This window comes from Triplophysa rosa, linkage group LG11 (assembly GCF_024868665.1).
Source record: "Triplophysa rosa linkage group LG11, Trosa_1v2, whole genome shotgun sequence".
NCBI classification, from domain to species: domain Eukaryota; kingdom Metazoa; phylum Chordata; class Actinopteri; order Cypriniformes; family Nemacheilidae; genus Triplophysa; species Triplophysa rosa.
In genome coordinates, this window is record NC_079900.1 from 22281763 (window position 1) to 22424999 (window position 143237).

Here is a 143237-nt window from a genome sequence, read left to right on the forward strand (position 1 = left end):
TTATCTGAAGACCAGTATACCACGCCGCTACCATGTTCTTCATTGGACTAATTCACAACATTATTTGAGGACGTGGCTATGATGTTTCTGGAAAGTTAGCACAAATCAGATAAGATCTATGAATATAAGTTCTATGAATATAAGACATGTCCGTTAACATGTATAAACATGCCGTTATTGCACCAACTGTATGGCAAATGCGTTTGGGAGACATTGAAATGAATGGGCTTCAGTGCAGTGTTTGGAACTATTGGTCGCACCATGACACGAGTTACTTCCGCATTCCATTCTTCCAACGGACGTCTATGTGAGTGTCGTAACTCTGTTTTTCAACGGCTCTGCTACTGCACTAGAAAAAATACCTTTAAAATATAGACATATGTTAAACATTTCAAACATGACAACTGGCATTTAGTTAATATTACTGAAAAAAAGTGAACCCCTTTTTAAAATCCTTTAGTTAAAATGTTATCTAGTCAAATAGGTTGGCCGTGTTCAAATTGGAATTGTCTACAGCTTAACCTACCATTTATTTATTTGTTTGTTTATTTTTGTTCATTTTATTTGTAAATCTAAATGTTTGACAAAATATTATGTCAAACAATGCATTATGCAATACACAATTTTTCTTAAATTTAATTATGAGCATAACACCCAGATAGCACAGGCACGTCTGTAAGATGTCTGCTAAAGATCTGGAAAACATCTGCGGTGTAAAAACATCTGCTAAACATCTTAGTAAGAGCAGTCTACATCCATTCTAAATAATAAACATCTTAAAGACATCTGCTAGATGTCTATATGACATCTAACACCACACCTGATGAGATGAGCAGATGAGAAAACAATGTTTTGCAGATTTAAATGCAGACGTCAATGGATGTCTGCCAGATGTATGTGTGCTATGACGGATGGAGCATAATACTGTAACATTTGAAGGTCAGATCACACAAGAGCTCAAAAGATATTAATTTTGGTGAATTACGCAGTTAATTAAGTTTGAGTGCATTGAACAAAACACAAGATTGCACATCATATACTGTATAACTTGATGAGTCGAGTGTATATGGTCATCTATATTAACTATTAGTTCAAGTATTCGGGCATGTATACATTTCTAACACAGTGCAAGCAGTATAGAAAAACATCATTCCAAACATAGCCAAGCTCTGCTGCCCAAGGCACATTGTTCCTAAAGAGCTAATGTGACTCGACTGTAAAACTTCGAGGAACAAAATAAGAGAGAGGAAACATTTAAGACAGAACAACGTTTATGTAATTTTAACAATTAAAACTTTATTGGAATGATACATGTTGCAAAATATTATTCTGTGAATTTTTTTAAACATACTCGATGTGTCCTACAGGTATCCGTCAACTTCTCCAGAAGGTAAAATAATTAAGACTGTTAAAGGCAGAGAATATACAGTATTGTTTCCCGAAAAGGTACAACAGACTACACCATCACCATAACCAAGTCGGGAGGAAAGAGACTCCTGTTATTGAAAATACACTTAGAAAATATGCAAAAGTAAATCAATTGTTTTCTTCGTGATTTCTTTAAAAAGCAAATAGAAGAGTGTAGGAAACTGGATGTGTACAAAGGCAAACTGTATCATGGATGGATGCACACAAAAAATATGATTGACAATGCACATGAGACAGATAAATGAGAGACTAATGTGTCCATGTCTGAACTCAGTTTTTTTAAGCAAGGGCGGGGCCTAGAGAACCAGGTGGACACAGAGGGTGTGACCTTATCTGAATACCACCAGAAATATCACATGCTCCGACAAAAAGATGTATAATGAAAGGTGCATCTGAGCATTTATCTTCTGTCATTGACTTAAAATGCTTTTAGAATCACGGCTGCATACCAGATGCCGCTTCCATATCACAAAGCAGCAGTTCTTAAAGATGAGGGAAAAAGCTTAACCTGTACATCATCTAACTCAGTGCATCAGTTGGTAGTCTTGTGTTTTTTCCAGCAGCAAAAGACCATTGCAGACGAACAACCAAAATGTACACAAGCGTTCCTCAAACACTGTTTCGTTTAATTTTTCAGATATTCAGAAGCGAGAGGTGGAGCCATTTCTCTCATTTCTACACCCATCGTTTGACACCTTGTGAAGTCTCCAAAAACCAAGTGAGCAAAGGTCCCTACAACAGCTAGAAGTTGCCAAGAGACGCAGACAAAAAAAAGACTTAAAGCTTTGTGAATTAAAAACATCTGCGTTTTGGTTTTATCCTTTCCTAAACGCACACCCGAATAACCAAAGCCTTCGTTGCATCAATGTTTCGGTTGTATATCTGGCAGGTTTCAGTGACATTTTCGGAGAACATTGTTTTTCTCGTACTGCGAATTAAAATGGCATCTTTAATGAATAGCCAACCAGTGTTCAATAGATAATAAAAGACATACAAAGATTCGCTTGAAATACATACATTGAGCTGGCACCAATCTGTCATTTGAGAACGTCAAATAAAATGAATCTACACTAAGCTATATAACAAAACATCAAAATCATTTAGAGCACAAATGCAAATCACACAATTGCTAATGAACAGATGACTCGTGTAGGATCAAGCTGCAAGCGATAGCCAATGTCTGAAAAGGCAATGTGTGTAATATCTGTGCCACTAGGGGCACCACACAGAAATGCAACAACAGCAAAAAATAAGTTTGAAACTATTTCCTGTCAGGCATTGACCAGGTAGTCCCACCAAAACGTACACCACTGGTTTTGCTAATTGTTACGTAGGCCAACTGGCCAAATCAAAGAGGAACATAAAAACTGCACTTCCGTTCGGCACCACTAGAAACAAGCATAGAAATTACACACTGTACCTTTAACAACTTCTATAATTAAATATTTATTACGCATAAAGAACTAAAATCGCCGCAACAGACTGTTACCGCCCGCTTCTGGGAACTTAAAAAAAAAAGTCAAATTTTGCTTTTAGATTGTCTTGCATCCTACGAAGTTATAGAGCAAGATAGAAGGTATTTTCGTTGTGAAAGTCTGATTCATTCGTTGGATGATATCAACAGGTTGACTGGTCAATATCACTATCACACACATTCAAGTCTACAACAGCACTGATGGATGAGCTTTAAGACAAAAACGGACAGATTCATCAGAAAAGCCTTTTAGCGTGAAGTCTATCGAAAGCTTGCCTAAATTCACCTTCAAAGAGCTTGTAGATAAGCATTATTCACTTGACCCGCAGGGTTAAAAAACAAGACTTTTGGTTTAAATAATGAAAAAATGACAGAAAAAAAGACCAGGAATCCAGTGGCCACCGAAACCGCGTCCTGTATCACTGTTTTCCATTAAAAGCATCATTCTAATAACTCAGCTTTTTCAAACAAGCTCTATTGCAACAAGCCTTTGTGCTTGTCTAATTTACTTCATGGTTCCTTTACATTTTAGTCTTGTGTAGATTTGTTTAAGGATGTCTATCTTCGGAATCGGAAAGATGGACAAGATGTATAAAATGATGTAGAATGAATTTCAAGTATACCTGTACATGCTACAGATTAATAATATGAAGTGATGCTGAAGCATTTTTTATCTTTATGAGAAGGTGACCGCTGAAAATTGGGGACATTTAGTATGCAAAATAAAAAAAGTGTGTGGCAATGATGTGTGGCAAAGGCCCGTGCACCAGAACTATCAGGTCCCGTGAACAATACTACACTGATCATATCTAGAACAAGGAATCATCCGAATCAAATCTTTGTACTAAGCAGTCAACTCTGAACCTAAAGTATAGCGCCAAATTAACATTTGAACATTAAGATGAAAATGGTTGGCGATGTGATGCTTGAAATTCAGTTGGGAAACGGGTGATATCTCTAACAAGTCAGAGCTCTCGAACACTGCACTTGTAGATGGGCAGATGCACAGCAAATAAACAAGATGTGACAGGACGAAGAACTACAGAGCAAGGACACCTCTGCTAATGAAAAAAATAAAAATAAAGGGTAATTTTCTCTGGAGAAGCCAAAATTCAGTACCGGAAAGTAACCTCTATAACTCTGAAAATCAAAACAAGTCACAAATATCCCCATGCCAGCCAATTGCAGAAGTGACTGAATCTCTGCCCAGTGGACCCTGGCTACCAAACAAGAGTGAAAAGATGAAAATGGATAAGTAACAAGTGATGAAGGATCTGAAAAGGCAACACTGCTGGCGCTCTCTCGGGACTATCTGTTCGTCTCCCTCCGTCGCTGTACGAGGGCTCTACACTGCTGTTGTTGTTGTTGTTGTTACCGGATACAGGCTCAGTCCAGTCTCTCATCAGCTCTCCCTGGAAAATATTTTCTTCATTCTTTCTTTGTTGCCCCACATCTAATTCTCTCCATCTCTCTCTGCTCCCCCGCTGCCGCTTCTAGAATTCAGCAAACTCCTTTCCACATTTCTCTGTGAAAGAGACCCGGATTTCTTCTTCTTCATAGTCGTCGAAGTTGCTGGTGTCTCCGGGGCCTTTGCACTTAGGGATGAAGGGGGCCTCCACCTGAATCGCACACAAACACATGCAGATGACATTCTGATCTATGAGGCAAATTTTCGAATCATCTTTTCATAAGCAAAGGATTGGTGTGAAAAAACACGTTCCTGGCGACAAAATGATCTGGCTTTGCCTCTGAAATGACTCTTTGGTAGACGCCACCGCTATAACTGTAAATCTTCACGAAATAGCAATGTTTTAGTCAAAATCCCACCTAACATCCCCAAACCATTGTTTCGGACATCATTTAAGTCAAGTCCTACCTTCTTCTGGTAGATTGCGATCCAGTCGGTGGTGGCAAACCATTTGTGGCCCTTGATGTCATTGACGCCGTTCTTCAGGTTACCGAAGCGCTTCGTCAGGTCTACCTGCAGCAGATTCCTCAGCAGGTCCTTCAGGTCCGAGCTAAAATGAGAGGGGAAGCGAACCTGGAAGAGAGCCGAGACAACGTCAGTACACTGGACCAAAACAATCGCATCGAGCTGACGTTATGTTTCAATGCTCACCTTCCCCGAGACGATCTTTTCGTAGATCTGGATGGGCTGGTCGGCAAAGAAGGGAGGGTAACCGGCAGCCATTTCATAAATGAGCACACCCAGTGCCCACCAGTCTACTGCTTTATTATAACCCTGAGAGAGACACATAGCCGAAGACACAAAGTTACAGCTTGAAGTTAAAAACATGCTTGCTAGGTCAACACATCAGACACTTGATTTTGATTGGATGAACACTGAAGCTGAATGTCCGAAATGAAGATAAAAGCACACCTGGGATTGCCCATCTTACAATAATTGCTCAAGCTGCAACTTGTTAATAAGGTTATTTTTACGTAAAAGGACCATTCATAAACACAGGTGAGACAAACTCAAACTCTTTACGATCTAAAACAGATTAACAGAGGCTCAAGAATTGCATTTAAATTGGTCAATTATTGCATGAGCCTAGCATGAGAGGTCAAACGTCACGGTTATGTCTCTCGTGTGTGGCAGTTAACCGGAAGTCCTATTGATTCGTTTCCATTAGTTTCAAGCTTAAAAAAACTAGAGACTATCCATCTGCATTACAGAGACGGCACATTATTCAAAATAACTTCTTTTGTGTTCAGCTAATTCTCACTTTACTGAGGATGATTTCGGGCGCCAGGTACTCGGGAGTGCCGCACAGTGTCCAGGTCCTGCCCTTTACACGTTTAGCAAATCCAAAATCTGTTACCTGAGGGAACAGCAATGAAAATGCAGATGAAATATAATCGGAGTTATCAAATGTAATGAGAGAATCGGTTTGCAAAGTTGTAAAACGCCCGTGACTCACATAAAGCATGTGCAGGATGAAATATTCAGGTCAATATAATTACTGTAGCTTTTATCACAATATTTTACTGCATTATAAAATAAACTGAAAGATAAACTTTACTGCTCTTGATGTTTGTGATTACCAATTATAACTGTATTCCAAAAGTTAATACTAGGGGTTAGAGAGTTGTATGACTGAAGAAACTGTAATGTTTGCCCTACCAAATAGCACCACTAATACAATCGGTTGAAAATAAAGAATTAATTTGCTCGAGGTATCAGCTACGAATCAGCCTTTAAAAACATATATAGCCGTGGGATCACATTATGATGTAATTCTCTCACACTTTAAACCCCGTATAGCGTAGATGGGTGTTTACCTGTATGTAGCCCTGCTGGTCTATAAGCAGGTTTTCAGGCTTCAGGTCTCGGTAGATAAGATCAAGCGAGTGAAGGTATTCAAAGGTCAGAACTATCTGGGCGGCGTAGAATCGGGCATGAGGCTCACTGCACCAGAAGGTAAGTACAAGATCAGAAAAATACAGGAATAATAATAATAATGCCCATTATGGCTCACTGCTATACAGAAGAAATGTAAATGTGAGTCAAACGACAAAAAACTAAACTAAGTATAATATGCACTGCAATTTGAATTACAAAGGAAATGACTTCAGTTTCCTAACAATTTTGTAAGACATACTTTTCTTGTCAAGTACAGCCCACATAGACAGGAAGGGGGCCTTCTTAATAATGCAAAATGTTCAGTAATATGCACAAAAAGAAAAGATAAAGTCACTATGAGCCTCATGGAGTGATGTGATATACATAAAAGATCCAAAAAAGACTCACCTGAACCGTCCAATTCTACGCAAGTGAGAAAACATCTCGCCCCCAGGAACATACTCCATTACCATATACAGGTTAGTATTATCCTAAAGAGTGAAACCACAAGAATAAAACTGTACAAAATAATCTAACAAAATAATTGTACTTTTCAGCGTTTCATCTTGTATACACTTATAAACACTTTTTATTTGACCGAGACATACCTTAAATGAGTGCTCCAATCGCACCAGGAACGGGAAACTGACCGCCTGAAGGATGCGTTTCTCATTCAGCGTGTGTTCTATCTGTTTAAGCTTCACCACCTGAAAGACACAGAAGAATAAGACCCAACACACGCACGCACGCACACATACAGTACGTATACATATCCAAGTAGCTCTACCTTCTGTTTGTCAAGGATCTTCATGGCAAAATGCTGGCCTGATTCTTTGTGCTTGACTAGCATGACTCGACCGAACGAGCCTGTGCCCAGGGTCTTCAACCTCTCAAACTGGTCCAGAGATGCAGTGTTCTGTAAATGAAAAGAAACAAAAAGGTGCGCAATCTGAACAGAACATAAAAACTGATATTCTCCCTAGTTGAATAAATGTAGTGGAGTTAAATAGAATATAGTTTGCAATCTTTTTTTGATTGAATACAAAATTAGATTTTGTATGCATGTAACACAGTTGATGTCACAAATGTCCATACATTTAAGGACCTGAAATAGTGCAGAAACTTAAATGTCATTTTATTAGGTTTTAAAATCCTGTAACTTTGCATTTCGTTTTTCCAAGCAGTAAACATGTATGTCCTCAATTGATAAGAAAAAAGTCAGTTCACCCTGAGTCCAGAAGGGGGCATACATCAACTAATATCAGCTCAATGGCTGTCAGGAAGTGAGACTGTGTGCTAAGAGTATAAACAGACTCAACTGACCTGTGCTGGGTTCTCCCATTTCTTTAGGAAATCTTCTTTGGCTTTAGCGAGAAACTCCTTGACTGTAAAAGAGAAAATGCAGGAGAAACCATATGAGTCATTCATGTCCACAACAGACCAGTTATACAGCATTGCACTAGCTAATGAAGGACATGAAAAGAATAGACACTGCTTATTATATCTGTTAAACATGTCGACTCAAGTAAGTCACCCAAACAGACAGTTGACCCAAAAATGAAACTTCTTTCATCATTTGCTCACCCTCATGTCAAGATATGTTGACGAATGTTGGAAACCAAACAACATTGGACTGAGACATTTCTCAACGTATTTCCCTTGCTGTTCCACAGAAGAAAGAAACAAGTTTGTAACTTGAAAGACTTGACAGTGAGAATTATTTTTTCATCAAGAAAAAACGGCAAGTTGGAAGTTGCAGGTCTACCTTTATTTATGATAGCACCTCACGCCATTTAGCTGTGCTGTGCAGAACAAACCTGCCTGAGAAAACAAGTATTCACACTTCCTCTCAAGCAAAATGTATTATTCATAGTATTTTTGTCTTGTACGGACTTCTCCATAAAGCAAAAATTGAACAGATGATAAACTCCCAATGCATCTTTTCTTTTTACTTTAACGACATATGCACAACACGGATAAACAACAGAAACAAGCTCTTCTGCTTAGAACATGGAGAACGCACCCAACGTAGTGTTTTGTGCAGACACTTTTAACTTTTTAAACAAACTGACCATGGTTTTACTACAAGTAAAACCAAATAACAAATACCAATAACCAGGGTATCTGTACCCATAGCTATACAAAACGTAAATACTATGCCCAAAAAAAACCGTTTAATATATTTCCATCCATGTGAATGAGACTTTCTTTCAGAGTGAGAAGAGATTCTCTACCGTAAAACCAAATTTGAAACTACATTACCCACAGTATTGGGCCACTTCCCTTTTAATGATGTTTGTTGTGTGTTCAGAGCCTGTGGCGATCCCTCACGCTGTCTGCTCATGGTTAGGGCCGCTCTAATTTCCACTGTTGTTAAAACCACATTGAGCTCATGTTATCCAATACTTCCTGAGCCCACCATGACAGAAGAGCAACACAGACCCAAATCAATATCTACTGACTCTCTCGCTCACTTTATTGCACTCTCATGTACGTACACGCATAGTTCTTATGAAAACACAGTCCTAAATGGAGGTAAGGTAAGGCTCACCTCTCAAAGTGGTCACTTTTGGGCAAACCCCTACAACAAAGAACATATCCTCCTTTTTCATTCAAATGCTGTGTGGGAAAATTAAGATCTTAAGCTCTGGATCATTCCACATCAGCCTTTACTCTGGGGAAATGCACTGAGAAGATACAACTGTTGCCGTTTCCGCACCAAGAGGAGACGTCCAAATAAACTAAGTCGTACCATACTGGTGTATAGGACTCTAGGACACACCCACGTGAAGCATTCCCAAAGTGTAATGCTCATGAAAATCAAAGTATGTGCATTAAACAATCTCCCTCAGCGGTGAAAGAGGCAGACAGCATAAAGTAAAGTTAGTCAAGCTCAAATTTATTGCCATTATCTCCAATGCTAAAGCTCTTGGCAGAACCAGAGACAAAGAGCCTCACCCCACAACTTCCCGTCAATTCCCCTGCTATATATCTCTGAGAGAGTTTCATGAGTGCCTCTCTCACAGCCACCGTGGCTGATGGGATTGCACGAGACCACGGAGTCATACTCACACTAAATCAGAAGAGGAACTATAATGAGAGATAATAGCAAGGGAATGGAAAGTGATCAAAGTTCACCTGAACTTGACAACGATCCAATGGTCCATAAAATGCCACAACAAGAAAGTGCTCAAATCAGAGGTCAGTCCTCGACATCTATGCCACGCGAACAACTCAAAATCAAAAATAGCTCTGCTGCAATTTCATAAGTGGCTCAGGATATGAATGATCCTTGCCTTTGTGCCTAGATTCCCTGCCAAACGGGTGCCATGGCTACCAGAGGGAAATAACTAATTCCCACACAACGTCCACCAAGCACTTACCATCTACCAGGAGCGTGGGACCATCCACTCCTCCTCCTCCACCACCACCACCTCCTCCACCATCACCACCACTTCCCTCCACTGCTCCTCCAGACGAACGAGACTCCCGCTTCCCAGCATGCCTCCTGGAGCTTTTTCGGTCACACATCGGCCTTGCCGAGACTTTTCCGTCTTCCTCAAAGCATCAGGATTACATCCCCCTGTGAGGTCCGTGTTCACTGGAACCTTTCATCCACTTCAACCCAAAGTTCCAGGTGTGCGTTTGCGCTGCTTCTGTCTCCGAATCCAGCCGATGATGGTCTGTTCCAGTTCTTCCCAACGTGCCGTGTGCTAAACTAAAGCCCTCACTTTCTGCAGCTCCACTGTGCAGACATCACCCTAGCAAATCAATTGGCCTCATGCTCCGTTTGTATCAATATTTATTCTGTAGACAGTGCCATTCCACTTGCCCTCAAGTGGAACACACACGCCTAACACACAAGCACATACACTCGATTGATCCAAACAAGGGCCTGGTCACTAAGGGGAGGGGCATATTTATAACACAAGTGTCATGTACAATGAGATGCACAGACAAAAAAACAGATAGTATAGCACCAGTATAGCACTTGCCACGAATTGAACAAAAGAACGGAATCATAGCCTAGAAAGCGTCAGTGTGATGGTGCGAGTTGTGGTGTTTGAGTGTCCCTTTGGTCCCTCAAACTCAGTGATGACATCCTCTGTCCTGTGTCACAATTGAATAGCCAGATCAATCAGTGTGGCCCTCGGCCGTTGTCGCTCACTCTGACGCAAGCCAAAGAGGGTCGGCCAGGGGCGCATCGACTGCATGCTCGCTTAAGAGCCCGTCGGTCTGCAAAAACACACACACACACATCCGCGAGCAGCAGTCATTTGCAGAACATGGCGCCTCAGGCCTGGCATTTCAGTCTCATTGAGAGAATAAACATCGTGGCACAGCAAGAGTGAGGCAGAGCCACAGGAAGGGTTAGAGACTGGTGGATTAAAAGACTGAGCTTGATCCAGCCTCCCCGGCCAGGTGGGGACTCAAGAGACAGTGACACCTTTGGTAAGTCTCTCCCTCCTCCCTGACCTCATTTCTCAAGCATATTGCCGCTACTCTAGTCCAGGTATAATCTCTTCTCAGCTCTCGGATACTTGGCCACGCTACCTTGGGCTGACTTTGTGGACACCGAGTTTCTTCAAATTGGAGCTATTAAGAATAAACATCCAAGTGCCCTGGTAGGATTTTACAAGCAGAGCCATTTACAACATCAAGAAAAAGAGAGTTGAACAAAAAATTACTTTAGGGGGCGCTTCGGAAACCCCATCTTTCTTTACAGCACATCACATCAGAAATCAAATGATTATAGAGCAGTTGTCAGACTTTTAAAATGGTAAACAATGTATGAACTAGTGATACAGCTAACATAGCTAACCATAATTCAGACAGGGACAGAACAACACCAGGACCCCTAAAAAAGCGGGAAGCACTGAGAGGTCTCCCAGGAGACGGACAACCAGCTTCCCTAGAACTCTTAAATGACGCAGCCAACACCAGGCAACAGCACAAACATCAGATGAATAAAAACGGCTTTGTACCCAGGATGTGTGTGTGTGTGCTGGCAGTATCATATTAATTCACCAAGAGGTGAAAATTTTAAGCCAATCTTCATACCATCTATGACAGTTTTCAACAACATTTATGTAAACAGAGAACCCATGACTATTTGCATTTACAGAGATTAATAGCGCAAAGTGACGGATATATTATGTTAAATGTTGCAAACTGTGACTTTTTTTAATGAGTTATTTAGCAAGTACTTAAAAAAGTTTCGCTCAAAAGGCTTATCATTTATAATGAAAATGATTTCATGGGAAATGTTGGTTTTCAACCATGTAAGGCAAGTATATAAAGTAGAGATCAGGGGTCTCATTTATAAAACTGTGCGTAGGATCCTTACTAAAAGTGTACGTGCCCCCGAAAGCCCAAAATTCAGCCCAAAAAAAATTCAGACTTATAAACTTGTGCGTACGCACACCTGTAAGCAATATTCGCTTTATAAATCACAGGTGACCTGCAAGTGTGTGTACGTGAATCAGCCTCATATCCCGCCATGTACACGCCCATTGTTACCCATAAATAGTCAATGCAAAGCACCTCATGAATGCTGATTCGTATATTAATAAGCCGCTTGTCAAGCCTAACGTCACGCACCGTAATGAACATATACCGTTTCCGGGTCCAACCGCTATCAGATGCCATAGGAAAATAACACAAAAATTATGTTAAACTGCCGAAAACCCCCGATCCCATCCTTTATCTCCGTAACGAAATCACAAATGGCCACACATAAGATTCACTGCGATTTACAAATTAATAATTGTTATAATTATTAATAATAATTATATTAAAGCAGAAGGTCTCTGTAGCATTTATAGGTTTACAGCATTTAGACTGATCATTAACACCCCATTAAAAGCACATCATTAATTAGTGACGTCCTTCACCTGAGATAAAATTTGAAGACATAATTGTCAAAGACGAATGTTTCTTCATTCCTGTTTTGTTATGAACACTATTATAGTAAGGACTGATAACAAGGACATAAAGAGAAACGATTGTGCGAGAGCTTAATGGCTGTATTTCCAGACTTTGACATTTGATGATTATGCTCAGTATTTAAGGAAAATATACGAGTTATATTGTTATTTATTTGTAATGTGTTCTGCAGTTATTGTATTTGATGCTCTCCTATTCCATGCAGTCGAGCCATCTCCACCTCATGCGCTCATAGTGTGATGGTGAGACAGCGCTGATGAAATATTTAGATTGAATTTTTATTTAAGATTTGAGTTGGATTTTACAAGAAGGTGCAAACAAGCAAACAATTATCACTCAATACAAGCGCAAATAACTGATCATGTAGATATTTAACGGATATGAGGTGAAATTAAATGTGTATGAGGCATTAATGCTTATAATCGTTTTTATCACACTTACTTTCTACAATCTAACTTGAGTTCAAACTCACCATTTTGTCGCCCCTTGTCTCCAGAATGTGCGTACGCACGGGTCAGAGTGCTTACAGGTGCACACATTCTCCCGTCAAGTTTGCTTTTAATAGATCACAACCCCTGCGTGGAAAGTGGTGCGCGCACTTTTCCAGCCCCGTTTTGTGCGTACGCAATGTTTCTAAATGAGACCCCAGGGCTGTACGTAGGGCTGCAACTAATGATTATTTTGATAATCGATTAGTTGATCGATTATATTTTCGATTAAGCGGATACAAAGTTTAATTCGATCTTTTGCTTATAATAACCAAATCAGAGATGGGAAAAGTATACACAACTGAACTCATTAGCCTCCTCCCAAAATGTTGTGGATGGCTCCCTAACTAACCCACCAAGGCTGATGAGTTGATTCAGGTGTGTCATATTAGAAGCAGCCGACAATAGTCTCTCAAATGTGGGAGGGAGGGGACAGTTGGCCAAGGAAATCTTTTTTTTGTGGCATGAAAAGTGAGACATTTGTCATTCAAATGTGAAGTACAGTAAAAAGTAATACTTAAAGGTCAAGTTCACCCAATTTTTTTAATTCTGTCATCATCTCATTCACTCCCATAGTAGGAAAAAAACAATGAGTCAAAGCGCCCCAGAACTGTTTGCTGTCCTACACTCTTCAAAATGTATTTTTTTCTTCAATAGAACAAACAAATTATAAAGTAAAATTTTCCTACTATGGGAGTGAATGGGGGCCAGCTCTGTTTGGTTATAAGCATTCTTCCAAATATCTTTCTCTGTGTTTATCAGAACAAAGAAATGAATACAGATTTGGAACAACTCAAAGGTAAGTAAATGATGACAGAATTTTAATTTTGGGGTGAACTTGCCCTTTAAGTATAGTACAGACACTCAAAAAGTGTACTTAAGTACAGTACTCAAGTAAATGTACTTCGTTACTTCCCACCTCTGATATAAATAAACCCCCAAACCAGGGTATTTAGCCTATTATGTACTTTGCAAAGTGCAAACGTCGCAAATTGGGTTTTACTAATATAATCTATAATTTTGTCATTTAAAACACCTCTCCCACTTAAACGTTAAAACTGCGCGGTTTGAAGAGATGCATGCAAAACAGGTCTGACTTAAAAACTGCCTACCTTGTGCCGCACGGAGAGACGCATACACGGAGAGACATGTCTGACTTTAAAACTGCGCACCTCGCGCTGCACGGAGAGACACGTCTAAAACAGTAATTTTGAAAGGGAAGAAGACGCGCTTTATTTATAACTGCGTAGCTTGCAAGTGACGTCACAGACCAACTAATCGATAATGAAATTCATTGACAACTATTTTCATTATCGACGCATCTAAATAGTAGAATTATGCTTTCGTGATTCCTTCCATGTTTTCCCACATCGTGCAGAGCGTAGGGCTCTAGATCAATGGGCTCAATGCAGCCAGAAATCAAGTTTTAATTGAAAAAAACGAAAATAAATAGTGGAGCGCCATCAGTTAACCTCACACACGAACAAGCACAACGACAAACGCACTTCACACAAACAGCGGCTCTGTCGAATGCACCTGTATCGCACGCATGCGACACTATTACATTTATTCTTAGCACAGACCGATTTTGTTTGTAGCATGTGACATATATGTCACACTGTACAGCCCTGAGAGATGCACTGATATATCAGGCAATAATCGGTTTCAGCTAACGGCCAGTTGGTTTTCAAACAGGCGATGATCAGGGCTGCTGTATCCTGTCAAAGAGGACAGGAAAATCCTAAGAATTTGTGCTCTCTATTTAGAAAATGTTAAGTAACATCACCAGTTTGACGTTCAATATTAATAGTTATTATATGAAATAACATTCAGAAAGTGAAGAAATATAAATGTATCTTCAGATTTGGCATCGGTATAGGCAGATATCACTCTGAATAATCGGCTATCGATATCGGTGGGAAAATTTAGTATTGGTGCATCACTAGCAAAGTAACCTGCAATTTAATGTTTCAGATGTTGATGGAGGCAAAAGTTAGAGCGTTATTTTAAAAAATATACATGGTACAAAATGTACACAATATTTACAAAAACAAGTTTTTGATTACTACTCATTGACTAGCCAGTCAGGCGATTCTAAAACTGACATGGGGGTAACACTTCTGTTAAAGGGATAGTTCACCTGAAAATCAGCATTTTGTCATCATTTACTCCCCCTCAAACCTGTATGAACCAAACAGTTCTGTGGCATATTTGATTACCAAAAATGATTATGGTTGTCAAGGGTGCACCAGCATTGTTAAGTTTCCCCACATTTTTCGAAATATCTTCTTTTGTGTTAACAAAACATCAACATGTATACAGGTTTGGATTGATCATTACCGAGCATATACAACATATAGCAAATGCCAATAATCTTAAAGCCAATATCCAATGCTCAATATACCATTTCATGATTATCCATAATCGAAGGTGAAATATTAAAAAGGTTTTAAAACAAGGTTGTGTGCACACATCAACGTTAGGTCAACTTCAAAGCACTGCCAACACTTTGCTATAGATCAAAGGGGGAGGTACGACCTTCAGACATGCATGTTTCCTCTACTGCTTTGCCAAGCTCCGCCTTCCACAGTTATATCCAAACACTCAATGTGCCAGCAGACACACATCATGCCTCAGGTCAGTCACTCACTCCAGCAAGAGTCCTCCGACTCATCCTGGGACTGGTAGTAGCTGCCCTCCCCACCGCTCGAGTCTCCGAGACAGGGACCAGCCCGCTGGAACAGCCTTTCTGCCAACCTCTGCAGCACTGACATGGTCTACGCAGACAGACTGTAACTGCACAGCGGCATCCAACTTGGTATCACTGTGCTTACAAAACAGAAGTTAAGCTTGACTTCTGTTTTGACCCCTCTCCCGGGATTCGGGACTAGGGGCAGGGCTGGACCTTCTCAGTTTCCTTGCCTTCCTGAGCTGGGTTCACACACCCCATTTCCTCCCGTGGGTTTCCTTGAGTTGTCAGGGATCTCCGTTTCCACCACAGACCACCTTAACTTTAACCCTTACTGTCGTCTCTTGAGTTAAACCACAGCGGTGGCTGCCATGTCGTCCTCTTGTCTGTACAGACGGCTTATAAAAAACTAAAATCACCCACACCAACCCATGGCCCTTGACGGCAGCATGCACCTGTCTCTGGGGATCAGGGCGGTCCACCAGCGATGGAGCAGATAGGGAGGTGAAGCGTGTCATCATGAACAAAGTCCCCCAAACCCACCAGAGGAGGGAGCAATGAAACCCACAGCCAAGAAAAAAAAACAGCTCTCCATCTTTGCGACTGAATGTATCAGGCATATTCAAATGGCATGCAGTCGTATGCAAATAGAAATCCACTCTTCACACATAGATTCTAGCAGCAGCATGCCACTGAGATTCATTTCACACGTATCTGTTTTACTGACACCAGCTACGCCTGACACAGGCCGGGCTTGAAAGAGGCCTGGTTCGTGACTTTGGATGAAGCTGTGCACAAAAAGTCTGGCAGATGTACTGGATAGATGACCAGTAAGTTTATCTACATGGTTATAGCCATAAAAACACATATTCCATTTCCTCTCTTCCATTTAATCCTTCAGTGCATTACACTGAATAGCCAGGTGGTACAATCACTGTAATGCACAAACATGGGTGGCTATGAGAGGCAAAGAAAACTTTCAAAGGTGGAAAGAAGTTGAAGATATCTTTGCCTGAAGATGCACACGGGAGGCCACATACAAAGTGGTTTTGTTCATAACAGTTGCCATCACATGATGTTCAAGAGACCGTTTAGCGTCAACACTCCAGGCTGGATCACACAGGCTGCATCATATGATCCCGCCTCCATGACTTTACCAACTCTGCTCCCAAGTGTTCTCTAAAGACTTATGGCAGGAGTGTGTTTATGTTTCTGGTCCTCTTGACTCACATCCCCATCATAAATACGACTAGTCCCCAGCTTGCGGGTTTGACCCTCGGGGTCAGAGATTCCTTTCTCATGAAACCCACTGCGACTGCTGAATTAGGGCCCCTTTTTCTCATCCGTTCCTGAAACATGCTTCCATTATGAGAAGCACTCACCACCACACTATAAAGTTATAATGGATAAGGACATCAGGCTATGCACTGTGAGATAAAGGCGATTTATTGAGGGATGGAATAAGCTGGTATCTATGAAGAGAAAAGAACCTATAAGATGTCAGTGACCCTATCATAGATTAAACGAAAAGTTCATCTCAAAATTAAAATTGTGTTATTTTTGACTCACCCACATGACGTTCAACATGTTTTAATAAAGATATTTAGGTGACATCCGAGAGATTTCCTCCTCATAGACATCATGGTTATAGTTGTTGTCAAGGTCCAGAAAAGTACTAAAGACATCGTTAAATTGGTCCATCCACTCATAGTGGCTCGACTGAATTTTTTTGAAGCGACGAGAATGCTTTATGTGCGAAAAACAAACCAAAATAGTGTTGTCACGATACCAAACTTTGGTACCAGTCGGTACTAAATGTTACGATACTAGCATTTCCCGCTATCATTTTGAGTACCGTAACATTTAGTACCGACTGGTACCGAAGTTTGGCATAGGGACAACACTAAACCAAAATAATGAGTTTAATTGATATATTCTCCTCTGTCTTGACAGTATATAGTGCGCGTGAGCACTTTGACACATACGCATTCGGTTTGTGCGGTTGGGCAAAAAAGTGTAAGTCTTCCTCAATATCGAAATCATCCAACATTTTGCGAAGATCAGCTTATATACAGCGTGTGTCTGCTTGTAAACATAGAGTTGCGCTTCCGGGATAGTCAGAACGCCGGTGTCTGCCCCCACCGAACATACATGCGTCTAAGTGCTCTCGTGAACGCGCACCATAGACTGATTAAAGTCGCTATTTTGGTTAGTTTTCGCACAAAGTACTCTCGTCGCTTCAAAAAAATTAAATTGAGCCACTAGGAGCGGATGGACTAATTTAACGATGTCTTTAGTACTTTTATGGACCTTGGCAACTATACACATAATGTCTATGAGGAGGCCTGGAAATCTCTCGGATGGTACCTAAAATATCTTTATTTGTGTTCCGAAGACACCGGGAGGTCTTAAAACATGTTGAATGTCATGTGGGTGAGTAAAAAATAACACGATTTTGATTTTGAGATGAACTTTTCCTTTAATGATGGTTCACCGTTTCAATTGCTCAATGAACCACTGAGACAAACAAATGCCATGTTGTAAGATATAGCTCTCACAGTTCCTGTTGTTTTCTGCGAGACCAATAAACGTTAGACACAACAATTTTGAAGGTTAAGGTAAACATTAAGCAAAACTTCTTAGCATGCTACGTGTTGTCATAACAAGCATCGAAAAATTTGTCCATCCGCAATGAATGCAAAACTGCTGTGTGACACGACACCACAGTCACAGCTAATAATATGAAGTTGGATTTTGGACCAATGACATTTTACTGTGGGAATGGCTGCAAAAGCACAACACTGCTGAAATAGAAACCAAACAATTGACTAATGTTCTGTCGTGCTGCATGCTTGTCTTGATGTTAGCATAAAACCAAACAGCTTTCAGCAGAGATATAACCCAGACATGGCTTTTTTTGTACAGTGTATGGGGACATCAGACTTTAAAGTCCCAGTGAAATTAAAAATTACAATGCCTATTTTTTCATAAAATACTGCAGCGTTTATTGTAAATAGTTTATCAATGTGTCATTCTCTTTTAAAAATTGGTGTGCACTCATAATCTTTAGTTCATGCAAAATGTGGAGTGAAAATGCACTTCCTCCATGTAACTTTAAAGCTGCAATCCATTACTTTTTGGGGGAAAAAAATAAACAAAAATTTTCTAAACTATCTCCCAACTGCATCTTGATTCACAACAGCACGTTTATAATAATTATTTACAATCTGAGCCGTGGGGTGCGTTTTCATATGAAAATGACATTTTGACGTAAAGATGAGAATGTAAAGTAACATGCTATTTTATGTTTCAAACAGAGATGGCGATATGGAGGCAAAAGTTATGGATTGCAGGTTTAACATGAAAATCTCTTTTTATATGCATTTTGAACACAAAAAGAAATTGCAGAATGAAGCTGTTCTCCATGCAAGGAAAGCAGGCAATCTCCATAAAGCACCAACAAAAGTATCAACTGTATTGCACATTTCTGAAAACATAGCCTGGTATGAAAAACTTGAAAAGTCTTTTGTGGCAAAGTAATCTTGCAACAGAAGTCTCATGTGCATCTCCACATATTGAATACTTGATTTACCCTGATCAGTCAGATGACACACAAGAACCAATCATACTTGGCCACGATTAAAATTTGAGTTGTTTTCGGAAAGCAAATCACTTTTTTCTTTCAAAAATAATAATTTTTCATATTTCTGGCATGTTGAAAAGAAGTGGAATACAGTACAAGAATTGTATGAATTACTTTTACGGAATTAAAATAATCCAGTTCAGTGTATGAAAAACATAAACTAAACAAATACAACCTTCTACAAGAAAATCATTTGCCATGGGAATTGCCATATTGGCGAGGCGTGTGGGTGAACTATTCCTTTAAGAGAAGTTTAAGGCCTATACTTTATCTGGTTTTAACATGGAAACTGTTACAAAAAAAACAAACAGATTTGCCAAGCACCACCACCAAGAAATAACTCCTAAAATGGCCTTGACTTGTCCAACATCAAATCTTTTAGACTATTTGAAGTGTTTATTTGGCAGAATCCTTGAAAACACTTCCAGAATCATCCACAAGGAATGCCTTTATATATATATATATACATACATTTTAACATTTGGTCAACTGTATCCAATGTAGTAAACTAGGTGACTTCTGGAGGACTGTAATAACTATGTACATAAAAATGCTATAGACCCAAAAGGAGGCAGTCCAAGTTAGATTAATGAAATGATCATGACTTATTTTTTACAAGACATGTAACGTTACCTCCTGCACAGAGAAAAAGACTGTGTTTTAACATTTGTGTCATTTTCCAGATTCACCCCCAGTGTCACAATCAAGGACAACCACGGTTTGACGTTTACATTCAACTGCAATATCTAACAACAATCAGTAAAACTGATAGCGTAAGGCCTTAACGAGAAAACCATTTGAGAGCCCTCATACATACCAAAACTAATATCATGTCAGTCATACATTCAATGAGATCGTGTCTCAAAACCTTGCTTACCTAGACAGCGTATTGACACCGAATGTTTGCATACCAACCCCAAAAACGCTGTCTAGATAGGCAGCTCACTAAGTTTTGAAACACAGCCTCGGTGCGTCTGACTCAGTTAAACACGAAAAACACTTACCACTCTCCATCTCATTGCCCTTGTTCTTGGCGGTGGGCGCGTTGCCCATGATTGCAGGCCAGGTATAACAGATCCTTTAAATCGACTTAACTGTATGTCAACTGTCTTCAGACCTCGTCCCCTTACCGATCATACGATTTCTGAGGCTGCTGTACTAACTATCTCTACTCATAACTCGCTAGATAGCCGTATGCTGTCAGATCGCCGATCTAAATTCTGGATGTTGATTGTAGCTGGTTAGTTGGTTAGCTAGCTAGCGAGCGAGCAAGCGCTAGCTAGCTAACAGTGGTAGTCTGATTTCTATGCTTGTGGTACTTTAATGTCTCTCAGCACTGCTGGGTCGGGTCCAAACCGTTGAAACAGCACCAAGAACCCGTATCCTTCTTCTCTTCCTCGCTTTGCTAACCCTCTGCGAGGCCCTCGGCTTTCCTCTTGAGCGACACAAGCCCTTATTTTTACCGTCCGTGCGCGATTCTTGTCGCAGGACGGATGCGTTTCCGTACCTTATCGGCACCGTGATCGTGTACTTGTTTACGTTGACGAAGCGAATCGATCTTGTGCACTATGTAGTTCGCATAATTCGACAGTCAGACCCCTCCATTAATCCTCTAACCACAGCTAGAGGGAACTCCTGCTTCAACAGTCTCCGCCCCCGTGCGATTTTTATTGGTCGCTAAGTTCGCGACGCTCTATCAGTGATGGACGCCGATTGGACGAGCGGTCAGTCATCCAGCGCACGGCTAGCGGCGATTGGATAAGCGATATCTGTCACTGAAACTTTATCCCACCCTCGGAATCTGACAAATAACGTCATGTATTTTCAATTCATTAACACAAGTTTCTGTGTTCTCTTCGTGTCCGTGTGAGCGGCTACGATTTTTTGGTTTCGCAGTACAGAATCGGTTTAATTTATAATCCTTTGATGATCCGCGGTGGCGTTTGTTAGCGAAATGGCCGCGCCGTTCGCCCCTCCCGCTAGACTAATCCGTGATAGGCTGTATGACGTCAAGACGGTCTATTTTTAGAAAGTTGGTCAGAATTTGAGGCACGCGGACACCCTACGTCTATGGAATATTAAAACGAGATCTGTCTTTTGCAAAACAACCACACTGGCGTCATATGCGTATGTACATTTTGCACAAGAGGTATATGGAAGTGAGACATCGCCTGTTGTTAGCCCACTACCAAAAACCCTGTTTATGCTTGAGGTTTTACCACTATCTGTAGATCTGCAATAAATTATTGTAAGCCAAGACAGTTAAATTGCAGGTTCTTTAATGTGTGGCATAAATGGGTATTACATATGCATTGCGTTTGACAACTGAGTTGGGTTTAGTGGTTCATTCGCATCGCAACAGATGTATCTTGCAGGAAACAAAACTAGTTTCAGTTTTTTGTCTCGCAAACGTTTGAGCATGTTGCATGCTTTGTTTAGTTTTGAAAGGCAACTCCATTTTGCAATCAAATAAAGACGCGAGAAAGGCACACGAGGATGCTAAAATTAAACACCGATACGATCAAATGAAGCAAGAAAGCGGCAGTTGCTTTGAGGTCTTGTCACAGATGCAGCAACAGTCCACGTTGCTTAGCAACAGCAAGCAAGCGGCTTCTGTCACTCCAAACATGGTGCAGGAGGTGAACTCCTGCATAATGCATCACAACAGTTTTATGAATGAAAAGACTGCACAGCTGCATCCACTCTGCAGATCACAGATTTACCCCACAAATAATAGCACAACTTCAATGACCATTATCATGTGACAAAACATTTATTTCAACGAGAACTGGCATACAAAGAGACATACATATATATATATATATACAATATAATACAGTCCCAAATACAAAAATAATGTCCAGACAAGCTGCCAACCATTTGTAGTTTAAACCTGTATTGCTGTTTAGTCAATTACACATTTTACATCTTAAATACTGAGCTGATCTTCCATTCCCTTTAGGTTTGAGAATAGATTGGTTTTGGATCAAAAGGTTGACGTGTCACGAGAGCTGCGGCATTAGAAGCGCATCCTAATACTTAAATCATGTGTTTGTGACTTGACTCGCCAGCTCTCACTCCATTCATGTTCTTAACTGAAAAGCAAATATTTACATTGCATGCCAGATATTAGATCTGCCATACTCTCCACACCACTGATTTGTTTTCAATAGGTGTGACAAAATTAGGAATAACCTTTTTTTTCCAATAACTGATGTATTTGATTAACCCCGCCTCTTCTCCACACTGTCCAGATTGACCCGAGCTCACGGATGAGCCTTGAGATGTGAGGATTAATCACAAGAGCTTGCATCACTACAAACAGTCCATGGAGTTGTCTGGCACCAGGCCTAGTGGAGGTGCTTTACCCGGGGTGCAGGATGGGGGAAGCATGGCGTTAGGTGCGGGGTCCACGTTCTCTGAATCCTCCATTTTCTCAGCACATCCTTCCCAGTTGATGTGAAATCTGGTTACACGTGGGTTTGAAGCCAGGATGTTTCTCTGGAGCTATAAAACAAAAGAAAAATAAATGCTTTTAAATGTTTTGTGCAAAATTTCAGGATGTAGATGTGCATTTTTTTTAAATGTGAAATTTTCAATAAAAATCTCGAACAATTCTGAGTGTAGTTTTACTTCCCATGTTGACATTTCCTATTGAAGTAAAAAGGGCTTTATGGTCATTTTACATGTTCATATCTGTTAAAAATGATTATTATTATTGGCATATACTAGCATAAAGAGTGCTTAAAGTAGTTCACTTTCAAAATGAAAATTCTGTAATCATTTACTCATCCTCTTGTCATTTCAGACCTGTATGACATTCTTTCTTCTGCAGAACACAAAAGAAGATATTTTGAAGAATGTTGTTAACAGCCCCCCATTCACTTGGTTACAATAAAAGTGAATGGTGCTGTTTTGTTACCAACATTTTTCAAAAAATCTTCTTTTGTGTTCTGCGGAAGAAAGAGTCATACAGGTTTGAAATGACATGAGGGCGTGTAAATTATGACAGAATTTTCATTTTGAAGGTGAACTACTCATTTAATTAATTTACATGGACTACAAGCCACAAACACAACATGTTTATTCCCTACTAGGGTATTTAGGAATTGATCAATTACCTGTCCATAGTTAGGCTTAAGGGGAGGGTTCTCCCGAAGCTCAGCATCTGTATATTCATTGTTAACATAGTAGCCAATGCGTATGAACTCCTGTCCTCTGTACGTGCATGTGATTAGAACAACAGTAACGCCCACAGCATCGCTTTCAGGTATTAGAGCAGGGTTTGGAGCATCCGCCTGTTGGATAAATAACAAAAATACAAATGACAAATTTTAAACAAAGGAAGGTGCTCCTTATATGACTCTTTCTGGGTGTAACCACAGGACTAATTATCTGCAACAATCTGGAAATTCAATACAAAATTAAATTACTGGAATTGACAACATTAATGTCCTCAAAAGTTAGTGATGGAACAAACGTGATGTGATTTGTGAAATGAAGCAAAGGGGAAGACTATCATGGTTAAAATATTATAAGGACTAAAATAAATAAAAATGTCTGTTTCTTCCCTCCATTTTGTCCTTATTGTAGCTTTACAGCCCATGGCCACTGTATGCTTTAATGGAAAAATGTCATACAAGTTTGGAACCCTATGCTTCCAAGTTAACGGCAGAAATGTCATTTTTAGATAAAATATAAACACCATATAATCAAAGGACACTTTGAAAACATGTGACTCTACAGGAGCCTTAGTATTTTAATTGAATAAGAATTTGTATTGTTACACGAACAGCTGCTCAATAGTCTGCTGTGGTTTGGGACAATAAAAAGGTTATTAAACTCTTAAATCATACATGAATGTCTAATAGCAGTTTTATCTGAGTCACTGTCATCAACTCACCTGAAACACAAACATGTGTCGCCCTGCAGGTACTGGGCCAACCAGAACAGAATCAAGAGTCTGATCATATTCCTCACTTTCTGCCGATCCCACGTAAATAATCTTCCATTCGAGATCTATGATAAACGATCACAAGGACAGATTTAGGCTTTTTCTACCGCCTTATTGAATAACCCTCATATCAAACACACATTCAATACGTCGAAGCAATAAGGAAACCCAGAATGAATCACAACAAAGATATACTAAATTAAATTATAGACTCTTTATTTGAGGTTTTACACGCAGCATCAATGTTTTTGATTTTACAATATTTTTGCTTGTGATGCACACAGCTTCTATTTATTAGACAAGAAAAAGAGTGCAATATTGGACCAACAATGTAAATGACGCTGGATGTTATTTACAAGTGCAAATGGTTGTCATTTAATTTACAGTAACGCATCTTCTATAAACAATGCAGCGCATCTTTCCCGCACGCTTCAATTACCCGCCATTCTGACGTCACCTGGCGGAGTTAGCTAGCTTGCAAGCTAGCAAATAAAGAACACCGAAAACAGCATAATAGACACACACTTATTTAAATAGTCAACTTTAACACTCACCCTCAGGAAGATCCTCCATGCACTCAAACGTTATTTCAAACTGAAACGGGTTACCAAATGGACTTGGGTTGTCCAGGACAGCTACATTTAGCACTTGCACTTTTGCCATAGCTCAACTATACTATCAAGCAACGTAAATGGTGAAAATAAACCACCAAAAATGGAAGACCGATTAATCTAGAAGGGAACCCAAATACCCAACTGACGTTTTAAATAAAAATAACACTTAACGACTCGATTTCACTGCCTTCTGTTAGCTTACTAGCAATTCTGTTGTGTTGTAAAAGTCCAATAGCGTGCACTATACTGTTAAAGCAGGGGATTACTCCCAAATTAAAAGAAAGGATCTACAATAACATAAAGATGTTAAAGAAAGGTCATTTGGCACAACCGACTGACAATACAACCTGTGATGTCTCCCGCCAGAGCATTCAGACAGCTCCAGTAAAGCGTCAGACGCAGAGGATTGGTCTGCGCGCTGATTGGTCAAGAAACTAAAAGTCCCGGATTTCGTGAACGTTGATTGGCGAATCCGGTCCCGTCTTCATGGCTAAAGTTCAGAGGTCAGCAGAAGGATTAAAATATTAAATATTTATTAGACAAATACAAGCTTTTAAGCTTATAGTTCTCACTACGGGGCCTTTGTTGTCAAAGTTTATCTTGCGAAATTTGTTTTAAATTTAGTCAAATCATTTTGAATGTTTGCGTTTAGCAGAAGCTATTTTCCAAAGCTGCTTGCGTACAAGTAACGATATCATCACAATCACATCTATTTAAATGTTTTTAATGAACAAATAATGCTATCATATTCATATTTAATTTGGTTTATTTTGTTTTCTTTTTTATGGCCAACAAATCACACTTAAAATCTGAGTGTATGGGTTTGAGTGAGAGTTTGTTATCATTGTGGCTCTGAATTTTTTACGATATTATCATAAGTGTAGAACTAACACAATATCGATCATCGTGTTTTTTTATATAACGGTTTTTCATTTACAATGCCAGTATATGACCCTAATAGCAGGTTTAGAATTAAATATATATTTCATTTTAATAGTATCGTTTGAAACTTGTGGTCAGCTACTAAAGGTTTTTAGAACAGGCAACAAAGCTTATTAGAAAGAAGACAAAAAGATTTTGAATGGATACATTTTAAATCACATACATTTTGAAAAAACAAATTCCCAGATTTTCATAAGTCTATTTAAACTGAAATGATGTGCACAAAAAAGGGGATTATTTTAATAATATCAGAAATGCAGAATGTTTGGGTCTCATTATCTCATCAAATTGCATCTCTTTTATAGAGGTATACTTTATTAGAGAAGCAATGTTTGGGACAAGATGATTTAGCTCATTATCAACAAGAAATGCTGAAATCTGCCATTTCATCCCAAGATGTTGTTCATATCCACATACGGCTCAGTGTATATAAACAGTCCATTATTTCACAATTCTGTAGGGTGGGATAACAGTCTATCTGGAAACTTTAACCAATTAAACAATTTAATTCTAAGGACAGACTAAAGCTTTTTGACTAATACGTTTGTACATTATTAGGCCTTCGTGATCTTGTTTTGATTATTTTAAGTATTGGGCATCATATTTATTGGGCCTATTAAGTATTGGGCATCATATTATAGGATATGGCCACACAGTCAAGTCAGTATTTTTTCGTGTAGTTGCACACAAAAGTGCCTGAAAGCAGTAACACAATATTATTGTTATGCACAATATCTGATATAGTTAATGAGAGGACAATGTCTACATCTCAGTCAATTATTCTATTGATTTACTTCGTTTTCTTTGTGTGTGCGTCGTCAGTAGACCATCATTCACTCAGTGGTTAATGGTTTTCGAGATGGAAGGGATTACCGGATTTGAGGTATTTCAAGAATTTCTTCACTTCTTCTAGATCAAAGGTCCATCTACCGCCCCACGAGGTCGCACCACTTGTAACAGAATATTAAAAACATTTAAAAGTTACTGATAACAAAAGATGTAAGATTGACAAAAAGAGAGAGAGAGAGAGAGAGAGAGAGAGAGAGAGAGAGAGAGAGAGAGAGAGAGAGAGAGAGAGAGAGAGAGAGAGAGGGGGGGGGTGTTACATATTGATAAAACTCTATAAAGCTTTATAAATAAATGTCACTAATTTAAACCATGAAAATAGTCAGATACAGACGCTAAGTATAATATTCAAAAACTATTCCAATAGTAAAAAGAGTGTGATTTTAATAACGAGGCACGTAATTGAATTGATCGTGAGAGCTGATCGAGAGGAAATGAGTCAGCAGCGCATCGCTTCAGTGCGCAGGTGGATGTTTGCGCACAATAGCGAGTCTGTGTCTGCCACAGGTAGCGCTGGTCTCAGGTATTGTAACACGACACTGAACCATGTGATCGACGACGAGAATTTAGGAAGAAAACAGCTCGAGCGATCTCTCAACACACCCGTAAATACCATACGCACAGGACTACCTTTGGAAGAAGAGTTGGATCTTGAAGAATAATGTTTTGAACTATGTGGAGCATTAATGAGAAACTGGAGGTCGACGGTTTCGGTTCAGATTCGGACTGCACCGGTGAGGTGAGGCGGAAGCGACCTGTGACCAAATACATTGGATCTATATCTTACATGCATTCAGAAAAACTTTTTGGATAATATCTGAATAGAGGTATGACTTTGTATGTAGACGTTTTTGTGTATCGCATGTTTCCTTAACAACAGGTGGAAGGAGTGTGTGTTTAGTCAACGGGATAGTTTAAAGGTGAAAACGCGACAATTAGTCTTTCTGAAGCTCTGCTAATATTTAAGAATAACAATAATACAGACAGCGCAATTTTCTAACATGTTCTGTTTATAAATCTTATATTGTAGTAGCCTACATTTGTGCAATAACCTTTCAATAAGCTTTCTTTTTCTTTGTAGGGCCTATTTAATAAACTATATAGTCATGTTTTTTTGTGTGTAGTTTCAGTGATTTTAAGTAAGTTTACTCTACCATCTTATTTACTAGCCTAGCAAAAGTGAAATCTCTTTTTCTTTATCATCACTATTTTATATTGTAAGCATTAGAAATGATCTCATTTTGAAATCAACTTCAGATTTTAACAGAAGTTTCCACGCTTCTTTTGCAGCTTGCCAGAGACGGATAAGACTATTTTTATGCTTTTGATCTCGGACATGATTTATTGACCTGTGATGCACCCTACCCAGAACATCAGCCCCTTCTGGTTGAGGGTAGGGGTACAGATCGACTTCTCAGAGATGGTATGGCAGGTGGGGTTGTTGGCAGCCAGTTTTCTGCTGCTGTTTCCCAGGAATGCATTGGCCCAGGGTGAGTCATTCGCTCCACCTCTACAGCCATGTCTGAAACTAAACTTTCTGTTCGAACGGAGAACATCCTGATTATTCACAGCATTCAGATAGCTCATAATAGTTACATCAGATTAATCTTGAACGCACAGCACAGCACAGGCTGGGTAACACGCCTCTAATCTTAAAAACACTTCAGACAAGCTCAAGCATGTTGGTTTGCGGCAGAAACATGTCAAGTATTGTGGGAAGCTGGTAAACGTATTATAACACCCAGTTAATGTAAAAAGCCAAATCATTTATGATCTGAATGATTTAAATGATTTTACAAAAGCATATTTTATGGCAAGCTCTAAAGCTCTGTATTCATGAACGTTTTATCACGTGAGGATTCTTGTGGAAATTAGCTTACATGTCTGTTATTAGTATTATATGTGATTTCTGTGGTATCGATACATTCATATTTTTATATTTCATTGTGAGTCCTCCAACAAGTTCGGTTTTCCTTTAAAGTTAGGCTATCTCTCTCCTCTTGTGCCCTTGAGGGATTATTTACTCATGTAAATGTTTAACATTTTTGCTTTTTCATCTGTAAATGCAATAGCTTGTGATAACTTGTGATAGCTTTAAAGGTTTAAACATTACTTTTACTCCGGAATTTGAAAGTGTGATATTTAGGCTATAGTGGCAAGCTCAAGTCAATAGTATACAGACTGTACGCTTGCTTGTGGTTTTACTCTTTCAACACTATTTGTACTCTGGGTTGCCAAAGTGTAGGGATCACGAGTACGAATAAGATTTTACCATAGTTGCCGAAACTGATTGTTAGTGGTAAAAGATTTTATTGGGATTGATGTTTTGTATGGGACACTAATTGATGCTGCTCATGAAACCTTTAAATCATACATGATGTTTTACAAATCTAAAATAGTAAAAAAGCTTTCCTCCTTTCATTGTCCTCCTTTCATCTATTTTTCAGACCAACTTATCTGCAGGATCACATTTAATATATTTTATAATAATACATATTTATATTATTATACATATACATTTGATCATTTTTCTTAACACATTTTAATGCATAAAAAGCCCCTCAGAGCCTTCCCTGAACATTTTTCTGTTCATGTGAAATAATGAACTTATTCACATTTTTTAATAAATGTTCTTTAAATAGCCAATATGCCCAACAAAGCACAAGCTTTTGTTATATAGTCAGAGGCGTTCTACAGAGCATTTATTTGGACAAACATTTGCATACCCATGTAGATACAAGATGAGTCATCATTATTTTGGTCTGTTTTCCTAGAAAAGACAGATTGTACAGTTTAAATGTGTATATCTGCTAAAAGGTTAATTGTCAAACAGCATATAGCGCTCAAAGCTTGCAAACATCTCTGTTCAGTAATGAACAGTCAGTGCTGTATTTCTCAACTCATTTTCCGATACATTGATACATTTCTTTGCACAATCCACATTTTACAGTTTTCTCTGTTTACTTCATACATTCTAGACTAAGGTAAACTATCTCATGAACCTTTAATATGAGCTTTTAAAATGTGAATTACACAAGCACGAAACAGACACATGCTAATTGTCACACAACAATGGACAATGGAGGAAACTGAAGTTCCGATATAAATAGCTTATTTTCATATCTATGCTTTTTGTTTTCACAAATGTGTGATAATTACATTTTGTCGTATGTTTCTTGTCATTTCAAACCTGTATGACTTTCTTTCTTCTGCAGAACATAAAAGAAGATATTTTGAAGATATTTTTGTTGTTAACTGGCCCCCATGCACTTCTATTGTATGAACACAAAACCAATGCAAGTGAATTGGGAATTGATTTTCATCTCAACATGTTTTTAATTTGCAGAGGAGACTACCACAATGCCTAGTAACACTACAACTATCAACACTACAACCCCCAGCTCAGTAAGTAAAGTTTTCCTTAATGTGTCAACATTTCTTTATTTATTTGTCTGAAGAGATCAACTGTCTATCATCACAGTTTTATTTCTGTTATGTGACCAGCTGTTGGTAAACATTTTATATGAATTGTTAAACTTTTTTGGTCAAAAGAAGTTTTGCAACAAAACATATTATAATAATTTCTCATTAATTATGTGTAACTATTTCATGATATATGTGCGATTTCTCAGGGTATGATTCAACAGGCGGTGTTAAAGTAATTAACAAATTAAAAGTAAATATATTAAAAGTGTAAATTAAAATGTTCTTGGATATAAAAGGGTGATTTCCCAGACAGGGATTATTTTAAAACAGGACCATGGTTTAGTTAAATTAGAATATTTAAGTTGTTTTCAAAAACATACAAAAAAACATCACTGTGTGCACCTTAAGACATATTTTAAGGTGAGTGCAAGTTTTTTTCAATCAAGACACCTCTAACATTCCAGTTAGTCTGGGACTACACTCTTAAAAAAAGGTGCTTCAAAAGGTTCTCCGATGCCATAGATGAACTTTATGGTTCCATAAAGAACCTTTAACGTCCCAAGAACCTTTTTGTTTCACAAAAGGTTATTTGTGGCAAAAAACTGTGCTTCAGATTATAAAAAAGTAAGAAAGAGATGGTTCTTTAAAGCAGTAGTTCTCAATCTTTTTGGAGTACTGGACCCCATCATATCTCAAACTATCTTCATGGACCCCCAACCCCCGTGCTCGCACCCCATCCCATTTTCTTTCCCCAGCACAACAACATATTTCCGCTAAATTAGGAAAATAAAAAAAATTAGTAAAGTCAATATATGTAAGCCTAACTTAAAATTACACGTGACCATTTAATGGTTTTCAGTGGCATTAAAATTACACAATAATCACAATTACGTCGCCAAAACATTCTATTTCAGTATCTCCAACAGTATAAACACACTTTACTGCAGTTTATTCTTTCAACATTAATTTGTCAACAAGGACTTACACCAACCATTACTGATCAGTTACCGTTATAAGTAACCATTATATAATGTTTAATATGTTTAGAAAATGATTAAAAATAAGAAAAAACAGCTTTACAAACGTGATATAGAGGCTATCCATTGTTCAATAAAAAATAAAAACGTTTTAAACCTCTATCAGGAGTGAACTTTGAACTCTGGTGTGCGATACCTGTGAGTTGCCCAACTTGCCCTGACGTTCTGATCGATCCGCGTGTTGAACTGATGAGGTGAAACTGATGCCATTACTGTTTATTGCTAAGACCTTAAGCTCATGAATATGGTAATGTGTGGTGCTTCAATGAAAATAGGCTTGTCCGACTTTATGCGGCGGTGCGCAGAACCACCTGGCATATGACATGAAATGCATTCAAAAGCAAACCGAGCAGTCGACTCTCTCGCGCGGTGCTGCGAACCTTCCCTGCAAAGTGAATGAACATAATTTATGAACACAAGTAACCAGTCAATTTGGCAATTAATTTGACTGCAATAGCCGATTCGGTTGATTTTTTATCTGCGCCTGGTGGGTGTTAATTTCAAACCCTGAATGCAAGATATTAACTCAAAACATTTTAAATGTTTCTATGGACCCCCGCAATGACGCCATGGACCACTAGGGGTCGGCGTACCCCCGGTTGAGAATCACTGCTTTGACTGCATGGTTCTTTGTGGAACCAAAAATGCTTCTTTATGGCATCGCTGTGAAGAACCTTTTAAGCACCTTTATTTTTAAGAGTGTAGGTTTAATCCCTGTCCAGGAAACCACCCCATAGTCTTCCTTCATTATGGGCCATAACATTAAATTTCATGTGTTACATAATAATAAAAACATTAATTAAAATAAGTTCGACATTTCTTTGGGTGACATTTCAAATGGTTACAGTTAATATCAAATGTTTCTAGAAAATCCTGTTTACTGATACAGTATTTGCATATTTCAATATATGAAACGAAAAACATGTTTACAGTGTGCTATCTGCAAACATCTAACTCAACTTTTCTCTTTGTCCAGGGCACGAATGTTGTGGCTATTGTAGTACCAATTGTGGTCGTGGGGGTGCTGTTTATTTTGGTGGGGGTGCTGTTGTTTCTGTTCTGCGTGGTAAAGAAGAAGCGTCAGACGGAGGGGACGTATCGACCCAGCACAGAGGAGCAGACAGGAGCCCCCAGTGTAGCGACAGCAGACGCCCTCAAACTACCCAAAGAGGAGAGACTGATTTAACACACATGAACTCATATTGTGCTGGTTCACCCTGAAGCACATGATAATATGACTGTTCTGAACTATGCACCTTTTTTTGAAAGCACAGGGCACAGATTTAGCCCTGTGTTATGACTAAACAAAGCGAGTATGACCACTTGGATGAACTCCAATATTCACCCTGCAACAGACAACACATTTCCCAGTGAATATATTTACGTTGGACCAAAAAAATAAAACGAAGACCCCGTTTCAGAGAAGACCACACCTGCTGGTGCTATGCATTATAGAATTGCATTGACCTTTAGGCATTAAATCTTGGAAATGGCATTTGGATAATAGGAAAAATGCTTTTGTTGACTGATCTGCTTGTGCTGCAATGAAATTTCATTCTTGTTCTAGATTGTTAGCCAATACATACACCAATGTTGATAATTTTATTGAACGTTTTGCATCCTTCAAATATGCAGTAGGATATATTTACGATCGTATCTGTATTTACATTTATGCAATAGCCAGATGCTTTTGCTCAATGCATTTCTATCAGTCCATGCATGTCTTATACATTGAACCCCTGACAATGGTGTCTACCCGTGGACTTCAGCAACATTATTTCAAGGTGCATTGATTGATTGGCATGATTTACCTGTTATATTTATTCATATATACTATTTATAATTAATCTAATGCTAATTTTCCATAAATGTGATGGAAGCAGCAGGCTAGTCAATCTAGAAGGCACTTGACAGTATTGCTTAAGGCTGTCTTAATATTGCTTGGCAAGAACAATGCAAGGCTTCTTATCTAAGAAACACGCCTGATCAATGACGTTTTCTGGAACAGCGCTCTCTAGTGGAGTATTTCTGCCATTTCCTTTATGAAGCACAACATTTCCAGAAAGGATGTTTTAAATTATGATTGTGAATGATTGAAATTAAACATGTATGCAAACCTACAACACAGAAAAGAACAAATTGTGTGTTCCATGTAGAACCAGCCTTTATTCAGATTGGCATTGACAAAGTCACAATGTTCACAAATCTGAAGTCTTCACAGTTAAACTCGCTCGCATTGGATGAGGGGAAGATTTGAGGGCGTGCATTCACAACATTCTATGTTTCTACACAAAAGTCAAAATGTTCACTGTTCATTAAAATGTCACATGTTTTCAATGGATACTGAGAATGATAACTCATTTGTTTGTTCTGGAGAGCATTGTTTTTTGCCATGAGAAGAATGAAATGTGAGGGGTGAAGTGGAACGCACAATGGTTGTGATTTAGGCGACCTCTTCCTCGCCCTCCTCTTCAAACTCGCCCTCTTCGGCGGTGGCGTCCTGGTACTGCTGGTACTCGGACACCAGGTCGTTCATGTTGCTCTCGGCCTCGGTGAACTCCATCTCATCCATGCCCTCGCCGGTGTACCAGTGCAGGAAAGCTTTGCGGCGGAACATGGCGGTGAACTGCTCAGAGATGCGTTTGAACAGCTCCTGGATGGCCGTGCTGTTGCCGATGAAGGTGGCGGACATTTTGAGCCCGCGGGGCGGGATGTCGCACACGGCCGTCTTGACGTTGTTGGGGATCCACTCGACGAAGTAGCTGCTGTTCTTATTCTGCACGTTGAGCATCTGCTCGTCCACCTCCTTCATGGACATGCGTCCGCGAAACACGGCGGCCACTGTCAGGTAGCGGCCGTGGCGTGGGTCGCAGGCGGCCATCATGTTCTTGGCGTCGAACATCTGCTGCGTGAGCTCGGGCACGGAGAGGGCACGGTACTGCTGGCTGCCTCGGCTGGTGAGTGGAGCGAAGCCGGGCATGAAGAAGTGGAGACGGGGGAAGGGCACCATGTTGACGGCCAGTTTGCGGAGGTCGGCGTTGAGCTGGCCAGGGAAGCGGAGGCAGGTGGTCACGCCGCTCATGGTGGCGGAGACGAGATGGTTAAGGTCGCCGTAGGTTGGTGTGGTGAGTTTGAGGGTGCGGAAGCAGATGTCGTAGAGAGCCTCGTTGTCGATGCAGTAGGTCTCGTCCGTGTTCTCCACCAACTGGTGGACGGACAGGGTGGCGTTGTAGGGCTCCACCACTGTGTCAGACACCTTGGGAGAGGGCACCACGCTGAAGGTGTTCATGATACGGTCGGGGTACTCTTCGCGGATCTTGCTGATAAGCAGGGTACCCATGCCGGATCCAGTGCCTCCACCCAGGGAGTGAGTGAGCTGGAAACCCTGCAGGCAGTCGCAGCTCTCGGCTTCCTTACGAACAACATCCAGAACCGAGTCTACCAGCTCTGCTCCTTCTGTGTAGTGGCCTTTGGCCCAATTGTTTCCAGCACCGCTCTGACCTGCAAACACGCAATGTTAGAGCTACTGACCGCACTCGCATTTCAATGTGAAATAATGATGAATGATTTGCTTACCGAACACAAAGTTGTCAGGTCTGAAGATCTGTCCAAAGGGTCCAGAGCGAACTGAATCCATGGTGCCAGGCTCCAGATCGACCAAGATGGCACGTGGAACATACTTCCCACCTACACAAAGGGACAGGTTTTTTTTTTTTAATTCTTAATTCGCTGATTTCAGTGCACATACAGTGGGGATTAAATGTCTGAGACCACTTGGAAAATCTTGATTTAAAAATGTATGTAAACCTGGAAATATTCCCTTTACATTACTTCACTGTTTCTGCAGGTTTCACAAAGTCAAATTTAAGACTTTTTAAGACCATTATGAATAAAATTTAAGACCTGTATCACAACATAAAAAACCTCACACCCAACATTCCCAGATCAATTTCTTTCTGGCATACGAAGCAGTAGCTTCAAAAATGATTGTATTTCAATGAGCAGGTAGCGTTACATGGCCGTAGGAAAATTAAGACCTGATTAAAATTATTTAAGACCTAGAACACAATACTTCAGTGAATTTAAGACTTTTTAAGGCCTAATATTTTGATTTTGGAATTTAAGACTTTTTAAGACCCCGCGGAAACCCTGCTAATGTACTTCAACTGTTAAGGACTAAGTGAATTTGGTGTTTAAGGGCACCATCTTCTGCCGAGATGTGGGAAGTCATTCAGTGGATGAGCTGTTCCAGTGTGTGTGAGTGTTTTGTTTCGATTTATCTTATTTTTGTCCTGCACCTGAGCCTTCGGGTTTGTGGGATGTGCATGCCTTATTTTTCACTTTGAGTGTCATTGGGATTGAATGAGGTCACCATGAAACGGAAGTTGCGATTGGAGGGGAGGGCTAAAAATGCCTGGCCATTGGAGCTACCTCTTTTTTGTTGCAGACGTCATGTGGTTTTGATTCAGACACCACTACAAAATGCCTGTTCCCATTTAAACAGTGCACTATATAAGGGTATATAGGGGGCTGTTTCGGAGAAGAATAAAAACAATTCTGAAGAAATGCTGAATTGTATAGTAAATAGTACAGAATGTCAAATTTCATAGCTTCCATTGACACACATGGTTCTCCTCTGAATATTCTCAAATCGTGTTGGGTTCAGACTTTGGTTTATCATGGTTTGTGTTTATGTCGAGCCTGGATGTCATCAAATGATAAAAATGTATCTCCATTTTAACGTTTTACTTAAATTGAAATGTCATACTTCCAATTTTAAAATGTATTCAATTTGAGAAATGAATCATGTTTAAAATCCCCTCTGTATCTATGCTGTTGCCTGTCTTCAAAATCGAAGTTATAAGAATGCAGAAAATGTTGAATGTGTAAGTATTAATAGTATGAAAAAATGACCTGAAGCCTCATTGTAGTAAACGCTGATCCTGTCTAGCTGCAGGTCGCTGTCTCCATGATATGTTCCGGTTGGATCAACGCCGTGCTCATCACTGATAACCTCCCAGAACTGAAACGGGAGGAGAGACAGCAGGGCGGAGGCCACAGAGAGAGAGAGAGAGAGAGAGAGAGAGAGAGAGAGAGAGAGAGAGAGAGAGAGAGAGAGAGAGAGATCAACAATCACATCTTATTTCTCAATATCTACATCTACATATAAAACCAGAAATATCTTCTTCCTGTAAAAAACATGTAATTGTGGAAACTAACTATTCATGATAAAAAAAATCAGAAACCATTTACTTGCAAATGATTAAATTATGCGATGAAAATTCATAATGCAACCTACACATATTTGTACACATTTGGCCACTTTAATTGATGGTTTAAATTTTAAGGATAACTAATATTTGATGTTTTTTCCCTTAAACCCAGCAGTGCAACAATGTGATGCTATTTTTAAATAAAGGTTCGATTAAAGGACTGTAAGCCATACTGGTAAGCATGCATATATGCATAAATACACCTAATGTATATATAACTAGTAACCATTAAATTCAAAAGTAAAATATTTGACCCCAAAACCTTAATTCAAGTTAAGTAGGTCATTCTCAAAAGATTATATTTCTAACCAATCAAATATCATTACCATCATTAAAGATCTCCTAGCCTACAGAAATATTAGGCTACTGCACAATTGTATTAAATGCATGACTGTAACAATTCGAGAACGAGGGAGTAAAAATAAGAGACCGTTTTGTTCATTCATTCCCCATGGATGGTACAATGGATGAAGAGCTCTTTCCACGGCCAATGAAAGGACATCTTTGCGCACAAGGCACCGGCTAAAAATCGAAACAGTGATTTAAAAGCTCAAAATGAATGAATCAGATTAATCTGCGACTCATTTCTGGAAGATTCTTTAAAACTGGATTAGTCACCACCCTCGGAGAGCAGCTACGTGCATGCAACTGAGATATGCATCCGTCGCTTTAGAGAATTCTCAAAACGACGGATGCATATACTTTTTTACCTTAGCTCCGATCTGGTTGCCGCACTGGCCGGCTTGCAGATGCACAATCTCGCGCATGGTGTCTGGTAATGGCGGGGATGGAGAAGTCGCGGGTCGTCGTCTACTGCACACTGACGTACTGAGCTGCTTTTTTTTCTTTCGGACTCTCGTCTCTCTCCGTCGCAGATTAACGCCCGCCTCTAAACCCCGTTATGGGCCATTGACACGGTACGCGGTGGAATTGCCGCGTTCACAATAAAATCAAATGTTTTATCTACAGCTGCGCCTGCCGCAAAGAGCCGTGCCCGTGGAAGTTGCAGGATTATGGATGCACGAGCACTGCTAACGAAGCGGCCCGCGTTTTGCCGCTTACCACATGCTTCCCTTTGAAAATGAACTGGACAAACGTGACTGCCGCGTACCGTGTGAATCCACCATTACTGGGCTGAACGTGTGGCGCAAGGTGACGTCATCCCCATGGTAACCAAGAGCGGAGGAGAGAAGGAGGACATTGAGCTCGTGGAGACAGCGGATAGGATGATGCCTGAGATTTGGATGGAGATGATAGACGACTCTCTGAGGACCAATGACTGTTAAAGACATGTCTGAAAAATATAGCAGTGGTAAATGGAGATGATTGATCGTATACTACTACAACTTTCGATATCAAACCAAAAAAAGATGATGGTGGTGCCAAGCATGCTATTCTACATGAAGTTGGTCAAAAATAGACATTGACCCTTCTTGACTCTACATACATGTCTTTTGGAAAACATTGTATGACAAACATCTGGTTGGCCTATATACTCAATATCTAAAAATATTACAACACATATTCACTTAATGCCACTAAATGATTTTAATCCATCAGAAAACATTTAGAAGGGGAGGAGAATGCATCCACCAGTGTTATGGTCTACTGATAGCCTATGTGTGTGTACTACTAATGCCATGAAGAGAATATTTTCATTCTGAATAAGAGAATTTTGATCAAAATAAAAGTCAGTTTATAATAGTTACACATTCAACACACACAGCATGCAGAGACTGTTGTGAATGCATAAATCTGACAGCTAAAGGTCAATGCAGAATCTGCAAGCAGCACTAAAGCTACAATAACAAATATTAACTGATAATAAACAATCAAACAAAGGAAAATATGGGTGATTTTATGAGATTATTAAATGAAAGAATTTAGTAGTATAAATTACCAATAACAGAAACACTTGTTGTTTACATACATTACAGTGAAGAGAAAGGCATTTGTTTGGTTTATCGTAAAAGTTGTGGAAGAATTGTCCATAACTGTGATAAAAAAGAAAAATAAATGTGCTAAAATAGGATTAATTTTAATTTTAAACTAATTTTTATTTTTTTATTTTTGATCATTTGATTCCAAACAGATGTTATCTACTGTATGGACATGACTCACTTATTCTTTATTTATATTTTTTCACATTTACAACAATAGTAAACTCTTTATGAATTATGAAATAACACAATTGTAACATTAGGAATAGTAATGTGACAAAAAGCATCCAAAAAATCAGAACTGTTATATTCTGGCATCTTCACAGTCACCCTTTGTCTAGAATAATCTCGGCATTTTATCCGGTCTGATGCAGGGCTGTATGAGAACAATATGAGGAATTTCCATCTACTTTGCCATCTTATACTGGCATGTAGTTTCTTAATTATTTGGTCCATGTAAAAACATAAAACATTTAAAAATTCAATTTCTACTGAAAGAAATAGTTTGCACAATTATATTTTATCTACAAAAGTAATTTCGAAGATTCAAACATACCTTCAGATTAAAAGATTTAAAACATTATGAACATTTTTTATTCAAGGGTTTTAACCCTTTTCCACTCTGCCACCCCCCACCTGAGGGTCCAGTATTTCATCATCAAATCTATAAGTTGTGGAGCGCAAAACTATACGCTATCTTTTGACATCTTAAAACTCTGGATGGAGCTGAAAGAGGGAGGCAGCGACCTGACATGTCCTCACTACACAACAAAATTGCAACTGCAATTAGCTATTAGAATATTAAGATAATATTAAATCTAGCATCTACCTCTTTTATTTCTTTTTTTTCTTGTTTATTTAGCCTAGTTGTGCAAGCACTGTCGAGCTTGTAGAGATGCAGCAGTAATGCCAGAGGAGAACTGGTTCGTTCTCCCGAAGTTTTTTTTTTCTCCACTGGAGTTTCGGGTTCCTCGCTATGGTTTGCACACTGGCTGCACTTTACCCCACATAGGAATTGATAGTCTGCATAATATATTACCTGTGTTTATCTTCTTTTCTCTTCTGTCTCTCTCTCTCTCTCTCTCGCTCTCTCTCTCTCTCTCTCTCTGTGTGGGTGTGTCCGTGTGTGTTTGGTGTGCGTTAGTGTGTGTGTCAGGGCATGTATGATATTTAAAGTATTGCTTAAGGTTAACATGTTTTCATGTACAGCTGCTTTGTAACAATGAACATTTTAAAAAGCGCAATATAAACAAAAGTTGAGTTAAGTAAAACCACACCTTTCTCAATTGTGCATTTATGTTACATTACAAACCCACAATAAGTTCTGAATTTGTCATCCTGCAACCAGTGTTGGGTGTAACTAGTTACTAAGTAATTAGTTACTGTAATTTAATTACTTTTCCCTTGAAAAAGTAAAGTAAGGGATAACTCTTATTTTTTTGTAATTTAATTACAGTTACTTTTGATGTAATTCAACTAAATACTTTGTGTAATATATGTGTGTGCAATAGTGGAATTTACATCAAAATTCAGAGTCTAACTTTAAAATCCGTGCTTTAATGTATAATTCTCACATTTGTAATACTTTGGTCAGTTAATAAGAGTACTTTATGTCGTTTTATATTATTTATTTGAATGAATTAAAAGAGCCCTTTCATGCCTATCCTTGAATCACTTAACTAATCAAGGTTGATATAGGATATAGAAAGTAATTAGTAATAAGTAACTAAATACTTTTTGGAGGGAGTAATTTGTACAGTAATCTAATTACCCTATTGAATATGTAATTAGTAACTAGTAATTAATTACTTTTTCAGAGTAACTTACCCAACACTGCCCGCAACCAACCCTCCCCTTTTTGAGAGTCATATGAATAAAATTAATTTCATATTTATATCACACAAACTCACGAAACATACATCAAATAAAAACTCACTCTCAAAAATATCTATTTCACCATTCTAACAGAGTAACCTAACAGAATAATTGTCAAATATAGAGGGTTTTCTGTAAAATGAGACCATATTTATCAGTTTGCTCCAATGTATGTTGGTAAGGCACTCTTTTAAACCCAGGTGTGCATAATTCTGTAAAAATGCATTATATGTGCCAGGGCTATAGAGAATAAAAGTGTTGAACTGTATTATCTAAAAATGCGGCTGTATATTAACTAACGAAGGTATAAGTCTAGCACAGCGGAAACACACCTACTTCTCAACACAGTCTTCAGTATCGAGCTGAAGGACGTGGACCAAGTGACATTCATCTCTTCATTCAAAGCACTTCACTTCTAGTTTAACTCGTTCAGTACACTTATAGACTCCTCCTCCTCCTCCACTGTTGCATGTCAGGACATACATAGTATCAGGTCTGTGCTTCATGAAACCAGCAGAGTGTGAACACCCGTAAACTATACAGCAGGTACCACCCTTAGAGATGTCAAACGCACAATACAGGCAAGAAGGGCAGTACCTGCACGAGGACATGTCTGCAGATCTCCCCGTGGAGGACCTCTCCTGTCCCGTGTGCTGTGAAATCTTCAAGGATCCCGTCCTTTTGCCATGCAGCCACAGTTTCTGCAAGAGCTGCTTGGAGCGCTTTTGGGAAAGCGGCGTTTCTTGCAGCTGCCCCATCTGCAGGAGGAGAGCATCCAAAAAGAGCCCCCTCTCCAACCTGGCCCTTAAAAACCTGTGTGAAGCTTTTCTACACGGGAAAGGCCAGAGCAATGCATCTGGATCCAACAGCTTGTGCTGGAGGCATGGGGAAAAACTGAAGCTTTTCTGTTGGACTGATCAGGAGCCCATCTGCGTGGTGTGCCAAACCTCGAGAATGCACAAAGGTCACGACTGCTCTCCCACAGAAGAGGCGGCCGCGGACTGCAAGGTAGAATTTGACAGAGTCACATTATGTTGTCGAGTCTGTTACATTGTGTCGCAATCAATGCTCAGTGCTGTTCTCAGGCCATGAAAAGATTTGTAGCGCCGAGGCATAAGAATGCTGTTTATCAAGTCTGCTTTGGCATTATCTCAGGCTGTTCAGCCAAAAGATCATGGCTGCTTTTAAACAACACCTTCTGCTTTTATCCGTCTTCAGACTACTGTGGCACATGTTTCATTGTATTCTGGACGGATATATCAAGTTGATCCAAGATTTCAAATCAGTTTTTTAAAAGGCACCGATATGGTTGTATTCGACTGGAGTGCTGGAAAAAGTTGAAGCACAAATTCATCTGAATTTAAAGGGACAGTTCACACAAAAAGGAAGATTCTGTCATCATTTGCTCACCCTCAAGTTGTTACAAAACTGCATGAAAAGGATATTTGTAAGAATGCTTGTAACCAATTAGACTTTTATAGTAGGGACAAGACTACTATGGTATGGTGCCCCAGAACTGTTAAAGGGACATTTTACCCCAAAATGAAAATTCTGTCAATATTTACTCATCCTCAAATTGTCCCGAACCTGTATTGATTTCTTTGTTCTGTTGAACACACAGAAAATATTTGGAAGAATGCTATAGCAATTTTCAGGTCTGGAACATTATTCACTCGTTGTATATTTTTTGTTCTGTTGAACATAAAATGAGATATATAAGAATGTAGAAAAGCAAATAGTTCTGGGGCACCTTTGACTACCATTTTAAAATGTCCTACTATGATTGTCAGTGATGTCCCAGAACTGAAAATTGCTAACATTCTTCCAAATATCTTTCTTTGTGTTCAACCAAACAAGAAAATGTATACAGGTTTGGAAAAACGAGTACAATATGACAGAATTTTCAATTTTGGGTGAACTATCCCTTTAAGAGTCCTTTAACCATTAAGCTAAGAATGGTGCGTCTATGGTATCGTGAAGCTCTTTTTGTTGTTGTTGATATCATCCAAAAACTGTAAGAAACTTTTAGTTAATGTTGTACAAGTATGATAAATATTATTGGTAGGATGCTTGGTTGGTACTCAGTGTTGAATGTGTGAGATGGTTATAATTGAAAGGGTTTTTTCACCTGTAGGATAAACTCTCTGCTGCCATGAAAGCCCTGCAACAGAAGCTGGAGTTCAGTAAAGCAAGACGTTGCTCAGCCTTGACTTTAGAGCACATTAGGGTAAATATTACATTTAACACTTCACAGCTTTTGTCATGACGATCAAAGTTGTTTTGATTTTTGATTGTCTATTGTCATTTGTAGAATCAGGCCCAGCGACTTGAGAGACAAATGAAGGATGAGTTTCTCAAGCTTCACCAGTTTCTTTATGAGGAGGAAGAGCTCAGATTATCAGCACTGAAGGAGGGAGAAGAGAGGAGGGTCGAGGCATTGAAGAACACGGACAATGATATTTCAAGAAGAATCTCATCTCTTACAGACATGATCAGAACTATGGAGCAAAACATACATGCTGAAGAGTTCACATTGTTGCAGGTGAGAATATTGTGATGGAATTCATTCATTCATTCATTCATTAGTTTCATTCATTCATTCATTGTTGTTTTACAGAACTTCAAAGCCACCATACAGGGGTATGTAAATCTGTGACACTTTCTTTTGCTTTCTCCACTGTTTCCTGTTTTTTTTTTTTAATTAAATTTAACTAATTTATTTAATTAAACTATGTTTTTACAGAACATGGAGTACAATGCAGGATCCAGAAGGCATGTCTGGATCTTTGCTGGATGAGTCCAAGTTTGTTGGGAACTTAAAATATAATGTCTGGGAGAAGATGCAAACAGTTGCACCTTACAGTAAGTTCCTCTTTAACATGCAAATGAACATTGATGTAAAATGTAAATAAATGACCAAACTTTTTGACTGATCTCATTCTATAAACAGCGTTGAGATATATTTAGTATGTTTGGGGGCTGCTTGTATCTATCTAGTAATCACGTTTCCATAATAATTCCTTCTTCATTCTCTCCCTCCCGTCACAGGTCCTGTTATTCTGGACCCAAACACAGCGCACCCGTGTCTGACGCTCTCTGATGATCTCACCAGTCTCCAGTACAGCACCCCTATCCAAGGTCTCCCCAATAACCCTGAACGTTTCCACATCAGTGCAGAGGTGCTGGGCTCCAGTGCCTTCACCTCAGAGAACCACGGCTGGGAGATTGAGGTTGGGGAAAATGAGGACTGGATCCTGGGACTGGCCAGTGAGCGTGTGAAGAGAGACAAAGAAGTGTCTGCAAGACCAGAGAATGGCTTCTGGACCATCTGTCTACGTGATGGGCAGTACAGGGCTATGACATCACCCCCGACGGCTCTCACACTGGAGAATAAACTGCAGAGGGTCCGAGTCCAGCTGAACCGAGACAGAGGGGAAGTTATCTTCTCCAACCCAGCTCATGAAGAGATTCTATACACTTTCAAGCACGCTTTTATAGAAAAACTCCTACCGTACTTTTACACACAGAGTAAACATCCTTTAAGAATCTTAGCTAAGCCTGTGTTGGTATCTGTTACTGAGGAAGCTTTGCATGCATAAATGTTGTTTCACTGTTGAAGATAGTCGTACTGAATGATATTTTCCCAAGGAAAAGTCAGGTAGAAACGGAATCTACAAGCAAATTATTATAAGCACCAAACTCCAGTAAGTGTCAAAAGTGGAAGGAATGTTTGCTCATGTCTGCTAAGAGCAAAACCCAGCAAACTAACATTTGTTTGGAAGTTACAACAGTCCTCGACAAAATGAAAGAAATCTTAGAAAAATGTAGCTCGATTTCTACCAGAACAGTTACTACAGATATCATTTAATAATACTACATTCTGAAACAAAAAGTTAGTTGGTATTGCAGCACCACCCAGCCTTAAAACAGGGAACGTGAATATAAAACATGTCACAACTAACCTTTTGACGGACATCAGTTCTGTTTCTTTCCAATCGGTGCGCTTTATTGTAAAATCTGATTTTATTATCGTTTAGAGTACGACGAACAAAGTCGTGTGGGAAAATGAAGACAAAATTACATTTAGGACTAGGACCTATATCAACATTTAATAGCATATGGTTTCAAAATCATGTTCATGGTTTGCGATGTTCAAAACGATTACATTTATTTACAAATTTAGGGAGTAGCGGCAATCCTAAGCCAACAAGTTCTACAAGTTTCATGTTTGAGAAAAATCATCCCACCAGAGACGATGAAATAAATGATTTGATTGGTTCTTCGGTCTGTTAGCAGATTCCTATTGGTTAGTGCTCTGTACTTTTAGGGAGAGTTTCTGCTAATGTGCCAGTATTACCCTGCTAGTAATGAAAAGGCTAGATCAGTGGTTCCCAACCTTTTCATGGTTGCGCCCCCTGTAAACCCATTTAAAGAACTGGCGCCCCCCCCCCATACTGTACATTGAGGATAGATAAGATAATGTTTAATGTATATATATATATGTATACTATATATAAAGAAGCAATCTCAAGAGATCAGATTATAAATGTAACAACCCTGCTGATAAACTCATCACAGAAATGAATGGTTTCCATTAAAATACCATTGTGAACCATTAGCAACCATTAGCTTTTTGCATTAAAACCATTACAAAATTGTAGTGTTTTGGGCATTATTCCTAAAGGATTAATCTGCCAGATCACGAGAACGGTGTGCGCTTTATGATTTTTACACAAGTTTATTCGCAGTTTACAATACAGACACGGTGTGGTGTCATTTGCCTGTCAAAAATAGCGCTTTACATCTTAATATGTGTCAACAGCTTTAACCAGCTGACCAAGTTCAGAAATATGTCATGATTCTGCCGCATCTTGTCATGTTTCTCTTGGCCTAGTGGCGGGTTCATGACAGAACCCCATGTTTTATGTGGAGAGAGGCATTTTGACCCTTCTGGCCTTCTATATGCTCTCTCCAGGTCTCGTTGTTGTTCCTGCCCTCTTGTTTCCTCGTTAGTGATACTTATTAGTTCATGCCCCGCACCTGTCCCCTCTTGATTTATCTCCCTATGTATTGACCTTGTGTCTCTTGTCTTGTGCTGGTTCATTGTACTGTTGTGTTTGTGTCATCTGTGGTGAGTTCCTGTGTTTTGTGTAGTTTGGTTTATTGTAGTTATATGTCAAGTGTTATTATTAGTCTAGTCAGTCCTTGTTCCCGTTGCCATGTTTTGTTATGTTCCCCCCCGTGGGTGTTTGTTTTGTATTTATATTTCATTAAATGTCTTGTTAACCCCTTACCCGCTGTCACGTGGGTGGTGTCTGGGTCCTCTGTCCTTGTCCTCACCACCCACGTTCATGACAGAATGAACCAGCCATATTGGACCCAGCAGACAGAGGGATCGCAACGGTAGGGGTCGATGCCGCCGGGCTCCCCTCCAGGGTCGAAGGCGCCAGACTCCCTTCCAGGGTTGAGGCCGCTTGGCTCCCTTCCAGAGTTGGGGCCACCGGGCTCCCTTCCAGGGTTGAGGTCGTCGGGTTCCCCTCCCGGGTCGAGACCGCCGGTGTCCTGTTCCCGCCACAGATCCCTGCCGGCATCCCAACCGGTACCCAGGCCTGCCCAGTCGACACCCCGTCCTATGTGTTGTTCCTGTCCCACCAGCAATCCAGCCAGTGTCCTAGTTGCTGCCCAGCTGCCAGAGAGCGCTGCCCAGCCGTCGGAGAACGCTGCCCAGCTGCAAGAGTGCGCTGCCCAGCCACCAACATCCTGTCCTGACGACGCCCAGCCCTGCTTAGCCAGTTGCCCAGCCGGCATCCTGTCCGTGTCAGCTGGCAATCCAGTCCATGTGTCAGCCAGCAATCCAGTCCGTGTCCTTGTGTGGACTATTTTTTTCCCTTGTTTGGACTACCCCTTTGGACTCTTGTGTTCCCCTCCCTTGAACTCTTGTGCTTCCCCCCCTTTATGGTTATTGTTATATCATGTTTCCCTGTTTTTTTTTTTTTGGTCATGTCACAGTCTGTCTTGTCTTGTTTGTGCCTTGAGGAGCATCAGGTTTCTGCTCCTTAAGGAGGGCTTCTGTCATGATTCTGCCACATCTTGTCATGTTTCTCTTGGCCTAGTGGCGGGATCATGACAGAACCCCATGTTTTATGTGGAGAGGCATTTTGACCATTCTGGCCTTCTATATGCTCTCTCCAGGTCTCGTCATTGTTCCTGCCCTCTTGTTTCCTCGTTAGTGATAATTATTAGTTCATGCCCCGCACCTGTCCCCTCTTGATTTATCTCCCTATATATTGACCTTGTGTCTCTTGTCTTGTGCTGGTTCATTGTACTGTTGTGTTTGTGTCATCTGTGGTGAGTTCCTGTGTTTTGTGTAGTCTAGTTTATTGTAGTTATATGTCAAGTGTTATTATTAGTCTAGTCTAGTTAGTCCTTGTTCCCGTTGCCATGTTTTGTTATGTTATCCCCCCGTGGGTGTTTGTTTTGTATCTATATTTTATTAAATGTCTTGTTAACCCTTACCCGCTGTCTGCGTCTGGGTCCTCTGTCCTTGTCCTCACCACCCACGTTCATGACAGAAATATATGAAAAGGCACTTTATTTACACGTCGCTCCCTTCACGCGCACTCTTAACTCATCGGGAGAGAGAGAGACTTGCGCTTATTCTGAAATTACAGTCTGAAGGACAAACATACTTGTATGATCTACCTGTTTCTTAAGATGAAACCCTGAAAAACTACATGTCATTGGAAAATTTTCAAATTCTTTTCCCGATTTGCGAGGACAAACATACTGTAGTAAAAGTGGTCATTTAAATGTCACCTGTACCACAGGTGGGCACATGTGGGCCCAAAGTGTTGTTACAAAGAAAAACACTAATATTCTCTTCTAAAACTAAATCAATATCGACAAACTATATTACACAGGAAAGCTCTCGGACTGTAGTTTTCAAACATAGTGAGAGTTATTTTGTTTTGTTTATAATGTTGACCTTGACCTTCAGGTGGATCCATTTGTTAGGAGTATGAGTGTTACATATACAAAACACAAATATCCTATTCAAAACCAACAAACAAAAAAACTGTATATTGTTGGAAAGCTCTAAGAATGTAGTTTTCATATTTCTTTGTCGTTTTGCAATAGGTCAAAGACAGTGAGAGCAATTTGTTTTGTTTGTGATGTTGACCTTGACCATCAGGTTATAAATATGAGTGTTACATATTCAAAACACAAATTTTCTATTCTAATAAAGAAAAAGCGAAAAATCTTGATAACCTATATATCATTTGAAAGCTCATAGTCTCTAGCTTTCAAATTCTTTTCCATTTTGCGATAGGACAAACGCAGTAAGAGTGGTCAGTAAAATGTCATCTGTACCACAGATGGGCCCAATTGTTATCAATGTGAAAGTTACATATTCATAACTTTAATATTTTATTATAATACTGAAAAGACATCTTAACAATCTATATATCGTTGAAAAGTTTTCAAATTCTTTTGTTATCAATGTGAAAGTTACATAACTTTAATATTCTATTCCAGAGTTAAATTCTTGACAACCTATATATCATCTGAAAGCTCTGAGTCTGTAGTTTTCATATTTAAACTATAGAGCTTGTCAATCGATGTCACGCCGTGTTGAATGTTGCGCCATCTTGGGAGGATGGCAGCTAGTGCGTTCAATGCAGTGTTTTGTTTTTCTTGTTTGATTAGGAAATATAACTATGGTACTGTATGTCGGTCTTGCTATGTTAAAAACTACAATAGCATTACACAGAGTCATTCAGGAAAAGCCCATGGTTCTTTCACTTTCCATTTCTCCATATATAAAACAAAACAAGTAACGGTACATATCAAAACAATAATAGCAGTGGAGTATTATCCTCCCAAGATGGCGGCGCCACTGCAACATGCAACATAGGGCATGACATCAGCTTCACATTCTCTATTGTGCAAAAGGAATGATGTAGTGGCAGTAATTCCAAAAAATATCTCTGACTCACAGTAATTTTATCAAATGTTACTGACCTACAGGCTGACCCATTAGGTACTATTATATGTATTATTTACATTTATAATACTATTTTATTGTAAATCTAAAAGAAATCTCAACAACCTATATATCATTGGAAAGCTCTAAGATTGTACTTTTTATATTTGGACACATTTTTTAACAAAAATTTCTGTTGTGGCAGTACTTTAATAATTTGTAAAAGAGTATGCAGCAAACTAATGGAGCATTCAAGACACCAACTGGCCCTTGGTAGTATAGTGGTTAAAAGTATCACAGAAACTTAATTTTTCATTATATCATCTTGAAATTTGAAACACAAATTGGTTAGAAGTCTGGCTTTCATTTTCTGGCAGTTTCAGATTTTTTGTAAATAAAACTAGTTTTGTTTATTTTTTATTTTTGTTAAAATAGAGTTAAACCTAATTAAGCTTAATTTAATTTAATTATATTTTTTAACTTCCGACATCCCTTAAATAAACTACAAAATGTCTTCTTTAAAACAAGAACAAGATTAGGCGTCTAGACCAAAGCGTTCCAGAGTTACACTAATTGAAAGGTTAAAATCACCTTTAAGCACCACCCCCAAAAAAGGGGACCGACAGCTAAGGGGTTAAATACACCTTTGAAGGGTATGCAATATAATTTTGATTTTAAAAAAGTCCATGTAGCAAAGAATACACATATCAAACTTGTTATAATGGAATGTCCTTTGCAACAATTATAAATAATGATTAAAGTTGTTGCATTTGAAAATACTAGCATGATCTTCTAAACAAACATTGTAGACATAGGACATAGGTCAACTTGTCAAACTTTGAAACTTTGAACTTTGAAACGTAGACATTTTTGGCCAAACTGTTCAGAAGTTATGAGCAAAAATAGCAATTTTCGTAACCCCGGACCACTAGGTAGCACTGCGCCGAAACACAGCATGTACCTCAGGTCATTCTTGTGATGAACCGATACATTTAAGATTGGCAAAGATACAGCATCAAATCCATTTTGGTGAGCTCTCTGTCAAATTCGTTAATGCACTGTACGAGAATGGATTGGACAATTAAAAATCTTTCAATAACTTCGACAAGTTCAAAAAAGTAATGGTGGGAAAATGAGCCAAGGATTCAAATGAAAAAATAATTTTGTTTCTAGCACTTACGGTTCATAAGTTATTATCAAAAATGTATGTGCCACGAGGTGGCAATGTCACCAATTTTTTTAATAACAAAGAATGTTGTTGTCAAATAAGGTTCCTGTGTATTGAATGAGAAAAAAAGAGAGATGGGCCTCAGTCAAACAACGTGTACCCCACAAAGCCAATGCACTAACCACTAGACCACTGGGCCTATTGTTTAGGGTCAGTTTGAACGTGGAGCCTTTGAAGGCTAAAATTTGCCAGTTAAAGTATGCAAATATGAAGAAATGTTCCATGAGATATACAGTGTTGCTGGAGTGCATGCATCAAACGAGCTGTTTTTGGCCATATGTTCATCAATGCATACGTTTCAAAGGAGTGGAATCCTGGCAATTTGGCAAAAGTGATCATGCCCCAATATTACCACCTTCAAATATTATCCTGTCATGTCTAACCTGTAATGTGTGCGCCCTTGAAATATTTAACTGTCTATGCCATTATGAGTAACTGCTTCATGAGACGCGGTGTTGCTTGTGTGCATGCCACCAAATAATTATCATTAACTATATGTGCATTTATGCATAAGTTTGAAGGGGGTAGAATCATGGCAAGTGGGCAAAGCAGATTCTGCCCCAATATTACCCCCTTAAAATATAATGCTGTCATGTGTAACACGTAGTCTGTGTGGCCCTGAGTGACTGCTTCCTAACACATACAGTGTTGTTTGTGTGCATGCATGAAACTAATTGTTTATGACTATACTGTATATGCATCCATGAATAAGTTAGAAGGGGGTAGAATCGTGGCAGTCAGGCAAACCAGATGCTGCCCAATAATACCCCCGTCTGGAAAAGTTATTTCAAACATTTAATCACACACAATTCAGATTAAAATATTTTTTAAATCATTAGAAACATTTCAGTCAAGTGTTTCCAAACTTTTGACTGGTACTGTATATTGAAAGTTCTGATTGTTAAAAGTTTGTTCTGAGAACTGTTTTGCTGCTTTTATTTTTGAAGCACAAAAACACATTTTTTTGTCTCCGTCCCATATTTTCTTAAATGCCGCTGGCTTCAAAATTAAAATGAGAAGTTTAAAATCCTATATACTGTAGAGTTGTGGTCAAAACCCCTTGCAGAATCTGAAAATGTTGAAAATTTAAGAAAAATAAGAAAAGTAAAAGTAAGTTTGTTTTTGAATTATTACTGTTATTTCACATAACAGATGTTTACTTACTTTTTTAACACAGAATTATACCTACATTTATAAAAATAAGCCAATTCAAGACTTAACATACCTGTGCGCCTGATTCTTAATACTGTACGATGTTACCTGAACAATCAGTGACATTTTTATGTTTGTAATAGTTGTTGAACAAACTGTTGTCTGAAGGATTTTTCTGAAGACCTGTGGAAAGTTTAATGAGGTAAATCTATAAATATATTGTGTTGCCTTCTTGAACATCAGGGAATGTTTGTATCTTTTGTAATAGTTGTGTATGAGTCTCTCAATTCTCCTCAGTGTGAAAAGATGAATCTCAACATTATACAGTCACTACTGGACAGAGATCAAATATGTAACTGTGGTTCTCAAACTGTGGTATGCGTACCACTAGTGTTACTTGAAGAGACCCCTGGGGTAAGTGACATGACAGAAAACTTTATATATTAATTTACATTTCGTGTTTTAAATACAATTTCAAATGTTTAATACATGATTGATAAATACAGAATACATCTCAGCCTATGTGCAATTTTAAAATAGTTGTATTAAGTATCGTTTATTTATCATTGGTCGATGTAACTCAGGCGCGTGATGGGCAGCAGAGCGGGAGCAGACAGGCGCTTGTGATCTCGCTCTCTCTCTTCCGACGAGTTGCATGCAAATTATGTTTTTTATGTATTTCTGCACTTGAACCACTGTTTAAAGCTGTTGTTAATGCTGTAAAGCGCTAATTCAACATGCGTCCGCATCTACTCGAGGTTAAATCAATGAAGCGCCCTTTGCAATGTATTTTTGACGCGTCGCTTTGACAAGAACCGCTGTATAAAAGTCTCTGTTATATACAGCTGTTCTCTTCATGTTTAAGTAAACGTTTATTTAATTATCTAATGTGTTAAATATTCTTTTCACATTGTTTGTCTTTAATATAGTAGTCTTTCTGCAAGTCCCCACAAAGTTAATAAATCCCCCATAAGAGTCTATTAATTTAAGTGTTTATTCATGTGATTTTCTATGGCGGTCAATAGGTGGTACTTGGAACAACTAATTTGATTAAAAGTGGTACTTGAACTGAAAAGTTTGAGAACCACTGATGTAGAAGATGCTGAAAAAAAATTGTGGAGGATCTGGAGGATTTCTCAGAAGACCCCTGGACAATTTATCAGCTCAGATCAAACCAGAAACTCTTCAACAGTGCCTCGCCACCTACAGCTGTGAAATACTTTACTGTCATAAAGCAATAAGCTCTAATAAGCAATGGGTTACAGTGCATTTTATAACAGCTGCGCTATTATACCCTGAGCTGTTATAAAATGCACTACTATAAAGCCCAATATTGTCCTTAATTAAAAACATTAAGTTATCAGAACATAACATTATTTAAAATACAAAGTTTTGGCATCAAAGGTGTGTTTAATGTACTCATTTACGGTATCCTTGTGAGCACTGTTAATCAAACGTTCATAAACACTCCCACCCCAGAGGATGAGACAAAATCTACAGGCAAATGAGTCAACTATACTAGTAGCACAAAATCATAAAACTTGGGAACTTTCCTTGGTACAAAAACGTTTTGTAATTCTGTTTTCTATAGTTTTGTCCCTGATCCGTGAGAAAAATTATGTACTCAAAATTATGTAAAATGATCATAACCTGGCTATATGTTTTGTTTTCTTCTATAATCCTTAAACTACAGCATGAACTCTGGTTGGAAATGACAGCCTTCACTAAACAGAAATCTCTTGGTTTGAATCCAGAGATGGCGGCATATGGACTTCTGAATACTTTGAGTAGTAAGAAGAATGAGATTTTAATGGCCAGCTTCATCTCTAAAGCAGTGATCTACACCAGATCTCTCTTCCCTAACCTCTTCTTTGCCATAATGGTAGCAGAAGTCAAGACCACTACGGCTGAGGAGATCCCAGATGATTTCAAAGAAATGAAACGAAAGAACAATTCAGATTTGCTTCACATATAATGTTTAAAGTCCCCGTGAGGCGGATGTGCATTTTCAGATTTTAACTAAAGACAAGAACTGCAAACATTACCACCGGGGCCAAACCCACACTTTGCCCAGTGTACCCACACTTTACCCAGTGTACCCACCACACCCAGCCCACACTTCCTCCACATGCCCACACACAGCCCACACTTCCCCCAGTGTACCCACAGCATTCCCAAGCTTCCCCCAGTGTACCCACGGCATGCCCACACCCAGCCCACACTTCCCCCAGTGTCCCACAACATGAAATGAGACAGTAGAGCAAAAGTAGCAGAAATACAGTGTATAGGAGGAACAGATGTCTGAAGTGACAATGAAAGAAAAACGCTGTTCCCCATTTTGGCAAGGACCCCCAGTCCGGGGTGTCGATGAAGCGTACCAAGTTTTGTACCGATAGATCGATAAATGTTTGAGATACGGCATAAGATCCATTTTTGGGTCAACTTTGAAAAAGTTGACAGCAAAAATCTCAATTACGGAGCATCACTTCTATTCAGCACAGTCCAAAGATCAGGTGAGCCCATTTTCGTGACAATCGGTCACAATTTCTAGGACTAGTAGTGAAAAAATGCAATACTGTACTTTTCGAGATGGCTGCTACTGTAATGGGCGGAGTCTTAGTGTAACGCATGGAAGGCAATGAGCGTGACGAGTGCTTGACGTGTGCCGAATAGAATTTTTGTACATCAATGGGTTCAAAAGTTACAGCCGTTTGAAAAGTGCATTTTTGAACTGCTGGTGGCGCTATAGAGTGAGTGCTAGAGACCCCATACTTGGTCACATGACTAATGAGTACCACCACTACGAGTGTGCCAAGTTTTACCATTTTCCTATGTACGGTTCATAGGGCTACCATAGACTACCACTGAAAGAATAATAATACTAACAGAAGCAATAGAAGCCATAGCCCCTTCGGGGCTTGGCCCCTAATAATAATTATCAGGGTACATGAATTAAAAAAAGACACATATTGATAAGCTATTTACTATAAACGCAGCAATATTTCATGAAAACAGGAATTCTCATTTTTTATTTCACTGGGACTTTAATGAATTGCTTCATAAGTGTTTATAAGTAAATCCAGAACTTCTTAAAAAAAAATTCAAATTGTCTTTCATGCCTAATGTGGAGGCGTGTAAGGACTTTGATTTTGAAAAGGTTTTGTTGTGTAAAAGTGGTGGCGAGCGGAAGAGCGGAAGGAGAAATTAAGCGTAACTGCAGGGAAGGTTAAAAGTTGAAAAGTTGTATTCTCGTGATTTTTATTTTTATTAGTTGATAATTAAAAAGGATTGGACAAGCATCGAGGGGAGCTGACTAGAAGCTGGACCGAGCTTGTGCTATCGTGAGTGTAGATCAGGGATTGATCGGCGAGAAGCTGAACTGTTGGTCGTACAGCTCACCGTGCTAACGTGGATGAGACGGTGTGTTGGCTCAAGTCTTCGTCTTCGTCTCGAGCTTCGTCTCGAGCTGGTGTACTGTGAGTTTTTTTACCCGCTGTGTAACCACGGCGGGTGTTGTCGTTAAAGATGTACACGGGCGTTTTTTTTTTTTTTATTTTTTTAAAGCAGCTGGACTCCAGTGATTTTGCTACTCGTCGTTTTTGGTACCATAGTGCCGCCGTGTGGACACGTCGGCTTTGCAAATTCATTGACACTTTCTTCTGAAAACATTTTTCTTTTCTTAGTTCGTTTTTTTTTACAGATTTGCCGTAGTTGGTGAAGATTTTGATTTTTTTTTTTTTTGATGGACTAATGAACTGATAATCGAGGTTGAGCAAGCGAATAAATTCGCCTCACGGAGTTAAAGGATTGTATCATCTACCGGAAACGCTTTAGAGAAATATCTCCCTCCGTGTTATTTCACCTTGGAACATTTTTTTGTGTTTAACGGTAAAGAAGAGACTTTATTTGTTTTAAACAGGAGCCAATTGTTTAAGTTAGTTACCCTGCCATACTGGACTCTTCAACAGCAGCTCGGTTCTACTGTGAGGTAACGTTTTCCATTGGGATTGTAAACCTCACTCAAGAATGAGAACTGACATGAGTGAACTATCTGTAAAATACTGTTGAGTGTTCTAAGTGTTAGCTGTACATCATTAAGAATTGTTGTTTTCCCATTTACTCTTTATTTGAGGATTATTGTGGAAAGAAAAGAAATTTAACAAGGTTAATCTGAACGAAACTTTGTTTTTCATTATATGCTGTACTTTTTCTTGGTGAAACCCTAAGAAAAGTGAAACAAAGAGTTTATCTTGTCTTATGATTGTTGCTTCATTCTGTTCATTCTTTGCTACACCTTTAAGAAAATAAGTGTAAAACCTTCATCTGGGAGTAGGGGCATTCCTCCTGTCTTGTTGGCTGGTAATTGGGAAAAGGATAAATTATTTAATCGCTCTCCAAGGGGCATTCTTAGTCTTGGAGCCTTCTCCTCATAACTAAGTCATAACTAAAATAGAAGGACACAATCAAGACAAGAGAAACACATACTTAAAAGCTTAAGTATAGGAATTAATTGTTCTAGGGGTGGGGACATGGCTCCTTTCATTTTTCTAGTCGTCCTAGATGGTGTAGAATAAAATCCCCTACAGTGTAGTGAAATTCCAGCTACACTAATATCCTTTAGATGTCTGCATGCATACTGTACAACGATCAACTTTGAGGTCACATGTTTATTCTTTTTATCCACATTTTAGAACAGGGATGGGCAACTTTCATAATGATGAGGGCCAGCATTTTTTCTCCTTCATACCAGGGGGCCAGATTACTGTATTAATCTAGAGACACGTTTTACAATTTACTTTTTATTGAGGGAACTCAATATACAATTAATGCCACGAGTTTAAATATAAAACTTGTGCAATTATGCTCATTCAAACAGCCAACTTTTTAAATAAAAACAAATGTATGCATTTCAACCAAGGTACAAAAACACTGTTTTTGATTAGTAGCCAAGAGAACATTTTTAAACTACCCTCTGAGAACAGTTAAAAGTGCTATATAAAACAGTTATTAACTGGGAAAAATTAGTTATTAAATCCCTATAAAAATAAATTAAAATAGTAATAAAATACTGAATATAAAAACAATTCAGTGCATACATTTCTCCAAACACATTAATTTATAGATCATTTCATGACAACATTCCTAATGCCAAATAGTCTTAATGAGATACCTGTGGCTTCTCCTGCTGGTGCACAATTGAATCAATGTCAATCTGAAAGTTTGTACAGCCAACCTGCAGTAGCTGAAAGAGATGGTCATCTGTCAGTCTGTTTCTGTCTTTTGATTTAATGTGCTTCATTGTTGAGAAACTACTTTCACAGATGTAAGTGCTGCCAAACATACTGAGCATAAACAGTGCAAAATCTCTGAGGAGGGGGAAACGGGACTCAGGTAGCAGTTTCCAAAATTCAAGTCCTCTTTCATTGCGCCTTGCCTGGAAGAAGGGGTCGGACTGAAGTTCGCAGAGTTCTAGCTGCATCTCACCAGGCTGCTCACTGACAGCTGCGTTCAGAGGGTCTGCGAAGAGGTCTATGCGATGCTGCATGGCGTGAAAGTCCTGGAAGCGAATTCTGAATTGCTCTTGTAGACTTTCGATGTCTTTTTTGTACTTTGCAAAAAACATCTCGCATTCGGGAGTATCTTTGCGCATCTCCTCGCAGGCAGAAAAGTGTGTCAAATTTACCGGATCAGACGAAAATCCGTCGTGAAAAAGGATGAGTTTACGCTTGAAAGCAGTCAAATGACCGTAGAGATCTGAAACAGCCTGAGACCGTCCTTGTAACTGTGTGTTCAGATTATTCAGATGCGCAGTCATATCTGTGAGGAACGCGAGATCGCAAAGAAATTCTGGATCCCGTAGATTGCTGCAGTAAGCGCTAGTGTCCGATTTGATACTGTCCTCCAGAAACACAGGGACTTCGGTCCGCAGCGCAAAGAATCTTTCCAGACACTTTCCACGACTCATCCATCTGATGTCTGTGTGCATCAGTAAATCCCCATAAGTAGCACTGACTTCATCCAAAAAGGCCGTAAACTTCCTGTGATTGAGTGCCCTGTTTCCACCTCGAATAAGATTAGTGACTTTTGTCACTACATTCATGACGTGACTGAAGTCAAGAATCTTCGCACACAGGGCCTCCTATAAAAGAAAATTAGTTACTGACCATGACACAACGTTTCATTTTATTTAATGTACTATGAAAGAAAACTCTACTAACCTGGTGTATTATGCAGTGCAGTACAGGACAGTTAACACCATTTTTCTTAAGTAACCCAGCGAATCCGGACTTTTTTCCTTGCATTGCTGGTGCTCCATCAGTAACAACAGCAGATAGTTTAGCAAAGCCTCCATGCTCATTCACCGCAATTTCAACAGATTTAAAAATATCCTCTCCCTTTGTAGTGCCATGTAATGATACCAACTTTAACAGCTCCTCGTGTACATCAAATTTTTCGGTGATCGTTCTTGCAAAGATTAGGAGCTGACTGACATCCGTCACATCCGTGCTTTCATCCAGCGCGAGGGAAAAGTATTTGCAATTTTCTATTTCCTGTTTTAGCTTTTCTTGGATTTGACACTGTATGTCAGAAATTCGTCGTGTTACCGTTCGGCGGGACAAAGACACCGATTCAAAGTTCTTGGCCATTTTCTCGTCTCCAAATGCTTTGGCCATCTCAATCGCGCACTGTTTTACAGTTTCGCACTCTGATAACGACTTTTTCGCTTTCGCAAGCACGAGTGAAACCGCATAAGATGCCTTCAATGATGATTCTTGAACCGTCATGCATTTAGTGAAAAGGTTTTGCTGACGATGTATTTTACCTTTTAAATCTGAAATGAGAGCAGTTCTTGCATCACCGGTGTATCTTTCGTATTTTTCTTTGTGAGCAGTTGCGTAATGCCGATTTAAATTGAAATCCTTCATAACCGATTTCGTTTCCAAGCACACCAAACACATGGGTTCCCCCTTAAACTCGGTAAAAAGATAATCTGTTTCCCATCTTGCCTGGAAAGCACGGTTTTCACTGTCAATTTTTCTTTTCTTTTTACTCATTTTGGTGAACGTTCTCAATAGCGCACATCTCCTACTACGGTTAATTAGTGACCGGCAGAAACAAGCGCCCTCTCCTGGTTGGAGAATTAACAGCAGTCTTTTCATTTTTCAGCGATCATACTGATATGGTCCTGCGGGGCCGTATTTAAAGATAATGCGGGCCGTGTGCGGAGTTCTGGTGGAGGTGTGATGAGAAAGCCTGATTGGAGATTACAAAAATGAAGCTTTATGTATTTCTCATTTGTAAGTCTCTTAGGATAAAAGTGTCTGCTAAATGATTAAATGTAAAATGTTTTTATTATCCTAGAATGAACTATTTCTATGTACACATAACGCGGGTCCCCTTACATTGAATTGCTGTTCAGTTTTGTCTTTTATGAATGTTTTGTTGATTCTCTCCTGTTTTTCTTAAAGCTTCACTTTACACTCCAAACACAAATACTCAAAATATAAAATATTTAATTTAGCTTTAGTAACATATTTTCACATAAGGGTGAAGTCTTATTTTTCTATGTTAGACATCACTTTTCCCTCTACTTTATGGGGTCCTAAGAAACGACAAGTCATTTTTCATTTCAAAATAAATGATCAGCATACTTAAAGGCTATAACAGGAGCAAAGGTAAAAATAATAATGTTGTCGTGTTAATGAAATTAAAGCTATCAGTTAGGTTTGGTGATGAGGCCTGGCAGAATGTTCCCGTTCATCCCAGAGGTGTACCAATAGAGGTACCAGGCCAGTGAAATCATTGCAAAGATTTGATAAACCTTTGATTGTGGACCTGTGTCCTATATGAAAGGGTCTCCTCCCATAGATGAAAGTAGGGAATTTTGTCATGAAGCATTAGGGTTTTATTTTCAAGCCAGCATGGTGTCAAAAAGGGACGAACCCAACCATTGGGTTAAATTAACAGCAAATGGTTTATATTTGACCCTACAATGGGGTAAAATAACCCAGCATTCTGGGTTGAAACAACCCAGCATAGGTTAATTTACAACCCAGCGGGTTGGGTTCGTCCCTTTTTGACCCAACCCAGCATTTTTTAGAGTATGGCTCTTTTGGATTGTCTAGTTCAGGGACGGACTGGGACAAAAATTCAGCCCTGCGGCACTGTAGCCACACCAGCCCACATTACCACACCCACACAGCCCAACCCACCGACACGCGCATTCATTACTTACATTTGTGTACAGATGGTGAAATAATGTAAGCAGCATATAACAGATATTTAAACATTTATTGTATGTGACTGGCAAACGATGCTTAGTGCTTTTCTAAGGGCATACGTTTTGTTTTCTGCAAGCTCTGCACCTCTTGTGTACTCTGCTTCATTTGCTTGCTCTTTTCCTCTACTTGATGATGGGCCTGAGTGTCATCATTATCTGGATCACTGCTTGGGCTTTGCCTCATTCTTATTCTGAATAAATATATGCACTTATGAAACAATTATAGGGGACCTTATTAATAATTATGACCCAATGTACATTTAAGTTCAAATGTCTATGTAGACATCATTAGGATTGTTGTCAAATGTGTTCCCCTCTACTGTAGAGTTAATTATAAACCCAAAGTACATTTGTGTGTCACTGTTTTTTCCTACCTCTACCACACTCCTTTCTGTCTCTCCTAGGCCTACCGTAGCATCCTTCCTCACAGCACTGGTACTGGACGACCAGGGGTCTCTGGCTGTACTGATTCCAGCAACATCCTAGTTAATAAACATTACAGCAAAATGTTTTCTCACTGACTGCTCTCAGAATTGGAATACACATGAATTAAAACAAGTAATAACAATAGCACTAAAGGGAATAGAATAGTAAAAACTATAAATAGTAGCATCAGTAATAAGTGTGTTTGTGCATGTGTTTGTGTGTGTGTACCAACAGATTTTTACCTTTTTAAATCTTTTAAAGTCATTTATTATATACATTTGTGAATTAAAGTATGCTGAAGTGTTGCCCGTGTGTGCTGCATGTGCATTTGTGTGTGTTGTGTAAAGGTGTGTGACATTAGAAACTGGCAGCAACTGTGTCATGGTGTCTCTCTGCTGTCTTCCTACCTCTATGACACTTGACCTGTCTGCACTGGGTCCAGCAACATTCTCGTCTTGAGTAGATGAACACACAATTCAGATAAGAGAGAATATAAGTTAGCCAATGGCTTATAATACCTCATCTAACTATTGCATTGAAGTGCTTATTAATTACATACTATATAACCTTTTTTACATACTATACATACTGTAACCTATATATGCATGTGTTCAATGTTTTATTTTAATATTATGACATATTTATTCAAAGTAATGTTCGTTACAAATGTCCACAGTACTATGGCTTTTATTCTAGGTTTTTGACGTGTAATCACAAGTAGCCTACAGCAGTCTCAGTCTGTTTAGTAAACCGTGTTTACCCTAAATTCCACCTTATCTACTGATATTTCAGCCATGCAATTCAAGCTTAACCAGTCTAACCAGCTAACCAGTGTTTTCTGTTTTCTTACCTCTATGGCACTGCTGTCCTCCGGTGCAGCAGCCGAATTTAAAGCCTTTTGAAAAGAGTTCGGACTTAAGAGCCCTTTTTTTGCTTTTGCTAACTTTTTCTGCACCGCCTTTCCTTTTTCTACGGTCCATTATCTAGATTTGACTGACAATTAGCTTGTGTTGCACTCCCTGATAGCACACTCCATCTGGCTTACGTCTATTTGACGTCTGCATTTACATCTACAATCCATCATTTGCTCATCTGCAATTCGTCTCCGAGACGTCTGTACATCTGTAATACGTCTGCTAAAGATCTGGAGATCTGAAAAACATCTGCTGTGTAAAAACATCTGCTAAACATCTTAGAAAGAGCTGTTTTACATCCTAAATCATAAACATCTTACAGACAACTTATAGATGTCTATATGACATTTGACAGCAGACGTCTCCGAGACGTATTGCAGATGAGGAAACGATGTATTGCAGATCTTGCAGATATAAATGCAGACGTCAAATAGATGTAAGCCAGATGTAGGTGTGCTATCAGGGCTGGCACTCCGGTCTCCCTCTGATGACGTCGTGCATGACTGAACGGCCAATTCTGATCTCCTGACCAGGCCGGCGGTTGCTGACTGGGCCAAATGCTTAACATTTATTAATATTATTATTATTGTAACCATAGTGAAATTGTGCAAGCGATAAAAACCAGTCCTGTTTCGGCCTGTAAAATATTTTTTACAATTAAAAAAAAAATCTTAAATAAAAAAATGGTCCCGGCCCCTCTGGCATTTGCCAGATGGCCAATCCACCGCTGGTCTAGTTTGTTTGTTAGAAAATTCTACAAAATATGTTGATATGCTTCCATTTTTTTCCTCCATTTATTCATCATTGGAGTTTGGGTTCCTCGCCACAGCAGGGCAGTGTTGTTTTGGTCACTGGGAGACTGCATTTATTTATTTATTTGATATTATTTATTAGAATGATCTGGCTTGGTCTATAAACACCATGCACTGTGCTGTGTTTTCTGTTTTTCTTATTTGCTCCTGTAAAGCTGCTTTGGAACAATGGACATTGTGAAAAGCGCTATCCCTGATAGCACACATACATCTGGCTTACGTCTATTTGACATCTGCAAGACATCTACAATACATCGTTTGCTCATCTGCAATACGTCTCGGAGATGTCTGCTGTTAGACGTCATATAGACCTCTAGAAGATGTCTGTAAGATGTTTATGATTTAGAATGGATGTAAAGCAGCTCTTTCTAAGATGTTTGCAGATGTTTTTACGCAGCAGATCTCCAGATCTTTAGCAGATGTATTACAGACGTTCAGACGTCTCCGAGACGTATTGCAGATGAGCAAACTATGTATTGCAGATGTAAATGCAGACCTCAAATAGACGTAAACCAGATGGATTGTGCTATCTGGGATATAAATAAATTGAATTAATGTATTATTAAAATAAACAAATTCCCCTCTCTGGAGTTGAAATTGAGTCATTTTGTAATATGCTGAGTTTCAGTTCCTTATAGACGGTTTCATCTAAACAACATAAACAAACGTTACTGCGTATGCGCTCTTTTGTCACCCCAATTGAACTTCCAATACACATTCACAAACAACGCCTGTAGATTAGTTCTGATAACAATCAAAAGAAACCGAGAAGAACCGTTACTTGGCTAAACTCTTCTCTCCAACATTTTGAATTTAGACTGCCAAGCTTAACCGCTAGATATCAGTGTACCATACGGTTTCTTTAAATGCGTCAAAACCACAGGACCCATTTAACAAACTGTTTATTTAATACAATTATTATACAATAAAATAATAATATAAATTAATATGAACACAAATAAATAAAATATAAATAGTTATTATATTTAAATTAGTAGACATTAGCCAAACACAAACCGGAAGTTAACTGGGGGTCAGGTGCATCTGATGATACGGTTTAAACATGAATCACTTCCACACGTCTAAAACAAGAGAAGATATTCGTCTTATTTAAGAATCTTTTAATTGATGTTTGTGAACTAATAATTAGGTCAACTCCTATACTGGAATTACACAGGGAAATAAACAGGGAAGTGGAATATACTGTGATAAAAAGTGTTTCACCTGAAAAAAAGTCATATGCAGGCTTTGACGTGAGGATGGGTAAATGATGACAGAATTGTTATTTTTAGGTGAACTCTTCCTATATCAAGTCTAATTCAGTTCAGTTCTTTGGATGGTGGGTTAGTCAGCTCTGTTTCTGGAGGATTAGCTGGTTCAGGTGTGTTTGACAGACGTGAACTCTTCAGGAAGGAGCCGGGTTAGCTACCTCCATGTCATGATTAAATTTATGATAACAGACACTCAAAGTCCTTCTTAACGGGGTACATACAAGTCTGCTGAGTTTCAAAGTCGATTGATCAGTACATACCGGTTGGTTGGTTAATTACGTAATGGGAACCGTTATACCTGTAAAACCAGTATTAGACAGATTGCCCATCCTGTCTATTGTTGTGCAGATGATTGAAACAGTATAAAAGACATGATCCAGTTAGTTTATACTGAACGCCTGCACTGAAATTCTCTCATCTGCTCCTTCTACTGTAAGTATCTGTCATTCTGTCTTGTGTTTTGGGCTTATAGGCAAAATAACAAAAATGTAACAAATTACAACAAACCAAATGATTTATATTATACTATAAGCTGAATGTGTTTGTATTGTTTAGTGGACGTTGGAGATGGCCGTTGTCAGCTTTCTCATTCTCATGTGTGTTGCTTTGAGCAGCCCTACAGCAGGTAAGAGTCTTTCTCTCACACACAATGTCAATCTGATGATGATGAAGCAAAGATGTTCAGAAGTTGATTTGGAAACATTGAGAGATGTTGCGAACTCTCTTTTATTCAGTGCTTAAACTTTTTTTTCAAGGTTCTGCTGAAGAACGTCTTTATTTGTTTGGGCTGCTCTGTGTGGATGGTTTCAGAATGGTTTATATTAACACATGTTTACACCTGAGCAATTCCAGCATTATGCATGTGATATATTTCTCGTCAAAACCTGAAATATAAATTCTCAGAGAACGTATATTAGCCTACCAATATATTGATCCATCTGTTTATAATTTCCTATTTTCCTGTTTATAGCCCAGACATCAGAAAAACATCAGTCTATACATGTTTTATTTTTAAGAGTATGAAATAATACTGTGCTTAGGCGGCGTGTTAGTATTTTCACCCCAATAAATGAATTCAAGTCAGTTATTTACATCATTTGCAGTAGTTTTTCGGTCGCAAATATCAGTTTAAATCTCTGAACATTCATTTCGCCATTTTTTGTAATAAAAGTGCGATTTTTGCATGTGGAAGTCTGAGAACTGCCGGTGCTCCACACAGAGATCTGGGGCCGGTTGCATAAACTGCTTCGAGTCTTAGAAGTTAGTCATCTAATCCACTTTGAATGCAAAGAATGGTCACACCAAAATATTAATTTGATTTAGTTTATAGAAGTTAATTGATAAAAGAATCAATTTATGACATTTTTTAAGCGCCTAAAACAGGGGTTGGCAACAGTAATAATATCTGGCCGCGCCAGCATCATTATTTTGATTATTTTGCCCGCAGCTGACGTCAGACGTCACCATCACGTCTTTAGTGTATTTACCTTCAAAATAAAAGTACGAGAACGTTTTTTGCAGCAATGTTTTATTATGAAATGAATTGAGAGCTTTTATTTCTGAGGAGTCTGTCGATCGCTAGACACACTTCTAAAATAGCCGTCATGAAATATGGGGTATGAATAAACTAACAGTGAAGCATAATTTACTTAATCAATTATTATTATTATTATTATGCAGTTATTTTAGGCACTCTTTAAATAAAAAATGACAAAAAATATTGGCTGTAATGTCACAGAATGTCGGACTGAAACGTAACTGCTCTTTTTCAGCCTACTATATTAAGCTGCATTCACAATAAAGCACAGTTTCAAGTGGTCTATTACAACTTTTCCTGAAGCGAATTCATTAAGTGCCATTCTTTTTAAAGATCACTGTCAACAAAGATGAGCAAAAAAGTGCTGGACAGTTTTAACACGATGCTGCATCGATCAACAAACACCCATAATGACTTCTGATAGCTTATTTATTTAGATACTGTATGTAGTTATTATAAATGAAGTATATTGTAAATGATACATCTTCACTGTTAATGATTTCTGTACAGATGATAATGAACGTTTGGCATCTTTCGTTTAAGGAACTTTTGTAGATGTACAGTATTCATCTGATGACATTTCTAACATGTACTTTACCTTTTCAGGTCTCCGTCCAAACAGACTTTCTCTCGAACCCTCTGAACTAGGTATGTGAGTCTTACTGCTCAAATAAAGCAAACATTATACTTACAGTAAAGGTTTAGGGTCACTTGACCTAAATGTCAATCATGATATAAAAACTCCTTTGAAATAGACGTGTACTTGAATGTTCCAAATGATTCACGGTTTGGACGAAATAAACCAGTCAGTAAGAACCCAGAATAATGTAGATCATCCTGTAACGCTGTTTTTAAAATCTCAAGAAGCGGCTGCTGATTAAAAGAATATTATAAGCTGTCCTCAGTATAGGACTGGGTTCTACTGTATTTAGCTTGCCGTATCATGGTTTGGGACACTTGATGAGCATGAATACGCTGATCTCTTTTGTTTACACGTAACTCTTTATACTGTGCATTGGGATTGGTCATGTAAGGACTGTCTGTCTTACAGATCCTCTTGACATTCCACCTTGTTGGCCGGGCTGGACACATTCTGATGATCGCTGCTATAAGCTATTCAAAACCCTCAAAACATGGACTCAGGCTTCGGTACGTACTCAACCAACCCAATGAACTCATATTGACCAAAGTTTCTGAGCACTTCTCTCCCTCGCTCTCTCTCTTTCAATTTCAAGGTACTTTATTGGCATGATTGTGTGTTCTTACAATATTGCCAAAGCATTGAACATATAACAAAAGACATACAATAAGTACAAACATGAGATTAAAATTAAACTAAGGTGCTGAGTTAGGCATAAATATAGAATGAAATATAAAATGGAGTATATGTAAGTAAACAAATGAAATATGGAAATAAAATCTCAATATCAAAAGTAGCCTATATTTCAGGCAGAAACATGAGAATGTAATAAAGTCAAGAGTGTAGATGTGCATTGATTGTAGCAGATGAAGGCAGTAGTTTGTGCAGCTGATAGATGAATGAAGCAGCAGCTGATGTGTCTCTTCTCCCCCACTAACATCTGCATTCGCTCTGTTTCTGAACACCTATCAAACTCTGAAATGACCTTTGACATTTTGTGAAAGTGTTTCTCTCTCATATCTTTAAATTGATCACAATGTAGGAGAAAGTGTGTCTCTGTTTCGACCTCACCAGTGTCACAGTGTGCACAGACTCGTTCTTCCTTTGGAAGCCATGCTTGTCTGTGTCTGCCTCTCTCTACGGCCAGACTGTGATCACTGAGTCTGTATTTGCTCGGGATCTATGGAGGACTAAACCTGCAAAAATTATAAATAAATAAATGTATAAATAATTAAATATATAAACGAATAAATGTAATAATATGAAAATAAATACAGGAATGAATGGTTTGATAAAACAAAATAATTCGTTTTAGCTATTATTGATCTTAGCTTTAACTTTTCTTTTCATTTTTTAAATTGATTTATTATTTTTTGTGTCCATTTTTAATTATTTTTTATTATTATTATTATTATTTTTACATTTATTTATTTATACGTTTATTTATTTTTATGTTTATTTATTATCGCATGTATTTATTTCCACTTTTATTTATTTATTCTTGAATTTATTCTTACTTTTCTGTGTCTTGTATGATAATTAGATGGGTTGGTCTTGCCTACTATTGGTTCAGCGTAGATTGAAGCGTTTGATCGATTACTCTTGACTTGTTTTGGACTAACGTCACGTCACTCACTGATCGTTTGCTTCGTGTATAACGTTAAGTAACTATGGCGGGCGCACAATTAGCTAGAGAGTTACAGCATTTAGCCAATGAAGTCGATAACCATGCATCAAATGACTATGTGTCATTTAGATTAGGTGCGCTTATTGATGATTTATTACAGATTGACGGCGAGATAAATGACAAAGTTCTTCCTCAGTTGTTAGCCTCTTCAATGCGCACATTCACATCTGTGCGAGTCAGAGGGTGCTATGGTGGATGATGGTGCGCGTTAAACGTATGTTAAGACGGGTAGAAATCATAAAGCTCAAAATGTAATAAAGGTTTGGACCACTTTAAGTCGTGGTAGAGGTTAGTAGAGGCGATTTTGTAGTATTCACAAGAGCTGATATAGTAAATGATGCCATAGTAAGTGGAATGAAGTGTTTTTGGTAGTCCAGATGGCTTAACCTAGTATTTTGCAGATAAGATTTAAGAGATGCTTCACCTCTGTAATGTCTGTGGAGCCAGTGTGTTGTTTGCCTTTCACCATCTCAGCATAGGTGGACTGTTGTGATGGTGAGAGGGGCTGTGATGTTCTGTCAGGAACCTTTGGTTGGTGGGTGGAAGAGCCCATGTTTGTAGGTTGGCTGATGCAGAGCTGAGAGGTACTTGGTTGAGTTTCAGTTTGTTGTGGTGTGGTTGTTTGCTCTTTATTGGACACTTTTTGCAGTTGAAGATTTGATGCGATGGCTACTGCGTCTTGTGTTCTGGTGCTGTGGGAGAGATGATGGTGTGTTTCTACCAAGAGCTGAATCTTTCAGGTTTTTAGCAAAGGTTCTTACACTCTCTTGGCTTAGATGCACATGATCATATACAGTGAGGGAAATAAGTATTTGATCCCCTGCTGATTTTGTAAGTTTGCCTACTTACAAACAAATGAAGGGTCTATAATTTTTATGGTGGGTTTATTTTAACTGATAGACACAGAATATTAAAAAAAATCAGGGGAAAAAATGTTATATAAAGGTTATAAATTGATTTGCATTTCAGTCAGTGAAATAAGTATTTGATCCCCTACCAACTAGCAAGAATTCTGGCTCCACAGATTGGTTATGTGCCTATATGGACCACAGATTAGTCCTGTCACTTTAAGAAAGTACTCCTAAATCAGCTTGTTATGTATATAAAAGATGCCTGCCAACAGAATCTGTATCTTCCAGTTCAACCTCTCCAACACCATGGTCCAGACCAAATAGGTTTTAAAGGATGTCAGCGACAAGATTGGAGACCTGCACAAACCTTGAATAGGCTACAGACAGAAGCTTGGTGAGAAGGAGACAACTGTTGGTGTGATTATTTGGAAATAGAAGATATACAAAATAACTATCAAATGCCCTTGTTCTGGAGCTCCCTGCAATATTTCCCCAATGGGGTAAAGATGATCATGAGAAATGTTAAAGATCAGCCCAGAACTACACGGAAGAAGCCTGTTAATGATTTCAAGACAGTTGGGAACACAGTTAGCAAGCAAAACATTGGTAACACTTGGTAACACGCTATGCCACAGTAGACTGAAATCCTGAAGCACCCGCAAGGTCCTCCTGCCCAAGAAGGCCCGCCTGGCTCGTCTTAAGTTTGACAATGAACATAAAAATGATTCAGAAAAGGCTTTGGCGAAAGTGCTGGCACTGCTGTGAGACCAAAATGGACTCCTGTGTTTGGAGGGAGAGAAATGCTGACTATGAGCCCAAGAACATCATGTCTACAGAGAAGCACAGTGTTGGAAACATTCTGCTTTAGGGCTTTTTCTCTGCTACAGGTATACAGGATGACTTCACCGCATTGAGGGGCTGAGGGACGGGCCCATGTACCGTAAAATCTTGGACGAGAACCTCCTCCCCTTAACTAGGTCACTGAAGATGGGTCATGGATGAGCCTTTAACATGACAAAGACGCAAAACATATTGCCAAGACAACCAAATAGTGGCTTAAGGAGAAGCACATTAAATGTCCTAGCCAGTCTCTAGACCCTAGTCCTATAGAACCTCTGTGAAGGAGGCTAAAACTCCAATTTGCTGAGCGACAGCCAAGAAACCTTAAAGATTGACAGAGGAGTGGACTAAATGTATCCGGACACATGTGCAAACCTGGTGACCAACTATCAGAAATGTCTGACCTCTGTGCTTGCCAACAAGGGTTTCTCCACAAAGTACAAAGTTATGTTTTGCTTGGGGATCAAATACTTATTTCACTGACTGAAATGCAAATCAATTTATAACCTTTATATAACATTTTTTCCCCTGATTTTTTTAAATATTCTGTGTCTATCAGTTAAAATAAACCCACCATAAAAATTATAGACCCTTCATTTGTTTGTAAGTAGGCAAACTTACAAAATCAGCAGGGGATCAAATACTTATTTCCCTCACTGTACGTCTTCTTGGATGATGTGCAACATTGACTGCTGTGAGGCTGGAGCATGCAGAAGTGATCTTCTGGTTAATGTTGCCAATCAGGCCAGTGGGGTAGTCCTTTCTGTGGAGCAATGTGGAGATGGTAATATTGGCCTGTGGGAATTCCCTGAGGGCTTTCTTTGCCATGTTTATGACACTGTCAGCCACTCTTTCTCTCTGGTTATAAAGGTCGTTGGTTCCTGTGTGGATGATGATGTTCTGTGGGTTGTGTAAGTTGGACTGGTGTAGCAGTTGGAGTGTACTGTTGGTTGTAGAGCACCAAAATTTTCCGACAGCATGCTTGGGAAAGAGCTTTTGGTGGTGTAGGAATTTTCCATTTGAGTCTATTAAAATTGCAGTTTTTGGTGGTTGCAATTTCTGGGCTTGGTGTTTCTGGGAGTGCTGTGGGGTCTGATGGGTGCGTTTTTGAGAACCGTGCTGAGCTGGCTGTGTGACCGTGTTGTCGTTGGTCCTCTGACAGTTCTTTGTAGTGGTAGGTTCTTTGTCCGTCTGTGAGCCCGTGGATGAGCATCTGCGAGGGTTTGTTTGAGTGATTTGAATAAAGCTCTCCAGCTTTGCATTAATGTTGTTTATGAGAGTGTCTTTTTCTAGTAGATCCTTCTTCAGTTTAGACATTTCGTCAGTGAGAATCTTGTTGTCTTTTTGGAGGTTTTTTACAGTTGTCTCTAGTACTCCTGTTCTGATTTCGTTCACCTTTTTAAGGGCCTTCATTTCCTCTCTTAGCTGTTGAGAGGTGTCTGCTTCTTGTAGTCTGCTTTCTTTAAATTCAGTGATTTCCATCTCCAGCTGTGAGAGGCATTCCTGAATGCGTTGAATAGACATGGTTGATCTGGGTGTGTGGGGGGCTTTTTGTGTTTGTGGCAGTGATGTCATTTCTTCATCTGTTGCTGTTGTTGGAGGCAGAGAAGACTTCTGTTTCTCTGCTAAAACTTTCAGGCTTGCAAAGTCTTTCTCAAATTGTTGGAGTCTGTATTCTGAGCCCTGAATCATAATAGTACCATTGTGGTACAGGTTGATGTTGAATTTCTCTCGCACTCTCTCTCTCTCAATTTCAAGGTACTTTATTGGCATGATTGCGTGTTCTTACAATATTGCCAAATCATTGAACATATAACAAAAGACATACAATAAGTACAAACAATTAGAGTAAAATTAAAATAAGGTGCCAAGTAAGGGATAAGTATAGAATGAAATATCAAATAAAGTATATGTAAACAAATGAAATATATAAAATAAAAATATCTATATCAAAATGTACATTTTAGGCAGAAACATGAGAATGGAATAAAAGTAAACAGTGTATATGTGCATCTCTCTCTCTGTAGGCAGACTGTACGTTGAGGGGTAGTAATCTAATCTCTGTCCGTAACGGCAATGACCTTTCCGCGGTACAGTCTGTCATGGGCTTGGAGGTCCAAAAAGGTGTTTGGATTGGAGGCACTGATGCTGTTACTGTAAGTCAAAAGTGCTGTAAAACACTCTCATCTTGTCACATCAGACCTGTTGTTTGAGCCAGTCACCTTGTGTGTACTGTATGTGTTTACTATAGGAGGGACAGTGGTGGTGGCGTAATGGTGAACCATTTTCCTGGACGTTCTGGTCCCCAGGACAGCCTGACAATCTTGGAGAGGAGGACTGCATGAGTGTTGGCATTGGAGGTATTTCTCTTCTCTTCATTTGTACTTTAAACATGTTTAAATATGCTGACTGAAATATAACTGCACTCTATCGCTCTGTTTCTTTCTTTTCCAATCTCCCCATTTAGGACTTGCCTATGATGAGAAGTGTAATAAGAACCTTTACTATGCTTGTTCTAAAAAATTGCAGACCTAAGCATGTCCATAAACACACAGACTGAGACCCAATATAACACAACCTTTGAAAACACCTTACAGTAATTCACTGTTGTTACGCTGAGATATTCTGTGTGATATATTGAGTGTGATTTTATACAGTTTATTACAGATTTATTCACAGTATAAATGTTCTCAGCTCTGCATACATTTTACAATAAAAAGTCTTGCAATATTTACAGTAAGCCCTTTTTTTAAACAGGGTTATGTTTAAAATAACATACTATTACTGATACTCTTACTGAGTGCATGTGCACAGAATATGATTTTTTATGCATCACACTTTTTTAATTAAACATTTGTTCAATACTCAAATAACCTGTTCGGTACTGCATCCCATAATGCTGTGGTCACCAACCTTTTTGAGCCATGATCCCCGACCTCGGAGTTGTTGAAAGGCAAGATCTACCACTCAAAAAGTTGAACCTCCAGCTTGAGGTCTTTCATTTAGCCTATAACTGTGGGTCTATTTGAATGACCTGAAATTCCTTGTTCCACTTTTCAGATGCAACTAAGCAAACTCTGTAACATCAGTGGGCCAAAATGAGGTGAAAACACCGATTCAAACACCAGTTCAAGGACTTCAATTCACACATGACAGCTTGACATTAAAATGAGGTTAAGAATAAGTTTAACAAGACCCTAATTATTTAGGTATTTACTGTATAAAGATGTGTTATTTATGATGCATTCATTTGCTTTACTTTTATTAAGTAAATACAGAATTTAGATGGAAATGTTATAAATCCACGCTCGCTTGCGCATCCAGTGTCAAAGCACAAAAACACGTACATCAACAAACAAGTGGTAATTTTATGTCATATGAATAGTTTTTAGAAAAGTTTTAAAGGGGTCATATGGCGGAAGTATGTGTTTTTCTGTGTTTTTGGTGTGTTGTAAGTTGCCCATGCATGTATTAGACACGTAAAATTGCACAAATGAAAGTGTGGGAACAAAAGATGCATTCTATCTAAAGGCGAATGCTCACCCAGACCTGCCTGAAACGCCTCGTGTAACCACACCCCGGCGAATCTACGTAACTTCGTAACATGATTTGACTAAGACCGCCCAAATCTACACGTAGTTAAGGTGGGCGTAATTGTAAATATCATTGTATCACCTGTCAGTACAATTGCTTGGGAACCTGATGTTCCAAATATGGTAAGAGGCGTTACATTTCCGTCACACGCTTGCAGTATTTGACCAATCACTACGCACTGGTGAACTGACCAATCATAGCACACCTCGCTTTTCAGAGCAATGAGCTTTGTAAAAAATCAGTGTGTTTCAGAGAGGCGGGCCAAAGAGGAGATACAAACAAGCACGGTATGCGGAAAATACAGCGTTTTAACCTTAAATCGTGTATACACATTACGTTACATCTAAAACAAACCATAATATTCGTTTTAGCTGTGTCATATGACCCCTTTAATAGAAAACAGTTTTTAAGTGTAATGCACCGCAACAGTATTTTTACAACAGTAACTTACTGTAGATTTAATTTACAATTCTGTTTTAAACATACACTTACCTGGTTCTTATATTTTCTTTCACAAAACAAGACTAAATATCTCAGGTCACTTTTCTTGCTATGTAAATGTATCGTAATTTAAAAAGTTTGAAATATTTTTACTAGAAAACAAAACAAAAATGCTTAGGAATAATGTCATTTTTTGCAGTATAATGGCAGTAATGAGACCAGTCTCTTCTTGCTCATTTTGAGTTGTCTTAATATGGAGCGATTTTAGTCTCATTAATTATTCATGCGTAAATAAAGATACACACATGCGTAAACAGTTTCACATGAACAAAACCTAATTTACGTGCACAAAGTATAAATATACATTTACAAAAAGCAATTCTCGTGTGCGTAAAACAAAACTATTTTCTCATAAAGTACGTTTCGCAAACATACGACTGTGCACAAATATTTCGAAAGTTTAAAATGTACATGTTTATCGTGTTACGTGAATGTGCAAATCATCACTCACATGTGAATCGCCTTGGATGTGTGTGTGTGTGTGTTTTGAGACTCTCCTGGCAGCGCAACCCCTCCCACGTGGGTTGTCGTACTCTTTAGCCAATCAGATTCAACTTTACCATTCAACCAATCATAATCATGGAGTAATCCACTCTACAGTAAATTACTGGCAAACCTGCTGCAAAATTACAGCAAAGTTTTACGGTGCACCTGACCTTCCATTTCCATATCAATATCATCATTTCCATATCATCAATAAACCGACAGTAGATACAGCTGTAATTTAAATGCTTTGACTTTGACAGCTACAATTATGGCATTTATGCAATTTTGGATTAAATACTTGGCAATGCCAACATGCTTTAAAATAGTTTATTTTATGTTCTAGAAGAAAGTCACATACAGATTTTGAATGACATGAGGATGAGTAAATGATGAAAGATTGATCAGTTTCGGATGAACTATCCCTTTAAAATGCTTTGTTGGAATAAAAATAATCCTACAGCTCATCCAGCAGAGGGAGACAAATACCCTTCAAAGATCATGATTGCTTGTGTTCATTCACTGGAGAAACACTGCACAGTACAGCTGGGATGTCTAGATTGGGGGTGGAGCAAATGAATTCCTCCTGTCCATCCTCTGGCTATTCTGTGCCCAGACTGGATTTCCTGTGTCTGGAGAAAGTGCCCCGCCACCTACAGCTGTGAAACACTTTACTGTCATGATAAACATGTAATTACATATTTACGCAGTCTTTGAAATTCTTTGAACTTATCATATATATTTTGAGAAAAATGATACATGATTTTCAGGTCTGTTTCAAGAAATTATAAGTAGTTTTGATAACTGACAAATGAATAAAAAGGAACACTTATTAGTATTGATCATTGACATTGTACTGCAACTGTAGCTCACTTCTACACCGCTAGCTTACCAAAAGCAGATGAATTTATATTAAATAATTAATATCTTGCCATATCGAGAGTAAATGACTAATTTTATTTACCATATCACTAGTGCTTTTTACCCCACACTGCATGGGGCCCTTTTGGACCCACATATGCAGCAAAAGTACCACCTGGTCACTTTTATAGGCCTATTGAACATGTGTTTAGTTGCTATCGACTGCGATGAGTTAATGTGTAAAGAAAAAGGCTTATGAGCTAGATTTAACCGCCTTTCCACGGAGTATAAAGGGAAAAGGTCCTATAATTTTACATTACATCCTAGTGCTGTCTTGCATTTTGTTTTCCGAAAAAGCCATACAACTCTATTGAAAAGTCTAATGAAACTAAACCCTCGGCGCCATCTCTAAACAAATATGTTATAGAGAGCCCTACGTGTAAGTGGCATGTTAAAAGCATCACGTCAGCGTGAGCTCTGGTATATATTGGGTGTCTAACTGTGGAAACCTCACTCAATAAATGACAAGTGTTGTGGTGGCCCAACGCAGAATTTGCAGAAACACACCCTTGGACTCCCTCCACGCTTCTTTACAAGCCTGTCCCATTCCTCACAGCAGCTGGGCTCCTCGAGAGGAATGGAAAACCTGAAAATGTATTTGTACCAAAGTATAGATAACAAAAAAGATGTTGAATCTTTAAATTCTCAGCTTTTTTTAAAAAAGAGTCCCAACTTCATGTCTTAACAGTAAATACAAGAAAAAGTGAAAGAAAGCCATTTCATAAGGTCTTTTTACTAGATTGTCTGGACAATATTATAAATATTACGATGAGTGATGTCTTTCAAAAGTAATCAAAATAGTATAACACTTATAAACGTACACATATAAATATGACAAATCAATGCTTTGTTTAACACCATCTGTAACACTGACGACACTATATAACACTGTTTCTCTGGCACGGAAAGTGATTACGTATCTCACTTTATGATTGACATCAGGTACAAAGTTCAATTTAACTCGACAAGTTAGTGAAAAGTAACTTAGCAGAGAAAGTGACACTTTATTAAAATTCTAAAAATATGATCATGCCCAAAAAGACTAATGTACTTCACTAATACTATTTACACTAGCATTTGAATGTAAGAAATATAAAAAAACATACAACGTTGTAAAATGTCAGTTTAACTCTCTCAGTGTGAGCTGTATGGATGCTGAAATAACCCAGTCTGGACCACAACTATTTCCCACTAAACCAGAACCACAAACACTGAAATAACAGATACTACATGAAAATAAAACACTGGTAAACAAATGCTTTCAAATGTCTGCTGAACCATTTCATATTAGAAAAAGACAGCGTTGAAGAATTACGTACTAAAAAAGTATCAACAAGCGATTCTTTTTGTTTTAGATGCTGGTACACATCCTGAAGTTCTGTTTAAAGGTGGCAGACGGAGAGATTGTCAACAGCAGCAACAAAAACAACAACACGCACAGTATAACAATAATTAATGGATCCATTCTGGATCACTTTTTCTTTGGTTTCAGCAAAAACATGTACATGCATATATTTGGCAGATGCTTTCATCCAAAGCGACTTGCATTGCATTCAAGGTATAGGTTATATCAGTTGACGTATTCCCTGGGAATTGAACCCATGACCCTATGGCGTTGCAAGCATCATGCTCCACTCCTTCCAGTATTGAGAGATGAATGAATGCATGAATCTGTAAGGAAAGATCAGCCCATGATAAAGTCCTGAGCTCGAGACGAGTGTTTGTGTCTCAATATAGGTTAATTTACAACCCAGCGGGTTGGGTTCGTCCCTTTTTGACCCAACCCAGCATTTTTTACAGTATGGCTCTTTTGGATTGTCTAGTTCAGGGACGGACTGGGACAAAAATTCAGCCCTGCGGCACTGTAGCCACACCAGCCCACATTACCACACCCACACAGCCCAACCCACCGACACGCGCATTCATTACTTACATTTGTGTACAGATGGTGAAATAATGTAAGCAGCATGTAACAGATATTTAAACATTTATTGTATGTGACTGGCAAACGATGCTTAGTGCTTTTCTAAGGGCATACGTTTTGTTTTCTGCAAGCTCTGCACCTCTTGTGTACTCTGCTTCATTTGCTTGCTCTTTTCCTCTACTTGATGATGGGCCTGAGTGTCATCATTATCTGGATCACTGCTTGGGCTTTGCCTCATTCTTATTCTGAATAAATATATGCACTTATGAAACAATTATAGGGGACCTTATTAATAATTATGACCCAATGTACATTTAAGTTCAAATGTCTATGTAGACATCATTAGGATTGTTGTCAAATGTGTTCCCCTCTACTGTAGAGTTAATTATAAACCCAAAGTACATTTGTGTGTCACTGTTTTTTCCTACCTCTACCACACTCCTTTCGGTCTCTCCTAGGCCTACCGTAGCATCCTTCCTCACAGCACTGGTACTGGACGACCAGGGGTCTCTGGCTGTACTGATTCCAGCAACATCCTAGTTAATAAGCATTACAGCAAAATGTTTTCTCACTGACTGCTCTCAGAATTGGAATACACATCAATTAAAACAAGTAATAACAATAGCACTAAAGGGAATAGAATATATAGTAAAAACTAGTAGCATCAGTAATAAGTGTGTTTGTGCATGTGTTTGTGTGTGTGTACCAACAGATTTTTACCTTTTTAAATCTTTTAAAGTCATTTATTATATACATTTGTGAATTAAAGTATGCTGAAGTGTTGCCCGTGTGTGCTGCATGTGCATTTGTGTGTGTTGTGTAAAGGTGTGTGACATTAGAAACTGGCAGCAACTGTGTCATGGTGTCTCTCTGCTGTCTTCCTACCTCTATGACACTTGACCTGTCTGCACTGGGTCCAGCAACATTCTCGTCTTGAGTAGATGAACACACAATTCAGATAAGAGAGAATATAAGTTAGCCAATGGCTTATAATACCTCATCTAACTATTGCATTGAAGTGCTTATTAATTACATACTATATAACCTTTTTTACATACTATACATACTGTAACCTATATATGCATGTGTTCAATGTTTTATTTTAATATTATGACATATTTATTCAAAGTAATGTTCGTTACAAATGTCCACAGTACTATGGCTTTTATTCTAGGTTTTTGACGTGTAATCACAAGTAGCCTACAGCAGTCTCAGTCTGTTTAGTAAACCGTGTTTACCCTAAATTCCACCTTATCTACTGATATTTCAGCCATGCAATTCAAGCTTAACCAGTCTAACCAGCTAACCAGTGTTTTCTGTTTTCTTACCTCTATGGCACTGCTGTCCTCCGGTGCAGCAGCCGAATTTAAAGCCTTTTGAAAAGAGTTCGGACTTAAGAGCCCTTTTTTTGCTTTTGCTAACTTTTTCTGCACCGCCTTTCCTTTTTCTACGGTCCATTATCTAGATTTGACTGACAATTAGCTTGTGTTGCACTCCCTGATAGCACACTCCATCTGGCTTACGTCTATTTGACGTCTGCATTTACATCTACAATCCATCATTTGCTCATCTGCAATTCGTCTCCGAGACGTCTGTACATCTGTAATACGTCTGCTAAAGATCTGGAGATCTGAAAAGCACCTGCTGTGTAAAAACATCTGCTAAACATCTTAGAAAGAGCTGTTTTACATCCTAAATCATAAACATCTTACAGACAACTTATAGATGTCTATATGACATTTGACAGCAGACGTCTCCGAGATGTATTGCAGATGAGCAAACGATGTATTGCAGATCTTGCAGATGTAAATGCAGACGTCAAATAGATGTAAGCCAGATGTATGTGTGCTATCAGGGCTGGCACTCCGGTCTCCCTCTGATGACGTCGTGCATGACCAGATGCCAGATGGCCAATCCACCGCTGGTCTAGTTTGTTTGTTAGAAAATTCTACAAAATATGTTGATATGCTTGCATTTTTTCCCTCCATTTATTCATCATTGGAGTTTGGGTTCCTCGCCACAGCAGGGCAGTGTTGTTTTGGTCACCGGGAAACTGCATTTATTTATTTATTTGATATTATTTATTAGAATGATCTGGCTTGGTCTATAAACACCATGCACTGTGCTGTGTTTTCTGTTTTTCTTATTTGCTCCTGTAAAGCTGCTTTGGAACAATGGACATTGTGAAAAGCGCTATCCCTGATAGCACACATACATCTGGCTTACGTCTATTTGACATCTGCAAGACATCTACAATACATCGTTTGCTCATCTGCAATACGTCTCGGAGATGTCTGCTGTTAGACGTCATATAGACCTCTAGAAGATGTCTGTAAGATGTTTATGATTTAGAATGGATGTAAAGCAGCTCTTTCTAAGATGTTTGCAGATGTTTTTACGCAGCAGATCTCCAGATCTTTAGCAGATGTATTACAGACGTTCAGACGTCTCCGAGACGTATTGCAGATGAGCAAACTATGTATTGCAGATGTAAATGCAGACCTCAAATAGACGTAAACCAGATGGATTGTGCTATCTGCTATATAAATAAATTGAATTAATGTATTATTAAAATAAACAAATTCCCCTCTCTGGAGTTGAAATTGAGTCATTTTGTAATATGCTGAGTTTCAGTTCCTTATAGACGGTTTCATCTAAACAACATAAACAAACGTTACTGCGTATGCGCTCTTTTGTCACCCCAACTGAACTTCCAATACACATTCACAAACAACGCCTGTAGATTAGTTCTGATAACAATCAAAAGAAACCGAGAAGAACCGTTACTTGGCTAAACTCGTCTCTCCAACATTTTGAATTTAGACTGCCAAGCTTAACCGCTAGATATCAGTGTACCATACGGTTTCTTTAAATGCGTCAAAACCACAGGACCCATTTAACAAACTGTTTATTTAATACAATTAATATACAATAAAATAATAATATAAATTAATATGAACACAAATAAATAAAATATAAATAGTTATTATATTTAAATTAGTAGACATTAGCCAAACACAAACCGGAAGTTAACTGGGGGTCAGGTGCATCTGATGAAACGGTTTAAACATGAATCACTTCCACACGTCTAAAACAAGAGAAGATATTCGTCTTATTTAAGAATCTTTTAATTGATGTTTGTGAACTAATAATTAGGTCAACTCCTATACTGGAATTACACAGGGAAATAAACAGGGAAGTGGAATATACTGTGATAAAAAGTGTTTCACCTGAAAAAAAGTCATATGCAGGCTTTGACGTGAGGATGGGTAAATGATGACAGAATTGTTATTTTTAGGTGAACTCTTCCTATATCAAGTCTAATTCAGTTCAGTTCTTTGGATGGTGGGTTAGTCAGCTCTGTTTCTGGAGGATTAGCTGGTTCAGGTGTGTTTGACAGACGTGAACTCTTCAGGAAGGAGCCGGGTTAGCTACCTCCATGTCATGATTAAATGTATGATAACAGACACTCAAAGTCCTTCTTAACGGGGTACATACAAGTCTGCTGAGTTTCAAAGTCGATTGATCAGTACATACCGGTTGGTTGGTTAATTACGTAATGGGAACCGTTATACCTGTAAAACCAGTATTAGACAGATTGCCCATCCTGTCTATTGTTGTGCAGATGATTGAAACAGTATAAAAGACATGATCCAGTTAGTTTATACTGAACGCCTGCACTGAAATTCTCTCATCTGCTCCTTCTACTGTAAGTATCTGTCATTCTGTCTTGTGTTTTGGGCTTATAGGCAAAATAACAAAAATGTAACAAATTACAACAAACCAAATGATTTATATTATACTATAAGCTGAATGTGTTTGTATTGTTTAGTGGACGTTGGAGATGGCCGTTGTCAGCTTTCTCATTCTCATGTGTGTTGCTTTGAGCAGCCCTACAGCAGGTAAGAGTCTTTCTCTCACACACAATGTCAATCTGATGATGATGAAGCAAAGATGTTCAGAAGTTGATTTGGAAACATTGAGAGATGTTGCGAACTCTCTTTTATTCAGTGCTTAAACTTTTTTTTCAAGGTTCTGCTGAAGAACGTCTTTATTTGTTTGGGCTGCTCTGTGTGGATGGTTTCAGAATGGTTTATATTAACACATGTTTACACCTGAGCAATTCCAGCATTATGCATGTGATATATTTCTCGTCAAAACCTGAAATATAAATTCTCAGAGAACGTATATTAGCCTACCAATATATTGATCCATCTGTTTATAATTTCCTATTTTCCTGTTTATAGCCCAGACATCAGAAAAACATCAGTCTATACATGTTTTATTTTTAAGAGTATGAAATAATACTGTGCTTAGGCGGCGTGTTAGTATTTTCACCCCAATAAATGAATTCAAGTCAGTTATTTACATCATTTGCAGTAGTTTTTCGGTCGCAAATATCAGTTTAAATCTCTGAACATTCATTTCGCCATTTTTTGTAATAAAAGTGCGATTTTTGCATGTGGAAGTCTGAGAACTGCCGGTGCTCCACACAGAGATCTGGGGCCGGTTGCATAAACTGCTTCGAGTCTTAGAAGTTAGTCATCTAATCCACTTTGAATGCAAAGAATGGTCACACCAAAATATTAATTTGATTTAGTTTATAGAAGTTAATTGATAAAAGAATCAATTTATGACATTTTTTAAGCGCCTAAAACAGGGGTTGGCAACAGTAATAATATCTGGCCGCGCCAGCATCATTATTTTGATTATTTTGCCCGCAGCTGACGTCAGACGTCACCATCACGTCTTTAGTGGATTTACCTTCAAAATAAAAGTACGAGAACGTTTTTTGCAGCAATGTTTTATTATGAAATGAATTGAGAGCTTTTATTTCTGAGGAGTCTGTCGATCGCTAGACACACTTCTAAAATAGCCGTCATGAAATATGGGGTATGAATAAACTAACAGTGAAGCATTGAAAGGTTTGCTTATAACGCGGGGTCTGAGCACCAGAGCGGAGCGTTAGTATTTCTCGCGGAGCGGAGAGCGCCTTTCTGAAAATTCCGCTCAATACGCTCAGAGTCGCTCGCTCGGCCCTCTTGGTGATTTACTTTTTTGCTGCTGGATTATTGTCCCATATACACCGCACGAGCCTGAAGCCTGAATAATGGCACAACGGCAACAGCATGCGCGTCAACTACAAACGCCTCGTCCATTTGCGGAGGTGCGCTGGCGACCAGAGGTTTGATACAGGCTCGTTCAGTTAAAAAAACATGATAACATTTATATGTATCTCTCTTAAGAAGACATTGTGTCACTTACCCAATGTAACAGTTGCTTTTCTGAAACAAAACCTGAATAAACCTCGATGTCATATCCGGCCTCGGCCGACAAACGTGATCTCCGGAGGACGCGTGCAGCCTTCAAAGACGCAGCTGGTTTGTCCAAGTTTCTAAAAGTACATTCTAAGATGCTGTAACGATTGAGGTTTGACGTTTTAAGACCGCATTTCCCCTTGTTTTGGTCTATTTTTCTTTAGAGCGTGTTTTCTTTTATTAACCCCAGTAATAATAAAGGTGTTCATAGTGCACTTCATCTTTTGTGCGTTTATTTTGAATGTTGCACTATGGCAGCTATATGTTCACGGAAATAAAGTAACGAAAATCTAATTTACTTCATCAATTATTATTATTATACAGTTATTTTAGGCACTCTTTAAATAAAAAATGACAAAAAATATTGGCTGTAATGTCACAGAATGTCGGACTGAAACGTAACTGCTCTTTTTCAGCTTACTATATTAAGCTGCATTCACAATAAAGCACAGTTTCAAGTGGTCTATTACAACTTTTCCTGAAGCAAATTCATTAAGTGCCATTCTTTTTAAAGATCACTGTCAACAAAGATGAGCAAAAAAGTGCTGGACAGTTTTAACACGATGCTGCATCGATCAACAAACACCCATAATGACTTCTGATAGCTTATTTATTTAGATACTGTATGTAATCATTATAAATGAAGTATAATGTAAATGATACATCTTCACTGTTAATGATTTCTGTACAGATGATAATGAACGTTTGGCATCTTTCGTTTAAGGAACTTTTGTAGATGTACAGTATTCATCTGATGACATTTCTAACATGTACTTTACCTTTTCAGGTCTCCGTCCAAACAGACCTTCACTCGAACCCTCTGAACTAGGTATGTGAGTCTTACTGCTCAAATAAAGCAAACATTATACTTACAGTAAAGGTTTAGGGTCACTTGACCTAAATGTCAATCATGATATAAAAACTCCTTTGAAATAGACGTGTACTTGAATGTTCCAAATGATTCACGGTTTGGACGAAATAAACCAGTCAGTAAGAACCCAGAATAATGTAGATCATCCTGTAACGCTGTTTTTAAAACCTCAAGAAGCGGCTGCTGATTAAAAGAATATTATAAGCTGTCCTCAGTATAGGACTGGGTTCTACTGTATTTAGCTTGCCGTATCATGGTTTGGGACACTTGATGAGCATGAATACGCTGATCTCTTTTGTTTACACTTAACTCTTTATACTGTGCATTGGGATTGGTCATGTAAGGACTGTCTGTCTTACAGATCCTCTTGACATTCTACCTTGTTGGCCGGGCTGGACACATTCTGATGATCGCTGCTATAAGCTATTCAAAACCCCCAAAACATGGCCTAAGGCTATGGTACGTACTCAACCAACCCAATGAACTCATATTGACCAAAGTTTCTGAGCACTTCTCTCCCTCGCTCTCTCTCTTTCAATTTCAAGGTACTTTATTGGCATGATTGTGTGTTCTTACAACATTGCCAAAGCATTGAACATATAACAAAAGACATACAATAAGTACAAACAATTAGAGTAAAATTAAAATAAGGTGCTAAGCAAGGGATAAATATAGAATGAAATATCAAATAAAGTATATGTATAGTAAACTAAATAAAAATATCTATATCAAAATGTACATTTTAGGCAGAAACATGAGAATGGAATAAAAGTAAACAGTGTATATGTGCATCTCTCTCTCTGTAGGCAGACTGTACGTTGAGGGGTAGTAATCTAACCTCTGTCCGTAACAGCGATGACCTCTTCGCGGTACAGTCTGTCATGGGCTTGCTGGTCCGAAAAGGTGTTTGGATTGGAGGCACTGATGCTGTTATTGTAAGTCAAAAGTGCTGTAAAACACTCTCATCTTGTCACATCAGACCTGTTGTTTGAGCCAGTCACCTTGTGTGTACTGTATGTGTTTACTATAGGAGGGACAGTGGTGGTGGAGTGATGGTGAACCATTTTCCTGGACGTTCTGGTCCCCAGGACAGCCTGACAATCTTGGAGAGGAGGACTGCATGAGTGTTGGCATTGGAGGTATTTCTCTTCTCTTCATTTATACTTTAAACATGTTTAAATATGCTGACTGAAATATAACGGCACTCTATCGCTCTGTTTCTTTCTTTTCCAATCTCCCCATTTAGGACTTGCCTATGATGAGAAGTGTAATAAGAACCTGCCCTATGTTTGTTCTAAACAATTGCAGATCTAAGCATGTCCATAAACACACAGACTGAGACCCAATATAACCTTTGAAAACACCTTACAGTAATTCACTGTTGAGATATTCTGTGTGATATATTGAATATTGAGTGTGATTTTATAGTTTATTACAGTTTTATTCACAGTATAAATGTTCTCAGCTCTGCCTACATTTTACAATAAAAAGTCTTGCAATATTTACAGTAAGCCCTTTTTTTTTAAACCAGGGTTATGCTTAAAATAACATACTATTACTGATACTCTTACTGAGTGCTTGTGCACAGAATATGATTTATTATGCATCACACTTTTTTAATTAAACATTTGTTCAATACTCAAATAACCTGTTCGGTACTGCATCCCATAATGCTGTGGTCACCAACCTTTTTGAGCCATGATCCCCGACCTCGGAGTTGTTGAAAGGCAAGATCTACCACTCAAAAAGTTGAACCTCCAGCTTGAGGTCTTTCATTTAGCCTATAACTGTGGGTCTATTTGAATGACCTGAAATTCCTTGTTCCACTTTTCAGATGCAACTAAGCAAACTCTGTAACATCAGTGGGCCAAAATGAGGTGAAAACACCGATTCAAACACCAGTTCAAGGACTTCAATTCACACATGACAGCTTGACATTAAAACGAGGTTAAGAATAAGTTTAACAAGACCCTAATTATTTAGGTATTTACTGTATAAAGATGTGTTATTTATGATGCATTTATTTGCTTTACTTTTATTAAGTAAATACAGTATTTAGATGGACATGTTATAAATCCACGCTCGCTTGCGCATCCAGTGTCAAAGCACAAAAACGCGTACACCAACAAACAAGTGGTAATTTTATGTCATATGAATAAACTGTTTTTAAGTGTAATGCACCGCAACAGTATAGTGACCTCCAGATGACGGTTACGCCACTGCATGCGCGAGTCATTTTGCGCGTGATCACTGACCACCGACATTAGAAACACCGAAGAGCGATCACGCGCGGTCGCGCATCACAATAAATGGGATTAATGATAACGGTCGCATTAAGAATCATTATTTACACAGCCACAATATATTTGTCTATTCATTTTCCTATGAGCCTACTTCGGGGATCGACAGGTAACGTCTCAAAGATCGACGAGTCGACCACTGCCGTAATGCAATCCACACAGGTTTGCCAGTAACTTACTGTAGATTTAATTTACAATTCTGTTTTAAACATACACTTACCTGGTTCTTATTTTCTTTCACAAAACAAGACTAAATATCTCAGGTCACTTTTCTTGTTATGTAAATGTATCGTAATTTAAGAAGTTTGAAATATTTTTACTAGAAAACAACAACAAAAAATGCTTAGGAAGAATGTCATTTTTTTGAAGTGTAATGGCAGTAATGAGACCAGTCTCTTCTTGCTCATATTGAGTTGTTTTAATTTTGATGAAAGTAAAGTGTAACTCAAATTAAAAACAGTACTAACAGGAACATATTTAGTAGTAATCAAATCTACAGTAAATTACACGCAAACCTGTTGCAAAATTACAGCAAAGTTTTTTTCCATATCAATATCATAATTTCCACATCATCAATAAACCGACAGTAGATACAGCTGTAATTTAAATGCTTTGAATTTGACAGCTACAATTATGGCATTTATGCAATTTTGGATTAAATACTTGGCAATGCCAACATGCTTTAAAATAATTTATTTTATGTTCTAGAAGAAAGTCACATACAGATTTTGAATGACATGAGGATGAGTAAATGATGAAAGATTGATCAGTTTCGGATGAACTATCCCTTTAAGATGCTTTGTTGGAATAAAAATAATCCTACAGCTCATCCAGCAGAGGGAGACAAATACCCTTCAAACATCATGATTGCTTGTGTTCATTCACTGGAGAAACACTGCATACAGTACAGCTGGGATGTCTAGATTGGGGGTGGAGCAAATGAATTCCTCCTGTCCATCCTCTGGCTATTCTGTGCCCAGACTGGATTTCCTGTGTCTGGAGAAAGTGCCCCGCCACCTACAGCTGTGAAACACTTTACTGTCATGATAAATATATTACACTATTTGAGCTCCTTTAATATTTCAGAAGATCTCTTATAGATGATGCGTGGTAAATACAGGTCTCTTATATGCACCATACTGTACTATAGGGTCATCGCTTTAATTCATGATCTGGATAACCATAAAGAACCTTACTGTAGTCCCTTCATCCTGATTTTATGTTCTCCCAAAACACTATTTGGCATCAAATGCCATCACAGAAATTGACCTAAATTCTATATTTTTTTGCAGATTGTTGCACAAATTTGGTAAAACATGCTACATGATTACGTGAAATTCTTTGAAATTATCATATATATTTTGAGAAAAATGATACATGATTTTCAGGTCTGTTTCAAGAAATTATAAGTAGTTTCGATAACTGACAAATGAATAAAAAGGAACATTGTACTGCAACTGTAGCTCACTTCTACACTGCTAGCTTACCAAAAGCAGATCAGAATCAGAATCAGAAGAGCTTTATTGCCAAGTGTGCTTGCACACACAAGGAATTTTCTTTGGTGTTGGAAGCTTCTAGTACAGACATTCAACACAATGACAATACAATATACTAAGATTTACAGTCTAAAAGATTCTAAATTGTGCATATATAAAATAAAGAGTATTTTACAGAAAATGGGGGATAATAACATGTAAGAGACATTGTACAGGGTAGTCTATAGTAGAATATACATATTAACAGATTGTATGTACACTTGTGCAAATGGCTAATTTAGTAAGTAGAGGTAGTGTTATATACATGTATACATAAGATGTAGATATAATAAGGCACTATAGTGCACACTATAGGAGTAGTGGAAGTGGAATATTGCTCTTAAGGAGCAGTTATCTGTTTAGGAGGGAGATTGCCTGGGGGAAGAAGCTGCTTCTGTGTCTGGAAGTCCTGGTGTTTGGTGCTCTAAAGCGCCGGCCAGAGGGCAGCAGATCAAAAAGTTTGTGTGCTGGGTGTGTGGAGTCAATGATGATTTTTCTTGCCCTGTTTTTCACTCTGGAATCGTACAGGTCCTGAAGTGTGGGCAGAGGAACACCAATAATTTTCTCAGCACTACGAACTGTAGTCTTCGTAGGTCTGATTTGGTGGCCGAGCCATACCAAACAGTAATTGAAGTGCACAGAACAGATTCGATGACCACTGAGTAGAACTGGGTCAGTAGCTCCTGTGGTAGGTTGAACTTCCTCAATTGACGGAGGAAGTATAACCTCTGCTGGGCCTTCTTTACAGTGGAGTCTATGTGGGACTCCCACTTCAGGTCCTGAGAGATGGTGGAGCCCAGGAACCTGAATGACTCCACAGTATCCACAGTGCTGTCCAGGATGGTGAGGGGAGGAAGTGATGGAGGGTTCCTTCTATAAGCAGTCTATAATTTATAATTTCAATGATATCAGGAAAACGAGATGCCTAGTGAGTTTTGAGGAGATATACAATAAAGTGTTATGCTTCCAGTTCATATTTCTAATTTATAGATTATAATCGTGGTGGCATTTTATGTATCGTTTCTATCTTTAAATGTTTGTTTATAGTTTAAGAAGTCTCTCTTCTGCTTTTCTTTAACCTGTTTTATGTAGGTGTGTGAATACATAATGAAATAGTTTGCAAGAGGCAGACTAAATTAATAAAACATTCTAAAGGCCTCTAATTGTGTCATGTTATGAATTTGTTTTGCTGTAGCGTTTAAAAAAATATCATTTGAATGTATGGATTGGATTGAATGTTAAAACCTGGTAGTGTTTTATGAGGTGTACTTTCTGTGAATGTAAAGAAAGGGGTATAATACTGTACATTCACCATGAGTTTAAAAAGAAAGATACATTACTTGACTTATAAGTGGACTTAATTCTTTAAAAGGAGACTGTATGCAAGAGCGACATCTTCATCCTCCTCCTCAGCTGGACACAAGTCACCCTCAGGTACATTTATGTAACCGAGATAATAAAATCGCTAAAGGATTCTCTGTACAGTAACTATGCAGCAATGTTTTCATTTAGCACGTTAATTTCTCACAACCCAATAATCTGTAACGTGTCTTTATTGGATGTTATAATGCAAGTTCGTTCCTTTTTAAGAAAATAATCTTAATAGTCCATAAAATAATACCTGACAAAAAATATAAAGCACACAATGAACGAGCCAAGTAAAGACAGAATTGCTACTGTACAGGAATAAAACTTTTAGTGATTTTCTTTATTATCTGAATTACATTCATTTACCTGAGGGTGAGGAGGACGATGATGATGAGGAAGACGCTTGGATCCACACCACGCATGACTTACCAACTTCAAATACCAATTACTAATATACTAACTAAATAAGAAAGTAGTTTTAAGTACAAACAATAAAGATAACAGCATGCAGATCTAGGGTTGGGAATTGAAAATTAGTTCCAATTTGGAATCGGAATCGAAAGGCTAGGAATCGGATACTTGAGATTAAAATTTGAATTCCTCTTATCAATTCCTGTGTGCATATTTTCAGAAAAGTACACGCGTTGCATGATCTGCTGATATCTCAATAAAAGCCCTTATGAAAATTATCGATATTTTTTACTATAGTAAGCATAGTTTAGCTATAGAATTTGCATTAAAGCACAGGAATCACAAATTAACCATAGTTGCATTATAGTAACTGCAGTTTAACCATGATGTAGTTCAACTATGATAATACAAATTGTAATAAATCAGAAAAGGTGTGTTTCTATGTGTAAATATACACAAAACGGTGCTCATAAATATATATTTGGCAAACAAGTCAATAAGCAGACTAAATGACCATACAGGTTGATATCTAAATGTTTTACTTCAACTGTGGAATCGAAACTGGGAATCGATAAGAATCGAAATCGATAAGCAGAATCAGAATTGGAATCGATAAAACTGAAACGATTCCCAACCCTATAGCAGATCGTTCTCTAAGATTCGTTGCACTTTACTGTCTTCAGTATCGACTTCCTTGTCAGGGAGCTATCAATCAAAAACTCACTAGCCAATCAGCGTAAAGCGGCCATAAGTCCTGCCTACACGTGAGATTTGTGCCAGAAACGCGAACGAAAATTTGAGAAGCGTAAACGAAAACTGGGAAAGCGCAAATGAAAAATCTAGCAGCGAATTCAAAACTATTATTTGCAAAAACGAAACTTAGAAAATTGTTAAGAAAAATAGCAGTTTATTTGAAAATCATGTCACATTCTTCCAATTGAGTTTGTTTTCATTATCAAAGTGTTTTTTTTCTTTCTCATTGTATATTTTTGTTCGTTTTTTAAAAGTTTGCCTTCGTTTTTAATGGCACAAAAGGAATCCCATAAAAGAGAGCCCTACGTGTAAGTGGCATGTTAAAAGCATCATGTCAGCGTGAGCTCTGGTATATATTGGGTGTCTAACTGTGGAAACCTCACTCAATAAATGACAAGTGTTGTGGTGGCCCAACGCAGAATTCGCAGAAACACACCCTTGGACTCCCTCCACGCTTCTTTACAAGCCTGTCCCATTCCTCACAGCAGCTGGGCTCCTCGTGTACCCAGGAGCGTGCAGTTACTTTATTTAGATTTCATTTGTAAACTCCCTGCAGACCAGTGGACCCAGCAGAGCCGGGCGGCAACCAGTTACACAGACCATTAAATCAAAACTCCATGTTTGTTAGCTTTGAGCTCCTCTACTGTATATGCGAGTATGTTCCTAAACGTTGACAAATTTATACATTATTCCAGGAGAACATATGAAAAATATTGAACTTGCACTCACTGGCGTGGCGTATAGATATTTTTAGCCAACAAGACGCTTTTTTCAAATGATTCATTAAACAAAGACCCTGTATTATTTATTGTTATCTATATCATGCCTTTCTCGAGAGGAATGGAAAAAATTAAAATGTATTTGTACCAAAGTATAGATAACAAAAAAGATGTTGAATCTTTAAACTCTCAGCTTTTTTTAAAGAGTTCCAACCAACTTCCTGTCTTAACAGTAAATACAAGAAAAAGTGAAAGAAAGCCATTTCATAAGGTCTTGTTACTAGATTGTCTGGACAATATTATAAATATTATGATGAGTGATGTCTTTCAAAAGTAATCAAAACAGTATAACACTTATAAACGTACACATATAAATATGACAAATCAATGCTTTGTTTAAGACCATCTGTAACACTGACGACACAATATAACACTGTTTCTCTGGCACGGAAAGTGATTACGTATCTCACTTTATGATTGACATCAGGTACAAAGTTCAATTTAACTTGAGAAGTTAGTGAAAAGTAACTTAGCAGAGAAAATGACACTAGTAAAATTCTAAAAATATGATCATGCCCAAAAAGACTAATGTACTTCACTAATACTATTTACACTAGCATTTGAATGTAAGAAATATATTAAAAAAAACATACAACGTTGTAAAATGTCAGTTTAACTCTCTCAGTGTGAGCTGTATGGATGCTGAAATAACCCAGTCTGGACCACAACTATTTCCCACTAAACCAGAACCACAAACACTGAAATAACAGATACTACATGAAAATAAAACACTGGTAAACAAATGCTTTCAAATGTCTGTTGAACCATTTCATATTAGAAAAAGACAGCGTTGAAGAATTACGTACTAAAAAAGTATCAACAAGCGATTCTTTTTGTTTTAGATGCTGGTACACATCTTGAAGTTCTGTTTAAAGGTGGCAGACGGAGAGATTGTCAACAGCAGCAACAAACAACAACACGCACAGTATAACAATAATTAATGGATCCATTCTGGATCACTTTTTCTTTGGTTTCAGCAAAAACATGTACATGCATATATTTGGCAGATGCTTTCATCCAAAGCGACTTGCATTGCATTCAAGGTATAGGTTATATCAGTTCACGTATTCCCTGGGAATTGAACCCATGACCCTATGGCGTTGCAAGCATCATGCTCCACTCCTTCCAGTACTTGAGAGATGAATGAATGCATGAATCTGTAAGGAAAGATCAGCCCAATGATAAAGTCCTGAGCTCAAAGGTGCAGATGAACGTCGAGACGAGTGTTTGTGTCTCAACATCTGGTGATGCAGGTCCTGGCACTGCTCCTGGATTCAGTTTTTGCCACCAGTAGACGAAGCAGATCGCCCGACGTCCGGATGAGTTCCCTTCCACTGAGAGGAAAAGACGACCACAATTTTAGAAACATGAACATCAGACTTCTGATGTTAAAATCATTAAACAAACATTGTGATTTCTGGGTGAAATATGACTAAACATTACTTGACATTCATCCTAATGTAATGTATATGTCTTGGGAGTTTACCTGCAAGTTTCTAAACATTGTATAATAATTTATCAGAAGGCATCTATATCTAGGCATTATATAACATATAAAACATTAAAATAAATATTAAACATTACATTAAAGGCGCAGTTTGTAAAATCCGCCGCTAGAGGGCGCACATTCAAAACATATGTTCAAAACAACAACGGCGTAGCTTGATGACGCTGTGAAGGAGCGTGGAATAATGGCAACCGTCGTCATCAACTGATGAAGATTTTGTTTTACAGCGGAAAGATGTCCTCTTAGGTACCAGTGTGACTTGTAAAGATAAACAATCACACATTTACTTTATTATTTTATTATTCTAATGGCCAAATTTCACATTCATAAATGTAAATATTTAGGAAAGAAACCATATTTTTTTTGTATTTGAAAATGAAGTAAAACATTATTGTGAATCCATAATGCCCTCAAAGAAACCAAAGGCAATAAGAATTGATATGTAATCGGATTTTTCTTGTTTCTATTGCTATGTGGACGTTATATTTAAAAAAAAACTGTCGTCATCAACTCCACCACTAACAATCAGACGTGAATGAGAAATTACGTTTATGGATGATGTAAAGTAATATATTTTTTAAATGTTGCGTTTGATGACGTGATTTCATTTCATTATAACGCTACAAACTAATACTTTCACATTTGTCACAACCTTCTGAGGTCGCGGACTTAAAAACGAGGACAAGCACGCAGCCTGAAAAGTCCAAGAAGCGAACTGAAACGAGACGGTCTAGCCTCGCGGAGGATTTCCTAATTGCGTCACCTGCTGCTCGTGTTGTATGGAAGGCCGTTTTATCAAAAATGTCTTTAGACGTAACGTGTACAGACGATATAACGCGTGGACGCGTTTTTGCGCCTAAAGACGTAATTTCGTCTACAGACGTATTGGTTTTAGCCAATGGAAAGTCACAAAACGGAAAGATTTGCATAAAATTGATTAAGCATATAGTCGTGACGTCATCATTAACCACGTAACCACGTGTCATTCATGAATTATACATATAAACGTGATGCTCCCTCATGCATGGCACTGCATATGGTCCTAGTAATGAATATGTCAGCGTATACGTGATTTTACGACAGGGGAGAAGAGGGCATTTCAAAATACAAGCGGTATAGACAGACCATCGAAAGCATGGCTTTGCGAAATTTTCTTTACAACTGCCGACGCGTTTTTCAAGAATGTGTGCATTTGTAAAATTACATGTATTATGCCGTCAACCCAATGGGCAACATGGGCTGCTGCCGAGAGTCCCGAACACTAAGGGATCCCGAGAGAGTTCTCATTTGCATTTTAACATTACACATATTTACATTAAACATAACACATATTTGTCCAGTATTATGCATATCCGAATCACTACGGACAGTACATGAAGATTAAAATCATGTTAAAAACACGAAAAATGTCAGAAAACCAGTAAACGAGGAAGCTGCGTTTTTTCTTTTTTGTATGAAGCATAAATGATGTTTCATTAACAAAGTTCGGGAGAAGCCGGAGCACATAATCATCTCGGCTGGTTCCCTATCAGCAATCCTATCAGCTCAGGCGAGAGTCCTCCACCTCCCCGTTTAAATACAGCTTTCCTGTAGCTCAGTGGTAAGAGCATTGCGTTAACAACGCAAGGTTGTGGGTTCGATCCCAGGGATTGCACATATGTATAGAATAAAGCAATGTAAGTCACGTTGGATAAAAGCGTCTGCCAAATGCATAAATGTAATAACGTTGATTATATTTTAATGCTTTAATAAACGCTGTCATAAGCTACATGCTTTGCGCTGTAAATACGCCGCTTGAGCATTCAGTGTCCAAGCACAATAAACGTGTGAACTATATAAGTAATTGTAAGTTACTGGAATAAACTTTTTTAATGCATGGCAACAGCAAGTGGCTTTGTGTGACCCTCCGACCCAAAGTTTGAGATCCTTTGATATGACCATACTGCCAGTTAGTGTAGCTGGTTGATACATTTGGGCATGAGATTGCGGGTTCTCACACTCATTTCAAAATTAAATAATATCGATGGTTGGATTTAGTTTGCAATTTGGTTTATTTTTATCCTATGAGTCCTAATAAAAGCAACTTCAACTATTTCTAAAGTGCTTATTTTATAAAGAAAGCCGCTACCTCACATAACGCAGTAAAGCAGTACTTGTATAGAGTGAATAATTGATTGTCGAACATCAATATTTATTCAGCACCACCACCATGGAAAGCACCTGGTAACGTGGGGCGTAAGAAAGTAACCTCTTATGGGTATAGTTGAGGAAGTAGGCTATACGCCTAGAAAAGGATTAACTTGAGTTAAGGTGTAACTTCAGAGTCTTCATAGCTAAGAGACAACATTATCGGGAAATGCAGCCCTGTTATATTTAACATTTTATTTTGGGATCACAGCACAGGATATTGGTAGTTGACGAATAAATTGGTTAGTTTTACATTATTTTATATTATTAATATTTATGTTTATCATATAAAATAACATAACAGGGATTTTATCATATAAAATAGCATAAGAGAGATTTGTCTTCGTTCTTGGGTTTTTTCCTACATTTTTGCTGTCACACCATAGGACAAATTTGCATATTAATCATTTAATGATTATTGATTTAATCATTAAATTAAGCGTATCATTGCCATTTTTTAATAAAATAAGTTTAACAGCCAACAGAAAAGAGTAGCAAAGATAAAATATCAGTAGGGTCTGCATTGCTGGATGTGACTCTTATTTTGACAACGGAGCCGCTAAGGTTTACGCGTCTACACGCAATTACGCGTCCACGCGTCTGACGTCTGTAGACGAAATTACGTCTTTAGGCGCAATAACGCGTCCACGCGTCTAACGTCTGTACACGTTACGTCTAAAGACATTTTTGATAAAACGGCCTTCCATAGTGTTGCGTGGCGACAGCAGCAGGACACAGCAGTGACGTTTCTGACTTTTTTTAAACAAATACGGAGCCAGAAAAATGACATTTTATTTTAGAGAATATGACACGTTTATGTAGATTAAAACAGCCCAACAGTATATTAAATTAACCAACCTTAGAAATTTAAAACACAATAATGCACCAATAATGTTAATGAACAACATCATATATAATATTAAAACACTGAAATGGACCGTTTTTGTGAATTACATAGTTTTATTTAACTAAAGTTTTGAAAGATTATTTAAATTTTTCAAGCCGTTACAGGCGCGCAATGAATCTCGGGATACCCAAGGCTGTGAAGGACACATTCGTTCTGTCCTTAAAAACCCACGGAAATAAGGTCGCATTTTGGGACTGCATTTGAAGCAACCTTTGAATCGGGACAGCCTTACCAGCCTTCAGTCGCGCTGCTGTGACGCAATCGGTCTTAAAATGCAGCCTTCAAAGCACGCAGCCCCCGAATTGGGACACAGCCTGTGTTATTAGGGAGACGCTAGGTCTGGAGAAAGCGTACGGCTTACACGAATCACGTGAGGCACCTCAGCCAATCATATAACAGCCTCTAGTCTGCTTTACTGCATTCCGCTGAAGGTTGCAGGCTTTCCATCTAGTAGGCTTGTTCGACTTGATGCGGCGCCGCAAGATCCGACACGTGGATGACATCAAAGTACCGCGAGAGCGATTCGAAAAACCATAAAAAGTTTGCTTTCGAATCGCTCTCGCGGTACTTTGATGTCATACGCCTGTCGGATCTTGCGGCACCACATCAAGTCGAACAAGCCTATAGTCTTAGGCGCAAATGACGCCATTGACGGGCGACTGCCAGACACGGCCCGTGTAACTGGTTAAAATGACAATTTTCTCACGATTTACAAATAGTTGGAAACATTGAGATATTGTAAGTACTCAACTGAACAAAATATGTAACGCTGGTCTAGTGGTTTTAGGATATTTTACTGCAGAAAAAGTTACAAACGGCACATTTAAAACAATTATAAAACATTACATTGTAAATATAAAAGGCAACAAAAACATTTAAAAGGCAAGTTTGGACCTTGGCACAAAAAGTGGTCACCTGTGATAGTCCATGCCCACCAGGGTGATGCCATTCACATCGAGGATCCGGTCGCCCACTCTCAGTCTCTGGTTAAGGGCAGCCGGTGAATCTGGCACTACTGACTTCACATAGATGCCACTCATTCTCAATGGAGTTTTCTGCTCAGAAAAGACACAACAAAAGAAAACAAAAAGATCAGGAATGAGTGGCCGATGATGCACATGCACAAGAAATGAAATGTAAATGTGTAACACAAGTGGAATTTAAGCATTTGTTTCACATCTCTCTGAGTCAGAACAGGGAGGTAGATGTTTAATGGTCTTCAAATGCTCAAGCACACAGTCATCGGGTTCTTATTACATGTTACTGTTAACATCAGCTCCACCTTTACAAAGACAATTCAGCAGTTCTGGGAAACGCAGGGGGTCTTCTTATGTTCAGCCGTTGGACACGTTGGCTTTATAAGTGTGGCCAATGCAAGCTCATTTATCTCCTACAGCGCAGCTTCTCGTAAAACATAACCCCCCACCCGTGTTTCTCATGGCGAGCATCTAGATCAGCAATTTTAAGTCATTTACAAGGCCAAACTCTCGGGACTCTTAAGATGGGAACAAAGAGGACCTCGGAGCCATCAAAGGATAGCAAACGGGGACATTATGCCGCTATACAATTTTTTTTGCTTTCAGCCAAAATCTGAAGAATTGCATGAACTGTATTCTTTAAGCAGACAACGAATAGCAGAGAAACCAAAGAAGACACAGAACAACACATGGCACAGAGAACACTCCAAGGTCATGTGCTGAAAACAATGGCCACTGCATGATTTCAGATCCTTACGCCAAGGACAAAACCTGGTGTCACGATCATGTCACTAAAAACAGCTTAATAGCTCACAGAGGTGACAAAACCTTGAAAGCCGATTTCAGATCAGTCCCTTATGAGGTTACGTTTCAGTTAGGACGACAGCAAGGCAGACCACTAGGTTTGAAACAGAGTAAGAGCCACCAACTATGTTTAGTCGTAACAGCTGACTGGCCTTTTTTGAGTTAATGTAATAAAAGTTCTGCATCAAGTTTTGGTACAGTGCACATATGGTTGTACAACAATGTGTCTCAATGTGTAATAATTTCCCAACATCGTAAAAAATTGTAAAATATATGCAACTTGATGTCATTTTAGTCAAAAGTAGATATCTCATAAGGCAGCATATTGTCTGAAAAAGTGCTCATGTCAAGAAGTATGGCAATGATGTCTAAAATGTTGCCTAGATGGGCAGCCTCGCCGGGTTTTGGAACAGAACGTAAAAATACTGCTTTTATAAGATTAGAAGACTTAAAAAGAGACTTATGAATGTACAGAACACACTGTGTTGTGCCAACTTAAAAAAAAAAAAAGGTTAACCGCACATAGAAATTGATGATCAAGCTGAACGCATTGCATGATGGGATATAGTGCTCAATACACTGTGGAAAATTGATTTGGGAAAATCCAACATTTCGCAGAGACTTAATACAGAAAGTTAAAAGACCAAACGCTGACGAATAAAACAAAGATAAAATTCTTACCATTCCATCCACCAGCGCCAACCCAAGACCATGAGGTCCTTTCATCAGCTCGACAGTGAACACTTCATCTCTCTCATCATCATCATCATCTTCCCCCGTTCTTTGATCTGTGCTCTCTATTGAGAAAACAAAACAAGAAAATAAAGACTAAATCTCAGATTCCACAAGATTGCCACACATTTCCTTTATTTGGATTATAGTTTCATATCACATTCTCTCATTAAGACCTTCTGCTCTGAGCTGATTGAAACACACAAGGCTTGAGAATAATTCTGTCAGTCACATTTGCCTCAACCAACCCCTATCCCCCACGTCCATATAGCAGCGTCCCGAACAATGACCGCTGCGATTAAGATTCCAGCCAGCAAGCCGACTGTAAATTCCCATGTTTCATCCACGGCTCTTTCTTCTCCTGACATCACCAGCACTCTTTAATTCTTCAACCAGATTATAGGATTTGTGTCACTTCCAAAAAAAGCATGACGCATTAGCGGCCAAAACTGGTGTGGTCGAAGTAAAGTCCCTTTGATTGAGAAAACCCAAACCAGTAAGAGCTCTTTAAGAAAGAGGTCACAAGAGTGGGAATAAGACCCATAAAGAATATTCCCCTGCACGTTTATATATTTGTCACTTTATTCTACTCCAGTTTACTACATTTGACTTGGGACAATATTTGAGTTTCATTCATTATAAAACTGACAATCCTGAGTGACTAACAGAAGAAAGGCTTTCACAAAAATGCATTGTCCAAAGTGACTTACATTGCGTTCAAGCCATTCATCTGACCAATATGTGTGTTTTCCTGGGAATCAAAGCCACAACTTGTGTGTTGCTGACGTAATGCTCAGCTGAGCAGTTTTCACAATCAGTTATAAGTGACCTCACGTGCCCATCACTCAGAGGCCGTTTACACGAGACCGTTTTCAACTAAAAACTTTTTATGCGTTTTGGCTGTTCATTTACACGACACCCGCGTTTTTGAGGACTGAAAACGCTAACTTTTGGGTCTCAAAGCGCACGTTTTTGCAAACGACGGCATTTTCGTTTCCGTGTAAATTCCGAAGGCGGCATTTTCCAAAAACGATGACGTCATACGCATGCGTATTAATTTACACGTTCAGTCTGTAGGCATGCGCGAGTATTCCCCAAACATTAATGGTGGCCTCCGTGGTGCATGTTTGTGCCCCGCGACATACTTATTATCATTTCTCCAGCAAAAAGTAGATTTACTGCACCACTTACGACCAGCGGAAACATTAGTATTTATGTGCGCAACAGCGCCATCCACTGGCCTGGCATGCATAATACATTGTTTTTATTCGTTTTCCGTTAGCCATGTAAATGCAGATCCTTTTGACAACGCTGTAGTGTGTATATGAAACTTTTCAAAAATGGGAAGAAGGAAAACGTGTTCTGTTTTTCATCGTGTAAACGTACTGTCAGTGTAATGTGATGTGGGGGAGAGGAGGCTTGATCTCCTGGTGTTTGGAGCTAATGGTTCTTCTCTCCTCACGCTCGCAGGTTCTTCCATCATTACAGCCAGAGCACACAAACCCATCCCTCGCGTCTACATCTCCACCCCCATATGCCTCCAAAAACAATAAACCCTGCCCTTTGAAGTCAGGGAACACCCCATAGAGTGAACGCAACGCAGACATTTCTCACAGCACTGCTCAGAAACTGTGACATCAAACACGTTGCTGCAAATCGATCACAACCATCAAGCAAAGCAGAATGACTGAAAGTGCTGAAAAAAACGTGGATACACGTTTGAGTCCCAATTTAACTATGTAGGTGCTGGGCAAGGACAGGTTTTTCATATCAAGACAGGGGTACCTTTCCTGGTTTGGCGTGCTGTCTGCTCCATCAAACTGGCTTCAAGTTCGGCCTGGTCAAGACTCTGAGGGGTGTTGGGAGGTGTGAGCAGGCAGGACGGGTCGAGGGCCAGGCTCTTGTGATAACCCAGGTCTGTGTTTCCAGGCAGACGGTTGTGAAGCTCCAGACACTTGAGTTTCTGGGTGAGGACGGCCTCACATGAACTCAGGTTGGCGTGAGAGGCCTGGAGCTGAGGAGGTGTCGTGGACACATGCTGTTGATCCTTTGGTTCTGAATCCTGGCTGATGATTGGTTGAGACTCTGTGTGTGGACTGTGGCAGTTGGGTGAGTGTGTGACAGACAGCATCTCTTCAGTCAGATCACTGCAGGAGTCCTAAATCGCATCAAATGACTTCAAGTTAACATCAGATTGAATCAATCATTTAAAAGGTTTTTGTTTGAAATCATTCACTTTTGTAGGTATTTGTGCGTATTTTTCACAATCTTATCAATTCCTCATTCATCAAAAATACTACCCTACATTTTCTCATTACATATCTTGTTTCACTAATATATTGGACATGTACCCAGAAGACAAATGTTATTGCTCAGAGGTTGCTCTTTCATTAGATCTGATAAGTATCAAATTAGTCTCAAATGTTGCTTGGGAGAAATAATAACAGAAACAAATTTAAACAATTGTTAATTAAGTATGAAAGTGTCAAATTAATGTTTGTAGAGGTAAAATCATCTGGATTCGGGTAAAAGTGATGAGAAATGTTTAGAGTTCATATTGAGATCTTCAATAATATTGACTTTTGATTGCAGACTTGACAAGTCTGAGCTCAGTTTGAGACTTCTCTTCTGAAACTCTAATGGAGACATTTGTGAGATCTCTTGACTCTTTTTCTCAGTAGAAGCACGAGTTTGATATTAAAGATATTAAAGAGAACTTCTCTATGATTTTTCTTTCGTGTGGCTATTGCAGCTTTTTTCATAATTTAAACTGTATAATGTCATTTATATCTTTTAGATTTGGCTTATTAAATGTTTAGACCAATTTGATGCTTTCAGCCTAGTTTACATTTGACCTTGTTCACTATGGACACAGAAATGCAAAAATAAAATAAATGTGGAAATAAATAAATGTGGGGAAAGCACAATAATATATACATTAAAATAAACATTTCCTTTTGAATTTATTTTTTCATTTTTTGTAAATTAATTAATTAATTATATATATTATTTTTTACATTTCCTTTTGAATTTATTTATTTATATATTTTTACATGTCTTTTTGAATTTATTTATTTGTATATTTTTACATTTCTTTGCACACTTATTTTTGTATTTTTAATGTTAGCAGGAATTCTTAATTTTGGCATTCCACAGTTTACATTCATGTTTCCTTAGACTTTCTTACAAAATAAGCACAAAAAATGCTTATAAATCCTTATTTCCACTAAAGCACCGGTTTGCTAAAATTAAAACGTTGAAAGCGTTTTTGTTTATTAAAATCAAATAAAATATTGGCCTAATAATTATTGGGGAAAAATTAAACTAACAAAAGTTTTGAAATAAGTTTAAAGCACTAAAATTATAATAATAAACAAAACTGAAACGAATTAATCTTATATAGCAACATAAAAAAGAAACAATAAAACGACAAAAAGCCTATAACAAAGTTGCTAAACACTTACAGTAACTAAAATGAACATAAAAATGGAAAATCTAAAAATAAAAGCTTATTTAAAATATGAATAAGAACGAAATCAAAACTATAATAACTATGTGGAGTTAAAAGCGTGAGGGAGGTTTCACCTGTGTGGGTTGAGGATCAGACTGTGTCTGGTTGTCTGATAGTGACCGGATGAAGTCCTGCAGATGCTGGAGAGGTGTAAACAGTCCTGGATCTGTGATGGGACTCCCCAGCTCCAGATGAAAGCTGCTGTTGGGCAGCATTAGTGGAGGATGACTGTCAAAGCTCTCCAAGATCTCAGCTAAGACACAAAAACATGCAAAAACGCCCGGGTCACATTCTGTTTAGGTTCGCTTTGTGAAATTATTTTTATGACATATCACTCGTCGCGTGTGAGTGTGCTCACAGGTTTGGAAGGCAGCTGTGGTATCCTCCGCAGATGGACTCCAGCATGCAGGACACACACGGCCCGTGTTGTATTCTCTCAACATATGATGCAGCTGGGCCGTATTCAGATGAACAAACTCAACTCTCAGAGACGACCACGATGTCTACAACGCATGAACAGATCTGTAAGGAATGAGTTTAACAACCCACACGTGGATGTTTGTGTACACAGTCACACGTCCCTGAACACACTGTATTGACACAGGCACATCCAACATACTGAGAGAACATATAAAACTGTGTCACTGCCATGTACTTTCTATTAAAGTCACAAACTCCAAGAGGACCACCTTCTTACTGAGTTTTAAACCATCTAAACAAGGTCTTTAGCAATAACATCTTTAGGCTAATGAAGTCAAAACACAGTCTCTCATGTGTATGGGGTGCATGTTTATTAGTTACTAATCTTATCCAGTGGAACGTGCCAAAGGTTTGTTTTTCCCAAGTGTCCTGTAGCTGGACCTGGTACAAGACGCTTGTTTTGCCTTTTTTCTTCCAGGATTTGAGTATCAAACAGGTTGTAAGCACCCAGTCTTATATACTGTATGTGCTATAGGTCATGTACAGTATGTCGTACATATGTTGTCTTTATTTACATATGTTGTTGCTCGTTTATATTTTAGGAGACTATAGTATTTTATTAATGTATCGACTGCACCTAAAATTTGATATAAACAAAACGATGGTTTCGGAGGATATTCAAAATCTTTTCTGCATCTTCTGAATGTTTGATAACAGATTTTATTTGCTTTCCATTTCATTGCTATCTACAAGATTGCATTTAAGATTTTTTTGTTGCTCTGGATGACTGGAAAAGCAGTCACAACTGCCGTCTTAAAATAGACAGATGTTAAAGCGGAAAAGTCCAACATCTGCAACAATGCAGAAATGGTTGTTTTACAAAACCACAAACTGTGACTTCATGCCTTGGGTGGAACCTTAACAAATAGTCTCCAAGCAACTGTGACATGCAACTACACTCTTAAAGGGGAACTCCGGCCAAAATGAAAATTCTGCCATTCATTACTCACCCTCAAGTAGTTTAACATCTGTAGGACCTCCATTTTTCCCCAAAACCCAAATTAAGGTAGTTTTGGAAGCTTTATGACTACTCCATTCTTCAAAGCGCTGAAAGTGCATAAAAACATCGTAAAATTGTCCACGCGACTCGGGTGGTTCAGTAAAAAAATATATAATGTGACGAGGATACTTTTTGTGCACAAACAAACAAAACTAACGACTATATTCAAAAACTTCCTGATTTGAGGGTTAGTTTCCAGCGCGTGTTCCCGAGAGCCACAGGACAGTGCATCCGGTGTCAGCATCGAACGACGCATGCGCGTTCTGACATAGAGCCTGTGTGGTCACGACAGGCAAAAACGGAGGTCCTAGGGATGTTAAACTACTTGAGGGTGAGTAATTAATGGCAGAATTTTCATTTTTGGCCGGAGTTCCCCTTTAAAAATAAGGGTGCTTAAAAGGTTGTTCACAGCGATGCCATATAAGACCCATTTTGGTTCCACAAAGAACCATTCAGTCAAAGGTTCTTCAAAGAACCATCTCTTTCTTACTTTTTATAATCTAAAGAACCTTTTTACGCCACAAAAAACCTTTTGTGAAACAGAAAGGGTCTTCAGAGGTTCTTTATGGAACCAAAGGGTTCTTCTATGGCATCAAAGGCACCTTTTTTTAAGAGTGTTTTGTTTGAAAATATAGAGGGAAGTTGACATAATTACATACTAGATGATGTTGAAAATCACATACACAATCTGATTTGCCTGGACAAGAAGTGCTACTGTATGTGAAGACAGAACAGATACACTGAGCCTGTCATACAAAGGTCACTAAAAGATGCGAAACACTGCAAAAGTTACAGCTGCTGAAAAATACATTTTAAACATCATTTAAAAAATATTTTTAGTTTTTCCTGCATTGACAATTTATAGGTGTGTATCATTTTTGTTTCATTCTGTGAACTACAAAAAAATGTTATCTCAAATTTTAAATATAAATCTTGTTTCTATTTGCATTTATTTGCAGAAATTGAAAACTTGAGAAACAGGTCAAAATAAAAAAGCAACGGAAAAGTTGCTCTGTATTTTTTCAGACCTTAAATACTGCAAAGAAAACAAGTTCATATTCACTTTTAAGCAATACAACGGTCATATTTCTACATGTATTTAGGAAAAGTTCAATTACAGCACAATTATGTTTTATGTGATAGCGTAGATTCTTCCAAATCAGTTCCGTTTAGGAAGGTATAGCTGTGTAGCCTACTATGTATTGGCACAGAGCCATAGTGTTTATGGTCGACTCTGAAATGCAGGACAAACAAACCGTGCGCTCATGTGAGAGCGACTCGTGTATGTTTCCTTGGAGCGTGTTAAAAGTCAACTTGGCTGACGTCTTAAGAAGGTGAGCTCATACAAGCCCCGCCCACCTCGTGCTGTAATCCGGCCCTCACGCCCGTGTGTGTGTGATACTCTAACAGGTTATAAGCCTAATAAAGGTCAATGTTTATTTACTGCAGAGACCAAGAGACACGACTACCGGCCCAACCTGAAGTCTCTGGGTAACGACAGTCACTTCACAAGACCTGTAACCCACCGGTACAGGAAGTGTTTGGGTGGCATGCTGTAAACTTTGTATTCTGTTATTGTACCTTTACTTTATGGTCTTGATAAGATGAGTGTTTACCGTTGGGCATAAGAAAATGTCTTTCAGTATCAATGACTTTAAGAGGAACTTAACAGGGTTAGGATGGGATTTACTGCTGTTTCCAGTGTCTTTACAGCCTCCGGTGCTCTGTCTACATCCGTGTACCTACATTTCAAGGTGAAATTTAATGGCTGAGCTGAATAATGACCACAAATTATGATTCATCGTGTGTGAATAAGGAGTCTAGCTGAATGGGGTTTTATTTTGGTGATGCACATGTAAATAGCATGACTCAAGAGCTAAATATGACCATCATTATGTCATAGTAAATGAACCTTAGACTTCAAGCAAAAGAAAACAGGTTTGCTCAGGGTTTTTAAAACATCACGTCATTTTAATGGAGCGGAGACTTAAAGCATTAAGCAATGGCATAACAAGGTTTAATAGACACGTTATTACACATTATTGACAGGTGTTGGTGATTATTTGGGACTACTGACATCACTTTTTTTATAGTACTAATTCGCAATGTGGTACTTTGTATGAACGTGTACGATCCCATTTATATGTGTCAGTACAATTTTTGTACAACACAGATTATACAAATTTATACCAGAAAGACGCTTCATAAATTAGGTATGAATTCATGTGAGATCAAGTTGAAAAGACAAGACATGGTGAAAATGTCATTCAATTAATTTAAATTTAATTCTATTTAATACATTGACTTTTAATTATTAAAAATTTGTGAAAAATGCCATCGCTGGATTCTATGAATAAATTAAGAGAGTTTTTCTGAATTTACTATTTATAGGTATGTGTTTAGGTAAAATTATCATTTTTGTTTCATTCTGTGAACTACTAACAATATTTCTCGCAAATTTCAAATACAAATATTGTTTCTATTTGCATTTATTTGCAGAAAATGAAAACTGGAGAAACAGGTGAAAATAACAGAAAAGATGCTCTGTATTTTTTCAGACCTCAAATACTGCAAAGAAAACAAGTTCATATTCACTTTTAAGCAATACAACACTGTACATGTATTTAGGAAAAGTTGTGATAACCTGGATTTTTATCACAGTTTTCATGTGTCTTGTCATGCAGTCTTTCACATTGTTGTTGGATGACTTTATGTCGCTCCTGAGGTTTGATTTTGTTGAAATTCAACAGACACTGGACTGGAATAACCACAGTACATCTAGAAATGCTGATTAACTGAAAATTTAAAACGGTCTCTTTTTCCTGCAGTTGCATAATGTAATTATAATAGTGTCTGACCTGTAGTAGTGTCTCTTTGGGAGTGGCTAGCAGGTTGACGGCTGAGGAAAGCTTCTGGAAGAAGCCTGCGGCCAGATTTCCAAGTCCAATGCTCTGAATCCAGTCCATCAGTAAATCCAGGTTAGCCCGAATCTGCACACCTCTAGACCACTGGTAAAATCCCCCTCCAGATCCTTCAAACACATTCGTGTCACCATTTATTACCACATTACGACATACTAGAATTATTATTTATATCATTATTATTATTTCTAACAATTATTTTTATTTAATAAAATCTGTGTGAACTATAACATAAGTATTGCATCGTCACACAACCCACAATTACAACACCGTAAAATTGATTTGTTGTTTCAACTTACAAAATTAAGTTACCTGGCTGCCTTAAACTTTTGAGTCAATTCAACTCAAAAATATTAGTTAACATAACAAGTTTGCATCAGATTCATCTAATAACTAACATTTTTTAAGTTGAATAAACTTAAGGCAGCCAGGTTACTTCATTTTTTAAGTTGAAACAACAAATCATTTTTACAGTGAAACAACAAATAGATACATTACAAATGTGCTTTTATTTAACAATAGGTCAAATTAAGCCTAAATTTGTCAAATAGCCTAAAAAATGTTCACCTCTCTCCATGAGCGCGTTGAAGAGCGAGGCGTTGGTGAAGAAGAACAGGTACGCCAGCAGCTGAGACGTGATCTCGCTGTGCACCTGGAAAGTGTTGAGCAGATGCAGAGCCGCCTTCAGAACATCCAGGACGTGACGGAGTCCCGCAGGCATGCGCAGCTGACCGCTCTCAGAGAAAGGATTACTGTCCAACAACTCGGGCAATACAGCGTACATACTCTAACAGAGAGGAAAAGATTTCTTTAAGATTGCATTCAACTTGATTGTCATTGCGCAATGAAACTCAGTTAGCATCCAACCAGTAGTGCATGATATACTGTATATAGTTGGATAGGTTTAACTTTAGACATAGAGTTGGATAACTATTTGTGCATTCAATGCATATAGGAGCAGTGCTGGGCGCAGAATGTGGCGTCTGAGCCAACAGGAAGTGCGGCACAGGCTGACTTCCCCTCAGCGGGGTGATATGTGGCTTGGCTCTGGAGAATGTCTCCTTCCTGATTAGCCATTGTTACCGTACCAGTGAGAGTCTTGCGTATCATTCAGATAAGACCAAACCAGCAGATTCTTCTCACAACCAAACTCACTTTTCCCATTGAGTAAAGCAATTCTCCCCCTCAGCACCAGATAAAGGCACTTTGTCCACAAAGAAGGAGCACGCAGATAATCCTGCCAGACGGAAAGTCGGACAAGACAGAGAACCCTGCGGGAGCCTGTTTTATCGCCGCTGAAAACAACAAAACGCTCAACCATAACCCTGAGAAAGATATCAAAAGAGGAACAAAACGCACCAGGGAGACACAAGAAAACAAGGAAAAGATGCTTATGGAAAAAGAAACATGCCAGAATAAACTTATTTCATCACCTACTCACCCCATGTCAATTCAAACCTGTATGACTTTCTTTCTTTTGCAGAACACAATAAAATATTTTGAAGAATAACCAACCAACATTGAACCCCATTGACTATCATTATAGGGACGCAAAACCACTGAGGCATTTCTCAAAATACCTTCTTTTGTGTTCCCCAGAAGAATGAGTGATATAGATCTTGAACAACATGAGGGTAAATAAATGATGACAACATTTTCATTTTGAGGTGAACTATGCCTTTAACTGACTAATGTAACAACATGATTGACTTAACAATTTAAGTGCCTTAAAACACACTTGACTAATAAAAAGACCATTAAATGACCATTTCATCATGACCAAAACACTCACACTGCTAGTGTATGAGGACACACCTGAGATTAGCATAATGCGTGCTTCAATCACACTCAGTATGTTTGTGGATGCTTGTGAAGTCATTCAGTAACTAACCAGAGACACAAGCTCCGCCCCATGACTCAGTGACTGACACATTCTTCCCCTTTTGTTTAAAGCAATGACATCACAGCACGCTGTATCCTACTATTCACACCAATGGCCGCACATTCCCCATCACATGGCAGTCCGTTTTAATATTACAAGTAACTGATTAACCGATTCATTACTTCTCACTTCCATCATTAACTGACATTCTCACGTTTTCATTTTATTTAGTAAGTAACTTTTGCGCTATATTTACTCAAACTAAAACTTGCTTTCACCGGCACGCCTCTGCTTTTCTGGAGACGAGCACAGTCTTTCCTGCAGAGGAAACAGTCTGGTCCAAATGTGCATCCCCATCAGCTCAACAGCAGGCAGGGGATGTGAAACTCTGCACTTCCTGTTCAATCCACTGTGAAACTCCTGATGGAACTGAACCGTGGAGGACGCGACCTCTCGATGTATCTGCAAAGTTAATCTGCAACCCACCCATTACATAGTCAGAGTTTTTTGTCACCAACAAGTCCACATTTCAACGAGACTCCATCAGCTGGATTTTCTGCACCACTGAACCAACGTGACCCCCAATGTCATAGAAAATACAATCCGTTGTTTCCAAAGCATCCCAAAGAGGCACATAAAACTTTAGAGGCACATCCTAAAACACGATGGGTTGTTTTAATCCACGGTTGGTTAAAATATGGAAACCTATGAACCTGGAAGATGTCATAGAGTGTGTAGTTCACCCAAAAATACAAACAAAGACTTTTGCTTTAAGAAACACACGTCCAGGCAAGTCCAGCAATAAAATCAATGTTGTCATTGACACCATTCCATGGGTAGGCTGTCGGTTCAAGCCTTGAGAAAATACGCGACTAATGTTTTTGTTTGGATTCTTCAGAGGAAGACAAGCTATCTTCGCCCACCAAGAGCAATGGGTAATCTTTAAGCCCCCCTGTCCCTTGTTATGACTGTACTGTGACCACAGAATGGTGTTTACACGGTTATGTCCTGTTTCACTCAATTTTAAGGCTATGAAGGAAACTGTTGGGAATTACTGCTTATAATTGGACTCAAAATTTGGTGAAATTTAACATATACCTTGACATTCACGCACTTGTACTGAAATGGCCAACACTGTCTTTTATTCAGAGGAACAACAATTTCAACCAAAAAGCCACATGAGATTTACTAACGCAATGAAAAATGAAAATAAAATGAAAAAGACCCAATCAACGTGCGGTGAATAAAACATTCACTGTATTGCCCAGTGCATAGAGTGACTACTTTATATACTTCACACTTACTTTGGTGAGATAGTAGACGCACTGCTGGAAGCTGAACATGATGACTTCCTCAAGAACCGTCATGGCTTCCTCGCTGGCGGTCCGTGTGGACTGAATCTCCGAATCCAACCATTCTGAGCACATGAAGAAGACATGAAACTTAAAGGAATGGTTCATCCAAAAATGAAAAATCTGTCATCATTTACTCGCCCTCAGGTTGTTTCAAACCTGTATACATTTCTTTGTTCCAATGAATGCGGAGAAAGATATTTGGAAGAATGTTAGCAATTTTCAGTTCTGGGACATCATCCACCACCGTAGTAGGAAAAGTTTGTATTTTTTTGTTCTGTTGAACACATAATGAGATATTTTGAAGAATTTAGGAAAACAAATAGTTCTGGGGCACCTTTGACTACCATTTCATTCTTCCTATGATGTCCCGGAACTGAAAATGACTTACATTCTTCCAAATATCTTTCTTTGTGTTCATCGGAACAAAGTAATTAATACAGGTATGAAATTATATGAGCGTGAGTAAATGATGACAGAATTTTCATTTTTGGCCCTTTAACCACACGCTTAAAACAGACATCAAAGCATCAACCTATTCACCTACCAGCAGTCTTTATCTTTTAGGAAAACTAAGCTGTACCTTTGTCTTGTGCCGGTTTGTGCTGCTTTCTCCATGTTAGGAGCAGAGGAACCTCATGCTGGATGAAGTGCAGCAGCTCAATTGAGTTGGACATCCACAGCACCAGCGGCTGCAGACCTGAGATCAGATCCTTCATGTTCAACTCTGCTGAAACATCACCGGTGCCGCTGCAACATAAACAACACATGTGCCCGTATGAAAGAAATATTACAGAAATGATTTCTCTGAGACATCAGTGAGATTTAATGGAGGGGCAAATGGAAACTTGCTAAAGTTTCCTCCGTCTCAGATTTTCTCTTAATTCGAAAAACCAGGATCGGCGAACTCTCCTTTAAACACACCTTTCAAACACATGACAGTCTGGTTTAGTTCAACACTGCTGTGACACATTTATTACTGCTCACTTCAGCAGATAATGAAGGTGTTCAAGTGTTTGGATCTCGGGTCGTGACTGAGCGACACAATGAACACAAAGGTGAACCAGACGTCCACGGCACCGTGGGTGATAATGAGCTAGTTACTGTTGTTCAGCTTCTCTGCTCTTATTTCAGGGGCGTGTGAAAAACAAATGCGTGCGGGAAGAAATAAAACTCTCTCACGTGTCTGCTTGCAGAGCTGCGAGTTCTTTTGTTCTTTCCTGTGGAGTAAAAAGAAGAAAATCCATTTCAGAAGAACGTGCCAATGCCACAACCTTTCATCTGTGACAGGAAAGATTCGTGTCTGCTATCTGAACCATTTGAGAGGTCTTTACAGGGAACATTCACCCAAAAATAATCATTCTGTCATTTATTTACTCTCTGTATCTGTAGAACACAGAAGAAGATATTTTGAGAAATGTCTCATTGGTTTTGTGTCCATACAATGGCAGTCAATGGAGGTCAATGTTGTTTGGTTACCAACATTCTTCAAAATATCTTCTTTTGTGTTCTGCAGAAGAAAGAAAGTCAGACAGGATTGGAATAACATATTGCCAAATAAAAAAAGGAATACCATGGTACTGAATTATTACCATATCTATGTCATGGTACATACACAGACATTGGACACATTTTATTTAAAGTGATACTTCACCCAAAAATAAAAATTCTGTCATCATTTACTCACCATCGAGTTGTTCCAAACCTGTATTAGTTTCCTTGTTCTGATGAACACAGAGAAAGATATTTATAAGAATGTCAGTAACCAAACAGTTCTTGGCCACCATTGACTGCCATAGTAGGAAAAATGACAATGGTACTCAATGGTGCCCCAGAACTGTTTGCTGTCCTACATTCTTCAAAATATCTTCTTTTGTGTTCAACAGAAAAAAGTGGTTACTGACATTCTTCCAAATATCTTTCTCTGTGTTCATCCGAACAAAGTAATTTATACAGATTTTGAGCAACTCAAGGGTGAGTAAATGGTGACAGAATTTTCATTTTTGGGTGAACTATCCCTTTAATCTATGTTCCTTACGAGCTTTAAAACCTAAAGTCTTATGCCAAATGCTTGCGATCAGATTAGTACTTTTTTAGTTTTTTGTTAGTGGCATTTGTAGTCTTTAGACATCCACTCACCCACATGGTGATCTGGATCTGACTGGCAATACGGAGCAGTAATTTCCGGAGGTGAACCAACTCAAAGTCAGTGGCGGAGTGCTGAATGCAAAGGCACATCAGAAACGCTGAAGTCAGTTTAGGTTCTTCTCCTTCAGCGTCCACCGTGCTGAGAATCTTCTCCAGTACCTGTTCTTCTTGCTGCAGCTGATATGACAGCGACACCACCCTACCATCCAAATCCCTCCAGCGGGCGGCCGCTTTCCGAGGCCTCGTCCTCCTCACGGAGGTCCCGCACAGTTTACAGGGAGACACCGTGGCGGGGGGGCAAAGTGTGGCCATCCAGGATGGAGTCTGGAAGACGCCCGAGTCCGTGGGGTCCTTGAACATAAAGAGATAGTGCTGACCGAGGCCCACCAGGTCTCCTGGACACAACTCGACCTCGCTTTCGAGGGGGACACCGTTGTGTGTAACGAAAGCCCCGTGGAGGGGTTTGAGCATGGTTAAGGTCTTGGTTTGGTCAGCGGTGTTCACACGCTGTATGCGGCAGTGCTGGGGCTGGATATCAGGGGCGAAAAGTAAGATGTCCACCTTCAGGGTGTCCTCATCACTACAAGTGGTGGATTCAGAGGAGGAGCCAAAGACGCAAATGTTCCCGCTCATCAGATAGATCAGAAAGTCCTGCAATGGGATCAACACAAAATTAGGTTAAAAATCTTCCCCATCACTGTTCAATATGTCATTTATAAAGCTAACAGAGAGTTTTTTTAAAGGGGTCATATAGCGCGAATACGTGTTTTTCTGTGTCTTTGGTGTGTTATAAGTTGCCCATGCATGTATTAGACACTAAAATTGCAAAAATGAAAGTGTGGGAACAAAAGATGCATTCTATCTAAAAGCGAATGCTCAACCAGACCTGCCTGAAACTTCCGATCTAAACAAGTCACTGGCATAGAGCTTCTCTAAATCCCTTAACCTGACATAATCTCCTGAGCACCTGTTTGAGACTCATTCAGCCTTTTAAAAACCTCTTTAGCTTTTCATGAAGAACGTAACAGAATAACGCTGTGAATGATGGACGTTATCATTCATACACAAATCTGTGGAGCTTTCTGCCAGGTTCAGAACATCTACCATCGTTTATATATTAGTTTATTAAAGCTGCAATTTGTAATTTTTTAGGTGAAAGAGAAACCAAAAATCTCCTTTTCTTACAGTAATTCACAATGATAAACTTCTAATAAATATATGAGCTGTTGGGTACAGGTTTGACAAATACTTAAAGTATGTATAGTAACCAGCAATTTTATGTTTCAAACAAAGATAGTGATATAGTGGCAAAAGTTACAGAATGCAGCTTTAATACTTTGGCTAAATTTGTAATGCAATAGGTTTATAATTTGAGATAACAAAAAAGTTAATTCTTATATAATTCTGTATATTCTAACTCTTTCAACATTTTAACAAGTCATTTATAAACTATTGTAAAACAGTGCATTTGTAGCTAAAAGTACAGATGCACAAAACACACAATAGAAGAAAGTGTTGTGTGGCAACAATAGTGATTATGACCTTCAGTAAAGTAACATGTCCTCATGTCCCTGGAATTTAAACTCCTGATTATACAGCAACATCCACAAAAGACAATTCTCATATAATTACAACCTACAATCTAAACCTACAAACGGGTTTCTTCTGTTCTCAAGTGATGCAAGAATCACATGAAGAGGTGCATGAGACTGTTAAAGCTGCAGTTGGTAATATTTTGATTGCAAATTAACTTATTGAGCAAGTACATAAATAAACATCGCACAAAACTTTCTTACCTGATACCCTACAACACTGATTTGCAACAACTTGGATTCTAAAAACATAGCTATAACAACGTATAAGGAGTTGAAAATAATTCTGTCAAGTTCAGGACATCTCCTGAAGTACCAGACCTCTGCGTATGTGCCAACGCCCGCCCTAGTTTTGCAACAATATTGGGCACCACACACTATTTCCGTAAACATCTATTTTTTATTTATATGTTAAGCTGTCATGAAATGTCAGTTTGTCGTCATTTGACCTCAACTTATTTAAATATAAGTATGTAAAGTAACATGCAATTTTATGTTTTAAACAAAGATGGCGACAGAGAGGCAAAGGTTATCGAGTGCAGCTTTAAAAAGGTTGCAGGGTTGAATATTTTCTTATGATCATGAAGTCAAAAGTGACGAAATGTTTCTAACTGCGCATTTCAGGTTCTACTGTGAACTATTAATTGGTGCACATTATTTAGAAGAAATAAAAAAACTATGTCTCTTCAAAAATGTTTTTATCAACATAAAAATGCACTTGAAACGACCGATTTCCATCACGGATGAACTATTTTCACCATCCAATCACTTTCCAGACATGTCCCACATATATTTTCTCAATGTATTTTTTGTTTAACTCAGACAAACATCAGATTACAGGAGTAAAATGGATGGAGAATGACGTAATGTTAACTTCTGTGTTTTATTACTGGTGTGGTTATGTTATAGGCTTTAATGGTGTGTGTACACACAACACACACACACACACTTAACACTGCATACTCAGCAACACCAGTGATGAGGAATATCAGGGTAGCTGAAAATGCTTAGCGTTTCCATAACAGTCGGTTTTTACAAGATCTGTTGATCTTGCACAACTGTTTTAAATGTCTTAGCCTGTTAGATCTCTGGGGTCAATCATTAATGCTCATCTCACAGGTTTGCTGAGAGCTCATGTGGGCCAGCTATATGGTTAATCTCTGACTGCCGGGCTCAGCTCCAGGATGTCTAGAGACACATATGGATCACCTGCATCCCACATGACTGTCTGTCTGTCCAATTCCTGTCACTCTGACCGGAGCTAATCCTGCAGGAGGCTTCGCTACACACGCACACTCTCTACAATGTGTGGCTGGCCACCTGCCAGGATACCCTCACCGGATTAAAGCGTGTTTAAGGGAAGACTTTAGGGCAACTGTCAACAACATAGTGTAAATTAGCCAGTGACTTATGTAAGCATTAGTTAACCAGTCTAAAACTGCTGTCAGGGATGTTTGATCACCTGGTGCTGCAACAGTTGATTCACGAAGCCAAACAAAACTTTCACAGGGTTTTGTAGTGTATATTTCTTTTAAAAAAGTAACAAAATCTAGAATCCCGAATCCAAACATACAACAAAAGAGAACATTGCGGGAAGCCACTGTCCTACCTGTCTGTGGTTGAATCCCTGCAGCAGAAGGAAGTATGGGAAATCAAAGGGCAGGTGGATGGAGTACTGTGTGGTGTTGTCATCGCTACTTTCCGTCTCTTCCTTTTCTGCGTGGAGGCGGTGAGCATCTTTATCAGCCTCTGCCTCTGGATCCTCCTGCAGAGGAGCAGTACGGGTCACACCGGTGTCCTTTCCTACAGCGGAGACGTCCATGTCACTCAAGCTCCTCCAGATACCTAAAGCATCCGCACCATCATCGGTTCCATTAACAAACAGCGAGGTGACCCGTGATCGGTTGTTCTGCAGCTTTCGGACTTGTGCATTGAGGCCTGCAAAAAAGGGTCAACAAAAATAAGCGTATGTGATAGCTAAAAAAGGGATTTTTTCCATTCAGCAATGATAAACACATGATAGAGACGAGAAATGCTTTTTTATAGGTAGTGGCTTGGTAGTTGCTAGGGTCTCCTGAATGGTTGCCAGGCGGCTGATCTGCAGGTTTGTTACTGAACAGACAGATTTTTTGGGACTGACGATGTCATACTAAGTTATTTGAAAAATATAGCTGCACATCTGTAATAAGAGCCACGTGTCCTTTTTGGCAACCTTCTTTTACTCAAGTTGAACACGTCGCTGGATAGGATTCACATGTACGTGCATGTGTGCTTTAGTATACTTCTTTTAAACTTAAATTTAACACGTATACCAATTAGCCTCTTTGTGTATTTGTCAGAAATATACTTTATATACTTCTCTGAAAAACATGTGACAGTTACACTTGAAAGTACACTTTTATTAACTAAAAATTGGGCCAATTTAGTCCCTGGTAGGTGCTTTTATTGTAAAGGACAGAGTTGTTAAGTGCTATGAAATGCTCTCAGAGGTCAGGCTTTAACACCCATCAACACTCGGGGCGTTATCGGCTGTGGAAATGGGCGTTTCTACCACATTGTTCTGCCACAACACACAACGATGAAGCTGAGCTTCCCCAGTCACCGATTCACAAGGGAACTCTGCAGAAAAGCCCGGCCCCACGCCAAAGCCAACAGCCTCAGAGCGCAGGAAACACAGTCCGAAAGAAAAACAAGCAGCTGTTTCAGTGTTCAGGACTAAAGGACGGTGGGAAAGCCCAGTGTGAGAGCGGACAGGTCAATCCCAATGACAAGCTCTTGTTGGGATAAGCTATGAAGTGCCTCAGATAGTTTATAAATTGTCAACTGCACTGCAAAAAATGACATTCTTACTAAGCATTTTTGTCTTGTTTTTAGTAAAAATATCAAAAACTTCTTCAATCAATATACAATTACTTGACAAGAAAAGTGACCTAAGATATTTAGTCTTGTTTTATGAAAAAAAATATAAGAATTAAGTAAGTTTATGGTAAAAACAAGCAAAAAAAATCTGCCAATGGGGTGAGAAAAATAAACTTAATTTAGTTTGACCTTTTTCTCAAGTACCTAACTCAAGTTTATTTTTCTCACCCCATGGACAGATTTTTTGCTTGTATTTACCATAAACTTACTTAATTTGTGTATTTTTCTTCTTAAAAAGAGACTAAATATCTTAGGTCACTTTTCTTGTCAAGAAAGTGCATCTTGATTTAAGAATGTTTAGATATTTGTACTACAAATCAAGACAAAAACACTTAGTGAGAATCATTTTTAGTCATTTTTGCAGTGTGAAACAAATCACCGGCAGTGTTGGGTGTAACTAGTTACTAAGTAATTAGTTACTGTAATTTAATTACTTTTCCCATGAAAAAATAAAGTAAAGGATTACTTCTGTAATTTAATTACAGTTACTTCTGATGTAATTAAACTAAATACTTTGTGTAATATATGTGTGTGCAATAGTGGAATTGATTAATTATTTAAAAATTCATAATTATATAATAGTTAATAATACTACTTTATGTAGTTTAATATTATTTATTTGAATGTGTTGAAAGAGCCGTTTCATGTCTTTCCTTGAATCACTTAACTAATCAAGGTTGATATAGGATATAGAAAGTAATTAGTAATAAGTAATTAAATACTTCTTGGAGGGAGTAATTTGTACAGTAATCTAATTACACTATTGAATATGTAATTAGTAACTAGTAATTAATGACTTTTTCAGAGTAACTTGCCCAACACTTGCGTTCGGACGATACCTGCAGTGATGTTGTCTGTGTCTTTGGCACTCTGCGCCTCCACACTTGATCGTTTCTGGATCTCGAAACGCCTGGAGAATCCTTCCTTGGGTTTCCATAGCGACTGCAACATGAGCGGCTTCTCGTGGTCGCCGACAACCCGAAAGCACTCAGTCTTCCACTCGTTGTCCGATCCAGTTCGACCAATCACGTCGCAGAGCACATACAAACTGGGGTCTTCTTTTTCCAAGCAGTACCTGTGAGACAAAAGAATACATTTTTATTCGTATTCCTATGTACTTGTATGTTTCTATCCCTCTGTGTCTTATCATCAGTGTTGGGTAAGTTACTCTGAAAAAGTAATTAATTACTAGTTACTAATTACATACTCAATAGTGTAATTAGATTACTGTACAAATTACTCTCTCCAAAAAGTATTTAGTTACTTATTACTAATGACTTTCTATATCCTATATCAACATTGATTAGTTAAGTGATTCAAGGATAGACATGAAAGGGCTCTTTTAATTCATTTAAATAAATAATATTAAACTATTAACTGACCAAAGTATTACAAATGTGAGAATTATACATTAAAACACAGATTTTAAAGTTAGACTTTGAATTTTGATGTCAATTCCACTATTGCACACACATATATTACACAAAGTATTTAGTTTAATTACATCAAAAGTAACTGTAATTAAATTACAGAGAAAAATAGGAGTAATCCCTTACTTTACTTTTTCAAGGGAAAAGTAATTAAATTACAGTAACTAATTACTTAGTAACTAGTTACACCCAACACTGCTTATCATGTAGTCCTAGTGCACACGATCTAATCGAAACCCTTGAAATGGAAATAGTAAATCCCAAGAGCATGTACAGTACATCACCTCTCCAGAGCTTCTTTGACCAGCTCCTTGGCGCTGGAGTGACTGGTGGCCAGCACACTCTTGTAGTTTGTCCCTTGACAAATGTCACTGCCAAATATCTTCAGGATCCCTGGAAGAGACTTCTGAATGGATAACTCCGCAGGGTCGTCCGCTGCCTGCATGTCCCCTGCTAGCGTTCTGCCGTCCTGCCCTTGCCGACCGTCTCGCAGAATGGGACTTCGGTTAAACACGGTGGTCAGCCTGTTGTTGTGTCGCCGTATCTTACTCTTGGCCGGCTGCCTGACTCCGGTGCTCTCCACAGATCGAGCTGTGCTATCAGATGTGTTGGAGCTAAGAGATGGCAAAGAGACATATGAGAGGTTATGACCTAGAAGATCTGACACAGCTGTCTGCTTATATATAACTAAGACATTGTGCATGAACAGTAAGTCAAAAATGGCACAGGCAATATGAACTACAGAAAAAAAACTTCTAACTTAGGGGCGATTCACATTTTGCGTCTAAAACCGTGCGGAGCCGATCCGCTTTCTCTCTTCAAGTGACCCCGCAGTGCGTGCGAGGCACTCCGAAAAGTTGAACTATTTCGATCTCAATGCGGCGCTCACATTTTTCTAGGCTGCATAGAGATGGAAAGAGTTCAACTTTTCGGAGTGCCGATGTATAGGCTAAAGTCAGTTTATACATGGTCTGAGATAATCAGATGTACCGATTCTTACTTAACACAACTTGTACATAAATACAAGAAAAACAAAACAAAAAAGGTACATTACTATTATATCATGACTTCTGACATAAAGTTGTAAAAAAACCTGTAGCCTATACGCTTTAACAGCTGGGCGTTATGGATGTGACATATAAACGCACAGAGTGCATTATACTGTATCCTAACCGTTTATATTTGACTTAACCGTTGTTGATAGAGTCTAAGCATCAGAAAAATATCAGTCTATGCGCAAGTTTTCTATTATAAAAAAGGGCAAATAAACATGCGTTATGTATGTGACAAAAAAGGACACAGTTTTTGAGAGACTGCATACTTTGTAGATTTTCTGTGAATTAAATCCGAAGCAATAATACCCAACAAACGAAGAAGGGACGGCTCTTCATAGAACATAAAATAGCTATTTTTCACGTGTCTGTTCATTAGGATTATGGACTGTTATGGATGTGGCAATCCTTAAAATGTCACCTACCTGACTATGTAAAACCACACACTAAAGAATAACGCTTTAAAAACTTTCAGAGACCTCACATGAGTTTTTGAACCTGTGAATCTGTGCTATCAGTACATTACAAACCTTGGGTAAAACTTTTTTTTCATAGTAAGGTTGACATTTGCATGAAATTAGCTATTTGTCAACTTTGTCAAAACAAACAAAAATAAAAATGACTACTAGGTATTACACGTGCGAATTAAATATGGTTATTTTGTCCAAAGCCTATGTCAACTCTGTTACATCATTAGGAGCAGTTTAAGTCGTCTTATCTTTGGTTAATTTTATATATTTTAATTGTGTTTTTAATTCATTTAGGTGTATTTACCAAATGTAAAATAAATGTTTAAAACATTGCCTTAATGTCCCTGACAGTGTTGACATAGTGAGTGACAGCACTAGGCTATATTGAACGTCAACAACTAGAACGTATCCAAATTGTTTTTACAAATCTAAATACTTCTTACCTGTTTTTACAATAAATACCCCCTGCGAACATGTCTGACAACTGTATTAAAAGTAAAGTCATATGACGTATATGAATAACTTACTGTAGAGATCCATTGCTGCTCTTTCTGGTCAGCATCGCGAGGCGTCTCTTGGGTGAGCGGATCAATAACCCAACAGGAAAGCCCACAGTTTGTTTAGAGATGCGACTGCTGCGCTCCTCTGAGATCATTTCAACATGTGTATGTAAGTTATATAGAAACAAAAGCTTTTCTTTCTTCAGTATGTTGTTGTCTGTGCGCTCCACATGCAGCCAAAATAAGTCCTGTCAGCGTAACACATGTTACAGGTGTCTCAAGTCCTGTCTCTCAGAATAAATCAACTGCATTGTGACATCTAACTCCATAAATAAATGTTATTGCAGGTAAATAAATTATTTATTGTCCTGGTCGGTATGATAAATTCCAATTTAGTCCTGACAAATGAAAACGACAACGCTGTATTAAGCGACAATAAAAGAAATACGTTTTTGGGTTCATGTACTCAGTCTGTAGTCCTCGAGCCCGTTGAGCGTCTCAGTCCCGTTTGAAAAGTTCAGCGCTGTTACAACACTGACGTCACGAGGGCGTCTACCACACGAACGCTGACCGGAAGCAAGTCCTACTAATGTGAAGGCAGAGCACGTGCATATGAATTACCTCAGCTTAACTAAAGCATAGCCTATGCATGATTCATAAGCGAAACATTACGCGTCATCGTTCACGGAAAATGTTATAAATGTATTTCTGTTAGCATCTCTGTAAACATACAGATGCTTTATGATTCAGACAGAATAGCTGGAGACCTGTTGTGAAGTGTAAGGAAAAGGGTGGGAAAGGATTTCCCTTGAACTGGGTGTGAAAGCACTGAACAATATAAAATATGCAAGACATCTTCATGCTTTGTCTTAAAAACTCATACACAGGGTTCAGAAATGTGTTCATTTACATTCATGCATTTGGCAGACGCTTTTATCCAAAGCGACTTGCATTGCATTGTACTATACATAAGTATGTGTTCAGTACTCCATCTAGCGGTAGTGTATGTAATAAACCTAGTCCAAAACCAGCAAAGGGTTTTGTTCACCTTTAACTCATCCCCATGTCATCCCAGTTTTCCTTCCTTCAGTTGGGCACTGACTATTTTTAAAATGTATTTTATCTTTTAGATGTGTCTAAACATGTAAAAGCTCCAAAGAGCACAAACAGACACTTCATTAAAAACCCAAATGACTCCAGTGGGGTTAATAAAACGTCTTCATAAGCAAAACTATTATTTGCGGAAAAAATACCTACAAATACTGAATTCACATCAATAACTTAATATCATTGGTTCCTGCAAGTCACGTGGCCATTTATTAAAAGCACTTTTAACTGGCATAGAGACGTCAATAAATAAAAAAACATTTCACTTAATTACGTCTAATTATTTTTGGACGTATTTAAAATGCCTTTTTATACTTAAAATGTATTTCATTTTGGTTTGCTTTTTTGAAGATGTTATACTAACAGCATTTAGAAAAAAAGTTGTTCATGCTCCTTTTCATCTACCTCTTTTTTTACTTATTTTATTTATTCAGCCTAGTTGCGCAAGCACTGTCGATCTTGTAGAGATGCAGCGGTAGTGCCAGAGGAGAACTGGTTCCCCGGCTGGTTCTGGGTTCTCCTGAGGTTTTTGGGGTTCTTCAACACCGTTTGCACACTGGCTGCACTTGTTTTGCTCGCCAGGGGGCTGCTTACATCAGCTTTAGAATTTTGTACTTGTTAATATTATTTTAAATGTAACATTTTGCATGAATTATTATTACCCCATATTGGAATTAATAGTCTGCATAATATATTATTCGTGTTTCTCTTCTCTTCTTTTATGTTCTGTATCTCTCTCTCTCGCTCCGTGCTTGTCCGTGTGCATGTGTTAGTGCGTACTGTTTTCATGTACAGCTGCTATGTAACAACGAAAACTGTAAAAAGCGCTGCATAAATAAAAGTTGAGAACATTCCCTTCAAAATAGGTTTTCCACACAAAGATTTTTTTTTTTTTCATTTTATTGGAGACAAATACAGATTTTAAAACTGGAACAAAATGAAAATTCATTTCTCTAAACTAAAATTGTATAAAGATTTGGGATTTAGCATACAGAGGGGAAATAAGCAGTTAAGAGACCTTTCAGGCTTCCAGTCAAAATACTCAACAAAACCGATCGTCAATAGTTTACTTGAGAGCGGACTGTACATAGCAAACATGCCACAATGTTGTTTATTCATTCTGAATGCATACTAACAGAAATAAGGGTGGACCTGCATCTACGGGTTTATAGCAGTAAGACCAAAGCAAAGAAATCCAAACAAACATGATTAAAATATCAGGAGAGGTCCTGTCAAAACGTTGAAAAGGGACACAGAACCATTTTACATCTGTACATCTTTATAATTTTAGCGTAATAGACCACTACGTCTGTGGTTCACCTTGTTTAAAGCAGCGGAGTTGTGTTGCGGGATGAACGTCTTCAGGTCTTTCTCTTCCAGCTGTCCAACTTCCCCTGATGTACACAAATGGTCAGAGAGAACTCGATTAGTGTGTGAAACCACATTCACGGCACATCCAAAAAACACTTCAAATACACGGAAAACAACACGGTTTTCTTTTTTAAACAATTCCAGTACCGTTTTAAATGACTAGTGAAATGACAAATGTGAAACCACATTTGTTTCAATAAACGATGCAGTTTGACCAATAAACATTCCTATGTTGAGATTCATTATCTTAAATGCACATTCATTTTTTTACCTATAACATATTTTATTGCACAAGTACAAACAAAGGAAAGCACACAAACAGAACTGGAGTATTTCTTTGAAGAATTAAAATCCCCTTTTATCCGTGACCTGACTGAGACTCTGAATACCTGATCTTTTTCTGAAAGCATGCACTGCTATCTTGAGGATAAGACAAATAGGAAATTTAACTAAAAAGAGATAATAAAGTTGACCTGAAATAAACACCTGCATTAGTAAATTAGACTAGGGCCGGACGATATATTAAATATTCACTACATACTGACACTGTAATATCAAATTAATGCGTCAAGTCATTTGACTTCCACCCATGTAAAATGACCTGTAATCAACAAAGACAGCGATAATGAGGAAAGTTAAAGGGATAGGTCACCGCAAAATGATCTTTTTCTCCATTTATTAACCCTCGTGTCATTTTCAACCGTATGACTTTTTACAGGAACAAAACAACAATGGCCCCCGTTGATTTCCATTGTTTGGACAAAACCACCGAGACATATCAAAATGTGCTGCAGAAAAACGTCAGGTTTTGAAAGACACGAGCGTGAATAAATGTGGACAGAATTTGTATTTTTGCGTGAACTGTCCCGTTAAACCTCAGTAGGAAAAACAGCATAAGAAATAGTGCAAGATCAATTTGGGCGAATCAGACCAAATGGTTGATTTCAACAGATCAATTCAAAACGATTAGTTTGTCGCACTACCAGGGTATGAAAACGTTTCAGTAAAAAACTGTAAATCTTTATACACTTAACTAGTATACTTTTGCAATGGCTACTAACCAATATAGACCAAAAAAAGAAATGTCCGAAAGCAGTACATGTCTGGAAAAGTTCGAATCGTCGCCGTTATATCGCCCAGCTCTAATTCGGACCTATCACTCCTTACTAAACAGGCAAAACAAAAAAGCAACACAAACAAGGAGAAAGGACCGTTTTGAGGTTTGGCAAGTAACTGTCTCAATCAGGCGCGTCTGTAAATCTGACACATTACATCCACCCGTTTAGGCGCGGCGTAAACCATTGGCCCTTGAAACCAACAGAAAGCAAAACCAAAGACATTTAAAACTGGGAAAAGAGAGATAGGGTAAAGACAGGCAACAGCATTCAAATGGATGTGGGTAGTGAAAGGAGTACCTTGGGTGAGTACCTGTATAGATTGACAGAATCCTTGATTTTTAAATGGGCTTTTCATGAGGGTCGCTCGCGACACCAACGCTGTGTGAGGTGCGGAAGTCAGCTGCAATAATTCATTAACCCTACACTTCCATCAGCCCAATGCTATCGGGTCTCAACGTTAAGAACAGACGTATTAAAAGTGCAACATATCCATGTAACTCCAACAAAATCAGCACTCATTGCAGTTCAGTGACCTCTTAGGAACCCCTTACAGAGATCACAAGGCAAAATGATGTGCGCTTATGCATGTTCACACATGAGCGCACACAATCATTTTAAGTGCAACAGACAAAGTTTTATCTACCAATTTATTCTCAGTGCGAGCACAAAGCAAACAGATTTAGCTAGGAAAGGCAGAGTTAGGAAAAAAGGGATTTGATTGAAAAAATAAATAAATAAACACGTAAATTTGGAAGAGAACTTGTCTAAAGAGACAGATGTATGACCGATACAAAACGAGGTACCTCCAGGCATGTTTTTCAGGACTACACTGGCCTTTCCCTCTGGGTTTGTTTCATTCTACTTTCTTCCGTTTCATCGGCCTAGTCTCCATCTTCAGTGCATACTTACGATGCACTATTAAAAAACAGGAAGAAAAATCACAGACAGAACTGAAAGAAAAAGGGGGGAAGGGGAGAGGGGGAGAGACCCGGGCCGGGGGGACGGTGCACTTACCTGGGGCTGATCTGAGGTCCTATCAGATCAGTTTTAATTGGACTGTGTGTCACCTTCACAATGAAGTTCTTCAGCTGTGCCGTTCACCTCCGCTTTGGGAGGCTCAGCCTCCATGGGCACGGGCTTGGAGAGCTCGCTGGACTTCTCAGCCGAGCCCTTTCTGCTGCTCTTTTTCTCATCGGAGGAGTCCTTGTGCTCTGCGGGAAGAATCGCAGCACATTTGAGTAAAAGTAGATGTGAAATTTACTGTTGTTTAGTAAGTAAAACACAGCAGATAAATAAGCCAAGTTTAAGAGGGTGTCACACCTTTGTCCTTAGAAGTTTTGTCCTTGTCTTTGTCTCTCTCTCGGTCTCTGTCTCTGCTGCGGCTTCGGTGTCTGTGACTCCTGCGCTCAGAGCTGCGAGATCTCCTCTTCTCTCTGCTCCGAGAGCGCCGCTTCCTGTCCGAGCGATCCCGACTGCGCTTCCTCTCACGGTCACGGCTCCTGTTCAACAAGCAGTCGGTTATCCACAAGAAATACTTCACAATTCCAAAACTCAACATTTAGCCTGTGACCCAACCCAACACAGCAAGTTGGCTGAAGTGACACAAAGATGACATGAAAAAAATGTCCATTGACGTTTTGCCTAAAAACATCATATATTGCAAATAAACATGTTATAAATGAAAACTCGGTTGTTACGGAAGCTGTGAAAGGTACCTGCTGCGCTTCCTGTCGCGGTCTTTACTCCTGGACCTCCTCCTGTCTCGTGAACGGCTCCTGCGACGGTCTGACGCTCTGCTGGAGTGCCTGCTGTTGGAGTGACTCCGCCTCCCGCGTCTATCTCGTTCTCGTTCCCTGTCGCGATCTCTCTCCCGCTCGCGTTCCCTCTCTCTCTCGCGCTCTCTCTCCTTCTCCTTCTCCTTCTCGCGCTCTTTCTCTTTCTCCTCCTCCTCCTCTTTGCGTTTTTTCTCGCGTTCTTCCCTTTCACGCTCCCGGTCCTCCTTCTCCTTCTTTCCTCGGTCATCCTTCTCGGGGTCTTCCGAGCGCCGGTGCAGTTTTTCCTTTAAGATACAACAAATATTCGGTTCATACTCCACAATACACTACATATTTCCTAACAGGTAAGACTGGATTTTATTTTAACAGTCGCAGTGCCTGTTAACTTTATTACTAGAGTGAAATAAAAATTGACGGTACATTTACCTTAAGTTCCTCTACGGTGGCTTTAATTTTGGCATATCCCATATGCTGCTTGCCCATTAGATGATCGTCCACTCTGGATTGAGCATCACCAACTATGAGGAAAGCACCACACACTTCACACACCTCCATCTGCTTCTCCTGAGCCGCAAAGCTCTCGATAGTCTGACAAAAGAAGAAAAACATCAGTGCAAAATACACTCTTTTCACTTTACATTTTGCAAACAAAGTGTTCCAAGAGCTTAGTAACTATCACAGTTATTATAGTTTTGATTTAATTTTATTTCGTTGTATTCAAATTTTACATTTTTTAAATATTAAATTTTATTTTTTGTTAATTTTAGTTCAGTATTTAGCAACTTTGTTATATGCTTTTGTCATTTTATTATTTCTTTTATATGTTGCTATATGATTAATTCATTTTAGTTTTGTTTAATATTATTTTAGTGGCTTTAACTTATTTCAGTTTATTTCTGAGGCAACATTTAATTTTTTTGTTAGTTTATTTTTTCCCAATCAATTAAAGGCCATTATTTTATTAAATTTCAATATACAAAAACGCTTTCAAAGTTTAAATTTTAGTAAACTAAAATAACCTTGGCTATAAACTATAAATAGAATAATAACGGAATTTGCCATACAAACTGTACTGAGGTTCTCAGAAACATTATTTTTTTGGAATGTGAGAATTTAATCACATTTATTTTGCACCACCCCCAATTTATTTCAAATAGAATTTATATAAACGGTATCCTATAAAAACATAAATACAAACATTTTGTTTGGTCATAAACTGACATGCATGCAAGCTAATACAGATAAAAGATTTAGTCCATTATGATCATCATTAAAAAAAAAAGATTTTTTTCCAACTACATTCAAGTACCCTCTTAAATGCTAACCTGCATTTTGTATATTCCCAGTTCATTCACATATATTCCTGTTAATTCCCATGGAAAGCATCCAGACTTGAAAATTCCTAGAATTGTGTTTTAGTATAAAGTGATATTATGAAGGTAATTATAAAAAACAGACATAGAATACACGGCATTATAATACAGTATATGGTATTTTGGCATTTTTTCTCAATACAATGTTGGATTATGAAATTGATGTAAATTTCATAAACAGGCATGTGATCAGCCAAGGACAAAAAAGAAGGAAGACCGCACGCACCCTCGCCCAACCCCATTCCCCCCAAAAAATAGTCTTTAATGTTAGTAATTAAATGTTACATGATTAACAACACGCAACTGTTTGCCAAAAATATATATTTTTCACTTTGCAACACAAAAACAATCTATTATAATTACCCAATTCTGACTGCCAATTTTGGAAATATCAGTTCAAATGTTTATTAGTTTAGCAGTCACCTAAACAATATTTAATAAAATAGGTTGATGGTTTGTGCAAATATCTTATGCTAATGTAAATAAGATGGCATTCACAAATGGCACCCTTTGAGTAGTTTATATGAGGCCTACTTTTAATTTTATTGTAAAGCAATAATTCATTAAACAATAATTGAACACAAAAAGTAAAGAATATTGTGGCCTCAAGAGACTTCCATACACAGCCACTAGATGGCGCATCTACGTCATTCATACAGAGTTTTTTCCGAATTAATCCGCAGGTTTTGCAAACGCTGCATGTTGTGGTTTTAGTTCATTTAAATGTATACTTTCAGTAGAGACTTCATAGCGTTTATATTACAGTGACTAGATCGGCCAATTGTATAGTTTCAAGCCATCAAAAGGTAGTTATCAAAAGATAACTCCCAAAATGATGTTCTTCTGAATGAAGCGGTCGCTCAGCATTTATAACAAGTGTGTGCATGATTTCTAAAAAAAATCTATATATTTGTTAAGACAAACAAGGTTGAGATGTTGTGTGTTCAACAGAATGAGACTTACTGAAGGTGTGGAACTGAGCTCCTCCCTCTCCTCCTTCAGCTGCTCCACCAGCTTCATCATACCCTGCGCCTCCTCAACACGGCCCTCTGAGCCCAGCTCCTCAATCTGATCACACATATACACACACTTAATATAACACTGCCTCCTGAACACACTCGCACAACCTCCACAACAGCTTCTAGAGCTCACCTGAACAACAAGCTCTTCAATCTTCTCTGTGAGAACCTGAGCCTTCTCCTCGTTCTTCCCCACTGGACCTGGCATCTGGAAATTTAGAAACAGAAGAGACTTGAAACACTTAAAGACATGATTTATTTTGAAGAATGTCTGGCCTGCAGCTTTTCACTCAACAGTGGAAAATCTTAATATCTTGCAAGCTATTTTTCAAGAACTCCATATAATAGCCTTGAACACATAGAAAATGTGAAAAACCCTCTAATGCAACAAAAGCAAAACTCAATATTAGTAGAGCTTATTTTAAACGTATATGAAAATCAGATCTGATGCAATAAAGCGTTTTTAAAAAGTCTCAAAGGAATAGTAAAATATGATGGCAACATGATGAAAACTGCGACAGGACAATAAAGGCTGTAGCAGTACATACCCCAGCGTTCTGCTGGGCCTGTGACAGCGCCAAACGTGCATGACCCCTGCGAATTCTGCGCTCCACCTCGGCCAGGAGACTCTGCAAGTATCTCAGGAAGTCTCTCTCATATCCTTCCTTCATAAAGCGGGAACTCTTCTCGTACCTAAACATTCAATGTAAGATCATGGGTTAGGCAACAAAAGTTTCAAATACGTTTGAACAAAACATTTTTGGTAACTCCCCTTATTTACAATAATTTATTAAGGTAATAAATTATTGTAAATAAAAAATACCTCTCATTATGGTAATAATTATTTACATCAACAGTGCAACAAATAGTGGCACAATGTATAGACATTTATTATTTGAAAGGTTTTTAAATTAGTTTATTAATGTGTTTATTAGTTGTTATTGATAAATTATGGAGTTACTGGATAAAACATCACTCTGCAAAATGTGGCATAAAAACGGCTTTTCATTAGGGATGCACCGATCCGATACTCTGGATTTTTGCTGGATCGTGTATCGGACTGACGGGTTAGATTCAAATCCGATTTGTTGCGTTACCCGTGGATGTTACTCTTAAGGGTCAAAAAGGACTAACTATCAGGAAACCACCGTAAAAGTTTTCATGCACTGTGAATTTATAAATACATTTGTATATGTTTTTTTTTACCTTTAATACAGTACTTAAGTACATTAAAAAAATCCTACTTTTCTACTTTTAAAAGTAAAAATACTTAAGTAAAAGAAAGTGGTAGATTTTAATGTACTCAAGGATTAAAAACAACATCTATTTATGAAATGTAGTGGAGTAAAAGGTATGACGTGCTTTATAATTGTAGGGAAGTATTTTTTGTCCAAAATAAAACACTCTGATAAAGTACAGATATTTTAAAATGTACTTGAAAGTAAAAATTCTTAAGTACTATCCACCTCTGGCAATAAAAGATAGAAATATGCAATTCTACGTTGATCAAGAAAAACAGTGCTAGTATCGGATCAGGATCGGCCGATACTCAGAATTCAGGTATCGGAATTGGATTGACAAAGGAAAAAGTGGTAACGGTGCATCCCTACTTTTCATTCACTCAAATAACTTACAATTTCCTTAAGTTTTCATCATGGATTTTTTCACAAGGACCTGGAAAGCAAAACACTGCATTAGACAAATGTTAGGATTAAAATGAAGAGCAACAGAATATTTGAGAAGCCATTCTTACCCAAGTCAGATCGGGTATTGGTGAACAGCTCTGCAGGGCAAAAGCCACACAGGTAGTACCTGCACACCTGGAAAGATTTTTATACATAATTAGCAAGATTACATTTTTTTCACTCACAAAAACAATAGTAAAACCATTTATTTTACATTACAAACTGTATAATCTTACAATATATACTGAGCATAGGATATGGAGTTAAAGGTCTACTGGATTTTCCTTAAAGTCACAGTGAAATAAAAAAATGACAATTCTTATTTTTTCATGCAATTCGCCGATTCCAAGCCGATCTTCTGTTGCCGGTGATGCGGGCAAGAACGTCACAGCCGTCAGTACATTCAAAGCCGCAAGTAAACATGTAAACGTGCGCGCGCACAGCCTGTCTTTCACGTCTCGTTTATACTCGCATGTGTGTCCACCGGACCGCGAGTCTCTGCTGACTGACGCGCATCTCTCATATCCGCTGACTGCACGCGCGTGCACACGCATCATGTACTGCACAGACTGTAGTTCATCTCTCGCTGCTCCGTCTACATGGGGTATGTATGCTAACAGTGATGCTATTAGCATCATGCTAAACTCTGACACATGCTAAACTCATGTTGAAGTCGTTCACTCTGTGTAAAACAAACGTAAATTCCATTCAACCTGATTCCTTGTCTTATGTTAAAACTGTGGTCATTTCACCTAGGTAAAATGACATTCTACACGACTTCTACTTGTTTTTAAAAATCCAAAATAAAAAAAAAATGAATAAATCAACCAATATATGTGATATATATCTGATTGAGTTCTTTACTAACACAAAAAACTGCAAATACATATACATCTTTAGAGTAGAATTCACTCATAAGAGTTTTAACTTTTTTATTGAAGTTGCAGCAAAAATCAACCCACTTCTTTTAATCCTACAGACCCAAGATAAAGACAATTTATTTTACATTTCAGAAAAAATGAAATAAAGCAATGTTAGTTTCATAAACAGAAACAGAGAAGAACAAAGTTGAAGTATTTTATTGTTATCTTAGACTTTTGTGAGATGAGTACAAAAATGAAAAAGGTAAATTAAGTGACACGTTTAGTTATATTTTATTATTTGTACTTCTTTTCAGTCACAGAGTTCTTCAATTTAAGAGTTGTTTGGGAAAGAGAAGATTCTGTAATTTAATGCAGCTTGGAGAACTGCATTTAGGGAAATTGTAACGTTCAATCATTATGTAATGAAAATTAAAAAAGGTGCATTTAAGAAAAGTTAATATGGTTTTATACAGTATACTGTCAATTATAGTTTGTGGATAGAAAATCGGAATCGGCAGGTTTCACTTATAATAAAATCGGAAACCGGAATCGGCAAAGAAAATTGCAATCGGTGCATCTCTAGTAAATAGCTTATCAGTATGGGTCATTTTCTTTTTAAAATTCATGTACCCTACGCCCACTAATTTTCTCCTCTGAAATTCCTTTTCACTCGGAAATATTTTGGCCTCAGAATACGGAAGTAAAAACGATCGCAGCTTCCGGTTCACATGGACTTTAACATTTTTTTTTACACCAGGAAATCGCTATAATTCTGGCTTTTTCAAAATGTAAACCATATTGAATAAATTAAGAAAATAAAAACAAATTACTCCACAAAAAGTATGTGGTAAACCTAGACCCAGTTAAAACATAACCCGCACCTATCTATTTGCATTTGCTACAGCAAGGGTGGTAACCTGGCACTCCCACAACATCCATAAAACTTATGAATAAACTTTTGCTAAATATTCTAAAGGACGTTTATAAAAGTATATATATATATATTTTTTTCTTTTACATAAATTGGCGATGTATAAAAAGTTATTTAAAGAAATCTTATTTTAGGTGTCAGCTGACACTGACACTTTGCCGCATGTTGTTGCTAGGGTGTAGTGGGTGGTTGCCAGGAAACTTTTATGCAATGTTTCTAGCGCATTGCTATCCAGTAATGTTAGCTGTTTTGTTTCGGCTGTTTACCAGTTCGTCTAAATCAATACACTTAACTACAATAAAATATGTTTGCCTCTTATTTGCTGCTCTGTTTGACCAAAACAGTTTTTAACTTTGTGTTCTTAGGGTCCGTATCGTCCACCGAGCAGACTACACAGGTTCAAACAGTAATACATAGGGATAGGCATTATAGTAGCTCCCTAAGGTCAAATAAAATCAATACTGATAATAGTGTTTGTCTGTATGAGGGCGGGACGCTGAAGTTACGTTATGCGTGTGTCGCGTGTGCTCATTCCACAATGAGACTAACTGTTAGTGTGCTAACTGGTTAAAAACAGCCTAGTAAACAAATCCACGTTCATTTCACCCCGAATACAAACGAATACGTCTAAACACCCCTGTAAGCCCTTAGGGGAATTTACAGGCTTTAAGAAACCTGCGTGTTAGTGTAATTCGTAAATGGCTGCTAGTGTTTAGCCGTTAGCTCACTCACAGTCTCGTCATCCCAGCGCACATTACAACGCTTCTCATCCGGAGCCAAGTTCCGGTCCCGGCCCATTAACTCATCGAGTAACTGGGCTGCAGAAAGCATCGTGCTTCGAGTTTAATTCAAATCCCTTATACTGGAGCCGTATTATTCATCTATAGAACAACGTGTGCCGAGTTCCCTTCACCGATCTCTACTACAAAATGGCAGTAGGACGCAACGGATCTTCCCCACAAATCACCTCGTGCAACGCCAGACTTCCTGCGCCTCCTAGTGGAGTGGGTGACAAGTATGTTTTCAAATCTTTTTTTAATTTAATCAAACACAAATGACACACAAATTAAGAAAAAAATATTTATTAATGGGATGTTATGTTATCACAATATAACTTTTGCATTGGATGAGATTTTCTTCAACTGAAATGACATGAAATCCATTGCAAACATTTAGGATGTTAATGTCATTCACATAAATAGAAGTTCTACTTATTTATCACTTAACTTAAAGTATTTTATAAATCATTTGTACTCAGAAGATGAATGCTCCAATCATTGTGGAATGTGGTTTATTTAACATAGCGCTCCATCTCATGAGATTTCACATGACTCCACTCATCTTGCAACACTACGTTACATTTGCTACATTATATAAATTTTAGCTTGTTTTAATTTAATCATGGCACTTTGCAAAAATCTCGTTTTTTTCATAGCACGGCAACTGACTGGTGATGACTAAACATTAGAGGGATAAAACATGTAACACTATGAAATACTTTTTACACACCAAGATTTACCTGCAATAACGTTGCTTAATATTGTTTGCTAAGAAAATATTTAGTTTAGGTACTGCATTCTATTTAGTCATCTATCACCCACAAGTACGCGAAATGTAAAACGATTTATGATTTATTGTGTAGGCCTATATCAATTCCTGAATAAATTCTGTAATTATACAGCTACGTCAAAATTATTTTCATTTTTCTTCTAAATGTACTATTTCTGTTAAGTACAATGATAATTTTGTTTTTATTTCTTTGAACTAGTGACAATGTTTCTCCCAAATTCCAAATTAAAATATTGTTTTATTTGCATTTATTTGCAGAAAATGAAAAAGGGACAAACAGGTCAAAATGACAAAAAGATTACGGCAAAATTCAAAATAAAAGTCATGTTAAAACAACGCAGTATTAATGATGTGTGAATATTTGCTTTTAATGCTCAGGTTAGATTGAACTATTAAACATTTTGTATTTCTTGAACAAAGGTTTTTGGCAAAAAGGCAAACTACAGCATATCAGGGAATATTTGTTTATTTAGAAAAATAATAATGCATGGGGAAACAAAATGCTCGCAGGAAATAAAGCAAACATTGACTACAGTTTCATCTGTTATTAATATTTCTTGATCCTCTTGTGGTTATAGTAGTCATTCTCCTGGGATGTATATATATATATATATATATTTATATATGGGTTTAACAAAAGAAGTTACCAAAAGCATGCTGAAGCATCTCCACTGACATCCATACCTGTGTACAGCAGCGTTTGTGTACTATGATTCTATCCAGATGTGTATGTCATCCACGCCGGTTGAGGGCGCTGGTGATTAGTGTGCGCTCACAAACACACCGGCAGAAGTCGTTAATGTTTAGAAACCGCACTAAACTTCTGAAGCTGCGCACGCTAGACTTCATTTAGCTTATCGTTCATTCACTTCTCGCTTTATTGCATGAAGACGAAGACAAGACAACGCAATATTACGCATACTGTTGCCGTATCCGTAGAGCCGAAAAAAGCGTTACGTTATATTTGTTGTTTATCGTTAAGTAGTTGATCATGAACGTGGCTAAAAGCGGTTATCGTGTCTTCTCTGCGAACTCTACTCCAGCATGCATTGAACTTGCTAAGAAGATCACAGAGTATGTATCACGTTACAAACACCATATTTGACCCGCATCGTAATTTAAGTGACTTGTTGTATGTGTGTGCAGTGATGTTATTGCGCGTTTTTGGCCTTAAGGTCGATCTGGCCTTGTTTTCTTCACATTATCACTCTGATTCCAAAGGGCAGAGAATCCCCGACAGGCTGTGGTGGTCTAGACCAGATGTTTAAGATCTAGGCCACGTCTGATGGACTGCATCTGTGTGATTGTGTGTACTGTCATGTTGGATAGAAATTTAATTCAATGCTCGTGATAGTACAGATTCGAGTAGTAGTTTTTACATGACGAGTGCATGATCAGGGTGGTCTGTAGTGGGCTTTGTGTCACATGACCTGATCTTTAATAACGATTCAAAAATACTTGATGTATGCTAATCTTGATTTTCTGGTGTTTTTTTCACCTCAGGCGTCTTGGTGTGGAACTGGGGAAGTCTGTCGTTAACCAGGAAGCAAACAGAGGTGCATTAGAAAAGTCATATTAATGTAATATTGAAGCCATGCAATATTGTTGTGCGTTATGGTATATTTTTGTTTATTATAACAAGATTTTGTCATTATGTTATTGCGATAAGAAGAATGATCAATGTGTACAGAAAGAGAACTCGCTAAATTTTTTTGACACATTACATCAATGACAATGAGGTGCTTTCACATTAAAGCAATATGAAATCGCTGGATGGTGCCTATACTTGTTATGTAAATAATTTTATAAATCTTAACAGTCCTAATAGTCGACTTTATTTTCTTTGTGCAAAATATAATCATTTTTGGTTCTTAAAGCGATTCAACCACTTCGGCTGACGCAAACAGCGCTGGTGTAATGCTGGTCCAGAAGAACCTCCTGTTCCACTACGCAAACGTTCGAGCAAAGTACAACCAACAGAACATTTATAACTGATTGAAGATATTAAACAAATATCTTAAAGATTGAATAATAATATACGTAAGTCGGATGATTTGAAATACTACTAAAAGGAAATGAATAAAAACTGAAACCAGACGTGCTTCTTGACCTGTGTTTACATCTTGCGAAGTGGTTATTAGATATTGTTAATTTCACATAAACACTCTTTATATGCTCTTGTTCTGATGAGTTTGCTCTTATCTGACAGAAACCAGAGTTGAGATCAAAGAGTCTGTCAGAGGACAAACAATCTTCATCATTCAAACCATCCCCAGGTAACAGTGCCAGTGATAAGAAGGATTAAAAAACTGGGTTAAATTATTGTATTAGCCAACCTATTGTAACCTTACACATTGTTTTTGGAGTCTCTTTATTTCTGTGTGATCCGCATGAATATTTATCTCTGCATATACTACCACCTTAAAAGAAAGTTAACGTTTCTTCATTTCGAAGAGATGTTAATACTGCCATCATGGAGCTGCTGGTCATGACCTATGCGCTGAAGACCTCCTGCGCCAAGAACATCATCGGCGTGATCCCATACTTCCCCTACAGTAAACAGTGTAAGATGAGGAAGAGAGGCTCTATAGTGTGCAAACTGCTCGCTTCCATGTTAGCTAAAGCAGGTAATGGCTTTTGATGGCTTCTGTTTTCATGTGATTTATGTGATGATGCAGAGTGACTTCAATGATGTGTTATGTTGACCAGGTCTGTCTCACATAATCACCATGGATCTGCACCAGAAAGAGATCCAGGGTTTCTTCACAATCCCCGTGGATAACCTGCGGGCGTCCCCGTTTCTCCTGCAGTACATTCAGGAGGAGGTCAGCCGTTATGTGATGGAGAATGACTTCCTCTTTCTAACAAAGAAAAACAGATGTAGTGAAACAAATCATTTTGTGTTTTTTTCGTTTTCTTTATCTTCCAACGTAGGTTCCTGATTATAGAAATGCAATCATCGTAGCCAAGTCTCCATCTGCTGCGAAAAGGTAACAAGCTCATAGGTCGGGTTTGTGTTGTATTTCACATTCACAGTGATAATAAGCTGTCTTTATATTCTTCGAGCCGAGAGTAATACACTCAAAAGCATTTTCATTTTTGACGATTATACTAAGATTTGTGTAAGATGTAGTTATTTGCGCATTATTTGAGAGAGAAGGTTCATTTGTAGTTTAGTGTGGTTATCACAGATACATAGACATCAGGATAAATGTCCACAATCACAACATTCAAACATTTTTTATGCACTTTTTCTGTCAACACTCGTACTGTATAGACTGTGTATATTTTTAGGCATTGTGTACTTTGTTGATTACGGACTCTATTCCTCATTTGTAAGTCACTTTGGAGAAGTTTCTGCTAAATGATTAACTGTAAATTCCCATGTCATGTTCTCTTCAGGGCGCAGTCATACGCAGAACGCTTGCGTCTTGGTTTGGCCGTCATGCACGGTGAAGCTCAGTGTTCAGAGTCGGACATGGCGGATGGACGTCACTCTCCTCCCTGCGTCCGCAACAGCAGTGGACATCCCGGATTAGAGCTGCCATGTAAGAACCACCATATGCATGTACAGGTTTATAAACCTAAAGACCAGCAACACAGCTGATGATTTGAAATGGACGTGTGAACGTCATACATCATGTCTGGGTCATATTTCACTCCAAACACAAAAGAAAGAGATCTAGGCATAGGCGTCGTTTGCAGGTGGGACATGTCCCCACCACTTTTTGGAAGAAATTAAGAAATGCTTGCGGTTGCGGAAGGTGTATATTGATAGGACCATTAACATCTAAAACTTGTGGAAAATGCAGGGCGCGCCGCTTTCTAACCATCTCCTGTTGCTCACACTCGTACGTTATATTTGCGGAAGACAGAGAGCCGCAAAACGCGGACAGTATGAATTGCGTGCATCATCCGCGCTCGTGGCGCTTGCTTGTGCATCCAGTGTCCAAGCATAAAAACGCGTAAACCAATGAACAAGTGACATTTTTTGTCATAGAAATAAACTTTTTTTAAGTGTAATGCACCGCCACAGCCAAGTGACCTCCCCAAATAACAGTTTGGGAACCACATACTGTGAGAGCTGGAGTTGAAAAGCGGAGTAGCCAATGTACGGGCCGCCCACTTGATAAATATTCTGAACAAGTTATTACAGAAACAATTTATTAAAGTATAGGGATGCACCGATACCATTTTTTAAAGACTGAGCACGAGTACCGATATTTTTTTTCTGGTACTCGCCGATACCGATACCTATAACCGATGCCTGTATAATGTACAATTATGTTAATAAACCAGTATCTTACTGGTACATTTTCTTTTTTTTGTTTTGTTTTTAGGTCTACTTAAACTTAAGTACTATTTTTTTAATCAAGTTCTATTTTTTATGATAAGTAGCACAATTTTACTAGCACATTTACTTCAGTTTACTAAAGTAAAGAATATACTCTGTGGTCAAATTAAAAAAAAAATGAAGGGGGTGGTGTGGTAAAATGTGAGTGTATTATAACTTGTTCAAGTCAACCGGACTTTTATTTTGACGGGATGCCGCAAAGAGCGTTTGTTTATGTGTTCGTGTCCTCGTGCAGTGAAACGCTGGCGCTGAAAGCTCCACAAGCGCAATGCGTTCAGTACACGCAACCGCACCACTCTTTCACACACAGTCATGCAAAACAAGCAGAATACATATTTTAACAGTATCTGAATATTTCGTTAACTGTTAGCTGTTCAGCGCTAATTTCTTGATAGGAAATGCCTGGATTCCTTGATTCCGTCCGCGTTTTCCGCATTGCGGAAATCATAGGGCTCTATGTATGTCACATGAGGTATCGGTCTTTGGTATCGGTGTGTCATTACGAGTACGAGTACATGGGCTTAGTATCGGGCCGATACCGATCATCCCTATTAAAGTATTGTTTTTGTCATTTTTTTACTCCAATGGATTTGTGGTTTCACAAATTCTCACTCACAATTTTCTGAAATCATACTCTTATTACTATAATATAAACAAAATGATTTATTGTTTAAATTTTAAGGCATGGAAACATAATGGAAATCTTTGGCCTTAGGGATGTAATGATATCAAAATCTCACTGTACGATAATACCTCGGTGTGAAGTCCACGTCACGATATTTATTGCAATATTTACAATGGCAAATGATGACTTGGAAACGTGCCGTAAGCATCCTCTTTTCTTTATCCTCTGATCATAACTGTTGCTTAGAGGCGTGAGTTCTAGTATGAGATGTGTCAAATGACCTAAAAATAATTAAAACAATAAAATAAAATAATTGCACCAGATGCACCTTGCCAAAGGTAACATCTGTTCTTTTTTCGAACATTCTCTATGTTATCTATCGTTTCACACAGTCATTTGACCACGATAATATTGACTCGATTTTGCTATTGCGATAACACGATATTGATAATATTGTTACATCCCTATTCGGCCTTGATTGTTGCCACAGGTGTAACTAACAATTTGAAAGGTGTTCATGTTGATTTCCACGTTTTATTTTAGAGTGAGTGTGATTAGAGTGACTCATTACAATTCCAAATTCCAAAATAACTTAAAATTAAAATGTTACATTTGTATTGTCACACAATTGGTGTCATCATGTAAATAATGTCCTGGAATGATGTAAACAACGTCCTTGAAGGGCCTTATTTTCCTGTTTTTTTCTTTTGACTTTGGCATGAAAAGTGACCCGGTGTGTTTTCATTAGATTGACCTAGAATTCATACAGTCTTATAATGAATGGGCTCCTTAGCATTCTGCTCTTAGGGTAAGTGTAGCTCTCAAGATTGGTTTCAAGTTGAATGTAAGGTGAAGATGTTTTTTTTCACTTGCACGTCCGTCTTGACACCGTCACAAAACCTGCTCAGGTGCTATCCAGCCGTCTACACATGAGTAGACAGCACTGCTCTCTTCCAGCCTGACTTTTAGAGATGGGTACAAGTACTGCAAAACAACGGCCATCTGTCATCAAACATTTCCAATATCAAAGGATATTCAACTCTTTCAACCGCATTCATCTCAAAATGTTGATAACCCGAGAAAATCATTTACTTCGCAGTTATGCATGCAAATTCAAATGCAAAACACAGCCTGCGTCTGAAAACTAAGCCAGATGACTTGTTGCCTCGCAGTGGCTTTATAGTCAGCATAAGGGAATTATATTTGAAATATTGGTGACACTTTAAAATAAGGTTTTATTTCTTAACAGTAGTTAATGCATAAGCTAACATTAACAAACAATGAGCTTTATTTCTACAGCATTTACTAATAAATAAATATATATTTTTAACATCAAACATTGTAACGGTTAACATAAGTTAATGCATCAAGAACTAACGTGAATAACTATTCACATTTACTAACATTGACAAGGATTAATAAATGCTGAAAAACTATATTGCTCATTGTTTATGTTAGTTAAAGGGATATTTAGTTAAAGGGAAAATTAAAAATTCTGTCATCATTTACTCGCATTCGAGTTGTTCCAAATCTGTATAAATGTCTTTGCTCTGATGAACACAGAGAAAGATATTTGGAAGAATGCTTGTAGCCAAACAGTTCTTGGACCCCTTTGACTACCATAGTAGAAAAATGACACAAAATTCTGTTGAACACAAAATATATTTTGAAGAATGTAGGACAGCAAACAGTTCTGGGGCACTTTTGACTACCGTTGTCAATTTTTCATCGTATGGTAGTCAATGGTGTCCAAGATCTGTTTGGTTACAAGTATTCGTCCTTTCTCTGTGTTCATCAGAGCAAAGACATTTATACAGATTTGGAACAACTCGAGAGTGAGTAATGAATTCATTAAAGGGATAGTTCACCCAAAAATGAAAATTCTGTCATGAATTAATGCTAATAAATACAAGCTTATTGTAAAGTGTTACTGAAATATTAATAGAGTTTCACAGACAACATTTTATTTTTTCGAGCTTCAGTCTTTACCTCAGCAGTCCTCGAGCCTTTGCTGTATTTTCTCTCAAAATTGGTATGATGTCTTTTTATAATAAAAGCTTTTAAAATATACACTGCCCGTCCAAAAAAAGTCACACACTCGAATATATCGTTGGACCGCCTTTGGTTTTGATTACGGCACGCATTCGCCGTGGCATCGTTTCGACAAGCTTCTGCAATGTCCAGAATGTCTATTTTTGTCCCGCCCAGAGTTGCGTTCATTTTTCACCAAGATATTGTATTGATGACGGGAGAGTCCGAACGCTGCGCAAAGTCTTCTCCAGCACATCCCAAAGATTCTCAATGGGGTTAAGATCTGGATTCTATGGTGGCCAATCCATGTGTGAAAATGTCTCACGCTCCCTGAACCTCTCTTTCACAATTTGAGAACACCTGATGAATCCTGGCATTGTCATCTTGGAGTATGAAGAGGAAGAAAGAACCCATTGATGGAATAACCTGGTCATTCAGTCTATTCAGGTAGTCAGCTGACCTCATGCTTTGGGCACATAACGCTGAACCTAGACCTCCAATCCAATGGGAGGCTCTTACCAATTTGCTTAGTTAAATCCAGGTGGTGACTTTTTTGTGGATGGGCAGTGTAAATTACTATGGTTGTGTGGATTGTTGAAGCTTTCTACTGTATGTTCTGTCATTTGTGTGTGTGGATTTTTGTGTAACATGATGTTTATTTATTGGTAATAGGCAAACAACAAGCTCCGTTTCCAGGCATAGAGCTTCCAAGTACGACAGTTAACTCCGTTTGTTACCGATCACAGCAGTAAACACGCTAAAAATGGTTCCTTATTGCATGTGTGCCGTGGCAGAGGTTTCTCAGCATCTGTAGGCCAAGCACTCTGAAGCACTTACTCTATTCACCATCAGCAGTGATGAGTCAAAAGGGATGTAACAATATTATGGATATCGTGTTATCGCAGTAGCAAAATAGTCTCTATGTTATCCTGGTCACATGACTGAATGAAACGATTGGTCTTCCGGGCCTAACATAGAGGATGTTCGAAAAAATAATAGATGTTAGCTTTGGCAAGGTCAATCTGGTGCAGTCATTTTATTTTATAAAAGGGATTTTTAGGTCATTTGACCCATCTCATACTATAACTCATACCTCTAAGCAACAGTTATGATTGGAGGATAAAGAAAAGAGGATGCTTATGGCACGTTTCCAAGCCATCATTTGTCATTGCAAAATTGCTATAAATATCGCACCGTGGACTTTATACCGAGGTATTACCGTACAGTGAGATTTTGATATTGTTACATCCCTAGCCTTTCATTATTACTGTGACCAAAAGAGAAAACGTAATATAAATATATATTAATATAAAGTAAAAATGCCATGTGCATTGCATTTATTCGGATGTATATCAGGAATAGTTGAATGAAAATCCTCTCGTAATTTACTCGCCTTCATGCCATCCAAATTATATGACTTTATTTGTTCAGTTGAACCCAAATGAATAATTTGGTAGTAAAATCCATGTAATATTTACTGAAGTAACAGATATGTCTGTACGATTGAGAGAGAAAAAAAGACATTGGTCAAATATTAGTGGATCTTGAAATAAAAACGAGCTCGTCATGACGTGTCAGTAAGTTACTTTGAATCTAATCGGTCGTTGTCCGTCATATGATGTTTCCTCATGAGACATACAAGAAACGAGTGACTGAAATGTGCCAAAGTAAATTTAGCCTTCAGGTCTGTTTGTTTACTTTTTAGTGCCAGTTTCGCTCAATAAGCTCAAAAGTGACTTGCTTTCTTATTTTCTCGTTTACTTCAGTCACGTTTATCAGTCAACTGGAGTCATTTGGATTACTTGCATCTGCTTTTTGGAGCCTTTACCTTTTAAGTCCCAGATGTGATAAACATGGCAGAAGAAAGGCACTCGTATACACCTGGGATGGCGTGTAGGCGAGTCATTTATGAGAAAACGTTCATGTTTGGGTGTTTTGTAGGATGTGTAAACTTCAGAGAGCTTCCATACAGAACTAAGAAGCCTCAGATGGAGTGCTTATTCTCAAAATCCATGTGAACGTCGTTGTTTAAAAAGGGAACCATTGAATGTCTGTCCTGAGAAATATGCCTTTGTTTGTGATCCGGGCTCATCTTGCTGATCAACACCTCATGCCTGCTAGAGATTTGAAACTGTGATCGATGAGCTGCTTGTGAGCGATATTTCTGCATCATCTTAGAAGAGCATGACCTTGAGAAACAGATGAAAGATGAAAGATTGCTGCATCTGTCAGATGTTAGATCAGCGTATGCTTATTGTCCGCATGAGCTTGAAGAAATACACAGTTTGACAACATTGTTAATATGATTTATAACAGCAGCTGTGATATTTCTATGCTGTTAGTGCATTTTAGTCACTGAAGTGCCAGAAATGAGTTTCGTGTCATTACTTGAATTTGTGGTCAATATTCTAGCCTCAGATCACTACTGTAGGTGAGATCGTTCTGCTGGAAAGAAATCATATTTACAAAATGTAGTACATATTGTGCTATCGGTTTGAAGGTCACAGGTTCGATTCCCAGGAAATCCATACTTCTAAAATGTAGACCATGCAATAGGAATGATCTTTTTAAAAAAATGTATGCAACAAAATTTACAATGGGAAATTACACGTCAAACACTTGCGAGCGTGTGACCCAAGGTTTTTTTGTAAATTGATCTTATTCTGACATATTGTGGCGCCTTTGATGATTCAATTCTATTGAACCGAATGTTACCGGACTCTTCAGCATCACTTGTTTGTCTATTAAATGCTCCTTTATGAGATGGTCTGGAAGCTAAAACGGAGTTATTGAAAGTGGAGACGTTGTCAATGAAAGGCATGAATAACTCCTTTAACCCCTGTGTGTATTCTCAGAGGGACCCCGCAGTCTTCCTCTCGTCTTTATTTGGGTTGAAGTGCGTGTCGTGGTGTTTGTTTTGGCTGTGTGTACCTTTGTCTTTCCTCTGGCTGAATGACATTGCGATCAGCGTCCCGGAGTCTGTCATATTAACTCAAGGCTGAGGTTAATATATCTGAAGTTTCCTGCACTTCTTGATCATTCCAGCGGGTGTGATGGGGAGCAAGCGGCCGTTTTGATTTCTGCATGGCATGTGCCGCAATGAGTTTCTTCATTACTAATTTGGATTGAATTGTAGGTGGGGTAAAATGGGATGCAAACCTCAATGAGTAGATGTTATGCGAGTCCCTGCAGGACTCAACAGATTTGACATGATTGTGATTTAGGCCATTATATACGCTTAAGCCCATTTTACCCAATCTACTCTGATGGTGGAGTGTGATTGGTTGAGGTTTTTGCTTTAATATCAATTTCCTGAAATGATTATTTTGAAAAAATAGTTGTTGATTTTCTTTGTAGTAATGATGGCCAAGGAGAAGCCACCCATCACTGTTGTTGGAGATGTCGGAGGTCGCATCGCCATCATTGTTGTAAGGATTTTGTTTGGTACTAGTTACCAGCATTGCTTTTCTAAAAATGTAATATACATTTATAATGTAATATGATAGAAACTAGTATATTATAGTATAACGTAATACAATATAGTATAATGTCATATATTACATTATGCTAAATTACGTTCTGTTATAATAGAATGCAATATAATGTAATATTATATAATTTTCCACCATAAATGATTTTAAATGACATATCATGACATATCAATTTTAAGAATACTATGATTTCTAGGATAGAAAATATTGCTGTATATTACTTTCTAATAAATTGTTAGGACTAGCTGGGTTGTCTGTATATTTGGATATCATTTTATATTTTTGTCCCCTGATAAGTGCATGATGTTTGTTTTCTCCTGTAGGATGACATCATAGATGATGTGGAGGACTTTGTGGCAACGGCTGAGATTCTGAAAGAGAGAGGAGCCTATAAGATCTACATCATGGCCACTCATGGCCTCTTGTCTGCAGATGCTCCGCGTCTCATTGAGGAGTCGGCTATTGATGAGGTGAGTCTGTGGGGGGGACCAAGAACACAGGGGACGGAGTTACACCTCAAGATTGAAATAGCTAATTACACAATTTTTTATTATGAAATAGCTTCCAAATGCTATGCACATTTTATATGAAAATGGAGTGGGGCTGTTCAACAAATAATCACGATTAATCACATCCATAATAAAAGTTTGTGTTTACATAATATATGTTTGTGTACAGTGTGTATTATTTTTTTATTCATTTATACACACATGTATATATTTATATAAATAATAATTACAATTATATGTAAATCTTAATATACACATGCAAATATTTTCTAAATATATACGTGTATGTGTAACAAATATACACAGTACATTTTTTATGTAAACACAAACTTTTATTTTGGATGCGATTAATCACAATTAATAATTGGAACAGCCCGAAAATGTAGTGGCATTTTCTGCGTCTATACATCGATTTGTTACGCTTATGACTGAATATCAACACCAGATGAAATAAAAAGGCTTAAATGACAACTTAATGAAATTTATAACTGTGACATGTATTTTTGGTCTTTCAGGTGGTGGTGACCAACACTGTTCCTCATGAGGTGCAAAAGCTGCAGTGTCCTAAGATCAAGACGGTGGACGTCAGTATGATCTTGGCCGAAGCTATCAGACGCATTCACAATGGCGAGTCCATGGCTTACCTGTTCCGTAACATCACAGTAGACGACTAGCCATCTAAAAGATCTGTGTTACAGACAGATGTGAGGAGTTTACGCAAACCCTCTTACACACGTGTGAGCTCTGCCATGCACAAAACTATATATACATATATACCTTACGTTGATTTCCCAAATAAATCTCTTTTATTCTTCAACCAAATAAACTCCCGCTGACAGAGTTGAAGCAGAAATAAATGAAATGAAGCGTTACTGAGAGCTTTGAATTGACACGCACAGCGTTTTGTCATTCTGAATGTGTGCTTACAGTCTAGTGCACAGAAGGCTTCACTTACTTGATCTGTTTTGCATCTTTGTAAATCAGATGTGCAAATGCTGGTTTTATTTGATAAGATGAAGGAGTTTCAATAAAATGAAAGGAACAGTTCGTCCTAAAATGAAAATGCAGTCATCGTTTACTAACGTTAATATTGTTTCAAATCCCTTCAATCGTCCTCCTGTTTAATACAGTAGAGGACGTTTAAAAAAATATCCTGGCTGCTCTTTTCCATATAATAAATATGTTGGCTTCTAGAAAAGTCAATTTAATCCGTTTCCCACACAAAGCTTTCATTTGGTCTCAGAAAACCATTCACATGAATTTCTTTTATGAGACTTTTATGGCATCATTGTATGGACATCCCAGTCCTTACATTTACTTTCATTATATGGAAAAGTCTGGGTAGAATATTCTTTTAAAATTCACCGTTTGTGAATGATTTACAACATGAGGGCGAGTACACCGTGGCAGTTTTCATTTTAGGGGTGAATTATTGCTTTATCATTCCTGCGTTTTTGGTTTCCGAGCATTTTGGTTGGTTGAAAAGTGTCTTGAATGTACTGTGTGCTACTGAGCAAATGCGCGCTAAATGAACCAAGTACTGTGAATACTCCAATAAAACATCTGCACTCCTACACCACAACACTGAGGGAGCAAAAAAGACGTGTAAAAGTTGTCTCGTCTACATTTGTTCACTAATATCTGTATTTGCTACAGTCGTCTTGCCTGGTGTTGAAGACTTTAGTTTAAACCTAGTGGTCCAGTTAACTGCTGCAGATATGTGTTGCATTAACTAAAAGCCTAAACTAGGGATTGGCTAGTTGATAACATTCTTTAGCTTAGTTTCCTAATTCACCTGTGAAACCTTAGAGGTCAGCTGTAAACCCTCTTAAAACTAAAAACAGGAATGTCAAACAAAAAGACAACAAATATACAGAATGACAGGTTTTAGAGACTCTGATTGCAGGGGGATGCAGAAAGCATGCACCAGCGCTGCATGTAGGCCTGCGCTTTGCCTCGGCTGTTGTGTCGTATGTTAACATGTCCCTTTGCACAGCTAAACTACTCTCTACCATGACTCTGTGTTCATCAGTTGTATGTTCAAAAGCAGTTCATTGCTCCAGACGTTGCATCTGCAGGGCTCATTCATGTCTCTGTGAGAGCTAGAGTGGTTGCTATGGCAACCTTATTTAATGCTGGTACGGTTCTCAGCTCTTATACCTACATATATTTTTGCAGTTGTTCAAATTACGGAGGACATACAGTAGTTTTTTGTTATCATTTTCTGTACTTACCTGCTGTTGATTTGCAATCATATTTTTGTAAATAAACACAAATTGTTTGCATTATGGTTTGCAGTTGTGTCTTTATTGAACTGGAAACCGTGCAATTTTTACACTCTGTAAAATAGTCCCCGTGAACCGGAAGTTGCGATCGTTTTTACTTCTAATCTAATAAGAAAAAGAGGGCGTGGCTTTCGTCTTTCTCTGCGATTTGATTGGATGTATAAAAACAGCTGTTGCATTTTCAAAAGGAACTGGAAGCAGACTGACAGTTGAAGGGGAGGAGTTAACGGATGCTCCGCCCAAGCCATCTAACATGCGTCATTTAAGATGGAATTAAATCCATTACAGGAAGGAAGTGCATTTTCAGATTTTAACTGAAGATTATGAGGGCACACAACTTTTTAAAAGAGAATGACCCACATTGATAAACCATTTACAATAAACGCTGCAATATTTCATGAAAAACTAAGCATTGTAATTTTTAATTTCACTGGGCCTTTAAAAATGCTGGGTTGTTT

General features: G+C 38.3%; 11 protein-coding genes across 13 annotated transcripts; 5 read left to right on the forward strand and 6 right to left on the reverse strand.

Moving 5' to 3' along the window:
- Positions 1–1270: 1270 nt before the first annotated feature.
- Positions 1271–20651, reverse strand: prkacaa (protein kinase, cAMP-dependent, catalytic, alpha, genome duplicate a). The gene is made up of 10 exons (XM_057345082.1): positions 20019–20651; positions 7572–7633; positions 7036–7164; positions 6857–6955; positions 6657–6739; positions 6188–6314; positions 5632–5727; positions 5022–5144; positions 4779–4943; positions 1271–4521 (listed from the first exon to the last, which is right to left on the reverse strand). The coding sequence occupies exons 1-10, from the start codon at positions 20065–20067 to the stop codon at positions 4396–4398; spliced, it is 1059 nt and encodes a 352-aa protein (XP_057201065.1). The 5' UTR covers positions 20068–20651; the 3' UTR covers positions 1271–4395.
- Positions 20652–21184: 533 nt separating this feature from the next.
- On the reverse strand, positions 21185–24990 carry asf1ba (anti-silencing function 1Ba histone chaperone). Its single transcript, XM_057345084.1, has 4 exons — positions 24523–24990; positions 23918–24033; positions 23136–23312; positions 21185–22521 (listed from the first exon to the last, which is right to left on the reverse strand). The coding sequence occupies exons 1-4, from the start codon at positions 24629–24631 to the stop codon at positions 22330–22332; spliced, it is 594 nt and encodes a 197-aa protein (XP_057201067.1). The 5' UTR covers positions 24632–24990; the 3' UTR covers positions 21185–22329.
- Positions 24991–26852: 1862 nt separating this feature from the next.
- crb3a (crumbs homolog 3a) lies at positions 26853–32791 on the forward strand. Of its 2 annotated transcripts, none has more exons than XM_057345407.1 (4): positions 26853–27197; positions 27661–27860; positions 29717–29775; positions 31810–32791. In XM_057345407.1, exons 2-4 carry the CDS (start codon positions 27725–27727, stop codon positions 32017–32019), a joined length of 405 nt encoding a protein of 134 aa, XP_057201390.1. In that variant the 5' UTR covers positions 26853–27197; positions 27661–27724; the 3' UTR covers positions 32020–32791. The 2 variants fall into 2 exon arrangements, with proteins under 2 accessions (XP_057201390.1, XP_057201391.1); XM_057345408.1 differs by having other exon boundaries at positions 26853–27109.
- A 174-nt stretch (positions 32792–32965) lies between these two features.
- tubb4bl (tubulin, beta 4B class IVb-like) lies at positions 32966–37243 on the reverse strand. The gene is made up of 4 exons (XM_057345405.1): positions 36817–37243; positions 35748–35856; positions 34410–34520; positions 32966–34334 (listed from the first exon to the last, which is right to left on the reverse strand). The coding sequence occupies exons 1-4, from the start codon at positions 36871–36873 to the stop codon at positions 33277–33279; spliced, it is 1335 nt and encodes a 444-aa protein (XP_057201388.1). The 5' UTR covers positions 36874–37243; the 3' UTR covers positions 32966–33276.
- A 3173-nt stretch (positions 37244–40416) lies between these two features.
- Positions 40417–43520, forward strand: LOC130561219 (zinc-binding protein A33). Its single transcript, XM_057345404.1, has 6 exons — positions 40417–40929; positions 42056–42148; positions 42233–42463; positions 42539–42561; positions 42665–42783; positions 42970–43520. The coding sequence occupies exons 1-6, from the start codon at positions 40483–40485 to the stop codon at positions 43518–43520; spliced, it is 1464 nt and encodes a 487-aa protein (XP_057201387.1). The 5' UTR covers positions 40417–40482.
- Positions 43521–55312: 11792 nt separating this feature from the next.
- On the reverse strand, positions 55313–58528 carry LOC130562279 (general transcription factor II-I repeat domain-containing protein 2B-like). The gene is made up of 2 exons (XM_057347193.1): positions 56504–58528; positions 55313–56424 (listed from the first exon to the last, which is right to left on the reverse strand). The coding sequence occupies exons 1-2, from the start codon at positions 57443–57445 to the stop codon at positions 55444–55446; spliced, it is 1923 nt and encodes a 640-aa protein (XP_057203176.1). The 5' UTR covers positions 57446–58528; the 3' UTR covers positions 55313–55443.
- Positions 58529–62028: 3500 nt separating this feature from the next.
- LOC130561835 (galactose-specific lectin nattectin-like) lies at positions 62029–70400 on the forward strand. Its single transcript, XM_057346428.1, has 7 exons — positions 62029–62421; positions 62545–62614; positions 64133–64174; positions 64578–64675; positions 69572–69700; positions 69796–69904; positions 70012–70400. Exons 2-7 carry the CDS (start codon positions 62557–62559, stop codon positions 70077–70079), a joined length of 504 nt encoding a protein of 167 aa, XP_057202411.1. The 5' UTR covers positions 62029–62421; positions 62545–62556; the 3' UTR covers positions 70080–70400.
- Positions 70401–78489: 8089 nt separating this feature from the next.
- LOC130562100 (galactose-specific lectin nattectin-like) lies at positions 78490–82650 on the forward strand. Its single transcript, XM_057346930.1, has 7 exons — positions 78490–78676; positions 78800–78869; positions 81073–81114; positions 81518–81615; positions 81963–82091; positions 82187–82295; positions 82403–82650. The coding sequence occupies exons 2-7, from the start codon at positions 78812–78814 to the stop codon at positions 82468–82470; spliced, it is 504 nt and encodes a 167-aa protein (XP_057202913.1). The 5' UTR covers positions 78490–78676; positions 78800–78811; the 3' UTR covers positions 82471–82650.
- A 5673-nt stretch (positions 82651–88323) lies between these two features.
- On the reverse strand, positions 88324–117139 carry radil2a (Ras association and DIL domains 2a). The gene is made up of 16 exons (XM_057346030.1): positions 116701–117139; positions 114936–115265; positions 114061–114296; positions 111912–112240; positions 108702–109361; positions 107745–107782; positions 107146–107312; positions 106515–106627; positions 103896–104115; positions 103266–103438; positions 99286–99430; positions 99002–99180; positions 97202–97574; positions 95366–95481; positions 93819–93958; positions 88324–89636 (listed from the first exon to the last, which is right to left on the reverse strand). The coding sequence occupies exons 1-16, from the start codon at positions 116826–116828 to the stop codon at positions 89537–89539; spliced, it is 3447 nt and encodes a 1148-aa protein (XP_057202013.1). The 5' UTR covers positions 116829–117139; the 3' UTR covers positions 88324–89536.
- A 1516-nt stretch (positions 117140–118655) lies between these two features.
- On the reverse strand, positions 118656–128861 carry luc7l3 (LUC7-like 3 pre-mRNA splicing factor). The gene is made up of 11 exons (XM_057346416.1): positions 128648–128861; positions 126190–126256; positions 126071–126110; positions 124985–125129; positions 124570–124644; positions 124381–124485; positions 122471–122632; positions 121985–122328; positions 121590–121768; positions 121284–121480; positions 118656–119174 (listed from the first exon to the last, which is right to left on the reverse strand). Exons 1-10 carry the CDS (start codon positions 128744–128746, stop codon positions 121317–121319), a joined length of 1380 nt encoding a protein of 459 aa, XP_057202399.1. The 5' UTR covers positions 128747–128861; the 3' UTR covers positions 118656–119174; positions 121284–121316.
- Positions 128862–130275: 1414 nt separating this feature from the next.
- prpsap1 (phosphoribosyl pyrophosphate synthetase-associated protein 1) lies at positions 130276–142774 on the forward strand. Of its 2 annotated transcripts, XM_057346373.1 has the most exons (11): positions 130276–130558; positions 130988–131040; positions 131694–131760; positions 131939–132111; positions 132194–132309; positions 132419–132474; positions 132887–133032; positions 137167–137205; positions 139852–139922; positions 140309–140455; positions 141010–142774. In XM_057346373.1, exons 1-11 carry the CDS (start codon positions 130476–130478, stop codon positions 141166–141168), a joined length of 1110 nt encoding a protein of 369 aa, XP_057202356.1. In that variant the 5' UTR covers positions 130276–130475; the 3' UTR covers positions 141169–142774. The 2 variants fall into 2 exon arrangements, with proteins under 2 accessions (XP_057202356.1, XP_057202357.1); XM_057346374.1 differs by lacking the exon at positions 137167–137205.
- The last annotated feature ends 463 nt before the right edge of the window (positions 142775–143237 follow it).

What these genes read in the sequence shown, in the direction of transcription:
- crb3a (XM_057345407.1), top strand. Translation starts at nt 27,725, where the DNA reads ATGCACCCTACCCAGAACATCAGCCCCTTCTGGTTGAGGGTAGGGGTA. An exon ending in CAGGAATGCATTGGCCCAGG is followed by an intron (nt 27,861 to 29,716) that starts GTGAGTCATTCG and finishes TTTAATTTGCAG; the next exon opens with AGGAGACTACCACAATGCCT. An exon ending in ACACTACAACCCCCAGCTCA is followed by an intron (nt 29,776 to 31,809) that starts GTAAGTAAAGTT and finishes CTCTTTGTCCAG; the next exon opens with GGCACGAATGTTGTGGCTAT.
- prpsap1 (XM_057346373.1), top strand. Translation starts at nt 130,476, where the DNA reads ATGAACGTGGCTAAAAGCGGTTATCGTGTCTTCTCTGCGAACTCTACT. An exon ending in ATCATTCAAACCATCCCCAG is followed by an intron (nt 131,761 to 131,938) that starts GTAACAGTGCCA and finishes TTCATTTCGAAG; the next exon opens with AGATGTTAATACTGCCATCA. An exon ending in TGCAGTACATTCAGGAGGAG is followed by an intron (nt 132,310 to 132,418) that starts GTCAGCCGTTAT and finishes CTTCCAACGTAG; the next exon opens with GTTCCTGATTATAGAAATGC.
- LOC130562100 (XM_057346930.1), top strand. Translation starts at nt 78,812, where the DNA reads ATGGCCGTTGTCAGCTTTCTCATTCTCATGTGTGTTGCTTTGAGCAGC. An exon ending in AAACATGGCCTAAGGCTATG is followed by an intron (nt 81,616 to 81,962) that starts GTACGTACTCAA and finishes CTCTCTCTGTAG; the next exon opens with GCAGACTGTACGTTGAGGGG. An exon ending in CATGAGTGTTGGCATTGGAG is followed by an intron (nt 82,296 to 82,402) that starts GTATTTCTCTTC and finishes CTCCCCATTTAG; the next exon opens with GACTTGCCTATGATGAGAAG.
- luc7l3 (XM_057346416.1), bottom strand. Translation starts at nt 128,746, where the DNA reads ATGCTTTCTGCAGCCCAGTTACTCGATGAGTTAATGGGCCGGGACCGG. An exon ending in GATGAAAACTTAAGGAAATT is followed by an intron (nt 125,130 to 126,070) that starts GTAAGTTATTTG and finishes TTGAATGTTTAG; the next exon opens with GTACGAGAAGAGTTCCCGCT. An exon ending in AGCTCAGTTCCACACCTTCA is followed by an intron (nt 122,633 to 124,380) that starts GTAAGTCTCATT and finishes TTCTTTTGTCAG; the next exon opens with ACTATCGAGAGCTTTGCGGC.
- LOC130562279 (XM_057347193.1), bottom strand. Translation starts at nt 57,445, where the DNA reads ATGAAAAGACTGCTGTTAATTCTCCAACCAGGAGAGGGCGCTTGTTTC. An exon ending in TGCACTGCATAATACACCAG is followed by an intron (nt 56,425 to 56,503) that starts GTTAGTAGAGTT and finishes TTTCTTTTATAG; the next exon opens with GAGGCCCTGTGTGCGAAGAT.
- prkacaa (XM_057345082.1), bottom strand. Translation starts at nt 20,067, where the DNA reads ATGGGCAACGCGCCCACCGCCAAGAACAAGGGCAATGAGATGGAGAGT. An exon ending in GGGCAATGAGATGGAGAGTG is followed by an intron (nt 7,634 to 20,018) that starts GTAAGTGTTTTT and finishes TCTCTTTTACAG; the next exon opens with TCAAGGAGTTTCTCGCTAAA. An exon ending in AGATCCTTGACAAACAGAAG is followed by an intron (nt 6,956 to 7,035) that starts GTAGAGCTACTT and finishes TGTGTCTTTCAG; the next exon opens with GTGGTGAAGCTTAAACAGAT.
- asf1ba (XM_057345084.1), bottom strand. Translation starts at nt 24,631, where the DNA reads ATGGCAAAAGTGCAAGTGCTAAATGTAGCTGTCCTGGACAACCCAAGT. An exon ending in CATGGAGGATCTTCCTGAGG is followed by an intron (nt 24,034 to 24,522) that starts GTGAGTGTTAAA and finishes CGTTTATCATAG; the next exon opens with ATCTCGAATGGAAGATTATT. An exon ending in TTAAGCCTAACTATGGACAG is followed by an intron (nt 22,522 to 23,135) that starts GTAATTGATCAA and finishes TTTGTTTTATAG; the next exon opens with CTCCAGAGAAACATCCTGGC.
- radil2a (XM_057346030.1), bottom strand. Translation starts at nt 116,828, where the DNA reads ATGATCTCAGAGGAGCGCAGCAGTCGCATCTCTAAACAAACTGTGGGC. An exon ending in CTGATCCTCAACCCACACAG is followed by an intron (nt 97,575 to 99,001) that starts GTGAAACCTCCC and finishes GATGCGATTTAG; the next exon opens with GACTCCTGCAGTGATCTGAC. An exon ending in TGGCGCTGGTGGATGGAATG is followed by an intron (nt 93,959 to 95,365) that starts GTAAGAATTTTA and finishes TTTTCTGAGCAG; the next exon opens with AAAACTCCATTGAGAATGAG.
- LOC130561219 (XM_057345404.1), top strand. Translation starts at nt 40,483, where the DNA reads ATGTCAAACGCACAATACAGGCAAGAAGGGCAGTACCTGCACGAGGAC. An exon ending in AGGCGGCCGCGGACTGCAAG is followed by an intron (nt 40,930 to 42,055) that starts GTAGAATTTGAC and finishes TTTCACCTGTAG; the next exon opens with GATAAACTCTCTGCTGCCAT. An exon ending in AAGAGTTCACATTGTTGCAG is followed by an intron (nt 42,464 to 42,538) that starts GTGAGAATATTG and finishes GTTGTTTTACAG; the next exon opens with AACTTCAAAGCCACCATACA.
- tubb4bl (XM_057345405.1), bottom strand. Translation starts at nt 36,873, where the DNA reads ATGCGCGAGATTGTGCATCTGCAAGCCGGCCAGTGCGGCAACCAGATC. An exon ending in GCAACCAGATCGGAGCTAAG is followed by an intron (nt 35,857 to 36,816) that starts GTAAAAAAGTAT and finishes CTCCCGTTTCAG; the next exon opens with TTCTGGGAGGTTATCAGTGA. An exon ending in ACCTGACAACTTTGTGTTCG is followed by an intron (nt 34,335 to 34,409) that starts GTAAGCAAATCA and finishes GCGTGTTTGCAG; the next exon opens with GTCAGAGCGGTGCTGGAAAC.
- LOC130561835 (XM_057346428.1), top strand. Translation starts at nt 62,557, where the DNA reads ATGGCCGTTGTCAGCTTTCTCATTCTCATGTGTGTTGCTTTGAGCAGC. An exon ending in AAACATGGACTCAGGCTTCG is followed by an intron (nt 64,676 to 69,571) that starts GTACGTACTCAA and finishes CTCTCTCTGTAG; the next exon opens with GCAGACTGTACGTTGAGGGG. An exon ending in CATGAGTGTTGGCATTGGAG is followed by an intron (nt 69,905 to 70,011) that starts GTATTTCTCTTC and finishes CTCCCCATTTAG; the next exon opens with GACTTGCCTATGATGAGAAG.